A 144,179-nucleotide genomic window follows, 5' to 3' on the forward strand; every position below is an offset into this window, starting at 1 on the left:
AAAGCAGAAATAGATGTTTTTCTGGAACTCTCTTGCTTTTTGCATGATCCAGTGGATGTTGGCAATGTGATCTCTGATTCCTCTGCCTTTTCTAAAACCAGCTTGAACATCAGGGAGTTCATGGTTCATGTATTGCTGAAGCCTGGCTTGGAGAATTTTGAGCATTACTTTTCTAGCATGTGAGATGAGTGCAATTGTGCAGTAGTTTGAGCATTCTTTGGCATTGCCTTTCTTTGGGATTGGAATGAAAACTGAGCTTTTCCAGTCCTATAGCCATTGCTGAGTTTTCCAAATTTGCTGGCATATTGAGTGAAAGACTTTCACAGCATCATCTTTCAGGATTTAAAACAGCTCCACTGGAATTCCATCACCTCCACTAGCTTTGTTCGTAGTGATGCTTTCTAAGGCCCACTTGACTTCACATTCCAAGATGTCTGGCTCTAGATTAGTGATCACATCATCATGATTATCTGGGTCGTGAAGATCTTTTTTGTGCAGTTCTTCCATGTATTCTTGCCATCTCTTCTTAATATCTTCTGCTTCTGTTAGGTCCAGAACATTTCTGTCCTTTATTGAGCCCATCTTTGCAAGAAATATTCCCTTGGTATCTCTAATTTTTTTGAAGAGATCTCTAGTCTTTCCCATTCTGTTCTTTTCCTCTATTTCTTTGCGTTGATTGCTGAAGAAGGCTTTCTTATCTCTTCTTGCTATTCTCTGGAACTCTGCATTCAGATGCTTATATCTTTCCTTTTCTCCTTTGCTTTTCGCCTCTCTTCTTTTCACAGCTATTTGTAAGGCCTCCTCAGACAGGCATTGTGCTTTTTTGCATTTCTTTTCCATGGGGATGGTCTTGATTCCTGTCTCCTGTACAATGTCACGAACCTCATTCCATAGTTCCTCAGGCACTCTATCTATCAAATCTAGGCCCTTAAATCTATTTCTCACTTCCACTGTATAATAATAAAGATTTGATTTAGGTTATACCTGAATGGTTTAGCGATTTTCCCTACTTTGTTATATTTCAGTCTGAATTTGGTAATAAGGAGTTCATGATCTGAGCCACAGTCAGCTCCTTGTCTTCTTTTTGTTGACTGTATAGAGCTTCTCCATCTATATAATCAATCTGATTTCGGTGTTGACCATCTGGTGATGTCCATGTGTAGAGTCTTCTCTTGTGTTGTTGGAAGAGGGTGTTTGCTATGACCAGTGTGTTCTCTTGGCAAAACTCTATTAGGCTTTGCCCTGCTTCGTGCTGCTCTCCAAGGCCAAATTTGCCTGTTACTCCAGGTGTTTCTTGACTTCCTACTTTTGCATTCCAGTCCCCTATAATGAAAAGAACATCTTTTGTGGGTGTTAGTTCTAAAAGATCTTGTAGGTCTTCATAGAACCGTTCAACTTCAGCTTCTTCAGCATTACTGGTTGGGGCATAGACTTGGATAACTGTGATATTGAATGGTTTGCCTTGGAGACGAAGAGACCATTCTGTCGTTTTTGAGATTTCATCCAAGAACTGCATTTTTAAAAAATTTTTATTTTACTTTATTTTACTTTACAATACTGTACTGATTTTGCCATACATTGACTTGAATCCACCACGGGTGTACATGTGTTCCCAAGCATGAACCCCCCTCCCATGTCCCTCCCCATAACATCTCTCTGGGTCATCACCGTGCACCAGCGCCAAGCATGCTGTATCCTGCGTCGGACATAGACTGGCGATTCGATTCTTACATGATAGTATACATGTTTCAATGCCATTCTCCCAAATCATCCCACCCTCTCCCTCTCCCTCTGAGTCCAAAAATCCATTATACACATCTGTGTCTTGTTTGTTGTCTTGCTTACAGGGTCGTCATTGTCATCTTTCTAAATTGCATATATGTGTTAGTATACTGTATTGGTGTTTTTCTTTCTGGCTTACTTCACTCTGTATAATCGGCTCCAGTTTCATCCATCTCATTAGAACTGATTCAAATCTATTCTTTTTAATGGCTGAGTAATACTCCATTGTGTATATGTACCACAGCTTTCTTATCCATTCATCTGCTGATGGAGATCTAGGTTGTTTCCATGTCCTGGCTATTATAAACAGTGCTGTGATGAACATTGAGGTACATGTGTCTCTTTCAGTTCTGGTTTCCTCGGTGTGTATGCCCAGCAGTGGGATTGCTGGGTCATAAGGCAGCTCTATTTGCAATTTTTTAAGGGATCTCCACACTGTTCTCCATAGTGGCTGTACTTGTTTGCATTCCCACCAACAATGTAGGAGGGTTCCCTTTTCTCCACACCCGCTTCAGCATTTATTCCTTGTAGACTTTTGGATCGCAGCCATTCTGACTGGTGTGAAGTGGTACCTCATTGTGGTTTTGATTTGCATTTCTCTAATAATGAGTGATGTTGAGCATCTTTTCATGTGGTTGTTAGCCATCCGCATGTCTTCTTTGGAGAAATGTCTATTTAGTTCTTTGGCCCATTTTTTGATTGGGTCATTTATTTTTCTGGAATTGAGCTGCATAAGTTGCTTGTATATTTTTGAGATTAGTTGTTTGTCAGTTGCTTCATTTGCTATTATTTTCTCCCATTCAGAAGGCTGTCTTTTCACCTTGCTTATATTTTCCTTTGTTGTGCAGAAGCTTTTAATTTTAATTAGATCCTATTTGTTTATTTTTTCTTTTATTTCCAGAATTCTGGGAGGTGGATCATAGAGGATCCTGCTGTGATTTATGTTGGAGAGTGTTTTGCCTATGTTCTCCTCTAGGAGTTTTCTAGTTCCTGGTCTTACATTTAGATCTTTAATCCATTTTGAGTTTATTTTTGTGTGGGGTGTTAGAAAGTGATCTAGTTTCATTCTTTTACAAGTGGTTGACCAGTTTTCCCAGCACCACTTGTTAAAGAGATTGTCTTTACTCCATTGTATATTCCTGCCTCTTTTGTCAAAGATAAGGTGTCCATATGTGTGTGGATTTATCTCTGGGCTTTCTATTTTGTTCCATTGAACTATATGTCTGTCTTTGTGCCAGTACCATACTGTTTTGATGACTGTGGCTTTGTAGTAGAGCCTGAAGTCAGGCAAGTTGATTCCTCCAGTTCCATTCTTATTTCTCAAGACTGCGTTGGCTATTCGAGGTTTTTTGTATTTCCATAGAAATCTTGCAATTATTTGTTCTAGTTCTGTGAAAAATATGGCTGGTAGCTTGATAGGGATTGCATTGAATTTGTAAATTGCTTTGGGTAGTATACTCATTTTCACTATGTTGTTTCTTCCGATCCATGAACATGGTATATTTCTCCATCTATTAGTGTCCTCTTTGATTTCTTTCATCAGTGTTTTATAGCTTTCTATATATAGGTCTTTAGTTTTTTTAGGTAGATATATTCCTAAGTATTTTATTCTTTTCGTTGCAATGGTGAATGGAATTGTTTCCTTAATTTCTTTTTCTACTTTTTTTTCTTTCTTTTTTCTATACATTATTAGTGTATAGGAATGCAAGGGATTTCTGTGTGTTGATTTTATATCCTGCAAATTTACTATATTCATTTATGAGCTCTAGTAATTTTCTGGTGGAGTCTTTAGGGTTTTCCATGTAGAGGATCATGTCATCTGCAAACAGTGAGAGTTTTACTTCTTCTTTTCCAATTTGGATTCCTTTTATTTCTTTTTCTGCTCTGATTGCTGTGGCCAAAACTTCCAGAACTATGTTGAATAGTAGTGGTGAAAGTGGACATCCTTGTCTTGTTCCTGACTTTAGGGGAAATGCTTTCAATTTTTCACCATTGAGGATAATGTTTGCTGTGGGTTTGTCATATATAGCTTTTTTTATGTTGAGGTATGTTCCTTCTATTCCTGCTTTCTGGAGAGTTTTTATCATAAGTGGATGTTGAATTTTGTCAAAGGCCTTCTCTGCATCTATTGAGATAATCATATGGTTTTTATTTTTCAATTTGTTAATGTGGTGTGTTACATTGATTGATTTGTGGATATTGAAGAATCCTTGCATCCCTGGGATAAAGCCCACTTGGTCATGGTGTATGATCTTTTTAATGTGTTGTTGGATTCTGATTGCTAGTATTTGGTTGAGGATTTTTGCATCTATGTTCATCAGTGATATTGGCCTGTAGTTTTCTTTTTTTGTGACATCTTTGTCAGGTTTTGGTATTAGGGTGATGGTGGCCTCATAGAATGAGTTTGGAAGTTTACCTTCCTCTGCAAGTTTCTGGAAGAGTTTGAGGAGGATAGGTGTTAGCTCTTCTCGAAATTTTTCGTAGAATTCAGCTGTGAAGCCATCTGGACCTGGGCTTTTGTTTGCTGGAAGATTTCTGATTACAGTTTCAATTTCTGTGCTTGTGATGGGTCTGTTAAGTTTTTCTATTTCTTCCTGGTTCAGTTTTGGAAAATTGTACTTTTCTAAGAATTTGTCCATTTCTTCCAAGTTGGCCATTTTATTGGCATACAACTGCTGATAGTAGTCTCTTATGATCCTTTGTATTTCTGTGTTGTCTGTTGTGATCTCTCCATTTTCATTTCTAATTTTATTGATTTGATTTTTCTCTCTTTGCTTCTTGATGAGTCTGGCTAATGGTTTGTCAATTTTATTTATCCTTTTAAAGAACCAGCTTTTGGCTTTGTTGATTTTTGCTATGGTCTCTTTTGTTTCTTTTGCATTTGTTTCTGCCCTAATTTTTAAGATTTCTTTCCTTCTACTAACTCTGGGGTTCTCCAATTCTTCCTTTTCATTTTTCTTTAGTTGTAGAGTTAGGTTATTTATTGACTTTTTTTCTTGTTTCTTGAGTTATGCCTGTATTGCTATGAACTTTCCTCTTAGCACTGCTTTTATAGTGTCCCACAGGTTTTGGGTTGTTGTGTTTTCATTTTCATTAGTTTCTATGCATATTTTGATTTCTTTTTTGATTTCTTCTGTGATTTGTTGGTTATTCAGAAGTGTGTTGTTCAACCTCCATATGTTGGAATTTTTAATAGTTTTTCTCCTGTAATTGAGATCTAATCTTAATGCATTATGGTCAGAAAAGATGCTTGGAATGATTTCGATTTTTTTGAATTTATCAAGTTTAGATTTATGGCCCAGGATGTGATCTCTCCTGGAGAAGGTTCCATGAGCACTTGAAAAAAAAAGGTGAATTTAATTGGTTTGGGGTGAAATGTCCTATAGATATCAATTAGGTCTAACTGGTCTAATGTATCATTTAAAGTTTGCGTTTCTTTGTTAATTTTCTGTTTAGTTGATCTGTCCATAGGTGCGAGTGGGGTATTAAAGTCTCCCACTATTATTGTGTTATTGTTGATTTCCCCTTTCATACTTGTTAGCATTTGTCTTACATATTGCGGTGCTCCTATATTGGGTGCATATATATTTATAATTGTTATATCTTCTTCTTGGATTGATCCTTTGATCATTATGTAGTGGCCTTCTTTGTCTCTTTTCACAGCCTTTGTTTTAAGGTCTATTTTATCGGAAATGAGTATTGCCACTCCTGCTTTCTTTTCGTCTCTATTTGCATGGTATATGTTTTTCCAGCCCTTCACTTTCAGTCTGTATGTGTCCCTTGTTTTGAGGTGGGTCTCTTGTAAGCAGCATATAGAGGGGTCTTGTTTTTGTGTCCATTCCGCCAGTCTTTGTCTTTTGGTTGAGGCATTCAACCCATTTTTGTTTAAGGTAATTATTGATAAGTATGATCCCGTTACCATTTACTTTATTGTTTTGGGTTCGGGTTTATACACCCTTTTCGTGTTTCCTGTCTAGAGAATATCCTTTAGAATTTGTTGGAGAGCTGGTTTGGTGGTGCTGAATTCTCTCAGCTTTTGCTTGTATGTAAAGCTTTTGATTTCTCCTTCGTATTTGAATGAGATCCTTGCTGGGTACAGTAATCTGGGCTGTAGGTTATTGTCTTTCATCACTTGAAGTATGTCTTGCCATTCCCTCTTGGCCTGAAGAGTTTCTATTGAAAGATCAGCTGTTATCCCTATGGGAATCCCCTTGTGTGTTATTTGTTGTTTTTCCCTTGCTGCTTTTAATATTTGTTCTTTGTGTTTGATCTTTGTTAACTTGATTAATATGTGTCTTGGGCTGTTTCGCCTTGGGTTTATCCTATTTGGAACTCTCTGTGTTTCTTGGACTTGGGTGATTATTTCCTTCCCCATTTTAGGGAAGTTTTCAACTATTATCTCCTCAAGGATTTTCTCATGATCTTTCTTTCTGTCTTCTTCTTCTGGGACTCCTATAATTCGAATGTTGGAGCGTTTCATATTGTCCTGGAAGTCTCTGAGATTGTCCTCGTTTCTTTTAATTCGTTTTTCTTGTTTCCTCTCTCATTCATTTATTTCTACCATTCTATCTTCTATTTCACTAATCCTATCTTCTGCCTCCGTTATTCTACTATTTGTTGCCTCCAGAGTGTTTCTGATCTCATTTATTGCGTTATTCATTATATTTTGACTCTTTTTTATTTCTTCTAGGTCCTTGTTCAACCTTTCTTGCATCTTCTCACTCCTTGTCTCTAGGCTATTTATCTGTGATTCCATTTTGATTTCAAGATTTTGGATCATTTTCACTATCAATATTCGGAATTCCTTCTCAGGTAGATTCCCTACTTCTTCCTCTTTTGTTTGGTTTGGTGGGCATTTCTCCTGTTCCTTTATCTGCTGAGTATTCCTCTGTCTCTTCGTCTTGGTTATATTGCTGCGTTTGGGGTGGCCTTTTTATATTCTGGTAATTTGTGGAGTTCCTTTATTATGGAGCTTCCTCACTGTGGGTTGGGTTCTATCAGTGGCTTGTCAAGGTTTCCTGGTTAGGGAGGCTTGTGTTGGAGTTCTCGTGGGTGGAGCTGGGTTTCTCCTCTCTGAAGTGCAGTGGAGTGACCAGTAATGGGTTATGGGACATCAAAGGCTATGGAAGAATTTTGAGCTGCCTGTATATTGAAGCTCAGGGGAGTGTTCCTGTGTTGCTGGAGAATTTGAGTGGTATGTCTTGTTTTGGAACTTGTTGGCCCTTTTGGTGGAGCTTGGTTTCAGTGTAGGTATGAAGGCATTTGATGAGCTCCCATTGCTTAATGTTCCCTGAATTCAAGAGTTCTCTAATGTTTTCAGGCTTTGGATTTCAGCCTCCTGCTTCTGGTTTTCAGTTTTATGTTTACAGTAGCCTCTAGACTTCTCCATCTATACAGCACCAATGATAAAACATCTAGGTTAAAGATGAAAAGTTTCTCCACATTGAGGGACACTCAGAGAGGTTCACTGAGTTACAAGGAGAAGAGAAGAGGGAGGGGGTAGTTAGAGGTAACTGGAATGAGATCCAGTGAGATCAAAAGAGGAGAGAGCAAGCTAGCCAGTAGTCACTTCCTTATGTGCGCTCTATAGTCTGGACCGCTCAGAGGTATTTATGGAGTTATACAGGGAAGAGAAGAGGGAGGAAGTAGACAGAGGTGACCAGGAGGATAAGAGAGAGGAATGGAAAGGAGAGAGACAAATCCTTCCAGTAACCAGTTCCTTAGGTGTTCTCTACCGTCTGGAACACACAGCGATTCACAGAGTTGGATAGAGAAGAGATGGGGGAGAAAAGAGACAGAGGTCACCTGGTGGAGAAAAAGGAGAGTCCAAAGGAGGAGAGAGTGGTCAAGCCAGTAATCTCGCTCTCAGGTAAACTTGGGTAGTGAAGTTTGGGTTTTTAAATGTACAAAATTGCCAACAAAAACCTAAGAGCAAAGATTAAAAATCTAGAGTAGAGGTTGGACTTTCAAAAATACAATATTAAAGAAAAGAAGCATAAGGAAAAAGGAAGAAAGAAAAAAAAATAACAAGAATTATTTAAAAAAAGAAAAACAACAACAACAACAACAACAACAACAAAAACAACAACAACAAAAAACCACCAACAACCATCCAAAGACTATATATGGTGTTCGCCTTAAAAAAAAAAAAAGTCTTTGTTTTAAAAATAGTAATCGTAGGTTATAGAAATAAAAATTGGAGGAGAAATAGAAGACTTAACAAAAAAAAAAAGTTAGAAAAAAAATACCAAAAAAAAAAAAAAGGAATGATTTTAAAAATAGTAAAAATATAACTAGCCTTTCTCTGATGTTGTGGACAGTGTGGGGTCACTTCCAAGGCGGTTCCCTCTCTTTAACTGCTTCTGTTTGCTGGTTTTTTAGGCTCAGTAGTTCAGTCGCGCTGTGTGTGTGTGGGGGAATGCTGCAAAGAAACAGCGCTGTCATGTGCACACAGTGTCTCAGCCCCGCTGGACCTGGCCCTTCTCGTGGCACACAAACGCTCCGGCTCTCCGATTCTCAGCCGGGAACCATCTGAGGCTGGCCCTAGGCTGCGTGCACTTCCCCGGACTAAGCCGCTCAGGTTCGGTGCTCAGGTAGCCCTCAGAGGCTCAGATTCCGTTGGGACTGCGTTTTGTGCCCTTCCCAGGTCTGAGTAGCTCAGGAGTTTGGCGAGCGCGGTCGCTGTGAGTTATCGCCTTTTCTGTCTCTGCTGCTCAGCTTTCTGGGTGGACCGCTGGCGCCCCTTGTGAGGCAGATGGTGACTGTCCAGCACCCCCAGAAGTCTTAGCAACGAAGCCTGCTTGCAGTTTGGTTAGTAAAGTCTCTCCGGGTCTGCAATTGCCCCTTTCCAGCCCTTACGGATCTGGCTGCCTGTCCCCAGTGGGTTATGGTCTGCAGCCGGCTATTTCCATTCTGTCCTTTGTTCTGTGAACGGTCCTGGTGGCGTTTCATGTTCGAGCTTTTCGTGTGATAGCTATCCCACAGTCTGGTTTGCTAGCCCAAGTTAGATCATTCTGGTTGCACGTGGGGTGTTCCTGCCCAATTTTTACAAAGCACTGCAGCCTGCGCCTCCCACACTTCCCTGCCCTGCCCCACTTCCTAGTGGTGGATGCAGGCGTCTGTGCTGCGTTTCCGCTGGGGGAGTTACTGTTGGGCTTGTAATCTGTTGGTTTTAATTATTTATTTATTTTTCCTTCCTGTTATGTTGCCCTCTGTGTTTCCAAGGCTCACCACAGACTCGGCAGGGAGAGTGTTTCCTGGTGTTTGGAAACCTCTCTTCTTAAAATTCCCTTCCTGGGACAGGCTTCCCTTCCTGGGATGGGCTTCCCTTCCCCGGACGGAGCTCCCTCCCCACCTCCTTTGTCTCCTTTTTCGTCTTTTATATTTTTTCCTACCTGTTTTTGAAGACAATGGTCTGCTTTTCTGGTTGCCTGATGTCCTCTGCCAGCCTTCAGAAGTTGTTTTGTGGAGTTTACTCGCATTGAAATGTTCTTTTGAGGAATTTGTGAGGGAGAAAGTGGTCTTCCTGTCCTATTCCTCCACCATCTTAGGACCGCCCCTCCAAGTACTGCATTTTGGACTCTTTTGTTGACCATGATGGATACTCCATTTCTTCTGAGGGATTCCTGCCTGCAGTAGTAGATATAATGGTCATCTGAGTTAAATTCACCCATTCCAGTCCATTTTAGTTCACTGATTCCTAGAATGTCAACATTCACCCTTGCCATCTCTTGTTTGACCACTTCCAATTTACCTTGATTCATGGACCTGACATTCCAGGTTCCTATGCAGTATTGCTCTTTACAGCATTGGACCTTGCTTCTATCACCAGTCACATGCACAACTGGGTTTCTTTCTTTTTTTTTTTTTGGCTCCATTCCTTCATTCTTTCTGGAGTTACTTCTCCACTGATTTCCAGTAGCATATCAGGGACCTAATGACCTGGGAAGTTCCTCTTTTGGTATCCTATCATTTTGCCTTTTCCTACTGTTCATGGGGTTCTCAAGGCAAGAATACTGAAGTGGCTTGCCATTCCCTCCTCCAGTGGGGCCTAGAAAGCAGATTCTGTCCTCAAATATTCTGATATATTCTTAGAATTTTGGTGATCATCGAGAGCAAAGGGCAAGAGAGTATGTCTTCTATTACATCCCGGTTTCTTTTTGAGCTCTGATTGAGGAAAAGACTGTTGTTCCCTGAACTTTGATGTCCCTACTATCTGGGATAAGACAGATTATCACACACTTTCATGGAAAAGGGTGTTTGCTATGACCAGTTTGTTCTCTTGTCAAAACTCAGTTAGCCTTTTCCCTGTTTCATTTTGTATTCTAAAAGGCCAAACTTTCCTGATACTCCAGCTATTTCTTGATTTCCTACTTTCCCATTCCAATCCTCTACCATGAAAAGGACATCTTCTTTTGGTGTTTGTTTTATCTTGTAAGTCTTCACAGAATTGGTCAACTTCAGCCTCAATGGCATCAGTGGTTTGGGCATAGATTTTGATAAATGTGATGTCAAATGGTTTGCCTTGGAAATGAACGTAGATCCTTTTGTCATTTAAGATTGCACCCACGTACCACATTTCAGACTCTTTTATTGATTGTGAGGGTTACTACATTTCTTCTAAGGGATTCTTAGAACAATTGCTGACAGTAGTTGATATAATCGGAGAAGGCAATGGCACCCCACTCCAGTACTGTTGCCTGGAAAATCCCATGATGGAGGAGCCTGGAAGGCTGCAGTCCATGGGGTCGCTGAGGGTCGGACACGACTGAGCGACTTCACTTTCACTTTTCATTTTCTTGCATTGAAGGAGGAAATGGCAACCCACTCCAGTGTTCTTGCCTGGAGAATCCCAGGGACAGGGGACCCTGCTGGGCAGCTGTCTATGGGATTGCATAGAGTCGGACATGACTGAAATGACTTAGCTGCAGCAGCTGTGGATATAATGGTCATCTGAATCCCAAAAGAATAACAACAAAAGCAACTCTTCTCCCAGTACCAGAATGTCCTGAGGCAGTGCACAGTAGGTATGGAGTTGTGCACACCTAGTAAGTGCTTTTCTTTGAAATCAAATTCTTTGAATCTGTGAATCTGGCTTCCTGAGGTTCTAAAGATTTCAAAGGGACAAACTTTTCTGAACTCTTATTTTTATTTACTTATGATGAAATTACTGACTCAGCAACTTTTTAATCCTAAACGGATTTTCATGCCAAAATGAGGCTTCAAGACACATAACATTTACTCAGCAAATGTAGAACGTATTTGACTTGAAACACTTTCCAATCCAGAGTTCACAAGTTACAAAACCAGAGTTGAAGTCTTGTACTATGCCTTAGAAATAGTAATTTGAATGTATCCCTTCAGTTCTAGTTCTTATTCTCTTCATCGGTAAAATGGATTGAAAGATATCTGTTTTATGAGTTAATGATGAGAGTCAAATAATAAGGCAGCCACAAAAGTGCTTCATAAACTTTCTACAAATAAAAAGAATTATTTTTTAGTTAGGGGAAACCATTTATTTTCTTTAAAAAAAGCACTTTAGAATTCTAGGCACACTATTGAAAAGTCTAATAGTGGCTTTAAATAAGACTGCTTTTAAATTTGGCTCTTTTGATTTTATTACATTTAGATGCTAGTTTAAAATGTTGTGTTCTTATCTGTGGAATATGGACATGGTGGTCTTTCCAGACTGGGTTGTTATTGGATGTGGTTAGTTCCCCAGCCTCCACCCTGATCCGTGCTCCTCTGCTGCTTAAAAAGCTTTGGAGGCAAGCTCTTGATTCTGAGAACCTTCTTGCTGACTTCCATGTTGAAAACTAAGTAACACTGGCTGTCCTGATTGAGTTTTATATGTGCACAGCTCTTTTTTTTTTTTCTGGAAATGGTCTTTTAAAAAAAATTATTTATTTTAATTGGAGGTTAATTACTTTACAATATTGTATTGGTTTTGCCATACATCAACATGAATCAGCCACAGGTATACAGGTGTTCCCCATCCTGAACCACCCACCCTCCTCCCTCCCTGTATCATCCCTATGGGTTGTCTCAGTGCACCAGCCCCAAGCATAGTGTATCATACATCAAACCTGGACTGGAAATTCGTTTCATATATGATATTATACATGTTTCAATGCCATTCTCCCAAATCATCCCACCCTCACCCTCTCCCACAGAGTCCAAAACACTGTTCTATACATCTGTGTCTCTTTTGCTGTCTCACATACAGGGTTATCATTACCATCTTTCTAAATACAATATATATGTGTTAGTATACTGTATTGGTGTTTTTCTTTCTGGCTTACTTCACTCTGTATAATCAGCTCCAGTTTCATCCACCTCATTAGAACTGATTCAAAGGTATTCTTTTTAATGGCTGAGTAATACTCCATTGTATATATTTACCACAGCTTTCTTATCCATTCATCTGCTGATGGACATCTAGGTTGCTTCCATGTCCTGGCTATTATAAACAGTGTTGTGATGAACATTGGGATACACGTGTCTCTTTCAATTCTGGTTTCCTTGGTGTGTATGCCCAGCAGTGGGATTGCTGGGTCATATGGCAGTTCTATTTCCAGTTTTTGAAGGAATCTCCACACTGTTCTCCATAGTGGCTGTACTAGTTTGCATTCCCACCAACAGTGTAACAAGATTCCCTTTTCTCCACACCCTCTCCAGCATTTATTGCTTGTAGACTTTTGAATAGTAGCCATTCTGACTGGCGTGAAATGGTACCTCATTGTGGCTTTGATTTGCATTTCTCTGATAATGAGTGATGTTGAGCATCTTTTCATGTGTTTGTCAGCCATCTGTATGTCTTCTTTGAAGAAATGTCTATTTAGTTCTTTGGCCCATTTTTTGATTGGGTCGTGTATTATTCTGGAATTGAGCTGCGGGAGTTGCTTGTATATTTTTGAGATTAGTTCTTTGTCAGTTTCTTCATTTGCTATTATTTTCTCCCATTCTGAAGGCTGTCTTTCAGCTTGCTTATAGTTTCCTTTGCTGTGCAGAAGCTTTTAATTTTAATTAGGTCCCATTTGTTTATTTTTGCTTTTATTTCCAATATTCTGGAAGGTGGGTCATAGAGGATCCTGCTGTGATTTATGTTGGAGAGTGTTTTACCTATGTTCTCCTCTAAGAGTTTTCTAGTTTCTGGTCTTATATTTAGATCTTTAATCCATTTTGAGTTTATTTTTGTGTGTGGTGTTAGAAAGTGTTCTAGTTTCATTTTTTTACAAGTGGTTGACCAGTTATCCCAGCACCACTTTTTAAAGATATCGTCTTTTCTTCATTGTATATTGTTGCCTCCATTGTCAAAGATAAGGTGTCCATTGGTGCATGGATTTATCTCTGGGCTTTCTATTTTTTTCCATTGATCTATACTTCTGTCTTTGTGCCAGTACCTTACTGCCTTGATAACTGTGGCTTTGTAGTAGAGCCTGAAGTCAGGCAGGTTGATTCCTCCAGTTTAATTCTTCTTTCTCAAGATTGCTTTGGCTATTAGAGGGTTTTTTTGTATTTCCATACAAATCTTGAAATTATTTGTTCTAGTTCTGTGAAAAATACCGTTGGTAGCTTGATAAGGATTGCATTGAATCTATAGATTTTTTTGGGTAGTATACTCATTTTCACTATATTGATTCTCTGACCCATGAACATGGTATATTTCTCCATCTATTAGTGTCCTCTATGATTTCTTTCACTAGAGTTTTATAGCTTTCTATATATAGGTCTTTAGTTTCTTTAGGTAGATAAATTCCAAAGTGTTTTATTCTTTTTGTTGCAATGGTGAATGGAACTGTTTCCTTCATTTCTCTTTCTATCTTCTCATTATTAGTGTATAGAGATGTAAGGGTTTTCTGTGTATTGATTTTATATCCTGCAACTTTACTATATTCATTGATTAGCTCTAGTAAATTTCCGGTGGAGTCTTTAGGGTTTTTATGTAGAGGATCATGTCATCTGCAAACAGTGAGAGTTTTACTTCTTCGTTTCCAATTTGGATTCCTTTTATTTCTTTTTCTGCTTTGATTGCTGTGGCCAAAACTTCCAAAACTGTGTTAAATAGTAGTGGTGAAATGGGCACCCTTGTCTTGTTCCTGACTTTAGGGGAAATACTTCAATTTTTCACCATTGTGGATAATGTTTGCTGTGGGTTTGTCATATATAGCTTTTATTATGTTGAGGTATGTTCCTTCTATTCCTGCTTTCTGGAGAGTTTTTTTTTTAATCATAAATGGATGTTGAATTTTGTGAAAGGCTTTCTCTGCATCTATTGAGATAATCATATGGTCTTTACATTTCAGTTGGTTTTTGTGGTGTGTTACACTGACTGATTTGTGGATATTACATAATCCTTGCATCCCTGGGATAAAGCCCACTTGGTCATGATGTATGATCTTTTTAATATGTTGTTGGATTCTGTTTGCCAGAATTTTGTTAAGGATTTGTGAATCTATGTTCATCAGTGATATTGGCCTATAGTTTTCTTTTTCTGTGGCATCTTTGTCAGGTTTTGGTATTAGGGTGATGGTGGCCTCATAGAATGAGTTTGGATGTTTACCTTTCTCTGCAAGTTTCTGGAAGAGATTGAGTAAGATAGGTATTAGCTCTTTTCTAAATTTTTGGTAGAATTCAGCTGTGAATCCGTCTGGACCTGGGCTTTTGTTTGCTGGAAGATTTCTGATTACAGTTTCTATTTCCGTGCTTGTGATGGGTCTGTTAAAGTTTTCTATTTCTTCCTGGTTCAGTTTTGGAAAATGGTACTTTTCTAAGAATTTGTCCATTTCTTCCAAGTTGGCCATTTTATTGGCATAGAATTGCTGATAGTAGTCTCTTATGATCCTTTGTATTTCTGTGTTGTCTGATGTGATCTCTCCATTTTCATTCCTAATTTTATAGATTTGAGTTTCTCCCTTTGTTTCTTGATGAGTCTGGCTAATGATTTGTCAATTTTATTTATCTTCTCAAAGAGCCAGCTTTTGGCTTTGTTGATTTTTGCTATGGTCTCTTTTGTTTCTTTTGCATTTATTTCTGCCCTAATTTTAAAGATTTCTTTCCTTCTACTAACCTTGGAGTTCTTCATTTCTTCCTCTTCTAGTTGCTTTAGGTGTAGATTTAGATTGGTTATTTGACTTTTTTCTTGTTTCTTGAGGTGTGCTGGTATTGCTTTCCCCTTAGCACTGCTTTTACAGTGTCCCACAGGTTTTGGGTTGTTGTGTTTTCATTTTCATTAGTTTCTATGCATATTTTGATTTCTTTTTTGATTTCTTCTGTGATTTGTTGGTTATTCAGCAGCGAGTTGTTCAGCCTCCATATGTTGCAATTTTTAATATTACAGATGTCTGTAATTGACATGTAATAGCACTGCACTGTGGTCAGGAAAGATGCTTGGGATATTTCAATTTTTTTTTTTAAATTACAAAGGCTAGATTTATGGCCCAGGATGTGATCTATCCTGGAGAAAGTTCCGTGTGCACTTGAGTAAAAGGTGAAATTCATTGTTTTGGGGGTGAAATGTCTTATAGATATCAATTAAGTCTAACTGGTGTATTGTATCATTTAAAGTTTGTGTTTCCTTGCTATTTTTCTGTTTAGTTGATCTATCCATAGTTGTGAGTGGGGTATTAAAGTCTCCCACTATTATTGTACTATTGTTAATTTCCCCTTTCATACTTGTTAGCATTTGTCTTACATATTGTGCTGCTCCTATTTTGGGTGCATATATATTTATAATTCTTATATCTTCTTCTTGGATTGATTCTTTCATCATTATGTAGTGTCCTTCTTTGTCTCTTTTCACAGCCTTTGTTTTAAAGTCTATTTTATCTGATATGGATATTGCTACTCCTGCTTTCTGTTAGTCTCTCTTTGCATGGAATATGTTTTTCCAGCCCTTCACTTTCAGTCTGTATGTGTCCCTTGTTTTGAGGTGGGTCTCTTGTAGACAACATATATAGGGGTCTTGTTTTTGTATCCCTTCAGCCAGGCTTTGTCTTTTGGTTGGGGCATTCAACCCATTTACATTTAAGGTTATTATTGATAAGTATGATCCCATTGTTATTTACTTTATTGTTTTGGGTTCGAGTTTATACACCCTTTTGGCGTTTCCTGTCTAGAGAAGATTATTTAGTATTTGTTTGAGAGCTGGTTTGGTGGTGCTAAATTCTCTCAGCTTTTGCTTGTTTGTAAAGCTTTTGATTTCTCCTTCATATTTGAATGGGGTCCTTGCTGGGTACAGTAATCTGGGCTGTAGGTTATTTTCTTTCATCACTTTAAGTATGTCCTGCCATTCGCTCCTGGCCTGAAGAGTTTCTATTGAAAGATCAGGTGTTATCCTTATGGGTATCCCCTTGCGTGTTATTTGTTGTTTTTCCCTTGCTGCTTTTAATATTTGTTCTTTGTGTTTGATCTTTGTCAATTTGATTAATATGTGTCTTGGGTTGTTTCACCTTGGGTTTATTCTATTTGGGACTCTCTGGGTTTCTTGGACTTGGGTGATTATTTCCTTCTCCATTTTAGGGGAGTTTTCAATATTATCTCCTCAAGTATTTTCTTATGGTCTTTCTTTTTGTCTTCTTCCTTTGGGACTGCTATGTTTCGAATGTTGGGACGTTTAATATTGTCCTGGAGGTCTTGAGATTGTCCTCATTTCTTTTTATTCATTTTTCTTTTTTCCTCTCTGTTTCATTTATTTCTACCATTGTATCTTCTACTTCACTTATCCTATCTTCCGCTTCCATTATTCTACTATTTGTTGCCTCCAGAGTGTTTTTGATCTCATTTATTACATTATTCATTATATATTGACTCTTTTTAAGTTTCTTCTAGGTCCTTGTTAAACCTTGCTTGCATCTTTTCAATCCTCGTCTCCAGGCTATTCATTTGTGATTCCAATTTGTTTTCAAGATTTTGGATCACTTTTACTATCATTATTTGGAATTCTTTATCAGGTAGATACCCTATCTCTTCCTCTTTTGTTTGGTTTGGTGGGCATTTATCCTATTCCTTTACCTGCTGGGTATTCCTCTGTCTCTTCATCTTGTTTATATTGCTGTGTTTGGGGTGGCCTTTCTGTATTTTGGCAGTTTGTGAAGTTACCTTTATTGTGGAGTTTCCTCACTGTGGGTGGGGTTGTACAGGTGGCTTGTCAAGGTTTCCTGGTTAAGGAAGCTTGTGTCTGTGTTCTGGTGGGTGGAGCTGGATTTCTTCTCCCTGGAGTGCAATGAAGTGTCCAGTAATGAGTTATGAGATGTCAGTGGGTTTGGAGTAACTTTGGGCAGCATTTTTATTGAAGCTCAGGGCTGTTTTCGTGTGCTGCTGGATAATTTGTGTGGTATGTCTTGCTTTGGAACTTGTTGGCCCTTGGGTGCTGCTTGATATCAGTGAAGGTATGAAGATGTTTGATGAGCTCTTGTCAATTAATGTTCCCTGGAGTCAGGAGTTCTCTGGTGTTCTCAGGATTTGCACTTAAGCCACCTGCTTCTGGTTTTCAGTCTTATCTTTACAGTAGTCTGAAGACTTCTCCGTCTGTACAGCACAATTGATAAAACATCTAGGTTAAAGATGAAAAGTTTCTCCACAGTGAGGGACACCCAGAGATGTTCACAGAGTTACTCGAAGAAGAGAAGAGGGAGGAGGGAGTTAGAGGTGACCCAAATGAGATGAGGAGGAATCAAAAGTGGAGAGAGCAAGCTAGCCAGTAATCACTTCATTATGTGCGCTCCATAGTCTGGACCGCTCAGAGATGTTATGAAGTTATACAGAGAAGAGAAGAGGGAGGAAGGAGACAGTGCTGGCCAGGAGGATAAAGGGGAGAATCAAGAGGAGAGAGACAGATCCAGCCTTTAATCAGTTCCTTAAATGTTCTCCAGAGGTCCATACTGGTCTTGGGCAGTATATTCAGGAGGTGCTTCTGATAAAAACCCATGCAGTCTTTGCAGGAAATGAGAAGTCATAGAGCCTCACTTGATGATTTTTACCTCATGCTTAATAGACTTCATTCTTTTATATTGTCCTTAGCTGGACTGATCAAGCTTTCTACATTTCATCTTGCTTTTATTCTATTAAAAGGAAAGAGATTTTATTTTAGGTGTATTTTAAACTTTCAGGCAAAATTTTGGTATTGTAATTGCTTGTATCTGTCTATATAATTAAAAATTAGAATTACTATTGATAGCCTTACTAGAATAAGACAGACCACTCTCTAAATGCTGACAACTTCCTAACCTCTATATCAGCTTGCATATTTTGTCAGAAACATTTAGAATTTTAGCCCTCTTTTCCTTATGAAAAATAACTTGATAATTTCTTTAAGCTTTGCTACCACATTCTCAGTCATTATTTAGACTCAAAAGTTTTGCTTGCCTTTTGTACATCATTAATTTTGTGTCTCACTTTCTCCCCTTTTGGGGATATGTTTTTATTTTTATTTTTTGAATTTTTCCTCAGGTAATTATTTCAGAAATGATTTCAAGATTATAAAACTCTGAATGTTCACATGTCCAAAAGTGTCTATACGTTTCTTACTTATTTTATTTTGGGCTCTACCACACAGCACAGGACCTTAGTGCCCTGACCAGGGATTGAACCCGTGCTCCCTGCAGTGGAAGCATGGAGTCTTAACCACTAGACCACCAGGGAAGGCCCCCAAATGTCTATACTTCGACCTTATGTTTGAATTGAGTTTATCAGGTATAGAATAACAATTTTGAAAATTATTTCCTATTTTGCTTTTGAAGATTTTACTTCACTTGATGATTTTTAATCATTTGTAAACATTGTGTAAGGAAAGATTCTTGAGAGTCCCTTGGACTGCAAGGAGATCCAACCAGTCCATTCTGAAGGAGATCAACCCTGGGATTTCTTTGGAAGGAATGATGCTAAGGCTGAAGCTCCAGTACGTTGGCCACCTCATGAGAAGAGTTGACTCATTGGAAAAGACTCTGATGCTGGGACGGTTGGGGGCAGGAGGAGAAGGGGACGACAGAGGATGAGATGGCTGGATGGCATCACGGACTTGATGGACGTGAGTCTGAGTGAACTCCAGGAGATGGTGATGGACAGGGAGGAATGGGGTGGTGGGATTCATGGGGGCGCAAAGAGTCAGACACGACTGAGCGACTGAACTGAACTGAACTGAAGGAAAGATTTATTCTAAATTGAGTCTCATTCTTTGTAGCTTCCCTTTTCTCTTTAAGACTTTTCAGGGTTTTATTTTCCCTTGTTATTCTCATGTTTCACAAGATTTTGGGAGTGTGGGTCTTTTCTCTGTAATCCTGTTTAGAATTTGGTGAATTCTTTGGATTTTTCATCATTGTAGGAAAAATATATTCAATTTCCTTTGCTTATTATTGTTTGCTTATTTTTCTCTCTCCTCAAAACTCCTGTGATAAAGTCACTAGGATTTCTATTGATAGAACTATTTCCTATACTACTTAATTTGTTTAATGTTTTCATCATTACTATTTTGTAGTCTATCCTTGTGGAAACCCATGTTACTGCTAAATCTTACTGCTGTTTAAAATAAGTGAAAATGGAACTAAATCTATTTTATTACTCAGAGTATCCATTTATTGAAAAATATTTTTTTGCCACCACATACTTAATTACCAAGAACCTCTCAGTTTTCTAATAACTTTTTCTTTTTCATGGCTAAATTTATCTGATGATACACTTATGTAAACTATTCTGTTTTCAGTAAGTTAAGTCCTTCAAGGAATATTTTTCTGACTTTTAGGTTTGATGCTTATTATGCAATTGGAGGTCCTCAAACATCTTTTGAGTCTTGAAATTTTGTTCATATCTGTGAGTTTCTAGACATTTTCAAATATTTATAGTATTGAATGCTGGAGTGTATTTTTTGACTTAGGTGTGAACATACAATGTTTGCTCTGGCTATGTGATCCTTATTGGAAATGGGTATGCACAGCAGCGGGGAGGGTGATATGCAGCCACGGGACCTTCCACTGATGTCTTTGAGTGATTTCTTTCCTTGACTTGTTATTCCTGTTCCTGTCTACCGTCTGCTGACCAGCATCTCCTCTGGAAGCAAGTGGTGTCAAAACTCCCGGCACCAAAAAAGGGCTCTGTGAGGACTAGCGGGATAGCTCTACTCTTTTCTAAGACAAGACCAGCTCCCTATTCCTTTCTTTATTTGTCCTGCCCATTCTTATGTTTTCACCTGGCCTTTCCATGGATTTTATGAGAAAAAGCTCTAAGAGAGTGCTTCTTTTTCTGCTTATATGATGAGCAGAGACGTTCACATCATTTGTTGTGATTGTGAATTCCAGTCCTTTGAAACTCTGATAGCTTCAATTTTACTAGTAAAATATGGCCATCTCTGTGAAAGTGAAATAATGTTTAGTTGAGATTTCCATTGAAACTTACATGTTTATCAATACTAATGTAACCTTTTGTTTAAATGTCTATTGACAAGCCAAAGTGCACTGATGATAAAGCAATATTTATTTAAAAGTTCAAGACTTATTGCATGTTTGGTGATAAGCTTGCAGTTTGTTTGTTTTTTTCTTTGAACTCAGTTTTTATAAAGTGTTAGGATTGTAAGCTTTCAGTTGCCCTCACACAAAGTGCACCAATGGATCTCTTTGTAGTTCTGGTGATCTGTGTTTCTATTTTGATTTTCCTTTTTCTATGGAATCAGAGGCATGCCAAAGGGAAGCTGCCACCTGGGCCCACTCCTCTCCCAGTTATTGGAAATATTCTCCAGATAAATATTAAGAATATCAGCAAATCCATAAGCAAGGCAAGTATGACTACTTTTCTTCCAGTTGTTTGTAATGAGTAAATAAGACTGCCCTATGTTTTGTCCCAGACTCCATAGTCCCAGACACCATGTTTGTTAAAAGTGGTTTTAAAGGGGAGTTCCCACTGGACACCTGGCCATGGTTTTATTTATTTATTTATTCATTGTTATTTATTTTTATTTTTGGCTGTGCTGGGTCTTCATTACTGTGCACAGGCTTTCTCTAGTTGTGGCAAGCAGAAACTACACTCTAGTTGTAGTGTGCAGGCTTCCCCTTGCCATGACTTCTCTTGTTGCAATAGACAGACTCTGTGGCTTGTGGGCTTCAGTAGTTGCCCTTCACAGTCTCCAGAGCATAGGCTCAGTAGCTGTGGCACTCAGACCTGTTGTCTACAGCATGTGGGGTTTTCCCAGACCAGGGATCAAACCAGATTCCCTTGCATTGCGAGGCAGATTCTTAACCACTGGATTACCAGGGTAACCCTGTTAATTTATTTTCAACTGAGCTAAAATTGATTTACAATATTATGTTAGTTTCAAGTGAGAATATAGAAAATTTTATAGATTATGCTCCTTTGAAATTTATTATAAATTATAGGCTATATTCCCTGTGCTGAACAATTTATCCTTATAATTTATTTGTTTTATACATTGTAGTCTATAGTTTTTAATCTGCTTCCATTTATTTCCCCTTCCATTTTTCTTGTTTTCCACTGGTAACCACTAGTTTGTTCTTTACATATGTGAGCCTGTTTATATTCTGTTCAATTTATTCATTTTATTTTTAAAAAATATTCCACATATAAACGATAACATATTTTTCCTTCCCTGTCTGACTTACTTTACTAAGTGTAATGCCCTCCAGATTCATTTATGTTATTGCAAATGGCAAAATTTCATTCTCTTTTATGGTAAAGATGGCAAAGAATCTGCCCATAATGTGGGAGACCTGAGTTCGATACCTGGGTTGAGAAAGATCCCCTGGAGAAGGGAATGGCTACCCACTTCAGAATTCTTGCCTGGAGAATTCCATGGACAGAGGAGCCTGGTGGGCTACAGTCTCAGTTCAGTTCAGTCACTCAGTTGTGTCCGACTCTTTGCGACCCCATGAATTGCAGCACGCCAGGCCTCCCTGTCCATCACCAACTACCGGAGTTCACTCAGACTCATGTCCATCGAGTCGGTGATGGCATCCAGCCATCTCATCCTGGGTCGTCCCCTTCTCCTCCTGCCCCCAATCCCTCCCAGCATCAGTCTTTTCCAATGAGTCAACTCTTCGCAGGAGGTGGCCAAAGTACTGGAATATCAGCTTTAGCCTCATTCCTTCCAAAGAACACCCAGGATCGATCTCCTTTAGAATGGATTGCTTGGATCTCCTTACAGTCCAGTCTAGGGAATCACAAAGAGTTGGACACAGCTTAGTGACTAACACTTTCACTTCACTAGGAGGCAGATCCAAAAATATATGCTATGAGTCATGTCAAGGAGTATACAGCCCATGTTTCCTTCCAGGTGTTTTATGGTTTCTGGTCTTACATTTAAATCCTCAACCCTTTTTGAGTTAAGATTTATATATAGTATGAGAAAATATTTGTTTCTGTGTTGTTCAGTCACTGAGTCTTGTCTGACTCTTTGCGACCCATGGACTACAGCATGCCAGGATACTCTGTCCTCCACTATCTCCTGGAGTTTGCTCAAACTCATGTCCATTGAGTCAGTGGTGCTATCTAACCATCTCAGCATCTGCCACCCTCTTCTCCTTTGTCTTCAGGCTTCCCCAGCATGAGGACCTTTTCCAATGATTTGGCTCTTCCCATCAGGTTGCCAAAGTATTGGAGCTTCAGCTTGATTAACAGTCCTTCCAATGAATATTCAGGACTGATTTCCTTTAGGATGGACTGGTTGGATCTCCTTGCAGTCCAAGGGACTCAAGAGTCTTCTCCAATACCATAATTCAAAAGCATCAGTTCTTCAGTGCTCAGTCTTCTTTATGATTCACCTCTCACATCCATACATGACTACTAGAAAAACTATAGCTTTGATTATATGGACCTTTGTCAGCAAAGTGATGTCTCTGATTTTTGATATGCTGTCTAGATGTGTCATAGCTTTTCTTCCAAGGAGGAAACATCTTTTAATTTCATGGCTGCAGTCACTGTCCCCAGTGATTTTGGAACCCAAGAAAATAAAATCTGTCACTGCTTCCACTTTCCCCCTTCTGTTTGCCATGAAAAAATGGGACCAGATGCTATGATTTTCATTTTTTGAATGCTGAATTTTAAGTCAGCTTTTTCACTTTTCTCTTTCACCCTCTTATAGTTCCTTTTCCCTTCTGCCATTAGATTGGTATCATCTGCATATCTGAGGTTATTGATATTTCTGCTGGTAATCTTGATGCCAGTTTATCATTCATCCAGCCCAGCATTTCATATGATGTACTCTGCATATATATTAAGATATACTCTCCATATAAACAGGGTGACAATATACAGCTTTGTTTTACTCCTTTCCCAATTTTGAACCAGTCAATTGTTCCATGTTCAGCTTTAACTGCTGCTTCTTTACCCACATTCAGGTTTCACAGCAGACAGGTAAGGTGGTCTGGTACTCCCATCTCTTTAAGAATTTTTCAGTTTGTCATGATCCATACAGTAGAAGGATTTAGTGTAGTCAATGAAGCAGACGTAGATATTTTTCTGGAATTCGCCTGCTTTCTCCTAGAAGAGGATGAGATGGTCGGTTGGCTTCACTGACTCAATGAACATGAGGTTGAGTAAACTCTGGGAGTTGGTGATGGACAGGGAGATCTGGCGTGCTGCAGTCCATGGGGTCACAAAGAGTTGGACATAACTGAGCAACTGAACTGAACTGAACCTGCTTTCTTTATGATCCAGTGAATGTTGGCAGTTTGATCTCTAGTTCCTCTGCCTTTTCTAAACCCAGCTTTTGCATCTGGAAGGTGTCTATTCATGTGCTGCTGAAGCTATCTTAAGATTTTGAGCCTAACCTTACTAGCATGTGAAATATTTTAATTTAATTTTTTTACATGTAGCTGTCTAGTTTTCCTCACACCACTTAGTGAAGAAATTTCCTTTTCCCCACTGTATGTTTTTGTGTCTTTTTTCACGGATTCGTTGTTCATGTAAGTGTGGGTTATTTTCTGGGATATATGTTCTGCTCCATAGACCTGTGTCCATTTTTGTGCCAGTACAATTCTTTTTGATTACTGTAACTTTGTACTGCAGTTTGACATCAGGGAGTATGGTACTTTCAGTTCTGTTCTTTCTTTGGATATCTTTGTCTACTTGGGATCGTTTGCGTTTCCATACATATTTTAGAATTACCTGTTGTAGCACTTTGAAAATTACACTGGCATTTTGACAGGATTTGCTTTGAATCTGTTGATTTCCTTGGATAATATGTAATGTGTTCTTTATAACAATATTAACTTTCCTTGTCCATGAGCATGTTATGTCTTTACATCCATTTGTATTGTCTTTTTTTTTTTTTAATCAGCATCTTATAGTTTTCTGAGTACATGTCTTTTGCTTCCTTGGTTAATTAGATTTATTGCTTGGAATTTTATTCTCTTCTATGTGATGATAAATGGGATTGGTTTATTAATTTCTCTTTCTGATAGTTTGTTCTTAGTGTTTAGAAATGGAACAGATTTCTGTATGTTAATTTTTTATCCTAAAACTTTTCCAAATTCATTCATGAGCTCTAGAAGACTTTTGTTGGGATTTTTAGAATTTTGGACAGCAAGGAGTCCAACCAGTTCATCCTAAAGGAAATCAGTCCTGAATATTCATTGGAAGGACTGATGTTGAAGCTGAAACTCCTGTACTTTAGCCACCTGATGCTAAGAGCTGACTCATTGGAAAAGACCCTGATCCCTGGGAAAGATTGAGGGCAGGAGGAGAAGGGGACGACAGAGGACAAGATGGTTGGATGGCATCACCGACTCAATGGACATGAGTTTGAGTAAACCCCGGGAGTTGGTGATGGACAGGGAGGCCTGGAATGCTGCAGTCCATTGAGTTGCAAACAGTCGGACATGACTGAGTGACTGAACTGAACTTTGAATTTGGTATAGATAGTATTGTGTCGTCTACAAATAAGAACAGTTTTACTTCATTATTTTCAATTTCAATTCCTTTTATTTCTGTTTCTTTGATTGCTATGGCTTTGATTTCTAATATGATATTTTAAGTAAAATTGGCAAGAATGGGCATCCTTGTCTTGTTCTTGATTTTAGAGAAAATGCTTTTCACTGTGAAGTATGATGATGATAGCTGTGGACTTATCATATACACGATTTTTAAATTATGTTGAAGTATGTTGCCTCTATACCTACTTTGTGGAGAATTTTAAATCTTAAATGGATATTGGATTTTATAAAAAACGTTTCTACATCTATTGAACTAACATACAATTTTATTTTTCCATTTGTTAGTGTCGTGTATAGCATTGATTAATTTGAGAATATTGAACCATACTTGCATCCCTGGGATTAATCCCACTTGTCCATGATGCATGACACCCAGATATGATTTTAGATGGTATACAGTTAAAGGTTGCCAGAATGGAGTGAGATCAATGAGATCATTGTTGAAATTGTCCAAAGTAGGAATTCTCTGTCCATGTTGGGACCTATGTGTCCTTTATAGCATTTATTTTTGGTGAATTCTAATGGCAATGAAATTGCTTTAATTTTTAAAGAGTGCATAGTTACAGAGTAACAACCCCCAAATTTCTTGAAAGAATACATTGATTTGAAATCAAAGAAATAAACAAGTTTCAAGAGATCTCACAGTTTTTGTTGTATTTGGTCAATGAATGAATAACTGTTCTATAGCTCTTTAAATCTTGAAGGAATTACCTGAAATCTGACTTCTCTGGGAAAGGTAGTTATGAGAGTACCTCCCCTGGAAGCTTCTCCTTCTGTATATCAGACTCTGGTTTCGAAGAGATTGTGTCAGCACCCCAGCTCATACACTTGTTAACTCACAGCCTTGGTCAAATTTTAAAAATCTCTGAGCTTTAATTTCTATTTTTTTAAAACGTGAATAATAATTATCATGTACAAATATTAATACCTGAGCTTAACAAGGTACTGAATGCCCATTTTCAGTCCCAGGTGTGTCAGATGCTGCAAATTTTCAAAGTGAAAGAGTGAAAATTTAATTACTCAGTCTTGTCCTACTCTTTGCATCCCCACGGACTGTAGCCCACCAGCCAGTCTCCTCTGTCCATGGAATTCTCCAAGCAATAATACTAGAGTGGGTAGCTCTTCCCTTCTTCAGGGGATCTTCTCAACCTAAGGACTGAACCTATGTCTCCCACATGGCAGGCAGGTTCTTTAACTATCCAAGCAGTGAATTAAAACAAACAAAAAAGAGTGAGCAGTACGGAATTTACAGTCTAGATGGTAGGCATGTATTTATGAAACAATCATGCAAATAAGTGCATGATTACAAACCATGTAATAGGAACACGGTAGAAAAAGGTGATGTAGTTTAAAGGATTACAGGTAGGAGGCATAGTCAATAAGGGTTCTCTGTGGAAGTGAAATTGGAGCTGAGATCTGAAAAATAATTAGACATTAACTGGATAAAATACAGGTAAATGTTTGTTCCATCTTTTTTTCAGTCTGGAGCAGACTTAGTTATTGGAATGTCTGAAAGAGGACCAATTTGTCGCCCAGAGAGTAGGTTAGAGCATGGTGTGACATGAGATTAGGCAGGTAAGAAGGGACCAGAGTATGTAGATCTTACAGGGATTTTAAGAATATTGGTCTTTAGCGTAACAATATGGTGTTCTTTAACATATGCTTTGTGAAATGGGTTGCTGTAGGGAGAATGAATTATAAGGTAGCAAAAGAACTCAAATATTGGACAAGTTGAAAGAGTGAGTCTATACCATGTAGTACACTAAATAAGCTGCCATGACAGAAAGACCACAGTAATGCAGTGACTTAAGGAAAACAGTTTATTTCTGTCTTCCGCATAGAAGGCATAGAGTTAAGTGCTGCTGGGCTGCCTCTCCTCCACCAGGTCTTTCAGAGAACCGAATCTTCTCAGTCTTGTGGTTTACCATTCTGTGCTCTAAGGCTGTTGTTCTCATTTGCAGTCACAGAGGGGTCATCTCCACGCTGTCATTTCAACCTATGGATATGAGGAGAAATGAAAGATGTGTTGTCACCCATTTATGCCAGTGTAGAATTTGTGCACATCCCTTCTGCTTATCTCAGTTCGTGGAAACTTATTTACATCATCACACTGGGAAGATGGAAAGTGTCTGTGGCTACATCCTTGTGTCTTTTGAAGGTTTAGAGTTCTCTGGTGCTAAAGATGTGGAGAATGGATGATGAGGGGATGGGTATTAGTCTGCATGTGCGAGAGATGGAGCACCTTCCTTTAAACAGAAGAAACATATCATTTATTGCCACTATAAGAAGGAAGGAGCAATTATAGGTTTAGCAGAAAAAAGCTTAATAGAATAATACTAATAAAATTCATATTATGGCCTTTGTCACAGAGTAGGAGCTGAATAAAGAATAACTGTTGATGGTGATGATAATAATTACAGTATTCCTAATAATATAATGATAATTACCATTGTAGTAAAGTGATGTTATATTAAATTACTTGTTCTGGATATTGAAAACTCTTATAATGGGTGAATCTTAAGAAGATTAAAAATATTTCCCACCTTATCTACATTTTCCTACATTATCCACATTTTCAGTTTTGAAATGCTCACTGTTCTTGCATCCTCTGTTCCTTTTCCAGCTAGCAGAAGATTATGGTCCTGTGTTCACTCTGTATTTTGGCATGAAGCCCACTGTGGTGTTGCATGGATATGAAGCAGTGAAGCAAGTCCTGATTGATCAGAGTGAGGAATTTTCTGGCAGAGGTAGTTTACCAGTGGCAGACAACATCAACCAGGGATTAGGTATGCTTCTATTTGAGGAGTGTGTGGGAATTGTAGGTTGAAAGATTCAAATAGGCTGAGGAATTGAGAAATTATAGGTAATAGAGAAGTTTATGAAGGCATCATCATTAAGCAGTTTTCTATGGATCATTAATCCATATTTAAAATTATGAAGATGACACAGTCTGAATGAAACATTAAGTGCAGTGAAACAAATCTTCCAACCACTAATGTTCTATTAATAAATTATGGCAATGTAAGAAAATAAGAAAGAGACAGAGAGAAAAAAAAAGGAGGAAAATGACAATAAATTATCCTATTTATTGAATATTTTGCTTTCTGGCCTGAGTCGTGGTTGCTAAGAGACTAGTTTTGGAAGCTTGCATAATATATACATGGAACCAACAAAAGTTTAAAGTATGTACATTGTATTCAATTTCCTATTCTTGTTAGAAAAAAAAAAGCACAATTTTTTTTATCCACTAGAATGTAATACAAAGCATAAAGCACAAATATGCTCTGAAAAGAGGGTTATGGGGAAAGACAATAAATATAAATTAGAATATTAAATAAAATCTTTTGAAATCAAATACTTGCTTTATTGGTCATCTGTGTTTTAATAGCTAGACCTTAAAATGTCCCATCCTCTGTGGGTCACTGGGTTCTTACAAAAATAATGTCTGAATAGGGTCACTTCATCCTTTACATTGTTCTTTAAGGTCTTATTTGACAAGATCCTTATGAGCATTTTCTTTTCCTCTGATCTTGTCCTTGGCTCTGGAAGTGTGACATTGAACTTTCTTGGTACAATGTCAAAGACAGATGACAGACAGTGCATGTATTTGATTTCAGAAGGTTTTCTTTAATATTCTAATTTATATTTATTGTGTTTCCACATGACCCTCTTTTTAGAGCATTTTTGTGCTTTATGCTTTGTATTATAGACCTAGCCTAGCTGTGGGGTTGTCAGAAGCGTGTGGCAGGGACCCACAGGGTAGAACATGGGAAGACATCCGTATTTTGGGGAAGAGATTAGCAAATAGAGGGAAAATGTCAAAATGGGAAGAGCTATGGCCATGTCCCTTACTCGAGGAATAGATTTTCATGAGCTTCCTTTCAATACGCAAGTGCTGTTTATCCCTGTCTTAAGAATTGACTCTTTTGTTGTTTCTCCTACAGTTCATTTTCAGTGCACAAATCAATGCTGAAAACTTAACCTATAACTTGGACTCTATGGATTGTTAGCTGAATCATCAAAGAGCAAGCATTTTGCCTCTATGATTTTCAGCATCCTCATAAGTAAACTGGAGAAAAAACACTTGGTTCTTAGGGTTGTTCTGAATTTTGCAGGAGCTAATGGATAAGGAAGAGTGCAGTAATATATAAAACCAAGAGTCTTGACAGTAAGCTACAAGCTGGGTTAAGAGAGGAGGAGGCAGGTGATGAAGGGCCTGATAGGAATTCCTGAGGCTGTCACCACTATGTTTAATCCTGGCTGAGGTGTCCTGTTATTTCCTGGTTTAAAGACTCTCAGCTAGAATTCATGGCAATGGATGATTCTCTATTTTTGGTTTTCATCCTGATAGGAATTATTTTCAGCAATGGAGAACAATGGAAGCAAACTCGACGTTTCTCCCTCATGGTTTTGAGGAATATGGGGATGGGGAAGAGGACTATTGAACACAGAATTCAAGAGGAAGCCTTGTGTTTGGTGGAAGCATTAAAAAAAACCAATGGTGGGTATTTCTTTATGTAATTAGCAGTAACTGCTTGGGCAGACCAAATGCTATTACAAGTAGACTACGGAGTGGTAAAGGCTCAAATACAACAGAAGTTGACTTTCTGCTCCCATGACAGTAGTAGGAGGTGAAGTTGCTGGCTTAATGGCCTTTTCAAGCACCTGGTTTCCAGGGCCTTTGTTGCCTTCAACATATGAATGCCTTCCTGTGGCTCCCAGAGTTCATCTCTTTGAATGGTAGAGCGGGGCCGGGGCGGGGGGGGCGCGTAGTAAAGAAGAAAGAAAAGAACAAATAATGTTTTTAATAGGTGAGATATGGCACTCACACACAACAGTTCTTTCCTATCGCATGGGCTGTAACTCAGTCACAAGGCCACACCTAAAGGTACAGGGAGCTGGGAAATGTGGTTAGCTGTGTGCACAGGAAGAAGAGGAGAACATGGATTCTGGTAATCTGCTAGTGAAAGTCTAAGTTCTCAGGTAACTTCTTGAGAAGCATTTCAAATATTTTGCAACATATGCATGTCATGTCATTATGCTATATAGCACCTTAAACTTGAACAGTCCTGTCTATCAGTGATATCTTAGTAAAACTGAAACAAAATTAGTGGTTCAGGTGTGGGCTTCCACTAAATCCCTCTCTGAGTAGCCTGTATTACATCTCCCCTGTGGGTGTGAGGGGAGGGAGCTTCAGTAGCACACATCCACATGTGTGGATGCCCACGCAGGACAGGAAGAGGGGATAGGAGAGAAAGGGGTGCGTCTCCTGACTTGACAGGGAAGGAGTAAGACGAGGATCTTAAGACTGCGCTTTTGTAAAACAAAATGTTTAAATTTGAAGAACATTATGAACTTAATAACACTATATTCTAAATGGTGCTAAACTTCAAGTTTTTTTTTTTTTTAAATCAGTGTTATATTATTGTCCAGATCGGTTTTGCCCCTCAGTTTTTGGTGTTACTCATATAAATAATGCAATTATTACAAATATTTGCATGATTTGGGTTTCTTCTTTTGAGTAAGTTTCTCAAGATGGCAATAAAGTGTCAATGAACTCATTTGAATTTGGTCCATATTATCTAGGAATGGGTGGGAAATCTGGCAGAAGAAGAACACAAGGCTCATCCTGCATAGATTGTTCTCTACTCTTTTGTTCAAATTTAACATATTAAGTAAATATTTTCACATGATTAATTTTTAAATGTTTATCATGAATATTGTTAACAAAATAGAATAGTAGTTCATTATTATGCATGTATCATAACTCATTTTAGGCCAAATAGATTGCTTTCAGTTTTTTGTTGCTAATAATATTAAACAATGCAATCTATATTAATTATTGAACATCCCTGATTATTTTCTAGAGTAAAATTTTGCAAATGCAGTTAACAAATCAATAAATACGAGGTTTTAGCATGTTGTTGTTGTTCAGTCACTAAGTGATACCTGACTGTCACCCCATGGACCACAGCACACCAGGCTTCAATGTTTTTCAATAAATATCCCCCAGTGTTTACTAAAATTCATGTACATTAAGCTGGTGATGCTCTCCACCCATCTCATCCTCTGTCACCCCCTTGTCCTCCTGCCCTCAACCTTTCCCAGCATCAGAGTTGGCTCTTACCATCAGGTGGCCAAAGAATTGGAGCGTCAGCTTCAGCGTCAGTCTTCCAATGAATATTCAGGGTTGATTTCCTTTACGATTGACTTGTTTGATCTCCTTGCTGTCCGAGGGACTCTCAAGAGTCTTTCCCAGGACCACAATGGGAAAACATCAATTCTTTGGCACTCAGCCTTCTTTATGATCCAACTCTTACATCCATGCATGACTACTGGAAAAACCATAGCTTTGACTAGAAGGATCTTTGTCAGCAAGCTGATGTCTCTGCTTTTTCATATGTTATCTAGGTTTGTCATAACTTTTATTTCAAGGAGCAAGTATCTTTTAAACAGCTTATTATTAACTGGTTAAGTTTTCCCATAGTGAATATGACCTTCTCTCAGCTTCCTTGCCTATGACCACCCAGACTGCTCGAATCCACCTAACTATGGAGACCTCATCCTCTTGGGGTAGCCCAGTTTGTCACTGGTTAACTAACTGTTGTAAGTTTATTTCACACGTTGGGCAGAACCTTTTTTCTTGTAATTTCTACTTTTGGGTCCCTACTAAATTTTTTCATTCTGTAGTAAAGTGTTGTGGTACTAGTCACCAGGCAGAAGCAGGATGGATTTCCCACTGAAAATTTAGTATAGCTGTTGAGGTTGGTATTGATACACACATCTCAACAGGATATGAAAAGTTCTATTACTCACATAATGAGGCTTTCGGGGTAAGGCACGGTAGCTAGAAAACTGACCGAAAAAAGCCTGGAGAAAGCCGGAAATGGATACTGGCTTGGAATATTAATGGTGGTTAGGGGCTGGAGTGGGGAGGAGGGTTCCATGTATAGACCAGGGTTTGTGTGGTTTAAACTTCCTGCTTGTGCCAAAGAAGCAATCACATCAGCTAGTCCATGTGTGAGTAGAAGAAGAAAAAGTAAGAGTTAAAAGTTGCCAGGACTCAAACAACAATAAATGGTGTCATATTCTCTATTTTATATTATAAAGCTGTTTGTAGTTCAGTTCAGATCAGTTGCTCAGCTGTGTCCGGCTCTTTGCAACCGAATGGACTGCAGCACGCCAGGCCCCCCGTCCATCACCAACTCCCAGAGTCCACTCAAACTCATGTCCATTGAGTTGATGATGCCATCCAACCATCTCATCTTCTGTTGTCCCCTTCTCCTCCTGCCTTCAATCTTTCCCAGCATCAGAGTCTTTTCGAATGAGTCAATTCTTCTCATCAGGTGGCCAAAGTATTGGAGTTTTAGTTTCAATATCAGTCCTTCCAATGAATATTCAGGACTGATTTCCTTTAGGATGGACTGATTGGATCTCCTTGCAGTCCAAGGGACTCTAAAGAGTCTCCTCCTACATCACAGTCAAAAGCATCAATTCTTCAGCTCTCAGCTTTCTTATAGTCCAACTCATATCCATACATGATTACTGGAAAAACTATAGCTTTGACTAGACAGATATTTGTTGGCAAAGTAATGTCTCTGTTTTTTAAAAATGTTGTCTAGGTTGGTCATAGCTTTTCATCCAAGGAGCAAGCGTCTTTTAATTTCATGGCTGCAGTCACCATCTGCATTGATTTTGGAGACCCCTAAAATAAAGTCTGTCACTGTTTCCATTGTTTCCCCATCTATTTGCCGTGAAGCGATTGGACCAGATGTCATCATCTAATTTTTCTGAATGTTGAGCTTTAAACCAGCGTTTTTACTCTCCTTTTTCACTTTCATCAAGAGGCTCTTTAGTTCTTCTTTGCTTTCTGCCATAAGTGTGGTATCATCTGCATATCTGAGGTTATTGATATTTCTCCCCGCAATCTTGATTCTAGCTTGAGCTTCACCCAGCTCAGCATTTCACATGATATACTATGCATATAAGTTAAATAAGCAGGGTGACTATATACTGCTTTGATGTACTCCTTTACCAATTTGGAACTAGGCTGTTGTTCCATGTCCAGTTCTAACTGTTGCTTCTTGACCTGCTTACAGGTTTCTCAGAAGGCAGGTAAGGTGGTCTGGTAGTCCCATCTCTTGAAGAATCTCCCACAGTTTGTTATGATCCACACAGTTAAAGGCTTTGGTCTAGTTAATAAAGCAGAGGTAGATATTTTTCTAGAACTCTCTTGCTTTTTCTATAATCCAACGGATGTTGCCAATTTGATCTCTGGTTCCTCTGCCTTTCCTAAATCCAGTCTGAACATGTGGAAGTTCACGGTTCACACACTGTTGAAGCCTCGCTTGGAGAATTTTGAACATCACTTTGCTGCGTATGAGATGAGTGCAACTGTGTGGTAGTTTGAACGTTCTTTGGCGTTGCCTTTTTTTGGGATCAGAATGAAAATTGAACTTTTCCAGTACTGTGGCCACTGCTGAATTTCCAAATTTGCTGGCATATTGAGTGTAGCACATTCACAGCATCATCTTTTAGAGTTTGAAATTGCTCAACTGGAATTCCATCACTTCCATTAGCTTTGCTTGTGGTGATGTTTCCTAAGGCTACTTGGCTTCACATTCCAGGATGTCTGGCTCTAGGTGGGTGACCACACGATACTGGTTATCTGGGTCATTAAGATGTTTTTTGTATAGTTCTTTGTATTCTTGCCACCTCTTCTAACTATCTTCTGCTTTTGTTAGGTCCATACCGTTTCTGTCCTTTATTGTGACCATCTTTGCATGAAATGTTCCCTTTGTATGTCTGATTTTCTTGATGCCATCTCTAGTCTTCAACCCCTCTCATTATTGTCTTCTGAGAGAAAAGCACATTCAACATTTTTCAATGAATTTTGTAAAATATGATTTCAATTCTCCGCAGTCTCCTTACCTTCTTATTATATCAGTCAGTTTCTTCTGGGTATTTTGAAGAATATCAACACCAAGAGCTAAATTTTATAACTTTAAAGACATTTCAAAATGATCTTCTTCTTGTGTATTACCTTGTGGCTTTAAGTGGACAATGATATAAATAGAATAATTGGGAGAAATTTAATAAATAAATTACACCAGATTATATAATTTTGCTTAGGGAAACACAATTTTATTTTGTTGTTTTTGTTGTTCAGTTGCTAAGTCATGCCCTACTCTTCACAACTCCATGGACTATTGCATGCCAGGCTTTTCTGTCCTTCACTACCTCCCAGAGTTTGCTCAAACTCATGTCAGCCCCTTCTTATCTTGCCCTCAGTCTTTCCCAGCATCACAGTCTTTTCCAATGAGTCAGCTCTTAGGATCAGATGGCCAAAATATTGGAGCTTCAGCTTTAGCAGTAATGAATATTTAGAGCTGATTTCTTTCAGAATTGACTGCCTTAATCTTGCTGTCCAAGAGACTCTCAGGAGTCTTCTCTAGCACCACAGTTAGAAAACATCAATTCTTTAGCACTCAGCCTTCTTTATTGCCGAACTCTCTAGGCATGTTGAATTTATAGTGATGATGGCAGGTCCAGGTTGTTCTAATAATAAAAAAAAATCTTAAGAATCAAACTTTCTCCATTATTTTATACAGTAAACTTAAGATTTATTTGAAAATTATATTCCAACTTTCATATATTATTTTTAGGATCTCCATGTGATCCTACTTTCCTTCTGACCTATGCTCCCTGCAACGTGATCTGCTCCATTATATTCCGGAATCGTTTTGAATACAGTGATGAAAACTTTCTAACCTTGGCCAAGTATATTCATGAAAATGCAACAATTTTTAGCACCCCCTGGATTGAGGTAAGGTCAAGGTTCTCTTTAAATAAGAAATAACTTTTAATCTAAAGTGATTACCACATTTCTTTGTGCTATTGTTTGGTACCACTTAGTGAGTTATCATGGAGAAGGAAATGGCAACCCACTTCAGTATTCTTACGTAGAGAATCCTGTGGCTGGAGGAGCCTGTTGGGCTGCTGTCCATAGGGTTGCACAGAGTCAGACATGACTGAAGTGACTTCGCATGCATTGGAGAAGGAAATGACAGCCCACTCCAGTATTCTTGCCTGGAGAATCCCAGGGACAGAGGAGCCTGGTGGTCTGCCATCCGTGGGGTTGCACAGAGTCAGACATGACTGCAGTAACTTAGCAGCAGGAGCAACAGTGAGTTATCAAAGCAATTGAATGTGTTGAAATGAATTTGTAAACAAAATATAAGAATAGTAATTAAAAAATAGTGCAACAATTATAGCAAGGTTTTTTCTTTTTTTGAGAAATCTTTTTTCCCCTGATTTTATGTGTATAAATAGGATGTATATATATTGTATTTTTACTATTAGTAAACTGTCAGAAAAATACAATAACTTATGTTGTACTACTAACAACTAAAATTCCATGGATCATAATGTTATGATGATTTTTACCTGGGAAGGACTCTAGAGAGCAAGTAGTCTATGGAACAGAAAACTCACCTGGAAATACTGAGCTTATTTTCAAAGTAACCTAACCAAAAGAAGAATGAGTTAGATATAAAAACTAGATTTCTTGATTCTCTAAGATAGCAGCTGAATAAATTTCTTCGGTACCTACTGAGGGTATTAAGTCATGAAGATACTATTTAAAAAGGATTCTGTAAACTCTAGGACTATGATGGTCAAATGAATGTGTACATTTCTGAAGATGTAAAATGACTAAATAAAAGTAAGTTAGGTAATAAAGGCATTTCCTTAGTCTTTCTGGTATAGTTTCTTCATTTAAAAAATGGTATGGTGTGAATAGACTTAAATGGAGTTATCGACAGTAGTACAATAATAGTAGGAGACATTAACACATCATTTACATCAATGGACAGAACAGTTCAGTTCAGTCACTTAGTCATCTCTGACTCTTTGCAGCTCCATGGACAGAGCAGCCAAACTAAATTAATAAGAAATCATTGGCCTTAATCAACACATTAGACACGATGGACTTGATAGATTTATATACAACATTCCATCCAAATGTAGCAGAATACACATTCTTTTCAAGTACACATATGAAACATTTTCCAAGATAGATCATATGCTGTTACAAAACAAATGTCAGTAAATTTAAGTTATATTGAGCATCTTTTTGACCACAATGGTATGAAACTAGAAATCAATTACAAGAAAAAAAAAACCTGGAAAAAACACAAACACATAGGAGCTTAATATGTTGTTGAATATATTGTTAGCTGCTACTAAAGAACAACGGGTCAAAGAGAAAGTCAAAATACCTTGAGAGAAATGAAAATGGAAACAACATTCCAAAATCTATGTGACTCACAAAAGCAGTTCTAAGAGGGAAGTTCATAGTGAAAGAGGTCTACCTCAGGAAACCAGAAAAATACCAAGTAAGCAATCTAGCCTTACACATAAAACTAGAAAAAGAGTGGGCACTCTCCATCCCCCTTCTGATGTCTATGTCAGAAGCTTTCTCTGTCCCTTTTCTTTCTTTAATAAAACTGCTACACAAAAGCTCTTGAGTGATCAAGAATGATCCCTGGTCCTGAAGCTAAATCTTCTTCTGAGATCATGAATCCGACACAGTTCACCACAAGCTATCATCTTGGGGGCTCATCTGTGATTTTCAGGACAAGGTAAGAACGCTCAAGAGCTCTAGCCTCTCTGCTTTCTCAGTATACGCATTTTTTTTGCTATACTTTACTAATGCTATGGTGTGCTTGTGTGAAAGAATGACATGCCCTGCACGAAGCATGTGATGAGCCCCGGTCTGTGGTTATGAGGTGCCTCATAATGATTGAAAGCAGCTCCCAAAAGGGGAGCCTGTTGGGGGTTTATGCTGACCTGCCAATGCCAAGAGGCACTCAACATCCCTTCGAGGGGAGTGGCCAGAAATGGGCAAAGCGTGTGGAGTGAACTTTCCTTTCTTGGTAATTTTTTTTCTCGTCTCTTTGACCATTCCATAACTGCCTGAGGAATTAGAACTACTAACCTACTTTGTCAAGAAAGCTGAGTGCCAAAGAATTGATGCTTTTGAACTGTGGTGTTGGAGAAGACTCTTGAGAGTCCCTTGGACTTCAAGGAGATCCAACCAGTCCATCCTAAAGATCAGTCCTGGGTGTTCATTGAAGGACTGATATTGAAGCTGAAACTCCAATACTTTGGGCACCAGATGTGAAGAGCTGACTCATTTGAAAAGACCCTGATGCTGGCAAAGGTCAGGAGAAGGGGATGACAGGACGAGATGGTTGGATGACATCACCGATTCGATGGACATGGGTTTGGGTGGACTAAGGGAGTTGGTGATGGACAGGGAGGCCTGGTGTTTTGTGGTTCATGGGGTTGCAAAGAGTCGGACACGACTGAGCTAATGAACTGATACTGAACCTAATCTGTCAGATCATAGACTATCAAGGGAATTGGGATGCATGCCAATACTACATATTTTTACTTTGACCCCAAGTATGGAAGCGCCTAGCCTTGCTAGGAGGCAAAATTTACAAGAGCATGTTTGGGAAAGAGCAGGAGCTCTAACTCCAGGAATGTCTCTCAGGCTAGAGGTCACTCTCTTGACTGCCTAACTCAGGGCTCACAGTCCTAAAAGTGAGTCTTTGTCATGGCTGTGCCTCCTACCTATGTGGATAAAAGCACTGCTGGTGACTATGAGGTTTTTGAGGACATCGATTGGGAATTGCAGGATCTGTTCAGATTGGAAGTGCAATGGGCTTCTTCCTTTGGTAGTGCTAGCTGTTAGCAGACCAGAGAAAGCTCTCCAATGGCTTCTGTCTCAACTCCCTAGATATTCCTTTTATGGAATCTGTGGAAAGGAACTGAAAGGAATGGACCTAGTAGCCTGAGGACAAAAATCATTTTCCTCACTGTCCAGCCCTCTACCACCTTTGCTATTACATATACTGGCATGGTGCTACTCAGAAGGGACATCTTGGTTGTTGTTCATCTCTTTATGTCTCACCACTTCTACTGCAGTCAGGACTGTATTTAGGAATGTACATGGGCACACATAAGATGGATGCTTCCTCTAGTAGTCCTAGCTTGGGAAACATTCTGGGAAACTACTCTGGCAAATCAAACAAAGGTCTTGGTGGTAAGGAACTAGAAATCAATCTGGGATGCCATCAGGTCTACCCCTGGTGCATCTCCACCCCACCTTGGTGGTAGAACTGGAAGGGATGAGAAAGATGTCTTCGTCAGTAAGGGACAGACTAAGTCTGACCAGGGAAGGAAAGCTTCAGTGGAAAGTCTGTCTGCACACCCATCTAGAGCAGGGAGGGACGCTTCTGGCAGAAAGAAGCTATAGCCGTGGATGCTGCTTTTTTCTCTCTTACAGATGGGAGCTAACAGTTCCAGAACCACTCCTTTAAAATGTTAAAAAACTTGGGACAAGTTTGATCCCCAGAGTTTAAAAAATACACACCTGGTTCTTCTTCTGTGATACCGAATGGCCACATTATCCTTTGGAAAATGGGGAACACTGGCCAGTTAAAGGGTCTCTCAATTATGATACCATTTTACAACTAGATCAGTTCTGTAGAAAACAAAGGAAATGGGTTGAAGTGGCATATGTGTTGCTCTTTATCTCTCTGTGAGACATGTCAGACTTATGTACAAAGTGTGCAGATTTGGGTGTGAAGCCTTCAGCTGCGTCCTGTTCTCTTACTTTGCCCTTGTATCTGGGGCTCCCAACTGAACAGGCTGAGAATCAGGGTACCCTTCCAGGAGGGGTGGCCTTAGTCTCAGTAGAAATTCCAACAGTCCTAACTGTGGTTGAGACTATTTAGAGTATCCAAAAAGTACATACAAGGTTTTAAGGGACTAACTTTACTTTATGACCTTACTTGGAGAGATGTAATGTATATCTTGGGACAGACAGTGACTCCTGATTAAAAAACTCGAGTTTTGGGGGAAGCTACTGCTTTTGTTTTTTCTTTTTTTTTGACTCAAGAAAAACATTTATTATTCCAACGTTTCCACTTGTTCTGTAGATTCTTTAGGATATTTTTTTCTTCTTTCCTTTTCTTTTCCCACTTTGTTGTAGTTGTCAATTTTAATGGCATTATAAAATCTAATTAAGGTTTTGAGATTTTTTTTTCCTCAGTCACATTTTTTTTAATCTTTTATTATTTTATTAAAATTTTTTAACTTTTTATTTTTACTTTATTTTACTTTATAATACTCTATTGGTTTTTCCATACATTGACATGAATCCACCATGGGTGTACATGCGATCCCAAACATGAACCCCCCTCCCACCTCCCTCCCCACAACATCCCTCTGGGTCATCCCCGTGCACCAGCCCCAAGCATCCTGTATCCTGCATCGGACATAGACTGGTGATTCGATTCTTACATGATAGTATGTATGTTTCAATGCCATTCTCCCAAATCATCCCACCCTCTCCCTCTCCCTCTGAGTCCAAAAATCCGCTATACACATCTGTGTTTTTTGCTGTCTTGCATACAGGGTCATCATTGCCATCTTTCTAAATTCCATATATATGTGTTAGTATACTGTATTGGTGTTTTTCTTTCTGGCTTACTTCACTCTGTATAATCGGCTCCAGTTTCATCCATCTCATCAGAACTGATTCAAATGTATTCTTTTTAATGGCTGAGTAATACTCCATTGTGTATATGTACCACAGCTTTCTTATCCATTCATCTGCTAATGGACATCTAGGTTGTTTCCATGTCCTGGCTATTATAAACAGTGCTGCGATGAACATTGGGGTACACGTGTCTCTTTCAATTCTGGTTTCCTTGGTGTGTATGCCTTGCAGTGGGATTGCTGGGTCATAAGGCAGTTCTATTTGCAATTTTTAAAGGAAACTCCACACTGTTCTCCATAGTGGTTGTACTAGTTTGTATTCCCACCAACAGTGTAGGAGGGTTCCCTTTTCTCCACACCCTCTCCAGCATTTATTGCTTGTGGATTTTTGGATTGCAGACATTCTGACTGGTGTGAAGTGGTACCTCATTGTGGTTTTGATTTGCATATTTTTGAGATTAGTTGTTTGTCAGTTGCTTCATTTGCTATTATTTTCTCCCATTCAGAAGGCTGTCTTTTCACCTTGCTTATAGTTTCCTTTGTTGTGCAGAAGCTTTTAATTTTGATTAGATCCCATTTGTTTATTTTTGCTTTTATTTCCAGAATTCTGGGAGGTGGATCATAGAGGACCCTGCTGTGATTTATGTCGGAGAGTGTTTTGCCTATGTTCTCCTCTAGGAGTTTTATAGTTTCTGGTCTTACATTTAGATCTTTAATCCATTTTGAGTTTATTTTTGTGTGTGGTGTTAGAAAGTGATCTAGTTTCATTCTTTTACAAGTGGTTGACCAGTTTTCCCAGCACCGCTTGTTAAACAGATTGTCTTTACTCCATTGTATATTCTTGCCTCCTTTGTCAAAGATAAGGTGTCCATAGGTGTGTGGATTTATCTCTGGGCTTTCTATTTTGTTCCATTGATCTATATTTCTGTCTTTGTGCCCGTACCATACTGTCTTGATGACTGTGGTTTTGTAGTAGAGCCTGAAGTCAGGCAAGTTGATTCCTTCATTTCCATTCTTCTTTCTCAAGATTGCTTTGGCTATTCGAGGTTTTTTGTATTTCCATAGAAATCTTGCAATTATTTGTTCTAGTTCTGTGAAAAATATGGCTGGTAGCTTGATAGGGATTGCATTGAATTTGTAAATTGCTTTGGGTAGTATACTCATTTTCACTATATTGATTCTTCTGATCCATGAACATGGTATATTTCTCCATCTATTAGTGTCCTCTTTAATTTCTTTCATCCATGTTTTATAGTTTTCTATATATAGGTCTTTAGTTTCTTTAGGTAGATATATTCCTAAGTATTTTATTCTTTTCGTTGCAATGGTGAATGGAATTGTTTCTTAAGTTCTTTTTCTACTTTCTCATTATTAGTGTATAGGAATGTAAGGGTTTTCTGTGTGTTGATTTTATATCCTACAACTTTACTATATTTATTGATTAGCTCTAGTAATTGTCTGGTGGAGTCTTTAGGGTTTTCCATGTAGAGGATCATGTCATCTGCAAACTGAGAGTTTTGCTTCTTCTTTTCCAATTTGGATTCCTTTGATTTCTTTTTCTGCTCTGATTGCTGTGGCCAAAACTTCCAGAACTATGTTGAATAGTAGCGGTGAAAGTGGGCACCCTTGTCTTGTTCCTGGCTTTAGGGGAAATGCTTTCAATTTTTCACCGTTGAGGATAATGTTTGCTGTGGGTTTGTCATATATAGCTTTTATTATGTTGAGGTATATTCCTTCTATTCCTGCTTTCTGGAGAGTTTTTATCATAAGTGGATGTTGAATTTTGTCAAAGGCCTTCTCTGCATCTATTGAGATAATCATATGGCTTTTATTTTTCAATTTGTTAATGTGGTGAATTACATTGATTGATTTGTGGATATTGAAGAATCCTTGCATCCCTGGGATAGAGCCCACTTGGTCATGGTGTATGATCTTTTTAATGTGTTGTTGGATTCTGATTGCTAGAATTTTATTGAGGATTTTTGCATCTATGTTCATCAGTGATATTGGCCTGTAGTTTTCTTTTTTGTGACATCTTTGTCAGGTTTTGGTATTAGGGTGATGGTGGCCTCATAGAATGAGTTTGGAAGTTTACCTTCCTCTGCAAGTTTCTGGAAGAGTTTGAGTAGGATAGGTGTTAGCTCTTCTCGAAAGTTTTGGTAGAATTCAGCTGTGAAGCCGTCTGGACCTGGGCTTTTGTTTGCTGGAAGATTTCTGATTACAGTTTCAATTTCCATGTTTGTGATGGGTCTGTTAAGATTTTCTATTTCCTCCTGGTTCAGTTTTGGAAAATTGTACTTTTCTAAGAATTTGTCCATTTCTTCCACGTTGTCCATTTTATTGGCATATAATTGCTGATAGTAGTCTCTTATGATCCTTTGTATTTCTGTGTTGTCTGTTGTGATCTCTCCATTTTTATTTCTAATTTTATTGATTTGATTTTTCTCTCTTTGCTTCTTGATGAGTCTGGCTAATGGTTTGTCAATTTTACTTATCCTTTTTAAATAATCAGCTTTTGGCTTTGTTGATTTTTGCTATGGTCTCTTTTGTTTCTTTTGCATTTATTTTTGCCCTAATTTTTAAGATTTCTTTCCTTCAGCTAACTCTGGGGTTCTCCAATTCTTCCTTTTCTAGTTGTTTAGGTGTAGAATTAGGTTATTTATTTGACTTTTTTCTTGTTTCTTGAGGTATGCCTGTAGTGCTATGAACCTTCCCCTTAGCACTGCTTTTATAGTGTCCCACAGGTTTTGGGTTGTTGTGTATTCATTTTCATTAGTTTCTATGCATATTTTGATTTCTTTTTTGATTTCTTCTGTGATTTGTTGGTTATTCAGAAGTGTGTTGTTCAACCTCCATATGTTGGAATTTTTAATAGTTTTTCTCCTGTAATTGAGATCTAATCTTAATGCATTATGGTCAGAAAAGATGGTTGGAACGATTTCAATTTTTTAAAATTTATCGAGTTTAGATTTATGGCCCAGGATGTGATCTATCCTGGAGAAGGTTCCATGAGCACTTGAGAAGAAGGTGAAATTCATTGTTTTGGGGTGAAATGTCCTATAGATATCAGTTAGGTATAACTGGTCTAATGTATCATTTAAAGTTTGCGTTTCTTTGTTTATTTTCTGTTTAGTTGATCTGTCCATAGGTGTGAGTGGGGTATTAAAGTCTCCCACTCTTATTGTGTTATTGTTAATTTCCCCTTTCATACTTGTCAGCATTTTTCTTACATATTGTGTTGCTCCTATATTGATGCATATATATTTATAATTGTTATATCTTCTTCTTGGATTGATCCTTTGATCATTATGTAGTGGCCTTCTTTATCTCTTTTCACAGCCTTTGTTTTAAAGTCTATTTTATTGGATATGAGTATTGCCACTCCTGCTTTCTTTTGGTCTCTATTTGCATGGAATGTCTTTTTCCAGCCCTTCACTTTCAGTCTGTATGCGTCCCTTGTTTTGAGGTGGGTCTCTTGTAAGCAGCATATAGAAGGGTCTTGTTTTTGTATCCATTCGGCCAGTCTTTGTCTTTTGGTTGGGGCATTCAACCCATTTACGTTTAAGGTAATTATTGATAAGTATGATCCCGTTACCATTTACTTTATTGTTTTGGGTTCAGGTTAATACACCCTATTTGTGTTTCCTGTCTAGAGAAGATCTTTTAGAGTTTGTTGGAGAGCTGGTTTGGTGGTGCTGAATTTTCTGAGCTTTTGCTTGTCTGTAAAGCTTTTGATCTCTCCTTCGTATTTGAATGAGATCCTTGCTGGGTACAGTAATCTGGGCTGTAGGTTATTGTCTTTCATCACTTTAAGTATGTCTTGCCATTCCCTCCTGGCCTGAAGAGTTTCTATTGAAAGATCAGCTGTTATCCTTATGGGAATCCCCTTGTGTGTTATTTGTTGTTTTTCCCTTGCTGCTTTTAATAATTGTTCTTTGTGTTTGATCTTTGTTAATTTGATTAATACGTATCTTGGAGTGTTTCACCTTGGGTTTATCCTATTTGGAACTCTCTGTGTTTCTTGGACTTGGGTAATTATTTCCTTCCCCATTTTTGGGAAGTTTTCAACTATTATCTCCTCAAGGATTTTCTCATGGTCTTTCTTTTTGTCTTCTTCTTCTGGGACTCCTATAATTCGAATGTTGGAGAGTTTCATATTGTCCTGGAGGTCTCTGAGATTGTCCTCATTTCTTTTAATTAGTTTTTCTTTTTTCCTGTCTGATTCATGTATTTCTACCATTCTATCTTCTATTTCACTAATCCTATCTTCTGCCTCCATTATTCTACTATTTGTTGCCTCCAGTGTTTCTGATCTCATTTATTGCATTGTTCATTATATATTGACTCTTTTTTATTTCTTCTAGGTCCTTGTTCAACCTTTCTTGCATCTTCTCACTCCTTGTCACTAGGCTATTTATCTGTGATTCCATTTTGATTTCAAGATTTTGGATCATTTTCACTATCAATATTCGGAATTCTTTCTCAGGTAGATTCCCTACCTCTTCCTCTTTTATTTGGTTTGGTGGGCATTTCTCCTGTTCATTAACCTGCTAAGTATTCCTCTGCCTCTTCATCTTGGTTATATTACTGCGTTTGGGGTGGCCTTTCTATATTCTGGGAATTTGTGGAGTTCTCTTTATTATGGAGCTTCCTCACTGTGGGTTGGGTTCTATCAGTGGCTTGTCAAGGTTTCCTGGTTAGGGAGGCTTGTGTTGGAGTTCTGGTGGATGGAGCTGGGTTTCTTCTCTCTGGAGTGCAGTGGAGTGACCAGTAATGGGTTATGAGATGTCAATGGTTTTGGAGTAACTTTGAGCTGCCTGTATATTGAAGCTCAGGGGTGTGTTCCTGTGTTGCTGGAGGATTTGCGTGGTATGTCTTGCTCTGGAACTTGTTGGCCCTTTGGGTGGAGCTTGGTTTCAGTGTAGGTATGGAGGCGTTTGATGAGCTCCTATTGCTTAATGTTCCCTGAATTCAGGAGTTCTCTAATGTTCTCAGGCTTTGGACTTAAGCCTCCTGCTTCTGGTTTTCAGTTTTATTTTTACAGTAGCCTCTAGATTTCTCCATCTATACAGCACTGATGATAAAACATCTAGGTTAAAGATGAAAAGTTTCTCCACATTGAGGGACACACGGAGAGGTTCACTGAGTTACATGGAGAAGAGAAGAGGGAGGAGGTAGTCAGAGGTGACTGGAATGAGATGCGGTAAGATGAAAAGAGGAGAGAGCAAGCTAGCCAAATTCACTTCCTTATGTGTGCTCCATAGTCTGGACCGCTCAGAGGTATTTATGGAGTTATACAGGGAAGAGGAGAGGGAGGAAGTAGACAGAGGTGGCCAGGAGGATAAGAGGGATAAATGAAAAGGAGAGAGACAAATCCTGCCAGTAACCAGTTCCTTAGGTCTTCTCCACCGTCTGGAACACACAGAGATTCACAGAGTTGGATAGTGAAGAGATGGGGGAGGAAAGAGACAGAGGCAACCTGGTGGAGAAAAAGGAGAGTCCAAAGGAGGAGAGAGTGGTCAAACCAGTAATCTCACTCTAAGGTAAAATTGGGTAGTGAAGTTTGGGTTTTTAAATGTACAAAATTGCCAACAAAAACCAAAAAGCAAAGATTAAAAATCTACAGTAGAGGTTGGATTTTCAAAAATACAGTATTAAAGACAAGAAGCAGAAGGAAAAAAGAAAAGAAAAAAAAGCCACAAGAATTATTAAAAAACTCCAACAACCACCACATAAAGACTATATATGGTGTTTGCCTTTAAAAAATAGAGTCTTTTTTTTTGAAAAGTAATAGTAGGTTATAGAAATAAAAATTAGAGGAGAAATAGAAGACAACAATTTAAAAATAAGTTAGAAAAAAAAAGGCAAGAAAAAAAAAAAGGAATGATTGTAAAAATAGTACAGATATATCTGGCCCTTCTCTGATGTTGCAGGCAGTGTGGGGTCACTTCCAAGGTGGTTCCCTCTGTTTAACTTCTTCTGTTTGCTGGTTTTTTAGGCTCAGTAGTTCAGTCGCGCTGTGGGGAGTGGGGGATGCTGCAAACAAATACGTCTGTCGTGTGCACACAGTGTCTCAGCCCCGCTGGACCTGTCCCTTCTCGTGGAGCACAAACCGCTCCAGTTCTACGATGCTCAGCTGGGAACCATCTGAGGCTGGCCCTAGGCTGCATGCACCTCCACGGTCTAAGCCGCTCAGGTTCGGTGCTCAGGTAGCCCTCAGAGGCTCAGATTCGGTTGGGACTGCGTTTTGCGCCCTTCCCAGGTCTGAGTAGCTCAGGAGTTTGGCGAGCGCGGTCGCTGTGAGTTATCGCCTTTTCTGTCTCTGCTGCTCAGCTTTCTGGGTGGACCGCTGGCGCCCCTTGTGAGGCAGATGGTGACTGTCCAGCACCCCTAGAAGTCTTAGCAAAGAAGCCTGCTTGCAGTTTGGTAGGTAGAGTCTCTCCGGGGCTGCAATTGCCCCTTTCCAGCCCTTACGGCTCTGGCTGCCTGTCCCCGGCGGGGGATGGTCTGCAGCTGGCTATTTCCATTCCGTCCTTTGTTCTGTGCGCAGTCCTGGTGGTGTCTTATGTTCAAGCTTTTCTCGTGGTAGCTATCCCACAGTCTGGTTTGCTAGCCCAAGTTAGATCGTTCTGGTTATGCGTGGGGCGTTCCTGCCTGATTCTTAGAAATCTCTGCAGCCCGCACCTCCTGCGCTTCCCTGCCCTGCCCCCACTTCCTAGTGGCGGATGCAGGCGTCTGTGCTGCGTTTCCGCTGGGGGAGTTACTGTTGGGCTTGTAATCTGTTAGTTTTAATTATTTATTTATTTTTCCTTCCTGTTATGTTGCCCTCTGTGTTTCCAAGGCTCGCCACAGACTCGGCAAGGAGAGTTTTTCCTGGTGTTTGGAAACCTCTCTTCTTAAAATTCCCTTCCCGGGACAGGCTTCCCTTCCCGGGAAGGAGCTCCCTCCCCACCTCCTTTGTCTCTCTTTTTGTCTTTTATATTTTTTCCTACCTTTTTTCGAAGACAATGGTCTGCTTTTCTGGTTGCCTGATGTCCTCTGCCAGCATTCAGAAGTTGTTTTGTGGAGCTTGCTCAGCATTGAAATGTTCTTTTGAGGAATTTGTGAGGGAGAAAGTGGTCTTCCCCTCCTATTCCTCCGCCATCTTAGGACAGCCCCCCTCGAAGCTACTGCTTTTGGAGATGAATGGCTTGAAGGCAAGGGGAAAGAAGGAACATGAAATAACCCTGCTTCCTACTGGGAGCCATGTGGTTCCAATAACAGAGCCAGATTGTCGGATGTGTTCTTGAAGGACTCAAGCGAGCACAAGGACTTTATACTATGCTAAGTTGACTGACATAGAACCAGGAGAGAAGAAAACTCCTGGTAAATTCCTAGATAGACTACAGGGGGCTCTTGGCAAGTTTACTGATGTTGATCTTGAAATTACAGAGGGAGAAATGATCTTAAAAGGCAGTTTTTTCACTCAGTCATCTCCAGATATCTGCTGTAAGTTTCAAAAACAGGCATTCAGACCAAAAAGTCTTTAGAAAAACTGTTGCAGCTGTCTAAGACAGTATATTTTGGTGGAGAATATGAGGAGGAAAATGAGACAAAAAAGAACCAGGCAAAAGACTAAAGCCCCAGCATGGCTGTTAGATCCACTCTGAAACAGCCTGAGGAAAAATTCCCAGAGGGACCCAGGTGAAAAGGGATGGACTTGTTATTACTGTGGAAAGGAGGGACATCTTAAGTGGGATTGGCCTGAGGCATATAAGCCGCCCCCAGCTCCATGTCCAATCTGCAAAGGACCATAACGGAGAAGACACTGCCTTCCGAGGTGTGAAAAAGTGAAGTCGTGTCTGACTCTTTGCGACCTGTGGACTGTAGCCCACCAAGCTCCTATGTCTATGGGATTCTCCAGGCCAGAATACTGGAGTGCGTTGCCATTTCCTTCTCCAGGGGATCTTCCTGACCCAGGGATCAAACCCAGGTCTCCCACATTGCAGGCAGATGCTTTAACCTCTGCACCACCAGGGAAGCCCTTAAAGACAAGAATAAAGTCTCTCAGAAAACCTCCTATAGAGACACAGAACTTCAGATCCAAGTACTGACATCAAAGTATTCAAGGGAGGAAAGGAAGCCAGGTTGAAAGAAGAAGGGGGAGGAGGCAGGAGGGGGGAGGAGGCGGGAGAGGGGAGGCGAAAGGGGTGGCCTTACGGACGTCTCCTGCCACCTACAGATACCCAGGCGTTATGGGACTTTTCCCTGGGCCTTCAGAGAAGGGAGGACTGGAACTCAGCCCTACCAGAAATCAGACCAGACCAGAACCAGAATTTGAGTTCTCTGCCAAGAGGAGGGGATCAGTCTCCAATCCTCAGCTCAGGCTGAGAGCCCTTCGACCAGATTCCTGCGTCCAGGCCTGGGGGACCAGAAAAACAGGGAAGGATAGGAAGGGTTAAGGAGAGGAAAGACAGAGGCAAGGGGAGGGAGGTCAATAAAGTCTCTTGTTCCGAGGTGTAGGCCCCAGGGGTTGGACTCTCAAGACAATTGGGACTGAGGGTGCCTGGGGGTCTCCACACAAGCTTCCATCCTAATTACACCTGAGGAACCCTGGGTATTAATAACTGTGGGGGGCCAATCAGTCAATTTCTTTTGGACACTGGGGCAACCTTCTCAGCGCTCACTGAAACCTCTGGTCCTCTTTCCTCCTGATCCACTACTGTAATGGGACTGTCTGGATAAGCCAAACCTTATTATCTCAGTTGTCCTTTAAACTACAACTAGAACTCTGTGCTATTTTGTCGGGTTTCTAATAGTGCCAGAATATCCTTTACCCCTTCTGGGGAGGGATATACTGAACAAGGTCCAAGCCTCTGTTTTCATGAATATGGAGCCTGCTCTTTCTCTCCTGTTAATTGAAAAAAATATAAACCCTGAAGTGTGGGCTGTTGAAAAAACTGAGGGTTGAACACAAAATGCTGTTCCTGTCATTATCAAGCTCAAAGACCCTCACCTATATTCACATCAAAAGCAGTACCCACTAAAGCCTGAGGTTAAGGAAGGGTTAAAACACATCATTGAAGATTTAAAGGAAAGGGGCTGTTAACTCCCTGTAATAGTCCATGTAATGCTCCTATTTTGGGTGTAAAAATGTCAAATGATAAATGGAGACTTATTCAAGATATACAAATAGTAAGTGCCTAATCCTTATACTTTATTGTCTGAAATTCCTAAATGAGCCAAATATGACTTTAAGATAATTGAGAAGATTTGGGTGCATTACAGGCTACTGCCACATTTGGATTCCGGGTTATGGAGAACTTGCCTGACCTTTATATGAACTTATAACTGAAACTCAGCAGGCCCAAATCGACAAGCTGGTTAGGCCCCCAGAGGCTCAAAAGGCTTTTAAGGCTTTTCAAACTGCTCTCTTGTAGGCTCCTGCTTTGAGCTTGCCCATAGGATCAGAGTTTAGTTTGTTTCTTAGTTAAAAAAAAGCTTATGGCCACATTCCTTAAGGGTAATTGCTACTATTGTTTTGCTAATGTCTATAGCTCATAAGTTGACTAATGGGCAAAATCTTACTGTACTGACTTCTCATTGTTACGCGAGTGTATGTTCCTAGGTTCTTTGTCTCCTCACAACAAAGATTTGGAGCGACGGATATTAAAGCCCTCGGTGCGTCACAGCTCTCAGGTCTTGGACAAACCATGTTATAGCTCTTAGGCAAATCAGTGTTACAGCTCTATTTTATTTAGAAGATAGCAGGAGAATCCATCCTTGAAGCGTGAGGGCATACCAACCCAAAGACTTGAAGAAAAGAGAGTGGAGGAGTGTGTGGGGGAGGGAGAGAGAGAGAGAGAGAAAAAGAGAGAGAGAGAGAAAGAGTGCACACACGCGGGAGAGAAAGAGAGAGAGAGAGTGCTTTGGCTCTTCCTTTTATATGTTTTTGCCTCCACCTGGGCCTACTCTATGCAAATTGGGCTTAGCCAGGAGTGCTGTTTGTTCTACCTGAAGTCTTCACTCTGGTCCTCGGACCTTCCTTTGACCTTCCTTGTTTTTTTAGCCACCACCATTTTGGATTCTGTTTCCCTGTTCTACCTACCTAACATCGTGATGTAAGTGAGATCTTAAACTCTAAAGTTCAGAGCAACAATGGCTCCGTCTTTAAAGCTGCTATAACTCAAGGGGCGTGGAAGACTCTATGAATAGACTATCACTTACACAGTTCCTGGAGACCCCAATCTTCAGTAAAAGTTGAAAAGGCTAATGACATAATTAAGAGGCATCCGTGTAAGTGAGCTCAGGAAACATAAGACAGTTGGTTTAAAGTTCTACCTGTAGCTTTAACGAGGGCTCAAACTGCCCCTAAAAAGGAAGGTCTGTCCCACTTTGAATGTATCTATGGAAGACCCTTCTTACACACAGACATTGTTATAGACTCTGAAGCCTTAAAATTAACCATGTGACTCAGCTTTCAGCTTTTCAATCTCCTTATCAATTGAAGGCTTTCCATGGTGGGTTTCTCCACTTCAAGGAAAGGACTTTCTTCAACTCTTCACCACAACAATCCTATGTGACACCTCTTCTTGATCTGATGACTGCTAGCAATCCTAAGATGGACTAATGTAACTATGGACATAATTTACTTTTAATTTTGATTATGTTTTAACTTGGTTTAAAGACTATTTTGCCTCACATCTGTAAAGGGGTTTGTTTTTAACTGTCTGAAAGCCTTTAGGTTACAAATGGTTGTCCAGGCTCCTACGAGTGCCACAGCCTCCTCCAACTATTACTTGGGGCCCTTGGGTCAGAGACCCTCAATATGAGGGTTAGGAGAACAATTTAGGGATGATGCCTCTCAACAGCAGGAAGTAGTTATGGAATGAAAACGATGTCCTTTTCTCTTGGCAACATAATTGTCCTAAAAGAAAAAGGGGGAATGAGAGAGTCAATTCCTAGGCAGGATGATAAGAAGTCTGAGATCCCTGAGGAGGAGAAAGGGATCTGGGGCTCATGAAGTGGAGACAAGGGTCTGGAATTCTCAAGAAGGAGGAAAAGACAAACATCTTTTTCCCCCTCTACATTCGTTAGTCTTAGTCACATAAAACGTTTCTGTAAGCCTGGTACTGATGATTACACAACAAACAACTCAGTTTAGACTCTGTACCAAGAATTATGTAGCAACAATACATCATGCTTGAGGACAGTTTCTCCTTCCTGAAAACTTTCTGGCTAATCCTGTTATCTTAAAATGTTAATTATGGGAGTGGATCTAGTAAGATCTTTACAACCTTGAGACATTCTTTTTATTTATCATAATAACTAATTTAAAAAGTATGTAACTCCCTTGCTTAGACTGAGGAGGGCATTCTCTGTCCCTCTTCTGATGTCTATGTCAGAAGCTTTCTCTGTCCCTTTTCTTACTTTAATAAAACTGCTGCACACACACACACAACACAAACTAGAAAAAAGAACAAAGCCCAAAGTTAGCAGAAGGAAGGAAATAATAAAGATCAGAGACTAAATAAACAATAGAGACTAAAACAGCAATAGAAAATATTCAATTCAGTTCACTTCAGTTCAGTCGCTCAGTCGTGTCCGACACTTTGCAACCCCATGGACTGCAGCATGCCCGGCATCCCTGTCTATCACCAACTCCCGGAGTTCATCCAAACCCATGTCCATTGAGTCGGTGATGCCATCCAACCATCTCATTCTCTGTCGTCCCCTTCTCTTCCTCCCCTCAATCTTTCCCAGCATCAGGGGCTTTTCAAATGAGTCAGCTATTCACATCTGGTGGCCAAAGTACTGGAGTTTCAGCTTCAACATTAGTCCTTCCAATGAACACTCAGGACTGATCTCCTTTAGGGTGGACTGGTTGGATCTCCTTGCAGTCCAAGGAACTCATAAGAGTCTTCTCCAACACCACAGTTCAAAAGCAATTTTTCAGTGCTCAGCTTTCCTTATAGTCCAACTCTCACATTCATACATGACCACTAGAAAAACCATAGCCATGACTAGACGGACCTTTGTCGTCAAAGTAATGCCTCTGCTTTTTAATATGCTGTCTAGGTTGGTCATAACTTTCCTTCCAAGGAGTAAGCGTCTTTTAATTTCATGGCTGAAGTCATCATCTGTAGTGATTTTGGAGCCCCTGAAATGAAGTCACCCACTTTAGAAAAGATTAGTGAACCTAAAAGCTTGTTCTTTGAAAGGATAATCACATTGGATAAACTCTAGCCAGGCTCATCAGAAACAAAGAACACACAAATAAATAAGATCAGAAATGAAAGAGGAACATATACCACAGAAATTCAAAGAATTATGAGAGACCACAATGAATAATTATATACCTACAAATTGAACACCTAGTGAAAATGGATAAATTCATATCAACACATATACCAAGATTGAATCAGGAAGAAACAGATAATCTGAAGACTGAACACTAGTAATGAAATAAAACCAGAAATCAAAACTCATCAAAACCAAAAATCTAGTACCAGATGGCCTCACGAGTGAATTATACCAGATATTTAAAAAAGAACTAATGCCTGACCTTTCCAAATATGTCCAAATGAACATTTTCAAAATTTTTCTATGATGCCAACATTACACTTAAACATAAATTAGAAAAGAAAAAAAAAACACTAAAAAGAGAATAATTAAGGTCAATACTTTTGATGAAGCTAGATGCAAAAATCCTCAACAAAATATTCAGTTCAGTTCAGTCGCTTAGTCATGTCCAACTGTTTGTGGACTGTAGCATGCCAGGATTTCCTGTCCATCACCAACTCCAGGATCTTGCTCAAACTCATGTCCATTGAGTTGTTGATGCCATCCAACCATCTCATCCTCTGTCAACCCCTTCTCCTCCTGCCTTCAATCTTTCTCAGCTTCAGGGTCTTTTCTAATGAGTCAAGTCTTCACATCAGGAGGCCAAAGTATTGGAGCCTCAGCTTCAGCATCATTCCTTCCAATAAATTTTCAGGACTGATTTCCTTTAGGATGGACTGGTTGGATCTCCTTGCAGTCCAAGGGACTCTCAAGAGTCTTCTCCAACAGCACAGTTGAAAAGCATCAGTTCTTTCATGCTCAGCTTTCTTTGCCAACTCTCACATCCATACACGACTAGTGGAAAAACCATAGCTTTGACTGGATAGGCGTTTGTCAGCAAATAACATCTCTGCTTTTTAATATGCTGTCTATGTTGGTCATCGTTTTTCTTCCAAGGAGTAAGTGTCTTTTAATTTCATGGCTGCAGTCACCATCTTCAGTGATTTTAGAGCCCAATAAAATAGTCTGTCATTGTTTCCATTGCTTCCCCATCTATTTGCCACGAAGTGATGGGACCGGATGCCATGATCTTTGTTTTTGAATATTGAGTTTTAAGTTGCATTTTCACTCTTCTCTTTCACTTTCATCAAGAGGCTCTTTAGTTCTTCTTTGCTTCCTGACATCAGGGTGGTGTCATCTGTATATCTGAGGTTATTGCTATTTCTCCAGGAAATCTTGATTCCAGCTTGTGCTTAATTCAGCCCAGAAAGTCCCATGATATACTCTGCATATAAGTTAAATTAGTAGGGTGACATACAGCCTTGAGGTACTCTTTTCCTGGTTTGAAACCAGTCCATTTTTCCATGTCCAGTTCTAACTGTTGATTCTTGACCTGCCTACAGGTTTCTCAGGAAGCAGGTCAGGTGGTCTGGTATTCCCTTTTCTTGAAGAATTTTCCAGTTTGTTGTGATCCACAGAGTAAAAGGCTTTGGTGTAGTCAGTAAAGAAGTATATGTTTTTCTGGAACTCTCTTGCTTTTTCAATGATCCAACAGATGTTGGCAATTTAATCTCTGGTTCCTATGCCTTTTCTAAATCCAGCTTGAGCATCTGAAGTTTTCCAGTTCACATACTGTTGAAGACTTACTTGGAGAATTTTGAGCATTATTTTGTAGTATGTGAGATGAGTGCAAATGTGTGGTAGTTTGAACATTCTTTGGTATTGCCTTTCTTTCGGATTGGAATGAAACGGACCTTTTCCAGTCCTGTGGCCACTGCTGAGTTTTCAAAATTTGCTAGTGTATTGAGTGCAGCACTTTCACAGCATCATATTTTAGGATTTGAAATTGCTCAACTGGAATTCCATCATTCCACTCATTTTGTTTGTAGTGATTCTTCCTAAGGCTCACTTAACTTCACATTCCAGGATGTCTGGCACTTGGTGAGTTATCACATGTCATCGTTATTTGGGTCATTAAGACTTTTTTTTTTTTTTTAAATAGTTCTTCTGTTTATTGTTGTCACCTCTTCTTAATATCTTCTGTTTCTGTTGCATCCTTCTTAATATCTTCTGTTTCTGTTGCATCCATACTATTTCTCTCCTTTATTGTGCCCATCTTTGCATGAAATTGAAATCAGCAATACATTAACATGTTATAATCTATAAATGAGCCAAATTTATTCTGGGGATACAAAGATGGTTCAGTGCTGGGGTCCAGCCCCAGCAGGATCCAAGGGTACCCTCCAAAGAGATGGCGTTGGCGACAGAGAGAGAGAGAGAGAATGTTGCAGTTAAGAAAGTAGAGGAGGAGCAGCTGCGAGGGCACTGGCGGAGTGATGCGCGGGTCGTGGCTGGTCACACACCCCAGCTTCTAGCGCACAGAATTTACTTTCTACTTGCATTGGGCTGGGGTACCCAGGACGGAGTTATCCAAGAGGGAGAGAGTCTGCTCTGGGTGAGCCCGAGCCGCCCCAGCAATGCGATGGCTGAGGAGTGGGCACTGAGGACCGGACCGAGATTAAGTTTCAAACCAAGGTGCTGGATTCTCCTAGATTAAAAAGTGTCAGTGAAAATGGCATAATCTGCATTAACATCCCACAACGTGAAGACATGACAATTAAGGAACACACACGGACTTGTGGCACAAGGAAATGTGTGCACAGAAAAAGGAAATCTGTAATTCTTTAAAAACTGGAAGACATTCTTCCTCACCAAAATGGGTACATTCTGCTCAGTTGTCAAGTTTGAAAATCTCCAAGAAATAAAGTGACTTTGTCACTGGGGTCCCATTATAGCTCTTGGTGTTATAGCAATATGTTCTACCATGGCCATGATTGACTCTGTGTTGTGGTATTGGCCCTTACATACCACTGGAGGAAGCGTGAATTTCATTATGTTGATAAACTGGACTGTCATGATTCTTTATAATTACTTCAGTGCCATGTTTGTTGGTCCTGGCTTCGTCCCTCTGGGGTGGAAACCGAAAAATTCTCAGGATAGCATGTACCTCCAGTATTGTAAAGTCTACCAAGCATACATGGCACCACGGTCACATCACTGCAGAAAGTGTAACAGATGTGTGATGAAGATGGACCATCACTGCCCTTGGATCAACAACTGCTGTGGCTATCAGAATCATGCTTCCTTCACTCTGTTCCTCCTTTTAGCACCACTGGGCTGTATTCACGCTGCCTTTATTTTTGTCATGACAATGTATACGCAGCTTTATAATCAGATGAAAATAATTCTCAGAAACAAAACTTCTATTGAATCATGGATTGAAGAGAAGGCTAAAGATCGAATTCAATATTATCAACTAGATGATGACTTTGTTTTTCCTTATGATATGGGAAGTAGATGGAAGAACTTCAAACAAGTATTCACATGGTCAGGGGTCCCTGAAGGAGATGGGCTGGATTGGCCAGTTAGAGAAGACTGTCACCAGTACAGCTTAACAATAGAACATTTGAAACAAAAAGCAGATAAAAGAGTCAGAAGTGTCCGGTATAAAGTGATAGAAGATTATAGTGGTACCTGCTGTCCTTTGAATAGAGGAATCAAAACATTCTTCACAAGCCCCTGTACTGAGGAACCTCGGATAAGACTACAGAAAGGGGAATTCATCTTAGCTACAAGAGGGTTACAGTACTGGTTGTATGGAGACAAAATTCTTGATGATTCTGTTTTAGAAGGTGTTTCAAGAATAAGAGGATGTTTCCCTAGAAACTGTGTAGAAAAGTGCCCCTGTGACGCCAAAACAGATCAAGCCCCAGAGGGCGAGAAGAAAAACAGATAGCTGCTTTTGAAGTAAAATTCCTCTCAGTCCGCTCCATTACTTGAAAACTGTACATATTACTAAAGAATTATGCAATGAGCCTACTCTGGTTAAGGTGTTCTTTTCCTCAAAGGTGCCCTAGTGCCATGATCTAGATATTTTTATTACCACTTTGAAATGGAGAAGCCATTCTGCACTTGCCTTTGAATTCCTGCACCTCTCTGCCACCTCTCCCCTCCCCCAAAGGAAAAACACTTCACCCAAGCGAGTCAATTGCATTTTCTCTAGAGTTTTGTGTGCGCTGCACACAGTGGACCTGACGTGCAGATAGAGGTCCCCCTCTACCAGGAGCATCTGCATGCGATGCTTTTATCCTCTGTCCCCCTCGGCCGAATTTCTGATATTCCAGATACTATAGAACTTAACTTGTCAGATTCAGTGTAAGCTCAGATTTTATTACCCGTCTTTTAATAATGATGATTTTGTCAAATCAAATAAAGATCAATGGCTGTTCTGTATAAATCATAGTTTTTACTCCAGTCATCTTTCTTTTTGCCGACTAAAAAGGAGTGTTATTTCCTATGGAAAAACTGCTGCTTTACTGCCTCTTGGAAAATTCAGATCTTTAATCATAAGTCTTAAGACATATATATTTGCCTCAAATAAATAATTAATGGCATATTAAAAAAAAAAAAGAAAGTAGAGGAGAGGAAGAGGTTGATATTCCTTGGTTTACAAAGAAAGCCAATAAAGCCCCTGCATGGGACTTGCTCTGTTCACGAAGGCTTCAGGCAGCCTCTCGATGTGGCGAAGGTGCAGAGCACCTTCTCGAGAGGGTCTTAGAAGCCCAGGCAGGAAAGTGAACTCAGAGAGCCTCTGCGCTCCAGGGGATCAACCTGAAAAGGAAAGAGAAAGAGAGAGAGAGAAGGAAAGAATGAAGCTTCTCTTTCCTGAAAAGGAAAGAGAAAGAGAGAGAGAGAAGGAAAGAATGACACGGGGAGACCAGGCCCGCAACTTTATTTTCAAAAGGAGCTTTTATACCTTAAGTTGTACATAGAGAATAATGGAAGATGCAAAGTCATGCAGGGTCAGCAGTCCTGACCCTTATCAAGACCAGGCTTTCTTTCTGCATACCTTTCCATTTACAAAGGTCTTAGGTGATTTACATCATCTTCTGCCAGGAGGCCTGATAACATATGACTTTCTTCTGATAAAGGTTAATCAACCAAAAAACTTATTTTCTCTAAAGATGATTTTTCTAAAGTCTAGCCCCATTGTCTGAAAGCACTAGATAAAGTTGCATTCCTATAGGGCAAAGGTGCAGTGGGGTATAACAAAGAAAGAATTTATTAACTCAAGGTTTGATGTTGTTAATACCTAGGCTACTACTTATATTTCTATACATCAACTATATTAATTAATGCACTCTCAGGCACACAATGAAAGATATGAAAACTTAAGAGCAAGCATTGGTTCAATAATGATACCCTCCACCAGTACTATCCTAATAATTTTTAACTCCTCAAAAGGCTCTATATTTTTAAAATGTTTTAAGCTTCCCATGCCTCTCGTGGTTGGGAGGCTGTGAACAATCACAGGCACGGTTGTAAAAGTCCGGATAACCTGTCAGGCAAGTTAGAAAGCCATCAGAGGGGTTTGAATTGAAACACTCCAATTATGCCCAGAAGACTTATTAACTAGAGCTCTAAGTTGATTTCCTTTAGAGAGAGGTGGTCGGGGATAGCCCCCCATTAATGTCAGAGGAGTTGGTGAAAGGCATAAAATGGTAAGACAGACAGATTCTGGTTTTGGGGGTAGGTGCTGAGCAGGTCCAGGGGGTCCTTCGAGTCCTGATCTGCCTTGCCCATCAGGTCTCTTCCACATGACCTTGTCATGGGTGGGATCTCCCGTGTTGGCTCCCAGCAGTTCAGTGTCTGCTAATCAACCTATGTGATACATCACATTAAAAATGAAGAATAAATCATATGATTTTTTAAGTTTTGCAAGAAAACTTTTGGACTGAATTCAACATCCCTTATGATAAAAACTCCAGAGTGAATAGAGAGAGAACATACCTGAATATAATAAAGCTCCCATCATTCTCAATGGTGAAAACTTGAAAGTATTTCCTCTCAAATCAGGAACAACACAAGGAGGCCCACTCTCCCCACTTTTATTCAGCATAGTACTGGAAGTTCCAGCCACAGCAAGCAAAGAAAAAGAAGCGTGGTACTGGGACAAAAGCAGACATAATCAATGGAACTGAAGAGACAGCTTAGATATAACCCACACTTAGTAGGTAATTAATATACAACAAAAGAAGCTAGAATACAGAATGTAGAAAAGACACCCTCTTCAATCAATGGTATTGGGAAAACTGGACAGTTACATACAAAAGAATTAAACTGGATGCCTTTATCACACCACATATAAAAATAAATTCAAAAGGGATTAAGGATTTAAATGTAAGAACCAGAACCATAAAAATTCTAGAAGTAATCATAGATGTGCACTCTTTGACATTAATCTTGTTGATCTTTTTTTGGTTATGCATTGTTATGCAAGGGAAACAAAAGCAAAAATAAAGGAATGTGACCTAATTCAATGTAAAAGCTTTTGCACAGTGAAGGTAACTATCAACAAAACAAAATGCCTGCCTGCTGAATAGAATATATTTGCAAATGATGTATCTGACAAGGAGTTAGTGTTCAAAATACACAAAGAACTCATACACTTCAACAACCAAAAGAAAACCCAATTAAAAAATGGACAGAAGGTTCAAATAGGTATTTTTCCAATGAAGACAAAACAGTTGGCCAAAGGTGCATGGAAAGATGGTCAGACACTAATTATCAGGAAATACAAATAAAAACACTGAAAGATTTTACTTCACACCAGTCAGAATGGCTATTATAAGAAAGAAAAGAAATAATAAGTGTTGGGAGGATGTAGAGATAAAGGAACACTCATGCACTGTTGGTAAGAAAGTAAATTGAAACAGTCACTATGGCACACAGTATAGAGGTTCCTCAAAATGTTAAAAATAGATCTCCTATAAGATCTGGGACTTAACTGGGTACTTCTCTCTAGAAAACTTCTGGGTATTTATCTGAAGAAAAAAAACTTACTCAAAAAGATATATGCACCCTTATATTCATTGTAGCACTGTTGACAGGTAAGATATTGAAATCACCTAAGTGTCCATTGATAGATGAAAGGATAAAGAAGAAGTGATATATACATATATACACACACACACAAACACACACTGAAATATTACTCAGCCATATAAAAGCATGAGATTGTGCCATTTATACAGCATGGATAGTCCTAGAAGATATTATACTAAGGGAAGAATGTTAGGCAGACAAAGACAAATATTATGTGATTTACTTCATATTTAGAATCTAAAAGTTAAAACAAACAAATAAAGCAGAAACAAATTCATAGATACAGAGAAGAAACTGTTGTCCTCAGAGAGGAAGAAGTAAAGGGATGAATGAAATAGGTAAAAGGGATTAAGAAGTATAAACTTCAGATATAAATGTAATAAGTCACGGGGATGTAACATACAGCATAAGGAAGAAGAGTCAATAACATTTCAATGACTGTATGATGACAGATGATTCCTAGGCTTATCATGGTGATCAATTTGTAATGCATGTAAATGGTCAATCACCATTTTGTACACCTGAAACTAATATAATATGTGTCAACTGTTAATATGTTTTCATAAAAATAAATGTAGAAAAAGTGTATGATCCCTGCACACTGTTTAGGTGACTCTCTGTAGACATGTGTGTAGTGTAAACTGGGATAAACACTGTCACTACCTCTGTCACTAGTTTTGTGACTTAGACTGGTTGACTAACCTTTCTGAACCTCAATACCCTCATTTGGAAAGATGTGGTATGATCCTGAATTTCTTCAGAGTTATGGTTAGGAAAATAATTCGAATGGTTTTGAAATTAGTTGTTAATTTGTGCATACTGTCACTCAGGCCATTTCACCAGTTCCCTCTCCTTCAAATCCCAAATGGGTTCCAGTGCAAGAAGCATATCTTACTCACCTTTATTTACTCATTAAATAGCAATATGTCTGCACCATAATATGGGCTTGTAAATGTTTGCTGAATGAATTGACTGTTTCTTTTCTTTTTCAGCTCTACAATGCTTTCCCCTCTTTACTACATTATCTCCCAGGGAGTCATAACACATTATTTAAAAACATGACTGAGCAAAGAAAGTTTATTTTGGAGAAAATAAAGGAACACCAAGCATCCTTGGACCTCAATAACCCTCAAGACTTTATTGATTACTTCCTGATTAAAATGGAAAAGGTAAAAGGGGACCCAGGGGATTTGCTGCTTCATCTTTGTATGTGGAGTGATGTGATGCATGGAATAGCTTTGTTCTTCTCAGTGGAATCAGTTTATTAAAACAAATGCTCCTTCTTAAAGATATATTCATTGCTTGTGCAAATTATTGTTGTGCAAACCATACTGGTTGTCTTGAATTATTTCTGCATTGTTACTGAAAATTGCTTGGAAGTTTGTATATTTACCATGTTAAAGCTGGTTCTTTACTTGAGAACAGATTGAAAAACACACACACACATTCAAGATAAGTGATAGATAGTATATTCTCTTTCATTAAATAAATTCCATGAATGGGTGATGTAAGAAATGAGAGAAGGCAGAAATGGATGGGCATCTAGAAAGGCTTACTCTTGGAAAGACAGTAGGAAACAGATGAAGTATGTTTTGAGGATTAGCAGAGGCAAAATTGGTTCAGGGAAAGATAAGTGCAGTGATGAAGTGTGTGGAATTTTTAGAGATTGTCTTGATAGTAACTGAGGAACTGTCATGGGTTTAATGACTGATGAATTTGGGAATAGTGTTTCAGTTTGAGGATAGGTGGCTCTGAAGGCCTGAGTGAGAAATTCAGATATGATGATATAGACAATAGATACTTGAATTGATGGTGAGTAGCAGTGATAATTTGATAAGGTTCAGATTAGAAAGAAATTATTGAAGAACTGATTTACTCCATTGGGTGAGAAAGTGAGGAATCAGAAAGGACTTGTTAGAAGTTTAACTCTGGTTATATTTTAATTGAAGAAATTCTAACAACTGATCTAGCTTTACCATCATCAATAGCATACTTTAATGTTTGGTTTAATTTGTCAAATTCGTAAACGTAAACAATTATGTTATGTTGTTATATGGAATTATTGTAAGCTGCTTTTACTTATTAAGTAATCCTAATACATCATTGCTAGGAGAAACACAATAAACAGTCTGAGTTTACCATGGACAACTTGATCACCACTGTATGGGATGTGTTTACTGCTGGAATAGAGACAACAAGCATCACTCTGAGATATGGACTACTGCTCCTGCTGAAGCACCCAGAGGTCACAGGTAGTATCACAGATGATGGGCAGGATGAAATTCTGGTTAGAAATTGGCAGGCAACATTGATAACTTTTCTACTCTTCAACTGCATGGAGTACTTCTACTCTCTTAGAACTTTTATAAAATAAAACTGACATAAATAAAATGGTTAAACTGCATGATGTGAGCCTTTGAGAATCCACATTCCTGAGTTTAATTTTAAAAATACACAAAGGAGAGAATCAGAATTAAGAAATGAATTTCATGATGTAACTCTGTTTTATATGTAGGTGTATTTAAGCCTCTAATGAAATTCCAATTTGCCCATGACACTGAAATTCTTTTTCGTCTTTTCCCCTGTAGGGAAACACATGTAATTTTTCCTTCTCTCCATATCCTACCACGATGTAATCATGATTAAGAAGATAAAAAGTATCTTTATCACTTGACATAAATTCTGATTTCTACCTTCCAGCTAAAGTCCAGGAAGAAATTAACCGCGTGGTTGGCAGAAACCGGAGTCCCTGCATGCAGGACCGGAGCCGCATGCCCTATACAGATGCTGTGATCCATGAGATCCAGAGATACATTGACCTTGTCCCCAACAACCTACCCCATGCAGCAGCTCAGGACATTGAATTCAGAGAATATCTTATTCCCAAGGTAAGAGGTATTTCATCTATACTCCTCATTAAGACTCTTAGGTTTCAGCTATCACAGCAGTAGATGCATAGATTGCCTAATTGTCTACATTATTGCACAGTCATGTCTCAGGTATTTCACCCTCTGACCACATGCTTCCTTCCTTTGAGTTTGTAGATACATTTTAATAAATATAACAGTGCTTAGACTCCCAAAGGATTCTCAAGACATTGTTAGTACATTGCCTGTTCATTAGGCTGCTCTTCCATCCAATCCTTATTTTCCAGTGTATGTTTTGTGACTTTTTCCACTCAATCAGTAAGCACCTCCCTATCTGTTTCATTTGTCAAAAGTCTAATGCAACAGTTTTCTTCCTCGCTACCTGCATTTGAGCTACTGATCCCTTCTGGAAGACCATGCAGCCCCTCAGGGTAATATTATTGTCACCAACTCAATCAGTTCAGTTTAGTTCAGTTGCTCATTCATGTTTGACTCTTTGTGACCCCATGGACTGCAGCACGCCAGGCCTCCCTGTCCATCACCAACTATCAGAGTCCACTCAAACTAATGTCCATTGAGTCAGTGAAGCCATCCAACTATTTCATCCTCTGTCATCCCCTTCTCCTTCTGCCTTCAATCTTTCCCAGCATCAGGGTCTTTTCAAATGAGTCAGTTCATTGGATCAAGTGGCCAAATTATTGGAGTTTCAGCTTCTACATCAGACCTTCCAATGAACACCCAGGACTGATCTCCTTTGGGATATACTGGTTTGATCTTCTTGCTGTCCAAGGGACTCTCAAGAGTCTTCTCCAACAACAGAATTCAAAAGCATCATTTCTTCAGTGCTCAGCTTTCTTTATAGTCCCACTCTCATTTCCATACATGACTACTGGAAAAACCATAGCTTTGACTAGACAGACCTTCGTTAGCAAAGTAATGTTTCTGCTTTTTACTATGCTGTCTAGGTTGGTCATAACTTTTCTTCCAAGGAGTAAGCGTCTTTTAATTTCATGGCTGCAATCACCATCTGCAGTGATTTTGGAGCCCCCCAAAATAAAGTCTGCCACTGTTTCCACTGTTTCCCCATCTATTTCCCATGAAGTGATGGGACTGGATGCCATGATCTTAGTGTTCTTCATGTTGAGCTTTAAGTCAACTTTTTCACTCTCCTCTTTCACTTTCATCAAGAGGTTCTTAGTTCTTATTCACTTTGTTGAGCTTTAAGCCAACTATTTCATTCTTCTTTCACCTTCATCAAGAGGCTCTTTCGTTCTTCTACTCTTTCTGCCATAAGGGTGGTGTCATCTGCAAAAATGAGGTTATGGATATTCCTCCTGGCAATCTTGATTCCAGCTTGTGCTTCCTCCAGCCCAGTGTTCCTCATTATGTACTCTGCATATAAGTTAAATAGGCAGGGTGACAATATACAGCCTTGATGTACTCCTATTCCTATTTGGAATCAGTCTATTGTTCCATGTCCAGTTCTAACTGTTGCTTCCTGACCTGCATACAGATTTCTCAAGAGGCAGGTCAGGTGGTCTGGTATTCCCATCTCTTTCAGAATTTTCCATGGTTTATTGTGATCTGCACAGTCAAAGGCTTTGGCATAGTCAGTAAAGCAGAAATAGATGTTTTCCTAGAACTCTTTTGCCTTTTCAATGATCCAGCAGATGTTGGCAATTTAATCTCTTGTTCCTCTGGCTTTTCTAAAACCAGCTTGAATATCTGGAAGTTCACAGTTTATGCATTGCTGAAGAGTGGTTGGAGAGTTTTGAACATTACTTTACTAGCATGTGAGATGAGTGCAATTGTGTGATAGTTTGAGCATTCTTCCTCAAATAATCATTCTCGTTTTTTCTTTATTCTCTCCTTCCTTGTTGGCTCCTTTCCATTAGCATTTAAACATACCCAATTCTCTTGCATCTTAAGAAAAATTTTTCCGAACTATGGGGGTCAGTCCTAAGATGGTGGAGGAATAGAACGGGGAGACCACTTTCTCCCCAACAAATTCAAAAGAACATTTGAACGCTGAGTAAATTCCACAAAACAACTTCTGAATGCCAGCAGAGGACATCAGGCACCCAGAAAAGCAGCCCATTGTCTTTGGAAGGAGATGTTTTATCAATGGTGCTGTATAGATGGAGAAGTCTTGAGACTACTGTAAAAATAAGACTGAAAACCAGAAGCAGGAGTCTTAAGTCCAAATCCTGAGAACAACAGAGAACTCGTGACTCCAGGGAACACTAATCGACAGGAGCTCATCAAACGCCTCCATATCTTCATTGAAACCAAGCACCACCCAAGGGCCAACAAATTCCAGAGCAAGACATATCACACAAATTCTCCAGCAACACAGGAACACAGCCCTGAGTTTCAATATACAGGCTGCCCAAAGTCACTCCAAACCCATTGACATCTCATAACTCATTACTGGACACTTCATTGCACTCCAGGGAGAAGAAATCCAGCTCCACCCACCAGAATACTGACACAAGGTTCCCTAACCAAGAAACTTTGACAAGCCACCCGTACAACCCCACCCACAGCCAGGAAACTTCACAATAAAGAGAACTACACAAACTGCCAGAATACAGAAAGGCCACCCCAAACGTAACAATATAAATAAGATGAAGAGACAGAGGAATAACCAGCAGATAAAGGAACAGGATAAATGCCCACCAAACCAAACAAAAGAGGAAGAGATAGGGAACCTACCTGATAAAGAATTCAGAATAATGATAGTGAAAATGATCCAAAATCTTGAAATCAATATGGAATCACAGATAAATAGCCTGGAGACAAGGATTGAGAAGATGCAAGAAATGTTTAACAAGGACCTAGAAGAAATAAAAAAGAGTCAATGTATAATGAATAATGCAATAAGTGAGATCAAAAATACTCTGGAGGGAACAAGGAGAATAACAGAGGCAGAAGATGGGATAAGTGAGGTAGAATATAGAATGGTAGAAATAAATGAATCAGAGAGGAAAAAAGAAAAATGAATTAAAAGAAATGAGGGCAATCTCAGAGACCTCTGGGATAATGTTAAACACCTCAACATTCGAATCATAGGAGTTCCAGAAGAAAGAGACAAAAAGAAAGACCATGAGAAAATGCTTGAGGAGATAATAGTTGAAAACTTCCCAAAATGGGGAAAGAAATAATCACCCAAGTCCAAGAAAACCAGAGAGTCCCAATAAGATAAACTCAACGCAAAACTCCCCAAGACACATATTAATCAAATTAACAAAGATCAAACACAAAGAACAAATATTAAATGCAGCAAGGGAAAAACAACAAGTAACACACAAGGCGATTCCCATAAGATAACAGCTGATCTTTCAATAGAAACTCTTCAGGCCAGGAGGGAATGGCAGGACATACTTAAAGTGATGAAAGAAAATAACTTACAGCCCTGATTACTGTACCCAGCAAGGATCTCATTCAAATATGAAGGAGAAATCAAAAGCTTTACAGATAAGCAAAAGCTGAAAGAATTCGGCATCATCAAACCAGCTCTCCAACAAATGCTAAAGATCTTCTCTAGACAGGAAACACAAAAAGGGTGTATAAACTCAAACCTAAAACAAAAAGTAAATGGTAATGGGATCATACTTATCAATAACTACCTTAAGCGTTAATTTGCTAAATGCCCCAACCAAAAAAGACTGGGTGAATGAATACAAAAACAAGACCCGTATACATGTTGTCTACAAGAGACCAACCTCAAAACAGGGGACACATACGGACTGAAAGTGAAGGGCTGGAAGAAGATATTCCACGCAAATAGAGACGCAAAGAAAGCAGGAGTAGCAATACTCATATCAGTTAAAATAGACTTTAAAACAAAGGCTGTGAAAATAGAAAAAGAAGGCCACTACATAATGATCAAAGGATCAGTCCAAGAAGAAGATGTAACAAGTATAAATATCTATGCACCCAAGATAGGAACACTGCAATATGTAAGACAAATGCTAACAAGTATGAAAGGGGAAATTAACAACAACACAATAATAGTTGGAGACTTTAATACCCCATTCACAACTATGGATAGATCAACTAAACAGAAAATTAGCAAGGAAACACAAACTTTAAATGATACAATAGACCAGTTAGACATAATTGATATCTATAGGATATTTCACCCCCAAACAGTGAATTTCACCTTTTTCTCAAGCACACACAGAACCTTCTCCAGGATAGATCACATCCTGGGCCATAAATCTAGCCTTGGTAAATTCAAAAAAATTGAAATCATTCCAAGCATTTTTTCTGACAACAATACAGTCAGATTAGAGTTCAATTACAGAAGAAAAACTATTAAAAATGGCAACATATGGAGGCTGAACAACATGCTGCTGAATAACCAACAAATTACAGAAGAAATAAAAAAATAAATCAAAATATGCACTGAAATGAATGAAAGTGAAAACACAACAACCCAAAAACTGTGGAACACTGTAAATGCAGTGCTAAGGGGAAGGTTCATAGCAATATAGGAATACCTCAAGAAACAGGAAAAGAATCAAATAAATAGCCTAATGTTACACCTAAAGCAACCTGAAAAGGAAGAAACAAAGAACCCCAAGTTTAGTAGAAGGAAAGAAATCTTAAAAATAAGGGCAGAAATAAATGCAAAAGAAACAAAACAAAAGAGGCCATAGCAAAAACCAACAAAGCCAAAATCTGGTTCTTTGAGAGGACACATAACATTGACAAACCGTTAGCCAGACTCATCAAGAAACAAAGAGAGAAAAATCAAATAAAGAAAATTAGAAATGAAAATGGACAAATCACAACAGACAACACAGAAACACAAAGGATCATAAGAGACTACTATCAGCAATTATATGCCAATAAAATGGACAACTTGGAAGAAATGGCAAATTCTTCAAAAAGTACAACTTTCCAAAACTGAACCAGGAAGAAATAGAAAATCTTAACAGACCCCATCACAAGCACGGACATTGAAACAGTAATCAGAAATCTTCCAGCAAACAAAAGCCCAGGTCCAGAAGGATTCACAGCTGAATTCTACCAAAAATTTAGAGAACTAACACATATCCTACTCAACCTTTTCCAGAAAGTTGCAGAGGAAGGTAAACTTCCAAACTCATTCTCTGAGGCCACCATCACCCTAATACCAAAACCTGACAAATGCCACAAAAAAAGAAAACTACAGACCAATATCACTGATGAACATAGATGCTAAAGTCCTTAACAAAATTCTGGCAAACAGAATCCAACAACATATTGAAAAGATCATACACCATGACCAAGTGGGCTTTATCCCAGGGATGCAAGGATTCTTCAATATCCACAAATCACTCAATGTAACACACCACATTAACAAATTGAAACATAAAGACCATATGATTATCTCAATAGATGCAGAGAAAGCCTTTGACAAAATTCAACACCCGTTTATGATAAAAACTCTCCAGAAAGCAGGAATAGAAGGAACATACCTCAACATAATAAAAGCTATACATGACAAAACCGCAACAAACATTATCCTCAATGGTGAAAAGTCGAAAGCATTTCCCCTAAAGTCAGGAACAAGACAAGGGTGCCCACTTTCACCACTAATTTTCAACATAGTTCTGGAAGTTTTGGCCACAGCAATCAGAGCAGAAAAAGAAATAAAAGGAATCCAAATTGGAAAAGAAGAAGTAAAACTCTCACTGTTTGCAGATGACATGATCATCTACATAGAAAACCCTAAAGACTCCACCGGAAATTTACTAGAGCTAATCAATGAATATAGTAAAGTTGCAGGATGTAAAATCAACACACAGAAATCCATTGCATTAACACTGTACACTAATAATGAGAAAATAGAGGGAGAAAGTAAGGGAACAGTTCCATTCACCATTGCAAAGAAAAGAATAAAATACTTAAAATATATCTACCTAAAGAAATTAAAGACTTAAATATAGAAAATTATAAAACACTGGTGAAAGAAATCAAATAGGACACTAATAGACAGAGAAATATACCATGTTCATGGATTGGAAGAATCAATATATGAAAATGAGTATACTACCCAAAACAATCTATAGATTCAGTGCAATTCTTTTCAAGCTACCAACGGTATTTTTCACAGAGCTAGAACAAATAATTTCACAATTTGTATGGAAATACAAAAAATCTCGAATAGCCAAAGCAATCTTGAGAAAGAAGAATGGAACTAGAGGAATCCACCTGCCTGACTTCAGGCTCTACTACAAGCATACAGTCATCAGGACAGTATGGTACTGGCACAAAGACAGAAATATAGACCAATGGAACAAAATAGAAAGCCCAGGGATCAATCCATGCACCTATGGATACCTTATATTTGACAATGGAGGCAAGAATATACAATGGAGAAAAGACAATCTCTTTAACAAGTGGTGCTGGGAAAACTGGTCAACCACTTGTAAAAGAATGAAACTAGAACACTTTCTAACACCATACACAAAAATAAACTAAAAATGGATTAAAGATCTAAACATAAGACCTGAAACTATAAAACTCCTAGAGAAAAACATAGGCAAAACACTCTCCAACATAAATCACAGTAGGATCTTCTAGGACCCACTTCCCAGAATACTGGAAATAAAAGCAAAAATAAACAAATGGGACCTAATTAAAATTAAAAGCTTCTGCACAGCAAAGGAAACTATAAGCAAGGTGAAAAGACAGCCTTCAGAATGGGAGAAAATAATAGCAAATGAAGCAACTGACAAACAACTAATCTCAAAAATATACAAGCAACTCCTGCAGCTCAACTCCAGAAAAATAAATGACCCAATAAAAAAATGGGCCAAAGACCTAAACAGACATTTCTCCAAAGAAGACATACAGATGGCTAACAACCACATGAAAAGATGCTCAACATCACTCATTATCAGAGAAATGCAAATCAAGACCACAATGAGATATCATTTCACGCCAGTCAGAAAGGCTGCGATCCAAAATTCTACAAGCAATAAATGGTGGAGAGGGTGTGGAGAAAAGGGAACCCTCTTACCCTGTTGGTGGGAAGGCAAGCTAGTACAGCCACTATGGAGAACAGTGTGGAGATTCCTTCAAAAACTGGAAATAGAACTGCCATATGACCCAGCAATCCCACTGCTGGGCATGCACACTGTGGAAACCAGAATTGAAAAAGACACGTGCACCCCAATGTTCATCACAGCACTGTTTATAATAGCCAGGACATGGAAGCAACCTAGATGTCCATCAGTAGATGAATGGATAAGAAAGCTGTGGTACATATACAGAATGGAGTGTTATTCAGCCATTAGAAAGAATACATTTGAATCTGTCCTAATGAGGTGGATGAAACTGGAGCCGATTATGCAGAGTGAAGTAAGCCAGAATGGAAAACACCAATACAGTATACTAACGCATATATATGGAATTTAGAAAGATAATAACGATAATACTCTATGTGAGATAGGAAAAGAGACACAGATATATAGAACAGTATTATGGACTGTGTGGGAGAGGGTAAAGGTGGGATGATTTGGGAGAATGGCATTGAAACATGTATAATATCATATGTGAAATGAATCACCAGTCCAGGTTTGATGCATGATACAGGATGCTCTAAGCTGGTGCACTGGGATGACCCAGAGGGATGGTATGGGGAAGGAGGTTGGAGGGCAGTTCAGAATGGGGAACACGTGTATACCCATGTTGGATTCATGTCGATGTATGGCAAAAGCAACACAATATTGTAAAGTAAAAAAAAAAAAAAAAAAAAAAAAAAGAAAAAATTTCCCAAACCCTGACCCCTCTGTTCAATATAAGTGGTGATTATGTCTTACTGATCTTAATGGAAAAGTTTTCACCTTTTCACTATTGAGTATCATATTGACTGTTGGGTTGTCATATATAGCTTGTATTAGGTTGAGGTACCTTCCCTCTATACCGCTTTGTTGAGAATTTTTATGATAAATGAATGTTAAATTTCATCAAATGCTTTTTTTTTTCTGAATCAACTGAGAGGATTCTATGATTTTTATTCCCCATTTTGTTAATGAGTTCTATCACACCAGTTGATTTACACATGTTGAACCATCCTTGCATCCCTGGAATAAATCCAGCTTGCTCATAAATCCACCTGTTACTGTATTCTTCAATTCAGTTTGCTAATATTTTGTTGAGGATTTTTGCATCTGTGTTTATCAAGGATTGTTGTTGTTTTTCAGTCCCTAAGTCGTGTCTGACTCTTTATCCCCATGGACTGCAGTACGTCACTCTTCCTTGACTTTCACCATCTCCCATAATTTGCTCAAATTCATGTCCATTAAGGTGGTGATACTATCTCATTCTTTGCTGCCCTCTTCTCCTTCCTTCAATTTTTCCAAGCATCAGTTTCTTTTCCAATGAGTTGGTTCTTCAAATCACGTGGCCAAAGTATTCGAGCTTCAGCTTCAACATCAGTCCTCCAAGGAATATTCAGGGCTGACTTCCTTTAGGACTGATTAGTTTGATCTTGCAGTCCAAGGGACTCTTCAAGAGTCTTCTCCAGCAGCACAATTCGGAAGCATCAATTTTTTTGGCACTCAGCCTTCTTTATGGTCCATCTCTCACATCCATACATAATTAACTGGAAAAACCATAGCTTTGACTGTATGGACCTTTGTTGGCCACGTGATGTCTCTGCTCTTTAATGTGCTGTCTAGGTTTATCGTAGCTTTTCTTCCAAGGAGCAAGTGAGTTTTAATTTCATGGCTGTGGTCAATGTCTGCAGTGAGTTACTCTGGAGCCCAAGAAAACAAAATCTGTCACTCTTTCCACTTTTCCCCCTTCTATTAGCCATGCAGTAGTAGATGTAATGGTTATCTGAGTTAAATTCACCCATTACAGTCCATTTTAGTTCGCTGATTCCTAGAATATCGACGTTCACCCTTGCCATCTCTTGTTTGACCACTTCCAATTTGCCTTGATTCATGGACCTGACATTCCAGGTTCTTATGCAATATCGCTCTTTATGGCATCGGATCTTGCTTCTATCACCAGTCACATCCATAACTGGGTATTGTTTTTGTTTTGGCTCCATCCCTTCATTCTTTCTGGAGTTATTTCTCCACTGATCTCCAGTAGCATATTGGGCACCTAATGACCTGGGGAGTTCCTCTTTTGGTATCCTATCACTTTGCCTTTTCATGCTGTTCATGGAGTATTCAACAAAGGAGTCCGAAATGCAGTACTTGGATGCAATCTCAAAAACGACAGAATGATCTCTGTTCATCTCCAAGGCAAACCATTCAGTATCACAGTTATCCAAGTCTATGCCCCAACCAGTAATGCTGAAGAAGCTGAAGTTGAACGGTTTTATGAAGACCTACAAGACCTTTTAGAACTAACACCCAAAAGAGATGTCCTTTTCATTATAGGGGACTGGAATGCAAAAGTAGGAAGTCAAGAAACACCTGGAGTAACAGGCAAATTTGGCCTTGGAATGCGGAATGAAGCAGGGCAAAGACTAATAGAGTTTTGCTAAGAGAATGCACTGGTCATAGCAAACACCCTCTTCCAACAACACAAGAGAAGACTCTACACATGGACATCACCTGATGGTCAACACTGAAATCAGATTGATTATATTCTTTGCAGCCAAAGATGGAGAAGCTCTATACAGTCAACAAAAACAAGACCAGGAACTGACTGTGGCTCAGATCATGAACTCCTTATTACCAAAATCAGACTCAAATTGAACACAGTACGGAAAACCGCTAGACCATTCAGGTATGACCTAAATCAAATCCCTTATGATTATACAGTGGAAGTGAGAAATAGATTTAAGGGCCTAGATCTGATAGATAGAGTGCCTGATGAACTATGCAATGAGGTTCGTGACATTGTACAGGAGACAGGGATCAATACCATCCCCATGGAAAAGAAATGCAAAGAAGCAAAATGGCTGACTGAGGAGGCCTTACAAATAGCTGTGAAAAGGAGAGAGGCAAAAAGCAAAAGAGAAAAGGAAAGATAGAAGCATCTGAATGCAGAGTTCCAAAGAATAGCAAGAAGAGATAAGAAAGCCTTCTTCAGTGATCAATACAAAGCAATCGAGGAAAACAACAGGATGGGAAAGACTAGCGATCTCTTCAAGAAAATTAGGGATACCAAGGGAACATTTCATATAAAGATGGGCTCGATAAAGGACAGAAATGATATGGACCTAACAGAAGCAGAAGATATTAAGAAGAGGTGGCAAGAATACACAGAAACTATACAAAAAAGATTTTCGTGACCCAGATAATCATGATGATGTGATCACGCATCTAGAGCCAGACATCCTGGAATGTGAAGTCAAATGGGCCTTAGAAAGCATCACTACGAACAAAGCTAGTGGAGGTGACAGAATTCCAGTTGAGCTATTTCAAATCCTGAAAAATGATGCCATGAAAGTGCTGCACTCAATGTGACAACAAAATTGGAAAACTCAGCAGTGGCCACAGAACTGGAAAATGTCAGTTTTCATTCCAATCCCAAAGAACTGCAATGCCAAAGAATGCTCAAACTACTGCACTATTGCACTCATCTCACATGCTAGTAAAGTAATGCTCAAAATTCTCCAAGCTAGGCTTCAGCAATACATGAACCGTGAACTCCCTGATGTTCAAGCTGGTTTTGGAAAAGGCAGAGGAACCAGAGATCACATTGCCAACATCTGCTGGATCATGGAAAAAGCAAGAGAGTTCCAGAAAAACATCTATTTCTGCTTTCTTGACTATGCCAAAGCCTTTGACTGTGTGGATCACAAGAAAGTGTGGAAAATTCTGAAAGAGATGGGAATACCAGACGACATAACCTGCCTCTTGAGAAATCTGTATGCAGGTCAGAAAGCAACAGTTAGAACTGGACATGGAACAACAGACTGGTTCCAAATAGGAAAAGGAGTATGTCAAGGCTGTATATTGTCACCCTGCTTATTTAACTTATATGCAGAGTACATCATGAGAAGCGCTGGACTGGAAGAAACACAAGCTGGAATCAAGATTGCCGGGAGAAATGTCAATAATCGCAGATATGCAGATGACACCACCCTTATGGCAGAAAGTGAAGAGGAGCTAAAAAGCCTCTTGATGAGAGTGAAAGAGGAGAGTGAAAAAGTTGGCTTAAAGCTCAACATTCAGAAAAGTAAGATCATGGCATCTGGTCCCATCACTTCATGGGAAATAGACAGGGAAACAGTGGAAACAGTGTCAGACTTTATTTTTTGGGACTCCAAAATCACCGCAGATGGTGACTGCAGCCATGAAATTAAAAGAAGCTTACTCCTTGGAAGAAAAGTTATGACCAACGTAGATAGCATATTCAAAAGCAGAGACATTACTTTGCCGACTAAGGTCCATCTAGTCAAGGCTATGGTTTTTCCTGTGGTCATGTATGGATGTGAGAGTTGGACTGTGAAGAAGGCTGAGCACCAAAGAATTGATGCTTTTGAACTGTGGTGTTGGAGAAGACTCTTGAGAGTCCCTTGGACTGCAAGGAGATCCAACCAGTCCATTCTGAAGGAGATCAATCCTGGGATTTCTTTGGAGGGAATGATGCTAAAGCTAAAACTCCAGTACTTTGGCCACCTCATGAGAAGAGTTGAGTCATTGGAAAAGACTCTGATGCTGGAGGGATTGGGGGCAGTAGGAGAAAAGGACGACCGAGGATGAGATGACTGGATGGCATCACAGACTCGATGGACATGAGTCTGAGTGAACTCTGGGAGATGGTGATGAACAGAGAGGCCATTCATGGCGATTCATGGGGTCGCAAAGAGTCGGACATGACTGAGCGACTGAACTGAACTGAACTGATTAGCCATGCAGTGAAGGGACCAAATATCAAGGATATCGGCCTATAATTTTCGTTTCACATAATATTCTTCTTGGTTTAGAAGGGTAATGTTGGCTTTTCAAAGTTAGTTTGGAAGTGGCCTTTCCTCTTGTATTTTTTGGAAGAGTTTGAGAATTGGTATTCATTTCTCTTTATATATTTGGTAGAATTAATCAGTGAAACTGTCTCGTCCTGCACTTTGTGTTTTGGGAGTGTATGATTGCCAGTTCAATCTCCTTACTCATGATTCATGTATTCAGATTTCTAATTCCTCATGATTCTTTCTTGATAGGTTGTAGGTTTCTAAGAATCTATTTTTTCTAAGTTTTCCAATTTGTTCCAGTATGGTTCATTATATTAATACTTTGGGTTGATTGTGTGTATTTGTCTGGTATCAGTTGTAGTGTTTCCTCTTATTTCTGCTTATTTTAGTCTTATTTCTTCTTTTCTTGGTAAGTCTAGCTAAAGGTTTGTTAGTTTTGTTTATGGCTTTAAAAAGCCAGCTCTTAGTCTCTCTCTCTCTCTCTCTCTCTCTTTTTTTCTTATTGGTCTCTGTTTCTGTTATTTACTTTATTATTTCTATTTCCTTCCTTCTGCTGACTTTGAGCTTTGTTTTTTCTTCTTTTTCTAATTCTTTGAGGTGTCAAGTTAGGTTGCTTGTTTGATATCATTCTCATTTCTTAATGTAGGCATTTATCACTGAACTTTTCTTTTAGAATTGCTTTTCCTGACCTCACAAGTTTTCATATGCCATGTTTACTTTTTTTTTTGTTTTTGTTTTGTTTTGTCTCAAGGTACTTTTTGATTCTCTTTTGATTTATTCTTTGATCCTGTGATTGTTCAATAGCATATTGTTTAATATCTACATTTCTGTGAATTTTCCAGTTTTCTTATAATTGATTTCTCAATTTTTAACATTTTGTTTGGAAATATACTTGATATGATTTCAGTCTTCTAAAACTTCTTAATACTTGTTTTGTGCCATAACAGATGATCTATTCTGGATAATTTTTCATGTGTGCTTGAGGGGAATGTGTTCTATTGCTTTTGGATTGATTGTCCTTATATGTCTATTAAGTGCATTCTACTTTTAAAATTGGAGTGTTTAGTTTATTGCAATTTAATATAGTTACTGATATGGTGGGTTTATATTTGCAGATTCATCATTTGTATCCTGCTTATCCACCAAGTTCATAATTCTACTCTTCCTTCGTTACTGTCTTCTCCTGGGAATAACTGTATTTTTAAATAATAGTTTTTTTGTTTGTTTGTCTCTCTTTTTTATATCTCTCTGCTTCTCATTTCCTGCCTTCCTCTGGATTAGTAGATTTATTTTTCAGGATTGTAAATACCTATTGCCATTGAACTATTATTTAAATGATTTGTCTTGAGATTACAATATATATTCTTAAATTTTTACAATCTTATTAAAATTAAACTTTAAAGAATGAAAGAACACTGCAATCGTATATGACTATTTAACCTGTTCCTCTTCCTTTATACCAAAGTTATCACATGTATAATATGTATGTATATGATAAAGCAACCATTAGTGTTATAATTAGTACTCTAAACAGGGTTGCAAATATCTCTTTAAGAGGCCAAGTAGTGATACAGATTTTGTGGACCATGTGGTCTCAACTTGCCATTGTAGAATAAAGGTAACCATAGATAATACTCTAAGAAATAGGTAGGGATGTATTCCAATAAAATTTTGTTTACAACAGGTGGATATCTGGATATAGATTACTGTGTTAATTGAATATAAATTTTTTCTCTTTAGCACTTTGAATATTTCATTTTATTATTTTCTTTTCATTTTTTTAAAATTTAAATCTATTTATTTTAATTGGAGGCTAATTACTTTACAATATTGTATTGGTTTTGCCATACATAAACATGAATCTGCCATGGATGTACACATGTTCCCAATCCTGAATCCCCCTCCCACCTCCCTCCCTATACCATCCCTCTGGGTTATCCGAGTGCACTAGCCCCAAGCATCCTGTATGCTGCATCAAGCCTAGACTGGTGATTCGTTTCTTATATGATATTATACATGTTTCAATGCCATTCTCCCAAATCAACCCACCCTCTCCCTCTCCCACAGAGTCCAAAAGACTGTTCTATACATCTGAGTCTATTTTGCTGTGTGGCATACAGGGTTATCATTACCATCTTTCTAAATTCCATATATATGCATTAGTATACTGTATTGGTGTTTTTCTTTCTGGCTTACTTCACTCTGTATAATTGGCTCCAGTTTCATCTACATCATAAGAACTGATTCAAATGTACTCTTTTTAATGGCTGAGTAAAGTCCGTCTAGTCAAGTCTATGGTTTTTCCTGTGGTCATGTATGGATGTGAGAGTTGGACTGTGAAGAAGGCTGAGCGCCGAAGAATTGATGCTTTTGAACTGTGTGTTGGAGAAGACTCTTGAGAGTCCCTAGGACTGCAAGGAGATCCAACCAGTCCATTCTGAAGGAGATCAGCCCTGGGATTTCTTTGGAAGGAATGATGCTGAAGCTGAAACTCCAGTACTTTGGCCACCTCATGAGAAGGGTTGGCTTATTGGAAAAGACTCTGATGCTGGGAGGGATTGGGGGCAGGAGGAGAAGGGGACTACAGAGGATGAGATGGCTTGATGGCATCACTGACTCGATGGACATGAATCTGAGTAACTCTGGGAGTTGGTGATGGACAGGGAGGCCTGGCGTGCTGTGATTCATGGGGTTGCAGAGTCGGACAAGACTGAGCAACTGAACTGAACTGAATACTCCATTGTGTATATGTACCACAGCTTTCTTATCCATTCATCTACTGATGGACATCTAGGTTGCTTCCATGTCCTGGCTATTATAAACAGTGCTGCAATGAACTTTGGGGTACACGTGTCTCTTTCAATTCTGGTTTCCTCGGTGTGTATGCCCAGCAGTGGGACTGCTGGTTCATAAGGCAGTTCTATTTCCAGTTTTTGAAGGAATCTCCACACTGTTCTCCATAGTGGCTGTACTAGCTTGCCTTCCCACCAACAGGGTAAGAGGGTTCCCTTTTCTCCACACCCTCTCCACCATTTATTGCTTGTAGAATTTTGGATCACAGCCATTCTGACCGGCATGAAATGATACCTCATTGTGGTTTTGATTTGCATTTCTCTGATAATGAGTGATGTTGAGCATCTTTTCATGTGGTTATTAGCCACCTGTATGTCTTCTTTGGAGAAATGTCTGTTTAGCTTTGGCCCATTTTTGATTGGGTCATTTATTTTTCTGGAGTTGAGCTGCAGGAGTTGCTTGTATATTTTTGAGATTAGTTGTTTGTCAGTTGCTTCACTTGCTATTATTTTCTCCCATTCTGAAGGCTGTCTTTTCACCTTGCCTATAGTTTCCTTTGCTGTGCAGAAGCTTTTAATTTTAATTAGGTCCCATTTGTTTATTTTTGCTTTTATTTCCAGTATTCTGGTAGGTGGGTCATAGAGGATTCTGCTGTGATTTATGTTGGGAAGTGTTTTGCCTATGTCCTCCTCTAGGAGTTTTATCATTTTACTATTTTCTGGAATGTAGTTTTATTGATAAGTAGTCAGTAGTCATTTGAATTCTTGTTCTTGTGTAGGTAATGGGCCACTTTTCTTTGACTGCCTTCAAGTTTTCTCTGTGTATTTGACTATATTTTAACTACAATATATTTATGTTTAAGTCTGGTTTTGTTTTTATTTATTCTATTTGTCTACATTGTAGATGTCTACATTTTCTTCATTATTTTCTCAATTTTTTTTTGCCCATCCTCTCTTACTTCTTTTCTTTTCTTTTCTTTTTTTTTTAGTACTCCAATCTCCTTATGGTGTTGTTGAAAAGGTTCCTTAGGTTCTGGTTGCTTATTTGTTTTCAATTTTTTCCTTTTCTCTAGACTGAAAAAAGTTTTATTTATTTATCTTCTATTTCACCACTTTTTCTTTCAAACTATTGTAAAGCCTATTTAATAATTATTATAATCAACCATAAATTTTAGTTTTGGAATTTCCATTTGGGTTCTCTTTACAATTTATATTTTGATCATTCATTCATTAACATTTTACTTAATGTTGAGACATATTTTCATTTCCTTGAAAATAATAGTTAAGATTATAAATTCAAATTTTGACTCTGATTCAAAATTCTTATCTGTTTATTCCATTATCACTATCGTTATCTTAGTGTTACTGTTGTTCTTTTTATCTTGTGTATGGGTCACATTTTCTTGGGGTGTGTGTGTTTGTATGTATGTGTTCCTAATTATTTTGGATTTTGTCCTACCTATTTTTAATGATATATCATAGGGACTCTTGATTCATTTATGTCCTTTGAGGAACATCAAGCTTTGTTCATTTCTTGTTTTAGCAGGTGGTTAACTATGTTGTTCTCAACTCAAAGTTCTGAGTTTTAAATTTAGTTTTTTTTTTTTTTTAACTTTAGGGTACTTATCTGGAATTTATTCCACATGTAATTCAAGGCTTATAGGATTGTCAGAGATTTGGGATATTTCATATAGGGAATTTAAGGTTCATCTTCTCTGGCTCTTTCTTTTATGGTATTACCTCCCCACCCCCCCACCCCCTTTTTTTCGTTTCTGTGCAGTAGGTACAGCTGAATGTTGTCATTGATTCTTTAAAGCAGTGAGACTTGGCTTATGGCCATGTTGTAGTCACTCAATATTTTGTTGTCTGAGACCTGTCCTCATGATAACATCTTTAAAATGGAAAACTCACCCAGTATCTTTTTCTCTCCTCATATGTTTTCTACACTTCAGTATCTTCATGCTTTTGGCCACCTTGCAGAATGTGTGTGTTTGTGTGTATTTCATAGTTTATAATTACTGTCTGTTGGAAAGTTCTTCCAGTAGGGGCTTCTCAGCTACTACTCTATTGATATGTCTCTAAATTCACTAACCTTTTCTTTTGCAGTCTCTAATGTTTTTAATTCAATCCAGTAAAAATTTCATTTCTAAAATTTCTATTTTTACAGTTTTAAATCTCTGTTGAGATTTCTCATTTGTTCTTCTTTTGTTATTAATTATTCCTTTAAGAACTTGGATATACTTATGATAGATGGTTTGTAGTTCTTGTGTAGTTCTTAGATAATTCTAATATCTAGGATAATATGGGTTCTACTTCTATTGGCTCTTTTTCCTTCAAATTTGGGTCACATTTCCTTCATTTCACATTTATTTTAAATTTTCTGTTGTATAGTGAACATTTTGAATGATGTCTTATGGGGAGTCTGGATTACCCTTTCTTTAAAGGGCACTGAAATGTATTTTGATAGGCAGCTAAATTACTGACAGATGTCCTTTAGTCTCTTAAGCTTACTATAATTGTTTGTCATTGTGATTTAATTTCAATTTTTGATTTAATCTTAGGGCATGACCCTTAGTCCAGGGTGGGTTCACTAATCCAACAACTTAGAATTTGGGGGATCAATCATGACAGAAAACCTGAGTTGCCAGGAAAGTTCTTTCCACTCTCACTGGGTTGGAACCTCAACTTCTCTATCACTGTACAGTATCTGGTATCCACCTTCAGTTCTCACCTCCCCAGGAGTCATACTCTAATTGGGGTCCTGAAGCTGCCCAACCCACAGACATGAAAGTACAGAGAATAGTCTTGTATACTTTTGAGATCTTCCCTGTTGATAGATTCTTCCTGACTTGTGTCCTTCCTCATAAGTTGTAGGCATCAGGTTTTGATCTCTGTCTGCTTAGCTCAGAAAGGGTCCTGCTTTGCTTGGCTGCCACCTCCCTGCACTCTAGGAGGAAAATGTTTTTTGAAGTATATTAGGAGTGAATATAGGGCCTGCCAATTCCTCTTTATTAAAGTTCACAATCCTGGATTGCTTCTTGTTCAATGCTGGAAAGCTGTTACTTTGTGTTTTTTCCCCCGTAGACTTCAGAAAGTATTATCTAATTTGGCTGCACTGGGTCTTCATTGCTGCATGTGGGTTTTTGCTAGTTGCAGTGAGTACAAGCTAGTCTCTAGTGCAATGCCTGGACTTCTCATTGCAATGGTTTGTCATGTTGCAGCATGCAGGCTGTAGAGCATGTGGGCTCAGTAGTTGTAGTGCACGGACTTTGTTGCCCCGAGCCATGTGGGATGTTCCCGGACCAGGGATCAAACCAATGTCCTGTGGCAGGCAGATTCTTCACTACTGGACCACCAGGGAAGTCCTCCTCTCTGTGTTTATGTATATTTCACGTTTGTGAGGGCAGCTCAAAAGCAGTTACTCTGTTATACCTTGAAGTAGATGGTCCCATCTTCCTCAGATGGGAAGATCCCCTGGAGAAGGACATGGCAAGCCACTCCAGTATTCTTGCCTGGGAAGTCTCATGGACAGAGTGGTCTGGCAGGCTATAGTCCTCCAGGTCACAAAGAGTCAGACACAACTTAGCAACTAAACAGCAACAGATGGTCCCATCATCCAGGATAAATTTTTTGTCACTAATTAACTTTATATGAAAACCTTTGTACTGTGGCCGTACTATCTTCCTGTACTTCATGCTCAGGGCATATCTCTAAGCCCACCCAGGTCAGAAAAACAGGAGGTGCTGTGTCGTAACAAAGAGGTTCCGGAAAGACTGAAACTTCAGTTTCTCCTTTATTTCAGTCAGTTCAGTTACTCATTCATGACCAACTCTTTGAGACCTCATGGACTGCAGCACACCAGCCCTGCCTGTCCATCACCATCTCCTGGAGCTTGCTCAAACTCATGTCCATTGAGTTGGTGATGCCATCCAATCATCTCACCCTTGGTCGTCCCCTTCTCCTCCTGCCTTCAGTCTTTCCCATCATCAGGGTCTTTTCGAATGAGTCAGTTCTTTGCATTAGGTGGCCAAAGTAGCTTTAACATCAGTCCTTCCAATGAACTTTCAGGACTGATTTCCTTCAGGATTGACTGGTTTGTCTCCTTGCAGTCTAAGGGACCCTCAAAATTCTTCTCCAACACCACAGTTCAAAGGCATCAATTCTTTGGTGCTCAACGTTCTTTATGGTCCAACTCTATATGTGACTATGGGAAAACCATAGGTTTAACTAGATGGAACTTTGTCAGCAAAGTAATGTCTCTGCTTTTTAATATGTTGTCTAGGTTTTCTTCCAAGGACTAAGCATCTTTTAATTTCATGGCTGCAGTCACCATCTGCAGTGATTTTGGAGCCCAAGAAAATAAAGTCTGTCATGTTTCCATTGTTTCCCCATCTATTTGCCATGAAGTGATGGAACTGGATGCCCTGACTTTAGTTTTTTGAATGTTGAATTTTAAGTCAATTTTTTCACCTTTCACTTTCATCAAGAGGCTCTTTAGTTCCTCTTCACTTTCTACCATAAGGGTGTTGTCATCTGCTTATCTGAGGTTATTTTTATTTCTCCCAGCAATCTTGATTCTTTTATTTATTTGCCCACATGGAAATGACAGTCCGCCTTTCAATTCCATGACGTTTTGGAGTGGGAAGTATATCATGTATTTGGAAAGGCCATACAGTATACCAGAAGGCATTCAGATGAATCTGAATTTGAATTTTGTCTCTGTAGTATTATGATCCCAAGATACTGTGAAAAAAATCATTGTTACCATAACAATAGCAAAATTTCGACTTATTGAGCATTTTAGCTTGTGATAATAACCTCTGTTTAAAAAGTATTTCTTATATTATCTCTTTATATAATAAAATAATGCAAATTTATCATTTATTTTGTTGTTGTTGTCACTTTAGCTTTTTTTGGCATGCTGAGCCACTTGTGAGATCTCAGCTCCCCAACCAGGGATTAAACCTAAGCTACAGATTGAACGGTAGCCACCAAGGAATTCCCTGTTTATATTTTACTTGTGATGAAAATGAGGCATGCAAATGTTAAAAAAAAAAGACAAACAAAAAACTTGCCTATAGTCACAGAGATTGATTTAGCAGAGAAAAATGTTCAACTGATTCCAAAAACTAAACTCTAAATCATCATGTTACATGGTATCTTTGAGTTTAGGAAAACCTTACAAGAAACCAGAAATGCCATCTAACTTCCAGAAGAATATTCAACAAATACATTGAAAAAACATAGCAGGAGGAGGGTATGCTTACCAGTTTCTCATCTTAGTAGGAGAAGAAAATAGTTTTCAGAAATATGGCTACTCATATAATTTTGAAGAAGATGTCATATTTGATTCCAAAGAGAAAGAGCTAGAGTTTAAGTGACATCAGCAAGTTTAAACAATGACTTTTTTTTTTTTTTGATCAAGAAAAGTGCAGCTCCTTTAATTTACTGGAAAGCAAGCACAGTAGGTAGGCTACAAGCTGGAGACGATTATCTTGGAGTCAGGTTTTAACAGTGCCCTGAACTGGCATTATAGAATTTAAGATCTGTTAGTCTTGGTCATTGGGCTTCCCTGGTGGCTCAGACAGTAAAGAATCTGCCTGCAGTGAGGGAGACCTAGGTTTGATCCCTGGGTTGTCAAGATCCCCTGGAGGAGGGCATGGCACTCCAGTATTCTTGCCTGGAGAATCCCCATGGACAGAGGAGCCTGGTGGGCTACAGTCCATGGGGTTGTAAAGAGTCGGACATGACTTGAGGGTCTAAGCACAGCACAGGCTTGGTCATTAATTTGTTCTCTGACATGGAAAGAACAATTTTGTGTGTGTGTGTGTGCCTCAGTCATCTCATCTACAAGAGAAAAGGATTAGACAAGGTATTTTTTTTTTCGAGCTCCATGACCATTTTTAAAATCCAGTTAATCTGTTTCTTTTTATCTCAGGGCACAACCATATTACCATCTCTGACTTCTGTCCTGCACAGTGACAAGGAGTTTCCCAACCCAGAGCAGTTTGATCCTGGTCACTTCCTGGATAAAAGTGGTAACTTTAAGAAGAGTGACTACTTCATGGCTTTTTCAGCAGGCAAGCATGCTTCATTTTTGTCTGTACTTCAGTGTTGAAATGAGAGAAGGAAGGGCTTTGCATGGAGGCTAGTCTGGGCTGGACAAATTGTCATTTGCATGAGGCCAGAGGCACCATTCCCAAAGTGCAGATAATTTCTCATTGGTTGGAGGCTGTATTTCCTGACTTCTGCTCTCTTACTCACTGCTGAGTCTTCTAACAACTCCTCCTAGATGTCTAGTTCCACTGTGACTTTTCTCCCCTGCCCTGAGAAGTCAGTTCACTCAATGAAGTGAATTCACTGAATGTAGTCTACATGCCTTATATGTAGTAGACTCGTGCTCACTCATGTCCAGAGATACAAATGTGAGTAACAGATGCATCCTTCCTTTAAGAAAGAGGAATGCAGGTTAAAGGCAAGGATACTCCAGAGAGAAAATACTCTTCAAAGTGTTTCTGTGGGCTCCTAGAGAGAGAAGCTCCTGAATCTTGCATTTTGAGGGCCAGGGCAGAGTAGTTGGAAGATAAAGGAAGTTTTCTTGCAGGAAGAAATATTTTATATTTAGCATTTTCCTTTAATTTGTCAGGGTCCCTGAAAAAAAGAGGTAGGATACTTAAGACAGTTTAATGAAGAAACTGTTTTCAGAGGTGCGGACACAATTAAGGGAAGTGGCAAGGAGTTGTCAGGTACTCAGGGATGAGCATCAGTAGGACGATGTTACCATCCTATGTCGAAGGGGTCGGGAGAAGGAGGGTGTTGCTGAAACTCAAGCAGATTTTTAGCAAAGAGAGAATGGCTGTCTCAGCAGGAGATGGGTCTGTAGGTTGGAGAATACAGCCACTGCTGAACTGTGGCCTGACAGGCTGGGACTGAGGGAAGGCATACTCTAACCTTCTCAATGTCCAATCCTCTGAGTTTAGTTACAGTGAAGAAGATAACTACTGGGGTTATGCATCCCAAAGAAATCAACTTCCTAAACACAGCGTAGGTGCAAAAGAAAAACAAACAGAATGGATCTGGGAAGATGGAGAAACATCCCCAGACTGTGAACAATGCCCAGAGGTCATTGCATAGAGACCTGCTAATCTCCTTACCTTCTTCCTGAATTTTGGGTCCATTGTTACATAATGAGCCTGCTCAAGATTTCTGCTCAATTTACAGGGTTTGTGGGATTGCTTTTGTCCTGACACTGTGCTACCATTATAAGATCTAAGGCTTTACCTTATGAGCTTATATTCCAGTGTGTGGGGACAGAGGAATAATTACAATTTCACATGAAATATTCTGTACTAGAAGCATTAATAAGTCTTGTGGAATACCAGTGAGGGAGTAAATTGTATCCACTTGAATAGATAAAAGAAGTTTTGTAGAATAAATGACACCTGTGGTGGATCTAGAAGGGTGTAGAGAATCTCAGCTAGCAGAGCTCAGGGGACGAGTATTTCAGTTGCAGGAATGACTGGAAATTCCTAGCACTTGAAATAGCTTATGTGTCCGGGCTTGGTGAACATGCAGTAATACTTGTGTCTAGTTTGTGACTTTTTTTTTTATACCTGATAGTGGTAAACTCTTAAAATAGTGTTAAAGCAGGGACATGGCAAGGTAAAGATTATTTTTAGAAATCAGATGAAGTGAATCAAACCTGTTGTTGAGACTTGGGTTGGAGGTAGATGGAGAATGCATAGTGTGTCTCATGTCGATTGGGATGAGCGAGTGTGTGTATATATGTTTCTGTGTGTATATGTCTTTGTGTATATCTGTGTGTGTGTGTGAGTGTAGAAAAATGTCATTGGCCACCCTCAGGAAAGCAATTCCAACATGGGTGTACAGAAGAGATTTTGAAAACTATATTAAATAGAATGTACACAGAAATATGTTCTGAAGGAATGAAGCAGACCAGATTTTGGTGTAAATAGGAGAAGCCATTGATTATTTGATTTTCCTTAGTTTATCTATTTATTTACTCTAGTCTTTCATTTCATATTTATCTACACCTCCCTGTGCACTAGGTCAAACGAGAATTATATGGATATTTCATTTATGTCTCATTTTTAGGAAAAAGAGTTTGTGTTGGAGAAGGCCTGGCCCGTATGGAGCTGTTTTTACTCCTGGTCAGTATTTTACAGCAATTTACCTTGAAACCTCTGGTCGATCCGAAGAACATTGACACTACACCACTTCTGAAAGGGTCGGGCTCTATACCACACTTCTACGAGGTCTGTTTCATTCCAGTCTGAAGAAAAGGCCACTGCCAGATCGCAGATGAGCCTCTCCAGCTCTGTCTACACAAGCTGGTGCTCTTTGCCCTTGCTGTTAGCTATGGTCCACCTCTCCCTTAATGTCAGTAGTAACATTCCTGAGCCCTGTCTCTTCTGATTTTCTTTAAGATTCAGTTCAAGTTTTGCTTCATGAACTACAGCTCACTGTTTTGTCTTCAATAAAATGTTTTTTGTAATTCTATCCTGAGATCTTAAGCTGTAACTTATCTACAGAGAAAAGGTATCTTATAAATAAATGTCATATTTTGATTTTTAAAAAAATTAGAGTAGAAAATTATCACATGTGTTAAAAAATGTATATGTATAATGTACTCATCTCTTACTGCTATTATCCCTTCAGGGAGTAATCTCTTGACAGTTTGGCATGTATAATTTCTGTTTTTTTCAATGTTCATTAAAGTGTAATTATATTGTGATATATATGTTTTTACACATGTATACATATATATATATATATATATACACACACACACACACACATACATACATACATACAGGAAGAAAGCAGAGGAAGATTGCTCCAGCTAGGGGGAATAACATGAGATAAAAATTACATTTGCTGGTTATTTTCAAGGCTGTCCTTTTTCTTTTCCCCTACTTATTAAACACAGACCCACACATAGACCCAGTTACAGATATACAGACATATTAAGGCAAAAAAGAAGGAAAATAATATGTATTTATGGTTATATTTGAACACACACAGAAATATGGATGTGTGTTTCTGTGGGTATGTACGTATTATTTATATTATATCTCTGACTTCTTGATGACATTAGATTTTAGCAACAGATACCCTCACAATCTATCTAAATAAATGTATCTCATAATACTATATTTCATGCCTATAATAATCTTAAAAAATATCGTAGTGCTCAAGGATATTTAGATTAATTTTGAACCTTTGGTAATATAGAAATGTTCCTACTTGCATACATCTTTTATTATTCTTGTACTATTTCTTTGGGATAGTTTGGTAGCAGTGAAGTGTCTGCACATATATGTACATTTTTTTCATCAATAGTGAAGAATGATACCCTAAAAAGTATGTATCTCTTTACTTTTCTGCCATGACTCTAATAGAAAGACTATTTGTCTGAACCCTTTTATCTGCTAAGAACTGAATTCTTTGGTAGATTTAGTAACTTTAGCTTCCTTTCATGGATTTTTCAAGTGGGAAATTTTATCATCTACAAATAATATATAATTGCTATGACCAGAAACTTCTTGATATAACATCTATATTTATGTCTGTATTTTCTTCCTCTGTCTGGCTCATCCCAGACACACACACACACACACACAAACACATGCCTATGTACATATATATTTGTCAGCAGGGAGGAGAGTTCAAAGTTGTGAGGATTTCTGGGGACAAGAAAGCAGAGGGTTTGAGAAATCCATATTAGGAATCCTTCTTTTGATGTGATTTTACCTCTGAAGTGATTGTTGATTTGAAATCAGGAGCTGAGAGTCTGAAGGGCTGACTATAAAATGTTATGTAGGAGATTTAGAAACCAAAAAAAGAAAAAAATTTTGAAATGTTCTGAGTGCTTAGAGGGAAAACAACAACAACAACAACAACAACAACAACAAAAAAACAAACAAAAAAAACTGGAGTCTAGAGATTGCCAAGTAAGAAGGATGAAGTAAATGTTCGAACTTCAACTGATCGGAAGATTATGAAGATCTGTAAACAAGCCTTAAGAATAAAACTGAAGTTGAAGACTAGTTATAAGACTAGAGTTCATCTTTAAGTAATTTTAAACATTGCTTAAATTACATTGATTCACCCCTAAACATTTTCCTCCTGCTGGAATATACTTTCTGTTGGAGAAAACTAATGTCACCCTGAGTCCCGTGTTATCATTGCATTATTTGATTTACAATCTGTAGCATAGACACAAACCTAGCTGATGGAACAAGTGACCTTCTCAGTTCAGTTCAGTTCAGTTCAGTCGCTCAGTCTTGACTCTGCGACCTCATGAATCACAGGACTCCAGGCCTCCCTGTCCATCACCAACTCCAGGAGTTCACTCAGACTCACGTCCATTGAGTCCGTGATGCCATCCAGCCATCTCATCCTCTGTCGCCACCTTCTCCTCCTGTCCCCAATCCCTTCCAGCATCAGTCTTTTCCAATAAGTCAACTCTTCGCATGAGGTGGCCAAAGTACTAGAGTTTCAGCTTTAGCATCAGTCCTTCCAAAGAACACCCAGGGCTGATCTCCATCAGAATGGACTGGTTGGATCTCCTTGCAGTCCAAGGGACTCTCAAGAGTCTTCCCCAACACCACAGTTCAAAAGCATCAATTCTTTGGTGCTCACTGTTCTTCACAGTCCAACTCTCACATCCATACATGACCACAGGAAAAACCATAGTCTTGACTAGACGGACCTTAGTCGGCAAAGTAATGTCTCTGCTTTTGAATATGCTATCTAGGTTGGTCATAATTTTTCTTCCAAAGAGTAAGCATCTTTTAATTTCATGGCTGCAGTCACCATCTGCAGTGATTTTGGAGCCCCCCAAAATAAAGTTTGATACTGTTTCCACTGTTTCCCCATCTATTTCCCATGAAGTGATGGGACCGGATGCCATGATCTTCGTTTCCTGAATGTTGAGCTTTAAGCCAACTTTTTCACTCTCCTCTTGCATTTTCATCAAGAGGCTTTTTAGTTCCTCTTCACTTTCTGCCATAGGGTGGTGTCATCTGCATATCTAAGGTTATTGATATTTCTCCCGGCAATCTTGATTCCAGCTTGTGTTTCTTCCAGTCCAACGTTTCTCATGATGTACTCTGCATAGAAGTTAAATAAGCAGGATGACAATATACAGCCTTGATGTACTCCTTTTCCTATTTGGAACCAGTCTGTTGTTCCATGTCCAGTTCTAACTGTTGCTTCCTGACCTGCATACAGATTTCTCAAGAGGCAGGTCAGGTGGTCTGGTATTCCCAACTCTTTCAGAATTTTCCACAGTTTCTTGTGATCCACACAGTCAAAGGCTTTGGCATAGTCAAGAAAGCAGAAACAGATGCTATTCTGGAACTCTTGCTTTTTCAATGATCCAGCAGATGTTGGCAATTTGATCTCTGGTTCCTTTGCCTTTTCTAAAAGCAGCTTGATCATCAGGAAGTTCATGGTTCGCATATTGCTGAAGCCTGGCTTGGAGAATTTTGAGCATTACTTTACTAGCATGTGATATGAGTGCAATTGTGCAGTACTTTGAGCATTCTTTGGCATTGCCTTCCTTTGGGATTGGAAAGAAAGCTGACCTTTTCCAGTCCTGTGGCCACTGCTGAGTTTTCCAAATTAGCTGGCATATTGAATGCAGCACTTTCACAGCATCATCTTTCAGGATTTGAAATAGCTCTACCGGAATTCCATCACCTCCACTATCTTTGTTCCTTTAATGCTTTCTAAAGCCCACTTGACTTCACATTCCAGGATGTCTGGCTCTAGATGAATGATCACACCATCGTGATATCCGGGTTGTGAGATCTTTTTTGTACAGTTCTTCTGTGTATTCTTGCCACCTCTTCTTAATATATTCTGCTTCTGTTAGGCCCATACCATTTCTGTCCTTTATTGAAGTAAATGTACAACGTTTGATAATGGTTAACATTTTTTTAATGATAAACATTCTGTGTAAATTGAGAAAAATTCTGAAAAACAGATGTCTCTAAAATCCTAGAAACTATTTTCATTATTGGTGAAATACTGATCCCATTCCCTGTAAATGTGAAAAAAGTAACGGTAACCACTTTTCATTACTTCCTTTCAAAATTAGACCGAAAGATGTCAGCAAATGTGGTATGGAGTAATGACTTCTAATAATTCTCTCTGATATATAACAATGAAAGCACAAGTAAAAATTATCAGGTCTGCTTTTTCAGATCTTTGGCCATTAGCCAAGACATGCATCAATCTGCAGAGTGTTTCTTCACGAAAATGGAAAAACCTCAGTAATAACAGTGAGGTTTGTCATGTTTTGCCTTATTCCCTTCTATCTTCCAAGCTTTGAGGTAGCCTTGAAAAGCTACAGACTATAATCATGGTGAAAATCATCAATAATATATCAGCCACAAGCAGAAGGCAGTGAGTGGAGATGGAACTCCTTCAAAACCCTGTTCCCAAAGAATCATTATTATTTGACATGCTTATGGTCACTGTGGAAGACTACATTCAGGATTGATCTCAGAACTTTCCCAGTGTGAACAGCCTTTCCGCAGACACATTTGTTGAGAACGGTCAGGGGAAGTTTTTGACTATTGTAGATGCCTGAAGCTATAGAAATCAATACACTAACCAAAAAGCTTAAAAGGAAAAGTTGATGAATGAGATATTCATGGAAAGCTTTGAAAATCTGATGAATTCCTGAGACACTGCGTGTGTGCGTGCGTGCTAAGTCACTTCAGTTGTGTCTGACTCTGTGCAACCCTAAGGACTATAACCAGCCAGGCTCCTCTGTCTATGGATTCTCCAGGCAAGAATGCTGGACTGGACTGCCATGCCCTCCTCCAGGGGATCTTCCTGATCGAGGGATTGAACCCTCATCTCTTATGTCTCCTGCCTTATCAGGCAGGTCCTTTACCACTAGCAACACCTGGGGTGCCCTCCTGAGACATTAGAAATCTACAACTGTTCTGAAAAGACTGGAGAAGACCCTAAATTTTCACCTCTGGCAAACCTGGATGTTCTGTGCAAGAAGCAAGTGAAGGATACAGCAGAACTATAAAGTGTCTGGATGCATGTTGAAAGCATGCTCCAACATATATATAAAGTGTCTTGCAAATAGTAGGAGCTATTTTTGTTCCTAAAACTAGTAAGTAAATATCTGTCCAATTATTAGATGAGCACTAAGCTAATTGAGCAGTCTTTAGTGGACATATATGACAAAGAATAGAAACTTTATGTGAGTTCCAAGGAGCTGCCAAACAAAAATAAAGGAAGGGAACTGTTAAGCATGTCTTCCTTAGGTCTTGAGAGTGTTACACCTGAGAATGCAATAGAAGTACACTGCTCATGGCAAAGTAGAGTGGCCTGAGAACTGGCTATGAGGTTAATTAAAAAAATGAATTGAAAAGAATTAATTGTACTGCTTTGTGCTAAGATCAAATAATTAAATAATGATACAGATAAAAGAAATATTTTAAATAAGCTAACCATTCCCCACTAATATCTAGGGCTGAATCGAATGAATAATGTGAAACACTTCAATACTTCAAATTTCACAAAGTTGCTGGGAGAAATTATACCCAAATATAGTTATACCATGTCCATAAATTTAGAAAAATCAATATTGTTTAAGTATCAATTCTGTCAATGTAGAGATTCAATGAATTCTTAGTAAATATCAGAGGTTCTGAATTGATCAATTGATCTAAAATTTGTGTGGAAATACAAAGAAGCTAATATAATCAAGAAGAAGGAAGAATAAAAGTAGAAGACTTACACCAGATATGAGGACTTAGTTTAAAGCTATAATAATTAGGACAATATGGTATTGGCACAAGAATAACAGCTTGAAATACACTAGAATAGGAAAAACTTCAGAAACAGACTCACACCTATATGGCCATGTGATAGTGTTATTTAATTAGCATGGAAAGAATAATCTTCATGCTAGATGAAATTAATATTGGGAAAAAAATCAACTTGTTCCTTACAAGTTGCTTGCAAACACTTATTTGAGATGGATCATGGACATAAGTATGAAAAACAGAAGTATAAACCTCTGCTGTGAAACATAAGAGAAAGTCATTATGACTTTGAACTTGACAAAGTTTTAAGAAAATAGAATAAAAAAAGCACTAATTACAAGAGATCAACAAATTGGTCTTTATTTAAATTAATTTTAAAATTTATCTTCTTCAAAAGATATCATTTAATATCATCAAAAAGCTAGCCAGAGTCTGGGAGAAATATTTACACTGAATAAATCTGATGAAGGACTTACATCCAGATTACATCAGTAAAATGAAAGACTTCCATTCAGATATTTTTTTAGATGGGCAAAATGTTTGAACAAATTCTTCACAGAAAAGAATATCCATATGGTCAATAAATATGAAAAAAAGGTACTCAATATTTTTAGTTATGTGGGAAATAAAAATTAAAATCACAATGGACTACTACTAGTATGTACCTACCAGAATTTTTTAAAAGTCCTGAAAATTCCAAGTATTCATGAGGAAGTGGCTCTACTAGACCTACCATACATTTTGGTGGGAGGACAAACTGTTTCAAAACCTTGAAATGTTTAACCATATGTTCTAAAGCTAGACATCAGCCTTCTCCTGGAGCCCGAGGACTTTAAGCTGTATATTCTTGAAAAATGTCAGCCTGTATCTAAGATCACACATGGGAAAAAGTGTTCACAATAGCTTTATATTGGCTTCAAACTGGAATCAACTCAATATCTATTAGCATAATAGTGGGTAAATATAACATCACATTCATGGAATAGGGTACTGCCATCAATAAAAAAAGACAATCCTCGGCAACTTGTGGAAACGTGGAAGAATCTCCAAGATGAAGTTAAATGAAAGTGCCCAGACACCAAAAAGTATATTCTGTAAGATTCTGTTTCTGTCTAGCATAGGCAGAACGAACCTTCATTGAGAAGAGTCAGAAAAATGATTTATTGTCTGGGACAGAGAGACTGGAAAAGGAAGTGAGAGAGCCTCCTGTGGTATAGGACCATGTTCTAGATTTTGATGTAGATGGTGCTTAGGAAGGTGTACACATATGTAAAAATTTACCAAAGTGTACACTTAAGGTTAATACACTTTATTGCATATATTTTATATTAATATTTTATCAAGGGGGAAAATTTAAAAAATAGACAAAAAACAAGATGCACACAAAGTGTGAGGATAAAAAGTAGACAATAGAAGGAAAAAACTGTTAAATCTATGCATTGGATTATCTGAAAATAGCAAGTATGATGAAAAATTATGGAAATGAAAAGAGAGAGAATGCTAGAATAAAAAGCAGAAAAGAACATATTTAAGGTGCAATGTAATGGTTTTATATAAATACATTGTGAATTATTACCACAATTATTCCATAATTATCATTGACATTAAAGCAGGTATGAGGAGATGCCTATCTATGTTTTTTTATTGTATTTCCCTGGTAACTATAGATGTTGAGCATCTTTTAACAAACCTGTTAGCCATTTGGAAACTTTCTTTGGAAAAATGTCTGTTCAGATCATCTGCCCATTTTTTAAAAACTTCTTTATTTTGAATTGGGTTATAACTGATTAACGATGTTGTGATAGTTTCAGGTGAAGAGTGAAGAGACTCAGCCATACATATATGTGTACCCATTCTCCCCTAAATACCCCTCCCATCCAGGCTGCCACAAAACATTGATCAGAGTTCCACATGTTATACAGGAGGCCGTTGCTGGTTATCTATCTTAAATATAGCAGTGTGTACATGTCCAACCCAAACTCTCTAACTATCCCTTTCCCCCAGCAACCATAAGTACCTACTCTGTGAGTCTCTGTTTTGCAAGTAATTTCATTCATATCATTTCTTTTTAGATTCCACATATAAGAACATCTGCCCATTTGAAAAACTGAGTATTTTTAAAAATTGTGTTATATGAGTTTTCTTTTTTCTTTCTCTATTCTTTATGGATATATGAAAAAGTTTTTTATTTATTTAAACATTTAAGCATCAGTTCAGTTCAGTTCGTAGCTCAGTCGTGTCCGATTCTTTGCGACCCCATGAATCGCAGCACGCCATGCCTCCCTGTCCATCACCATCTCCCGGAGTTCACTCAGATTCACGTCCATCGACTCAGTGATGCCATCCAGCCATCTCATCCTTGGTCGTCCCCTTCTCCTCCTGCCCCCAATCCCTCCCAGCATCAAAGTCTTTTCCAATGAGTCAACTCTTCAAATTAGGTGGCCAAAGTACTGGAGTTTCAGCTTCAGCATCATTCCTTCCCAAGAAATCCCAGGGTTGATCTCCTTCAGAATGGACTGGTTGGATCTCCTTGCAGTCCAAGGGACTCTGAAGAGTCTTCTCCAACACCACAGTTCAAAAGCATCAAATCTTCGGCGCTCAGCCTTCTTCACAGTCCAACTCTCACATTCATACATGACTACTGGAAAAACCATAGCCTTGACTAGGCGGACCTTAGTAGGCAAAGTAATTTCTCTGCTTTTGAATATACTATCTAGGTTGGTCATAACTTTTCTTCCTAGAAGTAAGCGTCTTCTAATTTCATGGCTGCAGTCACCATCTGCAGCAATTTTGGAGCACCCCCCCCCCCAAATAAAGTCTGACATTGTTTCCACTGTTTCCCGGTCTATTTCCCATGAAGTGATGGGACCAGATGCCATGATCTTCGTTTTCTGAATGTTGAGCTTTAAGCCAACTTTTTCACTCTCGTCTTTCACTTTCATCAAGAGGCTTTTTAGTTCCTCTTCACTTTCTGTCATAAGGGTGGTGTCATCTGCATATCTGAGGTTATTGATATTTCTCCCGGCAATCTTGATTCCAGCTTGTGTTTCTTCCAGTCCAGCGTTTCTCATGATGTACTCTGCATAGAAGTTAAATAAGCAGCGTGACAATACTCTTGACGTACTCCTTTTCCTATTTGGAACCAGTCTATTGTTCCATCTTCAGTTCTAACTGTTGTTTCCTGACCTGCATACAGATTTCTAAAGACATTTAAGCATAGTTGATTTATAATATATGTTTCACATGTGCAGTATAATGATTTAGTATTTTGTAGAGTATACTCCCTTAAAAGTTGTAACAGAGTAGTGGCTATAATTCCCTGTGCTATACAATATATTTTTGTTGCTTATCTATTTTATAGATAGTAGTTTGTAACTTTTAACCTCACCTTGAGTGAGTGAGTGAGTGAAGCTGCTCAGTTGTGTCGACTCTTTCTGACCCCATGGACTGTAGCCTACCAGGCTCCTCCCTCCACGGGATTCTCCAGGCAAGAGTACTGGAGTGGGTTGCCATTTCCTTCTCCAGGGGATCTTCCTGACCCAGGGACTGAACCCAGGTCTCCCACATTTCAGGCAGATGCTCACCTTAATTGACCTTTAATTCTGGGTGTGAGGTTAAGAGTTACAAACTACTATCTACAAAATAGATAAGCAACAAAAATATATTGTATAGCACAGGGAATTATAGCCACTACTTAACTTTTAAGGGAGTATACTCTACAAAATACTAAACCGTCATACTGCACATGTGAAACATATATTATAAACCAACTATGCTTAAATGTGTAAATAAATAAAAAACTTTTTCATATATCCATAAAGAATAGAGAAAGAAAGAAAGAAAAAGAACTCAAACAACTCAATTTTTAAAAATACTCAGTTTTTTAAATAGGCAGATGTTCTTATATATGGAATCTAAAAAGAAATGATATGAATGAAATCACTTACAAAACAGAGACTCTTTTGGCAACCACTAGTTTGGTATAAGGAGAAGGCAATGGCACCCCACTTCAGTATTCTTGCCTGGAAAATCCCATGGACAGAGGAGCCTGGTAGGCTGCAGGCCATGGGGTTGCTGAGAGTCAGGCACGACTGAACGACTTCACTTTCAGTTTTCACTTTCATGCATTGAAGAAGGAAATGGCAAACCACTCCAGTGTTCTTGGCTGGAGAATCCCAGGGACAGGAGCCTAGTGGGCTGCCATTTATGGGGTTGCACAGAGTCAAACACGACTGAAGCTACTTAGCAGGAGCAGCTTGGTATATCTTGACAGGGCCGCCCCTCCTGACATTGAACGTGTAGTAGCTCCTCTCAGCCATCCTGCCCCTGTGCAGCCACCGCTCCTTGGACGTGGGGTTGCTCCTCTCGACTGCCGCCCCTGACTTTGGGTGTGGGGTAGCTCCTCTAGGCTGCTCCTGTGCCATTGCAGCCTGGCACTCTTGGTCGCCACGCCTGACCTTGGGCGAGGGGTAGCTCCTTTTGGCCATGCTTCTGCGGGGTCTGTTGGAGCCAGCAGGAGCAGCGGCTGTGCTTTGCTGGAGCAGCCATGAAGAGATACCCCATGTCCAAGGTAAGAGAAACCCAAGTAGATGGTAGGTGTTGTGAGAGGGCAGACACACTGAAACCATAATCACAGAAAACTAGCTAATCTGATCACATGGACCACAGTCTTGTCTAACTCAATGAAACAGCCATGCCATGTGGGGCCACCCAGGATGGGTGGGTCATGGTGGAGAGGTCTGACAGAATGTGGTCCACTGGACAAGGAAATGGCAAACCATTTCAGTATTCTTGCCTGGGTCAGTAGGTGCCCAATATGCTACTGGAGATCAGTAGAGAAATAACTCCAGAAAGAATGAAGGGATGAAGCCAAAGCAAAAACAATACCCAGTTGTGGATGTGACTGGTGATAGAAGCAAGGTCCGATGCTGTAAAGAGCAATATTGCATGGGAACCTGGAATGTCAGGTCCATGAATCAAGGCAAATTGGAAGTAGCTAAACAGGAGATGGCAAGAGTGAACATCGACATTCTAGGCATCAGCGAACTAAAATGGACTGGAATGGGTGAATTTAACTCGGATGACCACTATATCTACTATTGTGGGCAGGAATTCATTAGAAGAAATGGAGTAGCCATCATGGTCAACAAAAGAGTCCAAAATGCAATACTTGGATGCAATCTCAAAAATGACAGAATGATCTCTGTTTGTTTCCAAGGCAAATCATTCAATATCATGGTAATCCAAGCCAATGCCCCAAGCAGTAACAGTGAAGAAGCTGAAGTTGAATGGTTCTATGAAGACCTACAAGATCTTTTACAAGTAACACCCCAAAAAGATGTCCTTTTCATTATAGGGGACTGGAATGCAAAAGTAGGAAGTCAAGAAACACCTGGAGTAACAGGCAAATTTGGCCTTGGAATGCGGAATGAAGCAGGGCAAAGGTTAATAGAGTACTTCCAAGAGAATGCACTGGTCATAGCAAACACCCTCTTCCAACAACACAAGAGAAGACTCTACACATGGATATCACCTGATAGTCAACACCAAAATCAGATTGATTATATTCTTTGCAGCCAAAGATGGAGAAGCTCTATACAGTCAACAAAAACAAGACCAGGAGCTGACTGTGGCTCAGATCATGAACTCCTTATTGCCAAATTCAGACTTAAATTGAAGAAAGTAGGGAAAACTGCTAGACAATTCAACTATGATGTAAATCAAATCCCTTATGATTACACAGTGGAAATGAGAAATAGATTTAAGAGACTAGATCTGATAGACAGAGTGCCTGATGAACTATGGACGGAGGTTCGTGACACTGTACAGGAGACAGGGATCAATACCATCCCCATGATAAAGAAACGCAAAAAAACAAAATGGCTGTCTGAGAAGGCCTTACAAATAGCTGTGAAAAGAAGAGAATTGAAAAGCACAGGAGGAAAGGAACGATATAAGCATCTGAATGCAGAATTCCTAGCAAGGAGAGAAAAGAAAGGCTTCCTCAGTGATCAATGCAAAGAAATAGAGGGAAACAACAGAATGGGAAAGACTAGAGATCTCTTCAAGAAAATTAGAGATACAAAGGGAACATTTCATGTAAAAATGGGCTCGATAAAGGACAGAAATGGTACAGATCTAACAGAAGCAGAAGATATTAAGAAGAGGTGGCAAGAATACACAGAAGAACTGTACAAAAAAGAGCTTCACGACCCAGATAATCACGATGGTGTGGTCACTCACCCAGAGTCAGATATCCTGGAATGTGAAGTCAAGTTGGCCTTAGAAAGCATCACTACAAACAAAGCTAGTGGAGGTGATGGAATTCCAGTTGAGCTACTTCAAATCCTGAAAGATGATGCTGTAACAGTGCTGCACTCAATATGCCAGCAAATTTGGAAAACTCAGCAGTGGCCACAGGACTGGAAAAGGGATTGGATTGGATTGGATTTCTTTCCAATCCCAAGGAAAGGCAACAGCAAAGAATGCTCAGACTACCACACAATTGTACTCATCTCACACGCTAGTAAGTCAGTCAGTTGAGTTGCTCACTCGTGTCTGACTCTTTGAGACCCAGTGAATCGCAGCACGCCAGGCCTCCCTGTCCATCACCAACTGCCGGAGTTCACTCAAACTCACGTCCATCAAGTTGGTGATGCCATCCAGCATCTCAGCCTCTGTCATCCCCTTCTCCTTCTGCCACCAATCCCTCCCAGCATCAGGGTCTTTTCTAATGAGTCAACTCTTCATGAGGTGGCCAAAGTACTGGAGTTTCAGCTTTAGTATCATTCCTTCAAAAGAACACCTAGGACTGATCTCCTTCAGAATGGACTGGTTGGATCTTCTTGCAGTCCAAGGGACTCTCAAGAGTCTTCTCCAATGGCACAGTTCAAAAGCATCCATTCTTTGGCGCTCAGCCTTCTTCACAGTCCAACTCTCACATCCATACATGACCACAGGAAAAACCATAGCCTTGACTAGACAGACGTTTGTTTTCAAAATAATGTCTCTGCTTTTGAATACGCTATCTAGCTTGGTCATAACTTTCCTTCGAAGGAGTAAGCATCTTTTAACTTCATAGCTGCAATCACCATTTGCAGTGATTTTGGAGCCCTAAACAATAAAGTCTCACACTGTTTCCACTGTTTCCCCATCTATTTGCCATGAAGGGATGGGACCAGATGCCATGAAGTGATGGGACCAGATGCCATGATCTTCGTTTTCCAAATGTAGAGCTTTAAGCCAACTTTTTCACGCTCCTCTTTCATTTTCATCAAGAGGCTTTTTAGTTCCTCTTCACTTTCTGCCGTAAGGGTGGTGTCATCTGCATATCTGAGGTTATTGATATTTCTCACAGCAATCTTGATTCCAGCTTGTGTTTCTTCCAGCCCAGCATTTCTCATGATGTATTCTGCATAGAAGTTAAATAAGTAGGGTGACAATACACAGCCTTGATGTACTCCTTTCCCTATTTGACACCAGTCTGTTGTTCCATGTCCAGTTCTATTTACTGCTTCCTGACCTGCATACAGGTTTCTCAAGAGTCAGGTCAGGTGGTCAGGTATTCCCATCTCTTTCAGAATTTTCCACAGTTTGTTGTGATCCACACAGTGAAAGGCTTTGGCCTAGTCAATAAAGCAGAAATAGATGTTTTTCTGGAACTCTCTTGCTTTTTCCATGATCCAGTGGATGTTGGCAATTTGATCTCTGGTTCCTCTGCCTTTTCTAAAACCGACTTGAACATCTGGAAGGTCACAGTTCACAAATTGCTGAAGCCTGGCTTGGAGAATTTTGAGCATTACTTTACTAGCATGTGAGATGAGTGCAATTGCGGTAGTTTGAGCATTCTTTGGCATTGCCTTTCTTTGGTATTGGCATGAAAACTGACCTTTTCCAGTCCTGTGGCCATTGTTGAGTTTTCCAATTTTGCTGGCATATTGAGTGCAGCACTTTCACAGCAGCATCTTTCAGGATTTGAAATAGCTCAACTGGAATTCCATCACCTCCACTATCTTTGTTTGTAGTGATGCTTTCTAAGGCCCGCTTGACTTCACATTCCAGGATGTCTGGCTCTAGATGAGTGATCACACCATCGTGATTATCTGGGTCATGAAGATCTTTTTTGTACAGTTCTTCCATGTATTCTTGCTGCTTCTTCTTAATATCTTCTGCTTCTGTTACATCCATACCATTTCTGTCCTTTATCGAGCCCATCTTTTCATGAAATGTTCCCTTGGTATCTCTAATTTTTTTTGAAGAGATCTCTAGTCTTTCCCATTCTGTTCTTTTCCTCTATTTCTTTGCATTGATCGCTGAAGAAGGCTTTCTTATCTCTTCTTAATATTCTTCGGAACTCTGCATTCAGATGCTTATATCTTTCCTTTTCTCCTTTGTTTTTTGCCTCTCTTCTTTTCAGTTATATGTAAGGCCTTCCCAGACAGCCGTTTTGCTTTTTTGCATTTCTTTTCCATGGGGATGGTCTTGATCCCTGTCTCCTGTACAATGTCACAAACCTTATTCCATAGTTCATCAGGGACTCTATCTATCTGATCTAGGCCCTTAAGTCTATTTCTCACTTCTACTGTATAATCATAAGGGATTTGATTTAGGTCATACCTGAATGGTCTAGCGGTTTTCCCTAATTTCTTCAATTTCAGTCTGAATTTGGTAATAAGGAGTTCATGATCTGAGCCACAGTCAGCTCCTGGTCTTGTTTTTGTTGTCAAGTGCTGCAAGATATGAGTTATGGGAGCATGTGGAAGCGCTGAGTCTGAGAAAAGGGGCATGATGTCTCTTCAGGTCAGGCCATTGGTACCAAAACACTGACAAACTATACGGACCTTCATGAACACTGCTGGGGTTTCCCAGTGACTGCAAGGATAATAGGCATCTTCAGTTTTGTCTAAAAGTGCAGTGGCTAGGGAACAGGACAGGCATTGGTGGTAGCCAGAGAATGTGGTGGACACAAACTCAGCAGCATGTGTCAGCTACAGGTCTTATGCTGGAGCAGAAGCCAGGTGCGGATATATATATATATATATATATATATATATATATATATATATATATATATATAAAGAATCAGGCCAATTAAGGGCTTACTGGCAGTTGCAGGGCTCCTGGCTGTTGGCAAATTCTCCCACAGCTGCAAACTCTCCCTCTAGACGTGCACCACAGTTGAGGCCACACACAGCGCTCAGGCTGGAGTCTCAGCCAGAGGAGTCTAGGCTTGCATCTTACACTCACACGGCCTCAGAAAAAAAAGCTGACTTTAGGTGTGGCTCCTGGACTCTGGCAGGGGTCTGGGGACAGACTGGGAAGGGGCTCCAGTAGCCACATCAGCAAATGTGAATACTTGTAGTGCAAAAACTGGTGTCATCTGCAGGAAATGCCAGGTGGCTTGCAAGATCTGTTTAATCAGTGGTGGAATCTGCTGAGTTTGTCTCTTAAGTAGGTCCCTGTGAACTGCAACAACTTCTGCTGTGTGGCTGCTATTAGTAGTCCCTGCTTTTCTTCTTGTTCCTCACATCTCTATACATCTGAGCTTTGTGAGTCTGAGTAGGGTGAAATCAAAGCAGGACATTTGTACAATGACCCCAAAGGCTGGAGAAGCCTGTTGCTCAGACTTCTCTCCCGCTCCTAGTGAGGGGAACTCTTTCTACCTGGGAGGTTCCCTTACCACACTGAACGTTGCTTACTTGGGGGATGGTGTGACTTTTTTAGCCTTAACTAATGCCTATTCTCTACCTACTCATAAATTAGAGTTCTGGTCAGGGACCTAGAAAGTAGATCCTGTACTCAAATATCCTGACATATTCTTTATTTAGAATTTTGTGGATCACTGAGAGCAAAGGGCAAGAGAGTATGTCTTGTTATTAACATCCCAGTTTCTTTTTGAGCTCTGACTGAGAACTTTTTGTGGAAGACTGTCGTTCCCTAAACTTTGATGTCCCTACTATCTGGGGTAACACAGGTTATCACAAACTTTCATAACCTTTCAGCTTTCTCATGTTAATCTACTAGAGAGTTAAAATTTAATAGTATGTGTTTACTATGTTCAATATATACAATTTCTTCAGATTCATATGATTAAAAAACTCATTTGAGAAAGCAAAGACTTTTCAACTGGAAGTTCTGATATTAACCCACTGTGTGATTATGTGTGAAAGTCTTTGCCTCTCTGAGCCATTATCACATTGCTCTTAAAACACAGATATAAGGCATTTTATTAGAGTATTCCTAAGATCTGTCCCAGCTCAACAATTTCTGTGTTTTCTTCCTTCTGTGAAGAGTAAAATGGTTAGGCATATGAGACCCTAGGATTTTTGCATAGGAAAAGGGAAGTCACAAGTTTTTCACATAAACAGATTGCTCTGGAGAAATAGAGAGAATAGTTATCATTCAAAAATCTTCTCTTCTATGTAGCTTCCATTGATTTTCTACATAAATGATCATATACTCTGCAAATAAAGACAATTGTTTTTTGTTTCCCTAAATTATTCCTGTTATTCAGTCGTGTCGACTCTTTGCAACCCCATGGACTGTAGCATGCCAGGCTTCCCTGTCTTTCACTGTCTCCCGGAGTTTACTCAAATTCAGGTGCATTGAGTGATGCTATCGAACAATCTCATCCTCTGCTGCCCTCTTCTCCTTTGGCCTTCCACCTTTCCCAGCGTCAGGGTCTTTTTCAAGAAGTCCACTGTTTACTCAGGTGGCCAAATTTTTGGAGCTTTGGCTTCAGCATTAGTTCTTCCAATGAATATTTAGCATTGATTTCCTTCAGGATTGACTGGCTTGATTTCCTTGCTGTCCAAGAAACTCTGAAGAGTCTTCTCCAGCATCACAGTTTGGAAGCATTAATTCTTTGGTGCTCAGCCTTCTTTATTGTCTAACTCTCACATCTATGCACGACTACTGGAAGAACTACAGCTTGGACTACAGGATCTTTGTCAGCAAAGTTATGTCTCTACTTTTTAATAAACTGTTTAAGTTTGTCATAGCTTTTCTTCCAAGGTGCAAGCATTTTTTTTTTTTTTGGTAGTTTCATGGCTGCAGTTACCATGTACAGTGATTTTGGAACCCAAGAAAATAAAATCTGTCACTGTTTCCACTTTTTCCTCTTCTCTGCCATGAAGCAATGGGACAATATGCTATGATCTCAAATTTTGGAAAGTTGAGTTTTAAGCCAAGTTTTCCCACTCTCTTCTTTCACTGTCATCAAGAGGCTTTTATATTCCTTCTCACTTTCTGCCGTAAGTATGGTGTCATCGGCATATCTGAGGTTGTTGCTATTTCTCCTGGAAATCTTGATTCTAATTTGGGGTTAATCTGGCCTGGTATTTTGCATGATGTACCCAGCATAGAAGTTAAATAAACAGGGTGACAATACACAGCCTTTTTGCACTCCTTTCCCAAGTTTGAACCAGTAAGTTGTTCCATGTAATGTTTTAACTGTTGCTTCTTGACCTGTATATAACTTTCTCAGGACATAGGTAATGTGGTCTGGTATTCCTATCTCCTTAAGAATTTTCCACAGTCTGTTGTGATCCACACAGTCAAAGGCTTTAGGGTAGTCAATGAAGCAGAAGTAGATATTTTTCTGGAATTTCCTTGCTTTCACAATGATCCAAAAAATGTAGACAATTTGACCTCTGGTTCCTCTGCCTTTTCTAAACCCAGCTTGTACATCTGAAAATTCTCAGTTCACACACTGCTTAAGCCAGATTTGAAGGATTTTGAGCATAATCTTACTAGCATGAGAAATGAGTGCAATTGTTTAGTAGTTTGAACATTCTTTGACACTCTTCTTCTTTGAGATTGGAATAAAAACTGACCTTTTCCAGCCCTGTGGCCACTGCTAAGTTTTCCAAATTTGCTGACATATTGAGCACTACACTCTAACAGCATCATCTTTTAGGATTTGAAATAGTTCAGCAGGAATTCCATCACCTCCACTAACTGTTTGTATTAATATTTCCTAAGGCCCACTTGACTTCACATTCCAGGATGTTTGCCTCTTGGAATGCAGTTCTGGGTATTCTTGCCACCTCTTCTCAATTTCTTCTTCCTCTGTTAGGTCTTTACAGTTTCTGTTCTTTTTTGTGCCTATCTTTGCATTAAATGTTCCTTTGATATTATCAATTTTCTTGAAGAGATCTCAAGTCTTTCCCATTCTATTGTTTTCATTTACTTTTCTTCATTATTCATTGAAGAAAGCTTTCTTATCTCTCCTTGCTATTCTCTGAAACACTGCCTTCATTTGGGTATATATTTCCCTTTCTCCCTTGCTTTTTCACTTCTCTTCTTTCCTCAGCTATTTGTAAATCCTCCTCAGATAACCACTTTGCTTTCTTGTTTTCTATTTCCTTGGGATGGTTTTGGTCTCTGCCCCCTGTACAATGTCATAAACCTCTGTCCATTCTTCAGGCACTCTGTCTACCAGATCTAACCCCTTGAATCTACTTGTCTCCTCCTTTGTATAGTTATAAGGGATTTGATTTAGGTCATACCTGAATGTCTTACTGGTTTTCCCTACTTTCTCCAATTTAAGCATGAATTTTTGCAATAAGGAGCAATTTTGCAATTAGGATGATCTGAGCCACAATTAGCTCCAGGTCTTTTTTTTATTGACTGCATAGAGCTTCTCCATCTTGAGCTGCAAAGAATATAATCAATTTATTTCAGTATTGACCATTCGGTATTGTCCATATGTAGAGCCATCCCTTGTGTTGATGGAAAAGGGTGTTTGCTATGACCAGTCTGTTCTCTTGTCAAAACTCTGTTAGCCTTTGCCCTGTTTCATTTTGTATTCTAAGGCCAAACTTGCCTGATACTCCAGGTATCTCTTGACTTCCTACTTTTCCATTCCAATCCCCTATCATGAAAAGGACATTTTCTTTTGGTGTTCATTCTATCTTGTAAGTTTTCATAGAACTGGTCAACTTCAGCCTCATTGGCATCAGTGGTTTGGGCATAGATTTGGATTACTGTGAGGTCAAATGGTTTGCCTTGGAAATGAATGTAGATCATTTTATCATTTAAGATTGCACCCAAGTACTACATTTCAGACTGTTTTATTGATTGTGAGGGCTACTCCATTTCTTCTAAGGGATTCTTAGAACAATTGCCCACAGTAGTGGATATAGTGGTCATCTGAATCCCAAAAGAATAACAACAACAAAATCAACTCTTCTTCCAGTCAAGAATGTCCTCAGGCAGCACACAATAGGTATGGGGTTGTCACCTAATAGGTGCTTTTCTTTGAAGTCATATTCTTTGAATCTGTGAATCTGGCTTCCTGAGGTTCTAAAGATTTCAAAGGGACAAACTTTTCTGAACTCTTATTTTTATTTACTCATGATGAAATTACTGACTCAGTAACTTTTAAATCCTAAACGGATTTTCATGCCAAAATGAGGCTGCAAGATATATAACATTTACTCAGCAAATGTACAATGTATTTGACTTGAAGCACTTTCCAATGCAGAGTTCACAAGTTACAAAACCAGAGTCGAAGTCTGGTACTATGCCTTAAAAATAGTAATTTGAATGCATCCCTTCAGTTCTGGTTCCCATTCTCCTCATCTGTAAAAGAGATTGAAAGATATCTGTTTTATGAGTTGATGATGAGAGTCAAATAATAAGGCAGCCACAAAAGTGCTTTGTAAACTTTCTACAAATAAAAAGACTTATTTTTTAGTTAAGGGAAGCCATTTATTTTCTTTAAAAAAACCACTTTAGAATTCTAGACACATTATTTAAAAATCTAATAGTGGCTTTAAAGAAGACTGTTTTTAAATTTGGTTCTTTTGATTTTATTGCATTTAGATGCTAGTTTAAATATGTTGTGTTCTTATCTGTGGAATATGGACATGGTGGTCTTTCCAGACTGGGTTGTTATTGGATGTGGTTAGTTCCCCAGTATTCACCCTGAGCCATGGTCCTCTGATGCCTCAGAAGCTTTGGAGGGAAGCTCTTGTCTCTGAGAACCTTCTTGCTGACTTCCATGTTGAAAACTAAGTAACACTGGCTGTCTTGATTGAGTTTTATATGTGCACAACTCTTAAGAGGGGGACTTCTCTCCAGGCAGCTGTTGTTGTAGAACACCAGTTTCTTTTTTAAAGGTATACTTGGCATATGTGGTGTGGCAGATGTCTTAGGTTCCATTCCATCTCTCTCCTTTATTAACTGGGCAGGGAGGTATCAGGTAATTCAGCTAAAACATTTCTGTTCAAAGCATCTTATGAAGATCAAGTGAGCTAACTGGGTGGGAAATATCTGGCACAGACGAGCCAGTAAAATATTTCCTCAATCAATCTTATCTTGTTGGTTATATGCTAGTTGTATTTTATTATTAAATTCAGCTTCTGAAATATTAGGAAGTATTTATTAACTACATTGAGCTTCCCAGGTAGTGCTAATGGTAAAGAACCTGCCTGCCAATGCAGGAGAGATAAGAGAGGTGGTTTCAATCCCTGGGTTGGGCAGATTTCCTGGAGGAGGGCATGGCAACCCACTCCAGTATTCTTGCTTGGAGAATCCCATGGACAGAGGAACCTGGCCGGCTATAGTCCATGGGATCGCAAAGAGTCAGACTAGACTGAAGTGACTTAGCATGCATGTATTACCTAAATTAATTAATTAAATGTTAAACTAAGTATCTAGATATACCTGAAATAAATGTTATTGATGTACTTGCTAGCAATAAAGGACATTCTAGAACTATTTTCCATACAACTTTTGGGGTAATTTTCATCATTGCTATTGTTCGCACTTGATTCTTGTACACAGAATTCACTTTTAGTCTTCATATTTATTCGATCCATGCTGGTCTTGGGCAGTATATTCAGGAGGTGCTTCTGATAAAAACCCATGCAGTCTTTGTAGGAAATGAGAAGTCATAGTGCCTCACTAGATGATTTTTACCTCATGCTTAATAGACTTCATTCTTTTATATTGTCCTTAGCTGGACTGATCAAGCTTTCTTCATTTCATCTTGCTTTTCTTCTATTAAAAGGAAAGATATTTCATTTTAGGTTTATTTTAAACTTTCAGGCAAAATTTTGGTATTGTAATTGTTTGTACCTGTCCATATAATTAAAAATTAGAATTACTATTGATAGCCTTACTAGAATAAGACGGACCACTCTCTAAATGCTGACAACTTCCTACCCTCTATATCAGCTTGCATATTTTGTTAGAAATATCTTGGATTTTAGTCCTCTTTTCCTTATGAAAAATAGCTTGATAATTTCTTTAAGCTTTGCTACCACATTCTCAGTCATTCTTTAGACTCAAAAGTTTTGCTTGCCTTTTGTACATCATTAATTTTGTGTCTCACTTTCTCCCCTTTGGGGGATATGTTTTTATTTTTATTTTTTGAGTTTTTCCTCAGGTAATTATTTCAGAAATGATTTCAAGATTATAAAACTCTGAATGTTCACATGTCCAAAAGTGTCTATATGTTTCTTACTTATTTTATTTTGGGCTCTGCCACACAGCACAGAACCTTAGTGCCCTGACCAGGGTTTGAACCCGTGCTCCCTGCAGTGGAAGCATGGAGTGTTAACCACTAGACCACCAGGGAAGGCCCCCAAATGTCTGTAGTTTGTCCTTATGGTTGAATTGAGTTTTCCAATATAGAATAACAAATTTGAAAATCATTTCCTATTGAGTTTTGAAGATTTTACTTGACTGTTTTTAATCATTTATAAGCATTGTGTAAGGAAAAATTTATTCTAAATTGAGTCTCATTCTTTGTAACTTCCTTTTTCTCTTTAAAAGTTTTCAGAGTTTTATTTTCCCTTGTTATTCTGATGTTTCACAAGATTTTGGGGGTGTGGATCTTTTCTCTGTAATCCTGTTTAGAATTTGGTGGATTCTTTGGATTTTTCATCATTGTAGGAAAAATGTATTCAATTTCCTTTTCTTATTACTGTTTGCTTGTTTTTCTCTGTCTTCAAAACTCCTGTGATAAAGTCACTAGGATTTCTATTAATCGATTATTTCCCATACTACTAAATTTGTTTAATGTTTTCATCATTACTATTTTGTACTCTATCCTCGTGGAAACCCATGTTACTGCTAAATCTTACTGCTGTTTAAAATAAGTGAAAATGGAACTAAATCTATTTTATTACTCAGCGTATCCATTTATTGAAAAATATTTTTTGCCACCACATACTTAATTACCAAGAACTTCTCAGTTTTCTAATAACTTTTTCTTTTTCATGGCTAAATTTATCTGATGATACAGTTATTTTAACTTTTCTGTTTTCACTAAGTTAAGTCCTTCAAGAAATAGTTTTCTGACTTTTAAGTTTGATGCTTATTATGCAATTGGAGGTCCTCAAACATCTTTTGAGTCTTGAAATTTTGTTCATATCTGTGAGTTTCTAAACACTTGCAAATATTTATATTATTGAAGGCTGGAGTGTATTTTTTCACCTAGGTGTGAACATAGAATGTTTGCTCTGGCTATGTGATGCTTATTGGAAATGGGTATGCACAGCAGCGGGGAGGGTGATATGCAGCCACGGGACCTTCCACTGATGTCTTTGAGTGACTTCTTTCCTTGACCTGTTATTCCTGTTCCTGTCTACCGTCTGCTGACCAGCATCTCCTCTGGAAGCAAGTGGTGTCAGAACTCCCGGCACCAAAAAAGGGCTCTGTGAGGACTAGCGGGATAGCTCTACTCTTCTAAGATAAGACCAGCTCCCTATTCCTTTCTTTATTTGTCCTGCCCCTTCTTCTGTTTTCACCTGGCCTTTCCATGGATTTTATGAGAAAAAGCTCTAAGAGAGTGCTTCTTTTTCTGCTTATATGATGAGCAGAGACGCTCTCATCATTTGTTGTGATTGTGAATTCCAGTCCTTTGAAACTCTGATAGCTTCAATTTTACTACTAAAATATGGCCATCTCTGAGAAAGTGAATTATTTTTTCAGTTGAGATTTCCATTGAAACTTACATGTTTATCAATACTAATGTAACCTTTTGTTTAAATATCTATTGATAAGCCAAAGTGCACTGATGATAAAGCAATATTTATTTAAAAGTTCAAAGACTTATTGCATGTTTGATGATAAGCTTGCACTTTGTTTGTTTTTTTCTTTGCACTTAGTTTTTATAAAGTGTTTGAATTCTAAGCTTTCAGTTGCCCTTACACAAAGTGCACCAATGGATCTCTTTGCAGTTCTGGTGATCTGTCTTTCTATTTTGATTTTCCTTTTTCTATGGAATCAGAGGCATGGCAAAGGGAAGCTGCCACCTGGGCCCACTCCTCTCCCAATTATTGGAAATATTCTCCAGATAAATATTAAGAATGTCGGCAAATCCATAAGCAAGGCAAGTATGATTACTTTTCTTCCAGTTGTTTGTAATGAGTAAATAAGACTGCCCTATGTCTTGTCCCAGACTCCATAGTCCCAGACACCTTGTTTGTTAAAAGTGGTTTTAAAGGGGAGTTCCCACTGGACACCTGGATATGGTTTTATTTATATATTTATTCATTGTTACTTATTTTTATTCATTTATTTTTAATATAAATTTATTTATTTTAATTGCCAAAAAAATTTTTAAATAAATGAATATTGTAAAGTATTCATTTATTTAAAAATATTTATTTTTGGCTGTGCTCAGTCTTTATTACTATGCACAGGTTTTCTTTAGCTGCAGTGAGCAGAAACTTCACTATAGTTGTAGTGTGTGGAATTTTCCTATAGTGACTTCTCTTGTTGCAACAAGAGAAGGCTCTGTGGCTCTTGGGTTCAGTAGTTGCCCCTCACAGTCTCCAGAGTGTAGGCTCAGTAGCTGTGGCACTCAGACTTTTTTCCTGCAGCATGTGGGGTCTTCCCAGAAGAGGGATCAAACCAGTGTCCCTTGCATTGTGAGGTGGATTACTGGTGGATTACCAGCGGAGCCCTATTAATTTATTTTCAATTGAGCTAAAGTTGATTTACAATATTATGTTAGTTTCAAGTGAGAATATAGAAAATTTTAGAGATTATGCTCCTTTGAAATTTATTGTAAATTATAGTCTGTATTCCCTGTGCAGTTTATTTGTTTTATACATAGTAGTCTATAGTTTTTAATCCCCTACACCTCTTTTCCCCCTCCATTCTTCTTGTTTCCCCCTGGTAACCACTAGTTTTTTCTCTATGTATATGAGCCTGCTTATATTCTGTTCAATTCATTAATTTTATTTTTGAGTATTCCACATATAAATGATAACATAGAGTATTTGTCTTTCTCTGCCTGACTTACTTCACCAAGTGCAATGCCCTCCATATTAGTCTATGTTATTGCAAATGGCAAAATTTCATTCTTTTTTATGGTAAAGATGGTAAAAAATCTGCCCAAAATGTTGGAGACCTGGGTTTGATTCCTGGGTTGAGAAAGACCCCCTGGAGAATGGAATGGCTACCCACTTCAGTATTTTTGCCTGGAGAATTCCATGGACAGAGGAGCCTGGTCGGCTACAGTCTAGGGGGTCGCAAAGGGTCGGATACAGCTTAGTGACTAACACTTTCACTTCACTAGGAGGCAGCTGCTGCTGCTGCTAAGTCGCTTCAGTCGTGTCCGACTCAGTCGTGACTCTCCTCTCCAGAGGAGAAGGCAATGGCACCCCACTCCAGTGTTCTTGCCTCTCGCTGAGAGTCGGACATGACTGAGTGACTTCACTTTCACTTTTCACTTTCATGGACTGGAGAAGGAAACGGCAACCCACTCCAGTCTTCTTGCCTGGAGAATCCCAGGGACCGGGGAGCCTGGTGGGCTGCTGTCTATGGGGTCGCACAGAGTTGGACACGACTGAAGCGACTTAGCAGCAGCAGCAGCAGCAGCAGCAGGAGGCAGATCCAAAAATATATGCTATGATACATGTGAAAGAGTATATTGCTTATGTTTTCTTCTAGAGTTTTATGGCTTCTGGTCTTACATTTAAGTCCTCAACCCCTTTTTGAGTTAAGTTTTGTATACAGTATGCGAAAATGTTTGTTTCTGTGTTGTTCATCACTGAGTCGTGTCTGACTCTTTGCGACCCATGGACTGCAGCATGCCTGGCTACTCTGTCCTCCGCTATCTCTTGAAGTTTGCTCAAACTCATGTCTGTTGAGTCAGTGATTATCTAACCATTTCACCCTCTGCCACCCTCTTCTCCTTTGTCTTCAGTCTTTCCCAGCATGAGGGTCTTTTCCAGTGAGTTGGCTCTTCCAATCAGATTGCCAAAGTATTGGAGCTTTAGCTTGATCAACAGTCCTTCCAATGAATATTCAGGACTGATTTCCTTTAGGTTGGACTGGTTGGATCTCCTTGCAGTCCCAGGGACTCTCAAGAGTCTTCCTCAATACCACAATTCAAAAGCATCAGTTCTTCAGTGCTCAGCCCTCTTTATGGTTCACCTCTCACATCCATATATGACTACTAGAAACCATAGCTTTGACTATATGGATCTTTGTCAGCAAAGTGATGTCTCTGCTTTTTGATATGCTGTCTAGATTTGTCATAGCTTTTCTTCCAAGGAGGAAACATTTTTTAATTTCATGGCTGCAGTCTCCACTTTTTCCCTTCTATCTGCCATGAAATAATGGGACAGGATGCCATGATCTTAGTTTTTTGAATGCTGATTAAAGTCAGCTTTTTCACTCTCCTCTCTCACCCTCCTCAAGGGGTTCTTTAGTTCCTCTTTGCCTTCTGCCATTAGAATGGTATCATCTGCATATCTGAGGTTATTGATATTTCTGCTGGTAATCATCCAGCCCAGCATTTCATATGATGTACTCTTCATATAAGTTAAGATATACTGTGCATATAAGTAGGGTGACAATATACAGCCTTATTGTACTCCTTTCCCAATTTTGAACCAGTCAGTTGTTGCATGTCCAGTTCTAACTGTTGCTTCTTTACCTGCATACAGGTTTCACAGGAGACAGATAAGGTGGTCTGGTATTCCCATCTCTTTAATAATTTTTCACAGATTTTGTGATCCATACCGTAAAAGGGTTTAGTGTAGTCAGTGAAGCAGACGTTTGATCTCTGGTTCCTCTGCCTTTTCAAAACCCAGCTTTTGCATCTGGAAGGTCTCGATTCATGTACTGCTGAAGCCTATCTTAAACGATTTTGTGCATAATATTACTAGATTGTGAAATATTTTAATTTAATTCTTTTACATGTAGCTGTCTAGTTTTCCTCACATCACTTATTGAAGAAATTGCCTTTTCCCCACTGTATATTTTTGTGTCCTCTTTCACGGATTCCTTGTTCATGTAAGTGTGGGTTATTTTCTGGGCTATATGTTCTGCTCCATAGACCTGTTTCTGTTTTTATGCCAGTACAATTCTGTTTTGGTTACTGTAACTTTGTACTGTAGTCTGACATCAGGGAGTATGATACTTTCAGTTCTGTTCTTTCTTTGGATATCTTTGTCTACTTGAGATCTTTTGTGTTTCCATACAAATTTTAGAATTACTTGTACCACTTTGAAAATTACACTGGCATTTTGATAGGATTTGCTTTGTTGATTTCCTTGGGTAATATGTAATATGTTCATTTTAACAATATTAACTTTCCATGAGCATATTATGTCTTTCCATATATTTGTATTGTCTTTTTTTTTTTTTAATCAGCACTTTAGTTTTCTGAGTACATGTCTTTTACTTCCTTGGTTAATTATATTTATTGCTTGGAATTTTATTCTCTTCTATGTGATGATAAGTGGGATTTTAAAAATAATTTCTCTTTCTGATACATTGTTACTGTTTAAAAATGGAACATATTTCTGTATGTTAACTTTTTTATCCTACAACTTTTCCAAATTCACTGATGAGCTCTAGAAGATTTTTGTTGGGATCTTTAGAATTTTGGACAGCAAGGAGATCCAGTCAGTCCATCCTAAAGGAAATTAGCCCTGAGTATTCATTGGAAGGACTGATGCTGAAGCTGAAACTCCAATATGTTGGCCACCTGATGCAAAGAACTGACTCATTGGAAAAGACCCTGATCCTGGGAAAAATTGAAGGCGGGAGGAGAAGGGGACAACAGAGGATGAGATGGTCAGATGACATCATCGACTCAATGGATATGAGTTTAAGTAAACTCCAGGAGATGGTGATGGACAGAGAGGCCTGGCATGCTGCAGTCCATGGGATCACAAAGAGTTGGACACGACTGAACAACTGAACTAAACTTAGAATTTTGTAAGCATAGTATTTATCATTTACAAATAAGGACAGTTTTTATTCATTCTTTCAGTTCCTTTTATTTCACTTTCTTTGATTGCTATGGCTTTGATTTCCAATATGATATTTTGAGTAAAAGTGGCAAGAGTAGGCATCCTTATCTTGTTCTTGATTTTAGAGAAAATACTGTCAGTTTTTCACTGACAAATATGATGATGTTAGCTGTGGACTTATTATATATGTGATTTTTAAATTATGTTGAAGTATGTTGCCTCTATACCTACTTTGTGGAGAATTTTTAATCTTAAATGGATATTGAATTTTATAAAAAACTTTTCTACATCTATTGAGTTATCCTATGAATTTTATTTTTCCATTTGTTAATGTGATGTATCACATTGATTAATTTGAGAATATTGAACCATACTTGCATCCCTGGGATAAATCCCACTTGTCCATGATGTATGACACTCAGACATGATTTTAGATGGTATGAAGCTAAAGGTTGCCAGAAAGGATTGAGATCAATGAGATCATTGTTGAAATTATCAAAAGTAGGAATTCTCTGTCCATGTTGTGACCTATGTGTTCTTCATAGCATTTATTTTTGGTGAATTCTAATGGCAATGAAATTGCTTTAATTTTTAAAAACTGCATAGTTACAGAGTGACTACCCCAAAATTTTCCTGAAAGAATAATACAGTGATTTGAAATCAAGGAAATAACCAAGTTTGAAAAGATTTCAGTTTCTATTGTATTTTCAATGAATGAATAACTGTTCTATAGTTCTTTAAATCTTGAAGGAATTATCTGAAATCTGACTTCTCTGGGGAAGGTTGTTATGAGAGTACTGCTCTTGGAAGCTCCTCCTTCTGTGTATCAGACTCTGGTTTTGAAGAGATTGTGTCAGCACCCCAGCTCATACACTTGTTAACTTACAGCCTTGGTCAAATTTTAAAAATCTCTCTGAGATTTAATATTTATTTCTTTAAAATGTGAATAATAATTATTATACACAAATATTAATACCTGAGCTTAACAAGTTATTGAATGCCTATTTTCAGTACCAGGTGTGTCAGATGATGGAAATTTTCAAAGTGAAAGAAAGTGAAAATTTTAGTCACTCAGTCATGTCCGACTCTTTGCGACCCCATGGACTGTAGCCCACCAGCCAGGCTCCTCTGTCCATGGAATTCTCCAAGCAAGAATACTGGAGTGGGTAGCTCTTCCTTTCTCCCAGGGATCTTCCCAACCCAGGAACGGAACCCAGGTCTCCCACCTTGCATGCAGGTTCTTTAACTATCTGACCAGTGAATTAAAAAAAAAAAAAAGATCAGCAGTAAGGAATTTACAGTCTAGACGGTAGGCATATATTTATGAAACAGTTATGCAAATAAGTGTATGATTATAAACCACGTAATAGGAACACAATAAAGGTGATGTAGTTTAAAGGATTACAGGTAGGAGGCATAGTCAGTAAAGGTTCTCTGTGGAACTGAAATTGGAGCTAAGATCTGAAAAATGATTAGACATTAACTGGATAAAATACAGGTAAATGTTCCATCTTTTTTTTCAGTCTGGAGCAGACTTAGCTATTGGAATGTCTAAAAGAGGACCAATTTTTTTGTTGCCCAGAGAGTAGGTAAAAGCACAGTGTGAGATGAGATTAGGCAGGAGAGCAAGGACCAGAGTATGTAGATCTTACAGGGATTTTAAGAATATTGGTCTTTAGCATAAGAGCAATATGATGTTCTTTAACATTTGCTTTGTAAAATGAGTTGCTGTGCGGAGAATGAATTATAAGGTGGCAAAAGGACTCAAACATTGGACAAGTTGAAAGAGTGAAAGTCTATAACATGCAGCACACTAAATAAGCTGCCATGACAGAAAGACCACAATAATGCAGTGACTTAAGGAAGACAGTTTATTTCTGCCTTCCACATAGAAGGCATAGAGTTAAGTGCTGCTGGGCTGCCTCTCCTCCACCAGGTCTTTCAGAGAACCAGATCTTCTCAGTCTTGTAGTTTACCATTGTGCGCTCTAAGGCTGTTGTTCTCATTTGCAGTCACAGAGGGGTCATCTCCACGCTGTCATTTCAACCTATGGATATGAGGAGAAATGAAAGATGTGTTGTCACCCATTTATGCCAGTGTAGAATTTGTGCACATCCCTTCTGCTTATCTCAGTTCATGGAAACTTATTTACATCATCACACTGGGAAGATGGAAAATGTCTGTGGCTACATCCTTGCGTATTTTGAAGGTTTAGAGGTCTCTGATGCTAAAGATGTGGAGAATGGATGATGAGGGGATGATTATTAGTCTGCATGTGTGAGAGATGGAGCACCTTCCTTTAAACAGAAGAAACATATCATTTATTGCCACTATAAGAAGGAAGGAGCAATTATAGGTTTAGCAGAAAAAAGCTTAATAGAATAATACTAATAAAATTCATACTATGGCCTTTGTCACAGAGTAGGAGCTGAATAAAGAATAACTGTTGATGGTGATGATAGTAATTACAGTATTCCTAATAATATAATGATAATTACTATTGTAATAAAGTGATGTCATATTGTTACTTGTTCTGGATATTGAAAACTTTTATAATGGGTGAATCTTAAGAAGGTTAAAAATATTTCCCACCTTATCTACATTTTCCTACATTATCTACATTTTCAGTTTTGAAATGCTCACTGTCCTTACATCTCCTCTTCCTTTTCCAGCTAGCAGAAGATTATGGTCCTGTATTCACTCTGTATTTTGGCATGAAGCCCACTGTGGTGTTGCATGGATATGAAGCAGTGAAGCAAGTCCTGATTGATCAGAGTGAGGAATTTTCTGGCAGAGGTAGTTTACCAGTGGTAGACAACATCAACAAGGGATTAGGTATGCTTCTATTTGAGGAGTGTGTGGGAATTGTAGGTTGGAAATATTCAAATAGGCTAAGGAATTGAGAAATTATAGGTAATAGAGAAGTTTATGAAAGCATCATCATTAAGCAGTTTTCTATTGATCATTAATCCATATTTAAAATTATGAAGATGACACAGTCTGAATGAAACATTCAGTGCAGTGAAAACAAATCTTCTAATATTCTATTAATAAATTATGGCCAGGTCAGATAATGAAAAAGAGACAGAGAGAAAAAGAAAGGAGGAAAATGACAATAAATTATCCTATTTACTGAACATTTTGCTTTCTGGCCTGAGTCATGGTTGCTAAGAGACTAGTTTTGGAAGCTTGCATAATATATACATGGAACCAACAAAGGTTTAAAGTATGTACATTGCATTCAATTTTCTATTCTTGTTAGAAAAAAAGAAGCAAAACAAATTTTTTTATCCAATAGAATGTAATACAAAGCATAAAGCACAAATATGCTCTGAAAAGAGGGTCATGGGGAAAGACAATAAATGTAAATTAGAATATTAAAGAAAACTTTTGAAATCAAATGCTTGCTCTGTCTGTCATCTTTGTTTTAATAGCAAGACCTTGGACTGTCCCATTCTCTGTGGGTCACTGGGTTCTTACAAAAATAATGCCTGAATCGGGTCAGGCATTGTTCTTTAAGGTCCTATTTGACAAGGTCCCTATGATCATTGTCTTTTACTCTGATCTTGTCCTTGGCTCTGGAAGTCTGACATTGAACTTTTTTGGGTGCAATGTAAAAGACAGATGACAGTGCAAGAATTTGATTTCAAAGGATTTTCTTTAATATTCTAATTTATAATTATTGTGTTTCCCCATGACCCTCTTTTCAGAGCGTATTTGTACTTTATGCTTTGTATCATAGACCCAGCCTAGCCGTGGGGCTGTGAGAAGGGGTGGCATGCACCTGCAGGCTAGAACACGGGGAAGACATCCGTATTTCAAGGAAGAGATTAGAAAATAGAAGGAAAATGTCAAAATGATGGCCATGTCCCTTACTTGAGGAATAGATTTTCATGAGCTTCCTTTCAATACACAAGTGCTGTTTATCCCTGTCTTAAGAATTGACTCTTTTGTTGTTTCTCCTACAGTTCATTTTCAGTGCCCAAATCAATCCTGAAAACTTAACCTATAACTTGGACTCTATAGATTGTTAGCTGTGTTATCAAAGAGTGAATATTTGCTTCGTGATTTTCAGCATCTTCACAAGTAAAATGGAGACAAAACACTTGGTTCTTAGGGTTGTTCTGAATTTTGCAAAAGCTAATATTAAGAAGAGTGTAATATGTAAAACCAAGAGCCTTGACAGTAAGCTACAAGCTGGGTTAAGAGAGGAGGAGGCAGGTGATGAAGGGCCAGGTAGGAATTCCTGAGGCTGTCACTACTATATTTAATCCCGGCTTAGGTGTCCTTGTCATTTCCTGGTTTAAAGACTCTCAGCTAGAATTCATGACAATGGATTATTCTTCTCTGTCTTTGGTTTTTGTCCTGATAGGAATTGTTTTCAGCAATGGAGAAATGGAAGCAAACTCGACGTTTCTCCCTCATGGTTTTGAGGAATATGGGGATGGGGAAGAGGACTATTGAACACAGAATTCAAGAGGAAGCCTTGTGTTTGGTGGAAGCATTAAGAAAAACCAATGGTGGGTATTTCTTTATGTAATTAGCAGTAACTGCTGGGATAGACCAAATGCTATTACAAGTAGACTACAGAGTGGTAATGGCTCAAATACAACAGAAGTTGACTTTCTGCTCCCATGACAGTAGTAGGAGATGAAGTTGCCGGCATAATGGCCTTTTCAAGCACCTGGTTTCCAGGGCCTTTGATGCCTTCAACACATGGTTGCCTTCCAGTGGCTCCCAGAGTTCATCTCTTTGAATGGTAGTGGGGGTGAAGGAAAGAATAAAGAAAAGTTCAATACTGTTTTTAATAGGTGAGGTATAGCAGGCACACAAAAGTTCTTTCATATCCCATGGGCTGTAACTCAGTCACAAGTGTTGGGAAATGTGCTTATCTGTAAGAGGAGCTGGGAAATGTGCTTATATGTGTGCACAGGAAGAAGAAGCCAGTGTGAATTTTGACAATCTGCTAGTAACTTGGTGAAAATAATTTGAAAAACTAAGTTCTCAGGTAGCTTCTTGAGAAGTATTGCAAATTTTTTGCAACACATGTATGTCATGTCATTGTGCACTACACCTTCAACTTGTACATTCTTGTCTATCTGTGATATCTCAATAAAACAGAAATGAAATTAGTGGTTCAGGTATAGATTTTGCACCAAGTCCTTCTCTGTGCATAAGACTGTATCATAGCTCCCCTTGTGTGTGAAGGGAGGGAGCTGCAGCAGCACACATCTGCTCAGTGTACACGTGTGTGGATGCCCACGCAGGACCGAAGAGGGAATAGGAGAGAAAAGGGTGAGTAGGAACTTGACAGGGAAGGAGCAAGATCAGAATCATAAGACATATGTGGTTTTTAACCTCAATATTCAGATTTAAAGAACAGTATTAACTTGCTAATGCTACATTCTAGTTGTGACTTGGTATTGTGTTTTTATTACCCCTGATATATAGTCATCCAGATAGGTTTCTCCCCCTCTTTTTTTGCTGCTACTGATATAAATAATGCAAAATTACATATATCTGCATGATTCTGGTCTCTTCTTTGGAGTAAGTTTCTCAAGTAGAGTATCAATGAACATCATGTGGACATATGGTGCATATTACCTAGGAATGCGTGGGAGATTTGGCAGAAGCAGTGATAAGAACACAAGGTTCATCTGAATAGATTGTTCTCTATCCTTATGTTAAAATTTAACATATTAAATAGATATGTTTGCATGTTCTGTTATCAAGAACATTATTAATAGTATAGTAGTCTATTATTTTGAAGTTACCATAGTTTATTTAACCAAGCTTTATTTATTTCTCCAGATAGACTGTTTTCAACATTTTGTTGCTAATAATATAAAAAACATATTAATCATTGAATATTTCTGATTACTTTATACTTTATTTTCTTTTTTTTAAATTTAAAGTTTTTTTTTTTTTTTACTTTAAAATATTGTATTGGTTCTGCCATACATTAACATGAATCTACCACGGGTGTATATGCGTTTCCCATCCGAAACACCCCTCCCACTTCCTTCCTCATCCAATCCCTCTGGATCATCCCAGTTCACCAGATGCGAGGACCCTGTATCATGCATCAAACTTGGACTGCCAATGCATATCACGTACGATGATATACATGTTTCAATGCCATTCTCCCAAATCATCCCACCCTTGCCCTCTCTCACAGAGTCCAAAAGACTGTTCTATATATCTGTGTCTATTTTGCTTTCTCGCATGCAGGGTTATCATTACCATCTTTCTAAGTTCCATATATATATATTATTATGCCGTATTGGTGATTTTCTTTCTGGCTTACTTCACTCTGTATAATAGGCTCCAGTTTCATCTACCTCATTAGAACAGATTCAAATGTATTCTTTTTAAATTTTTTAAAAATTTTTATTTTACTTTCCAATACTGTATTGGTTTTGCCATACATTGACTGAATCCGCCACAGGTGTACATGAGTTCCCAATCCTGAACCCCCCTCCCACCTCTCTCCCCATATCATCTCTCTGGGTCATCGCAGTGCACCAGCCCCAAGCATCCTGTATCCTGTATCGAATCTAGACTGGCGATTCATTTCTTACATGATAGTATACATGTTTCAATGCCATTCTCCCAAATCATCCCACCCTCTCCCTCTCCCACACAGTCCATAATACTGTTCTATATATTTGTGTCTCTTTTAACTGTCTCACATACAGGGTTATCATTACCATCTTTCTAAATACCATATATATGTGTTAGTATACTGTATTGGTGTTTTTCTTTCTGGCTTACTTCACTCTGTATAATTGGCTCCAGTTTCATCCACCTTATTAGAATGGATTCAAATGTATTCTTTCTAATGGCTGAGTAATAGTCCATTGTGTATATGTACCACAGCTTTCTTATCCATTCGTCTGCTAATGGACATCTAGGTTGCTTCCATGTCCTGGCTATTATAAACAGTGCTGTGATGAATATTGGGGTACACATGTCTCTTTCAATTCTGGTTTCTGTGGTGTGTATGCCCAGCAGTGGGATTCCTAGGTCATAAGGCAGTTCAATTTCCAGTTTTTTAAGGAATCTCCACACTATTCTCCATAGTGGCTGCACTAGTTTGCATTCCCACCAACAATGTAAGAGGGTTCCCTTTTCTCCACACCCTCTCCAACATTTATTGCTTGTAGACTTTTGGATAGCAGCCATTCTGACTGGCATGAAATGATACCTCATTGTGGTTTTGATTTGCATTTCTCTGATAATGAGTGATGTTGAGCATCTTTTCATGTGTTTGTTAGCCATCTGTATGTCTTCTCTGGAGAAATGTCTGTTTAGTTCTTTGGCCCATTTTTTGATTGGGTCCTTTATTTTTCTGGAGTTGAGCTGCAGGAGTTGCTTGTATATTTTTGAGATTAGTTGTTTGTCAGTTGCTTCATTTGCTATTATTTTCTCCCATTCTGAAGGCTGTCTTTGAAGGCTGACTTTTCATCTTGCTTATAGTTTCCTTTGTTGTGCAGAAGCTTTTAATTTTAATTAGGTCCCATTTGTTAATTTTTGCATTTATTTCCAATATTCAGGAAGGTGGGTCATAGAGGATCCTGCTGTGATTTCTGTCAGAGAGTGTTTTGCCTATGTTCTCCTTTATAGATTCTGATCTTACATTTAATCCATTTTGAGATAATTTTTATGTATGGCATTAGAAAGTGTCGTAGTTTCTTTTCTTTTCTTTTTTTTTTATAAATGGTAACCAGTTTTCCCAGTGCCACTTGTTAAAGAGATTATCTTTTCTCCACTGTATATTCTTGCCTCCTCTGTCAAAGATAAGGTGTCCATAGGTGTGTGGATTTATCTCTGGGCTTTCTATTTTGTTCCAGTGATCTATATTTCTGTCTTTGTGCCAGTACCATATTGTCTTGATGACTGTGGCTTTGTATTAGAGCCTGAAGTCAGGCAGGTTGATTCCTCCAGTTCCATTCTTCTTTCTCAAGATTGCTTTGGCTATTTGAGTTTTTTTGTATTTCCATACAAATTATGAAATTCTTCTTTCTAGCTCTGCAAAAAAAACCATCAGTAGTTTGATAGGGATTGCATTGAATCTATAGATTGCTTTGGGTAGTATACTCATTTTCATATATTGATTCTTCTGATCCATGAACATGGTATATTTCTCCATCTATTAGAGTCCTCTTTGATTTCTTTCACCAATGTTTTATAGTTTTCTATATATATATATAAGTCTTTAATTTCTTTAGGTACATATTCCTAAGTATTTTATTCTTTTCATTGCAATGGTGAATGGAATTGTTTCCTTAATTTCTTTTTCTGTTTTCTCATTATTAGTGTATAGGCATGCAGGGGATTTCTGTGCATTGATTTATATCCTGCAACTTTACTATATTCATTGATTAGCTCTAGTAATTTTCTGGTGGAGTCTTTGGGATTTTCTATTTGGAGGATCATGTCATCTATAAACAGTGAGAGTTTTACTTCTTCTTTTCCAATCTGGATTCATTTTATTTCTTTTTCTGCTCTGATTGCTGTGGCCAAAACTTCCAAAACTATGTTGAATAGTAGTTGTGAGAGTGGGCACCTTTGTTTTGTTCCTGACTTTAGGGGAAATGCTTTCAATTTTTCACCACTGAGGATAATGTTTGCTGTGGGTTTGTCATATATAGCTTTTATTATGTTGAGGTATGTTCCTTCTATTCCTGCTTTCTGGAGAGTTTTTATCATAAATGGATGTTGAATTTTGTCAAAGGCTTTCTCTGCATCTATTGAGATAATCATATGGTTTTTATGTTTCAATTTGTTAATGTGGTGTGTTACATTGATTAATTTGTGGATATTACAGAATCCTTGCATTCCTGGGATAAAGCCAACTTGGTCATGATGTATGATCTTTTTAATATGTTGTTGGATTCTGATTGCTAGAATTCTGTTGAGGATTTTTGCATCTATGTTCATCAGTGATATTGGCCTGTAGTTTTCTTTTTTTTTGTGGCATGTTTGTCTGGTTTAGTATTAGGGTGATGGTGGCCTCATAGAATGAGTTTGGAAGTTTACCTTCCTCTGCAATTTTCTGGAAGAGTTTGAGTAGGATAGGTGTTAGCTCTTCTCTAAATTTTTGGTAAAATTCAGCTGTGAAGCTGTCTGGACCTGGGCTTTTGTTTGCTGAAAGATTTCTGATTGCAGTTTCAATGTCCGTGCTTGTGATGGGTCAGTTAAGATTTTCTATTACTTCCTGGTTTAGTTTTGGAAAGTTATACTTTTCTAAGAATTTGTCCATTTCTTCCAAGTTGTCCGTTTTATTGGCGTATAATTGCTGATAGTAGTCTCTTATGATCCTTTGTATTTCTGCATTGTCTATTGTGATCTCTCCATTTTCATTTCTAATTTTATTGATTTGATATTTTTCTCCCTTTGTTTCTTGATGAGTCTGGCTCATGGTTTTTCAATTTTCTATATCCTCTCAAAGAACCAGCTTTTGGCTTTGTTGATTTTTGCTATGGTCTCTTTTGTTTCTTTTGCATTTATTTCTACCCTAATTTTTAAGATTTCTTTCCTTATATTCAGCCTGGGGTTCTTCATTTCTTTCTTTTCTAGTTGCTTTAGGTGTAGAGTTAGGTTATTTATTTGACTTTTTCTTATTTCTTGAGGTATGTCTGTATTGCTATGAACCTTCCCCTTAGCACTGCTTTTACAGTGTCCCACAGGTTTTGGGTTGTTGTGTTATCATTTTCATTAGTTTCTATGCATATTTTGATTTCTTTTTTGATTTCTGCTGTGATTTGTTGGATATTCAGCAGCGAGTTGTTCAGCCTCCATATTTTGAAATTTTTGATATTTTTCAACTGTAATTGAGATTGAATCTGACTTTATTGTGGTCAGAAAAGATGCTTGGAATGATTTGAAGTTTTTTGAATTTACCAAGGCTAAATTTATGGCCCAGGTTGTGATCTAGCCTAAAGAAGGTTCTGTGTGCGCTTGAGAAAAAGGTGAAATTCATTATTTTGGGGTAAAATGTCCTATAGATATGAATCAGGTCTAACTGGTCTATTGTATCATTTAAAATTTCTGTTTGCTTGCTAATTTTCTGTTTAGTTGATCTATCCATAGTTGTGAGTGGGGTATTAAAGTCTCCCACTATTATTCTGTTATTGTTAATTTCCCCTTTCACACTTCTTAGCATTTGCCTTACATATTGCATTGCTCCTATTTTGGGTGCATATATATTTATAATTGTTATATCTTCTTCTTGGATCGAATCTTGCATCATTATGTAGTGTCCTTCTTTGTCTCTTTTCACAGGCTTTGATTTAAAGTCTATTTTTTCTGATATGAGTATTGCTACTCCTGCTTTCGTTTGGTCTCTATTTGCGAGGATTATCTTTTTCCAGCCCTTCACTTTCAGTCTGTATGTGTCCCTTGTTTTGAGGCGGGTCTCTTGTAGACAACATATATAGGGGTCTTGTTTTTGTACCCATTCAGCCAGTCGTTGTCTTCTTTTTTTTTTGGTTGGGGCATTCAACCCATTTACATTTAAGGTAATTATTGATAAGTATGATCCCGTTGCCATTTACTTTATTGTTTTGGGTTTGAGTTTATATACCCTTTTTGTGTTTCCTGTCTAAAGAAGATCTTTTAGCATTTGTTGGAGAGCTGGTTTGATGATGCTGAATTCTCTCAGCTTTTGCTTGTCTGTAAAGCTTTTGATTTCTCCTTCATATTTGAATGAGATTCTTGCTGGGTACAGTAATCTGGGCTGTAGGTTATTTCCTTTCATCACTTTAAGTTTGTCCTGCCATTCCCTCCTGGCCTAAAGTGTTTCTATTGAAAGATCAGCTGTTAACTCTATGGGAATCCCCTTGTGTGTTATTTGTTGTTTTTCCCTTGCTGCTTTTAATATTTGTTCTTTATGTTTTATCTTTGTTAATTTGATTAATATATGTCTTGGGGTGTTTCTCCTTGGGTTTATCCTGTTTGGGACTCTTTGAGTTTCTTGGACTTTGGGTGATTATTTCCTTCCCCATTTTAGGGAAGTTTTCAACTATTATTTCATCAAGTATTCTCTTATGGTCTGTCTTTTTGTCTTCTTCTCTGGGACTCCTATGATTTGAATGTTTGGGTGTTTAACATTGTCCCAGAGGTCTCTGAGGCTGTCCTCATTTCTTTTAATTCTTTTTTCTTTTCTCCCTCTGTTTCATTTATTTCTACCATTCTATCTTCTACCTCACTTACCCTATCTTCTGCCTCCGTTATTCTACTGTGGGTTCCCTCCAGAGTGCTTTTGATATCATTTATTGCATTATTCTTTATTGATTGACTCTTTTTTATTTCTTCTAGGTCCTTGTTAAACCTTTCTTGCATCTTCTCAATTCTTGTCTCCAGGCTATTTATCTCTAACTCCATTTTGTTTTCAAGATTTTGGATTATTTTCACTATCACTATTTGGAATTCTTTATCAGTTATATTCCCTATCTCTTCCTCTTTTGTATGTTTTTTTGGGCATTTATCCTGTTCCTTTACCTGTTGGGTATTTCTCTGCCACTTCATCTTGCTTCTATTGCTGTGTTTGGGGTGGCCTTTCTGTATTCTGGCAGTTTGTGGAGTTCTCTTTATTGTGGAGTTTCCTCGCTGTGGGTGGGTTTGGATGGGTGGCTTGTCAAGGTTTCTTGGTTAGCAAAGCTTGTGTCAGTATTCTGGTGGGTGGAGCTGGATTTCTTCTCTCTGGAGTGCAATCAAGTGTCCAGTAATGAGTTATGAGATGTCAGTGGGTTTGGAGTGACTTTGGGCAGCCTGTATATTGAAGCTCAGGGCTATGTTCCTGTGTTGCTGGAAAATTTGCATGGTATGTCTTGCTCTGGAACTTGTTGTCCCTTTGGTGGTGCTTGGTTTCAGTGTAGGTATGGAGGCCTTTGTTGAGCTCCTATCAATTAATGTTCCCTGGAGCCAGGAGTTCTCTGGTGTTCTCTGGATTTCGACTTGGGCCTACTGCCTCTAGTTTTCAGTCTTATTCTTACAGTAGCCTCAAGACTTTTCCATCTATACTGCACCAATGATATAACATCTAGGTTAAAGTTGAAAAGTTTCTCCACAGTGAGGGACACCCAGAGAGGTTCACAGAGTTACACGGAGAAAAGAAGAGGGAGGAGAGAGATAGAGGTGACCAGGAGAAGGAGAGGGGGAATCAAAAGATGAGAGAGAAAGCTAGCCAGTAATCACTTCCTTATGTGCTCCCCACAGTGTGGACCACTCAGAGATGTTCACAGAGTTATACAGAAAAGAGAAGAGGGAGGAAGCAGACAGAGGTGACCAGGAGAATAAAGGGGGAAATCAAACACAGAGACAGATCCAGCCAGTATACAGTTCCCTAAGTGTTCTCCACCATCCGGAACACACAAAGGGATTCACAGAGTTGGCTAGAGAAGCAAAGGTGGAGGGAGGAGATAGAGGCAATCTAGTAGAGAAAAAGTAGTTTAAAGAGGGAGAGGGCAGTCAAGCCAGTAATCTTGCCCCCAAGTAAAAATGGGTGCTGAAGATTGGGTTTTTAAAGGTACAAAATTGATAACAAATACTAAAAATAAAAGATTAAAAATCTAGAGTAGAGTTTGGATTCTCAAAAATATAATGTTAAAGAAAAAAGAACAAAGTCACAAAAATTATAAAATGTATATATATGAAGTTTGCTTTAAAAATTAGGGTCTTTTTTTTTGCAAAGTAATAGTAGGTTATAAAAATAGAAATTAAATAATAGAGGACTCAACAATAAATTTTTTTAATTTAAAGAATGATAATAGGAAATATATATAGAAGACTTTCTTCGGTGTTGTTGTGGACAGAGTGGGGTTAGTTCATTTTCAGATAGTTCCTTTATCCAGCTTATACTTCTCAAGCTCTATAGGTCCCTTCCTATGTAGTCGGTGCTAACTACAGCGTTTTGATCTATTGCACCAGTCACTTCCAAGGCGGTTCCCTCTGTTTTAGCTTCTTCTGTTTGCTGGTCTCTTCAGTGTCTGATTTCCGCCCTGACACAAGGGGCGGTGGTGGACACTTTTTGAGGCTCACTTGTTCAGTCATGCTGTGGGGAAAGAGGAACACTGCAAGCAAACAACATTGGTTTGTCCTTGCAGTGTCTCGGCCCCACTGTGTTTGCCCCTGCTCACAGCGTATGTGCTTTCTCTGTCTACACTGCTTAGGCTCTAGGTTGCTCTGCCAGGAACTGTCTGATGCCTGCCCTGGGTTGTATGCATTTCCCAGGTCTAAGCTGCTCAGGTTCAGGTACTCAGGTACTCTTCAAAGGCACAGACTCGTTTGGGCCTGTGTTTTGAGCCCTTCCCAGGTCTGAGCAGCTCAGGTGACCAGGTGTTTGGCTAGCGTGGTTGCTGCAACTCATCGCCTCCCCTGTCCCTGCCACTCGGTTTTCTGGGTGTACAACTGGCACAGCTTCTCAAGCGAATGACGAATGTCCAGAATCCCACGAAGTCTTGGTTAGCACCGAAACCTGCTTGCAGTTTGATAGATAATGCCTCTCTGGGGCTGCAATTGCTCTCTTCCACCTCTGGCTGCCCTTGCCTGCTTGTCTCTGGTGGGGGATGGGCCAGTCCACAGCCGGCTAGCTCTGCTCAGTCCTTTATTCTGTGATCTGGCCTGGTGGTGTCTTAGGTTAGGGCTTTTCATGGGGTATCTATCCTACAGTCTGGGTTGCTATTTCAAGTTACCTCCCTGAGATTGCCCTTGGGACATTCAGGCCCGGTCCTTACTCCACGCAATTCAGGCCCAGTCCTTACTCTAAGCAATACAGCCCAGGCCTAGCTGCCCAGCCCCCGCTTGCTAGTGGCGGATGTTGGTGTCTGCATTACTTCTCCACTGGGAAATAATGTTGCAGACATAATCTGTGGGTTTTAATTATTTATTTATTTTTCCTCTTGGTTATGTTGACCTCTGAGGTTCCAAGACTCACCCCAGACTCACCAGTGAGGGTTTTCCTGGTGTCTGGAAACCTCTTTTTTAAGACTCGCTTCCCAGGACAAAGCTCTGTCCCTACCTCTTTTGTCTTGCTTTTTATCTTTTATATTTTTTCCTACCTCCTTTCAGAGACAGTGGGCTGCTTTTCTGGGTGCCTGATATCTTCTGCCAGCATTCAGAAGTGGTTTTGTTGAATTTACTCAACGTTCAAGTGTTCTTTTGATGAATTTGTGCGGAAGAAAGTGGTCTCCCCATCCTATTCTCTGCCATCTTAGGACTGCTGTCCTGATTACTTTCTAGAATAAAATTTCTGAAATGGAATTAGTAAATCAATGAATACTGAAATTTGATACACATTACTTGTAAGTGGTTTTGTCCACCTCATTTGTATTTCACACAGAAATTATTGTTAGCTGATTCATTTTCCCCATGATTAATATGGCCTTCCCTCAGCTTCCTTGCTGATGACCACCCAGACTCTGCTCAATTTCACCTAACTATGAGACCTCATACCTATGGGGTTGCCTAGTTTGACTGCAGAGTTCCAAAGAATAGCAAGGAGAGATAAGAAAGTGTTCCTTAGTGAATAATGCAAAGAAATAGAGGGGAAAAATAGAGTGGGAAAGACTAGAGATCTCTTCAAGAAAATGAGAGATAGCAATGGAATATTTCACGCAAAGATGTGCACATTAAAACAGAAATGGTATAGACCTAACAGAAGCAGAAGATATTAAGAAGAGGTGGCAAGAATACACAGAACTACACGCACAAAAAATCTTCATGACCGAGATAATCACAATGGTGTGATCACTCACCTAGAGCCAGACATCCTGGAAGGTGAAGTCAAGTGGGCCTTAGATAGCATCAGTACAAACAAAGCTAGTGGAGGTGATGGAGTTCCAGATGATCTATTTTAAATCCTGAAAGATGTGAAAGTGCTGCACTCAATATGCCAGTAAACTTGGAAAACTCAGCAGTGACTTCAGGACTAGAAAAGTTCATTTTTCATTCCCATCCCAAAGAAAGGCAATGCCAAAGAATGCTCAAACTACCACACAATTGCACTCATCTCACCACATTCCAGGATGTCTGGCTCTAGGTAAGTGTGTATGAGCAAAGCTAATGGAGGTGATGGAATTCTAGTTGAGCTATTTCAAATCCTGAAAGATGATGCTGGGAAAGTGCTGCATGCAATATGTCAGCAAATTGGGAAAACTCAGCAGTGGCCACAGGACTGGGAAATTTTCATTCCAATTCCAAAGAAGGGCAATACCAAAGAATGTTCAAATTACCACACAATTGCAATCATCTCGCACACTAGTAAAGTAATGCTCAAAATTCTACAAGCCAGGCTTCAGCAACATGTGAACCACGAACTTCCAGATGTTCAAGCTGGTCTGAGAAATGGCAGAAAAACCAGAGATCAAATTGCCAACATCCATTGGATGATCAAAAAAGCAAGAGAGTTTCAGAAAAACATCTATTTCTGCTTTATTGACTATGCCAAAGCCTTTGACTGTGTGGATCACAACAAACTGTGGAAAATTCTGAAAGAGATGGGAATACCTGACCACCTGACCTGACTCTTGAGAAACCTGTATGCAGGTCAGGAAGCAGTAGATAGAACTGGACATGGAACAACAGACTGGTGTCAAATGGGGAAAGGAGTACGTCAAGGCTGTACATTGTCACCCTGCTTATTTAACTTACATGCAGAGCTATAAGAGAAACACTGGGCTGGCAGAGGCACAAGCTGGAATCAAGATTGCCGGGAGAAATATCAATAACCTCAGATATGCAGATGACACCACCCTTATGGCAGAAAGTGAAGAAGAACTAAACAGCATCTTAATGAAGGTGAGAAAGGAGAGTGAAAATGTTGGCTTAAAGCTCAACATTCAGTAAACGAAGATCATGGCATCTGGTCCCATCACTTCACGGCAAATGGATGGGGAAACAGTGGAAACAGTGGCAGGCTTTATTTTTTGAGGCTCCAAAGTCACTGCGGGTGGTTATTGCTGCCATGCAATTAAAAGAAACTTACTCCTTGGAGAGAAAATTATGACCAAACTAGACAGCATATTAAAAAGCAGAGACATTACTTTGCCAACAAAGGTCCATCTAGTCAAGGCTATAGTTTTTCCAACAGTCATGTATGGATGTGAGAGTTGAGCTATAAAGTGAGCTGAGTGCTGAAGAATTGATGTTTTTGAGTTGTGGTGTTGAAGAAGACTCTTGAGAGTCCCTTGGACTGCAAGGAGATCCAACCAGTCCATCCTAAAGGAGATCAGTTCTGGGTGCTCATTGGAAGGACTGATGTTGAAGCTGAAAGGAGCTGATTCATTTGAAAAGACCCTGATGCTGGGAAAGATTGAGGGCAGGAGGAGAAGGGGACGACAGAGGATGAGATGGCTGGATGGCTCACTGACTCGATGGACGTGAGTCTGAGTGAACTCCAGGAGTTGGTGATGGACAGGGAGGCCTGGCGTGCTGAGGTTCATGGGATCGCAAAGAGTTGGACACGACTATGTGACTGAACTGAACTGAACACATGCTAGCAAAGTAATGCTCAAAATTCTCAAATCCAGTCTTCAACAGCATGTGAACTGTGAATTTCCAGATGTTCAATATGGATTTAGAAAAGGCAAAGTAAACTGCCAGAGATCAAATTACCAAAATCTGGTGGATCATCAAAAAACCAAGAGAGTTCCAGAAAAATATCTACTTCTGCTTTATTGACTATGCCAAAGCCTTTGACTGTGTGCATTACAACAAACCGTGGAAATTCTGAAAGAGATGGGAATACCAGACCACCTGACCTGCCTCCTGAGAAATCTGTAGGCAGGTCTGAAGCAACAGTTAGAACCGGACATGGAACAACAGACTGGTTCCAAATTAGGAAAGGAGTACATTGAGGCTGTGTATTGTCACCCTGCTTATTTAACTTACATGCAGAGTACATCATATGAATTGCTGGGCTGGATGAAGCTCAAGCAGAATCAAGATTGCTGGGAAACTATCAATAAACTCAAATACACGTATGCTGCTACTGCTGCTGCTGCTAAGTAACTTCAGTCGTGCCCGACTCTGGGTGACCCCAGAGACCCTGGGGTCCCAGCCCACTAGGCTCCCCCATCCCTGGGATTCTCCAGGCAAGAACCCTGGAGTGGGCTGCCATTTCCTTCTCCACAAATACACAGGTGACACCATCTTTACAGCAGAAAGTGAATACAAACTAAAGAGCCTCTTGAAAGTGAAAGAGGAGAGTGAAAAAGTTATGAAAATATTGGTCTAAAACTGAACATTCAGAAAACTAAGATCATAGCATCCAGTCCCATCACCTCATGGCAAGCAGACTGGGAAACAATAGAAACAGTGAGAGACTTTACTTTTTTGGGCTCCAAAATCACTACAGATGGTGACCGCAGCTATGAAATTAAGAGGTGCTCGCTCCTTGGAAGAAAAGCTATGACCAACCTAGACAGCATATTAAAAAGTAGAGACATGACTTTGCCAACAAAGATCCATCTAGTCAAACTTGTGGATTTTCCAGCAGTCACGTATGGATGTGAGAGTTGGATTATAAAGAAAGCTGAGTGCTGAAGAATATATGCTTTTGAACTGTGGTATTGGAGAACACTCTTGAGATTCCCTTGTACTGCAAGGAGATCCACCCAGTCAATCCCAAGGAAATCAGTCCTGAATATTCATTGAAGAGACTGATGCTGAAGCTGAAACTCCATTACTTTGACTACCTGATGGGAAGAACTGACTCATTGGAAAATACTCTGATGCTGGGAAGGATTGAAGGCAGGAATAGAAGGGGATGACAGAAGATGAGATGATTGGATGGCATCACCAACTCGATGGACATGAGTTTGAGCAAGCTCCAGAAGCTGGTGATGGACAGCAAAGCCCAGTGTGCTGCTGTCCGTGGGGTTGCAAAGAGTCAGACATGAATGATCGACTGAACTGAACTGAACTGAACTGAGTCTGTCACTGGTTAACTGAGTGTTGGAAGTTTATTTTACATGTTGGGCATAACCTTTTTCCTTGTAACTTCTACTTTTTAATCCCTGGTAGACTTTTTGCTTTTGGAGTATAGTGTGGTAGTAACCAGGCAGAGGCAGGGTGGACCTCCCATCGAAAATTTAGTTTAGATGTTGAGAATGGTAGTGATACACACATCTCAATAGGATATGAAAAGGTCTATTACACACGTAATGAGGCTTTCTGTGGAAGGCAGGTGGCTAGAAACCAGATCCAAAAATGGCTTGAGAAAGCAGAGAAAGGATGCAGCCTTGAGATTTTTATGGTCTTTGGGGGATAGATTGGGGTTGAAGGTTCTCAGTGAAAAACCAGACCTTATGTTCTTTAAATTTTGTTCCTGTTGCAATGAAGTATCACTTGAGCTTTCTTTAAAGTCACCTAGTCTAGATGTCAGTAGAAGAAGAAAAGACGAGGCTTACAAATTGTTATCAAACAGGAATAAAGCTAGTCATATTTTTTATTTTGGTTTGGAAGCCTGTTTCAAATACTATAACATATTTTTTAAATATTTGAATGTAACTCCAATTTCCATCACTGTTCTTTTCTTCTACAGAAAAACATGCTCCAATTTTTTTCTTTAAAAAATTATTTTTTTTAATTGAAAGATAATTGTTTTACAACATTGTGTTGGTTTCTGCCATACATCAACATGAATCAGTCATGGGTATACATATGTCCTCTCCCTCTTGAACTTCCCTTCTACCTCCCACGCCTTTCTATCCCTCTAGGTTGTCACCCTGGTTTGAGGTTCCTGATTCATACAGCAAATTCCCTTTGGTATCTATTTTACATACATTAGTGTATACGTTTCCATGGCACTCTCTCCATCCATCCCACTTTCTCATTTCTCCCACCCACCTGTGTCCATATGTCTGTTCTCTATGTCTGCACCCATTTGTACCCTGAAAATAGTTTCATCAGTACTGTCTTTCTAGACACCATATTTATGAGTTAATATACAACAGTTGCTTTTCTCTTTCTGACTTATTTCACTCTGTGTAATAGGCTCTAGGTTTGTCTACCTCATTAGAACACACTCAAATGCATTCCTTTTTATGCCTGAGTAATATTCATTATATATATGTACCACAGCTTCTTTATCCATTCATCTGTTGATGGACATCTAGGTTGCTTTCATGTCCTAGCTATTGCAAATAATGCTTCAGTGAACATTGGGGTACATGTGTCTTTTTCAATTTTGGTTTCCTCAGCATAATGCCTAGTAGTGGGATTGATGGGTCATATGGCAGTTTTATTCCTAGTTTTTAAAGGAATCTCCATACTGTCTTCCAAAGAGGCTGTATCTGTTTACATTCCTACCAACTGTGCAGGAGGGTTCCCTTTTCTCCACATCCTCTCCAGTATTTATTGTTTGTGGATTTTTTTATGACGACCATTCTGACCAGTCCAATTTTTTCAACTGCATTTTTGAAATATTATTTCAAGTCTCCCCAGGCTCTTGATTTTCTTATGATATTGCTGTTTCCTGTTGGCATGATGAAGAAGTATAGACGGTGAGGACTAAATCTGGCAGCATTAAAGACATTTTAAAATAACCTTTTTCTTGTGAATTACCTTGTGGCTATTATTTGGAGAATGACATAAATAGGAGAACACTTGGAAGGGAAATAAGTAAATCACACTGGATTAGATAATTTTGTTTGGGAAAACACAATAAATTTTATTTTAGGCATGTTGAATAGTGATGATTGCATGTCCAGTTTGTTCCTATAATTTAAAAAAAATCTTGAAATTCAACCCTTCTTACTTACTTTAAACAGTAAATGTAAGATTTACACTAGAATATTTTCTAACATTTATATTGAATTTTTAGGATCTCCTTGTGATCCTACTTTACTTCTGAGCTGTGCTCCCTGCAATGTGATCTGCTCCATTGTTTTCCGGAATCGTTTTGAGTACAGTGATGAGAAATTGCTAACCTTGATAAAATATTTTAATGAAAATGGGATGCTTGTAAGCACCCCCTGGATAGAGGTAAGGTCAAGATTCTCTTTAAAGGGGAGACAACTTTCTAGCTAATTGATTGCTCATCCTTCGTCATCCCTTTGTATTCTATCAAAATGGATAATGTTACTCAGACTATCACCTGTAACTGATTAGTGAGTTATCAATTCAATTTAGCTAATGAATTGAGTTTTAAAATGTGAAATATAGTAATAAAAAGAAAAATCTAATATTGTAGTGTATCAATTATAGCAAAATATTTTTTTCAGAAACCTTTTTAACCCCCTGATTTGTATATCTATAGATAAAGACAGTGGTATATAAAATGTGTTTTTTTATGATAGTACATATCAGGAAAAGTTAATAACATATGTGGTACATCCTTTATAACTAAAATTCTATGTGGGATGTAAGGTTATGATGTTTTCCATTTGGGAAGGATCATAGAGGACAAATATCCTATTCCTCATTTTTTGGAACATACAAATTCACCCAGAGATGTTAAATGTATTTTCCAAAGTAGCCTAACCAAGAAAAAGAATGAGCTAGACTTAGAAGCTGCTGCTGCTGCTGCTGCTAAGTCGCTTCAGTCGTGTCCGACTCTGTGCGACCCCATAGATGGCAGCCCACCAGGCTCCTCCATCCCTGAGATTCTCTAGACAAGAACACTGGAGTGGATTGCCATTTCCTTCTCCAATGCATGAAAGTGAAAAGTGAAAGTGAAATCGCTCAGTCGTGTCCTACTCTTAGCGACCTCATGGGCTGCAGCCTACCAGGCTCTTCCATCCATGGATTTTCCAGGCAAGAGTACTGGAGTGGGGTGCCATTGCCTTCTCCAAACTTAGAAGCTAGATTTCTCAATTCTCTAGCTAGTTTGATACAAGCTACCAGCCTTAATAAATTTCTTCAGTGTCTAGCAAAGGTATTAAGTCATGAAGGTACTACTTAAAAAGGAGCCAATAACCTTTAGGATTAGAAATAGCCAGGTGAATAAGGGCAACATGTATATTTCTCAGGGCTTTCCAGGTGGTGCTAGTAGTAAAAAAGGCATCTGCCAATGTAGGAGGTGTAAGAGATACAGGTTCCATTCCCTGAGTGAGGAAGGTCTCTTGGAAGATAGCATGGCAACCCACAGTCCATAGGATCACAAAAAGTTGAATATGACTGAAGAGATTTAACACGTATATTTCTCAGGGTATAAAATGCCTAAATAAAACTAAGCTACATAGTTTAGGCATTAACTTAATATTGCTGGTGGGTTTATTCATTACTAAAAAAGGGTGTGAATATTAATAGACATAAAGGGAATTGTTGATCATAATATAATAATGGTATGAGACTTTAACACACCATTTGCACCAATAAATAAATCATGCAGATCTAAACTTAATAAGGAAAAATTGGTGTTAAGCAACACATTAGATCAGATTTATACAGAACATTCTATCCAAATGCAGTCAAATACACATTCTGTTCAAGTGCACATGAAACATTCTCCAGGATAGATTGTGTTATGTCACAAACAAATTAATTATGTCAATAAATTCAAGAAATTGAAATCATATCAAGCATCTCTTCTAACCACAACTGTGTGAAACTAGAAATCAATCACAAGAAAAAAAATAACTAGAAAAAATACAAAGGATCGGATAATAGGTCAATAAATAAATCAAAGAGGAAATGAAAATATTTTGAGATAATTGAAATGAGAAATAGAACATTTAAAAATCTTTGTGACAAACAAAAACAGTTCTAAGAGGGAGTTTAGTAGAAAACAGCCCTATCACTCCAGGAAACTAAAAAAAATTCAAAAAACCAATCTGACTTTACACATAAAATAACTGAAAAAGAAGAACAAACAAAGTTAGCAGAAGGAAGGAAATAATAAAGGTCAGAGATTAAATAAATGAAACATTAACTGTAGACATTAGAAAAGATCAATGAAACTAAAAGCTGGTTCTTGCAAAGATAAACAAAAATTGATAAACCTTTGCCAGACTCATCAAGATAAAAAGAGAGACAATCCAAACAGATAAAATCAGAAATGAAAGAGAAAAGTATTACAACTGATATCACAACACTTCAAAGGATCATGATCACCATTATGAACAATTACATACAAGTGAACTGGATACCTAGAAAAAACGTGTGCATTCACAGAGACACATAACATACCAAGACTAAATCAGGAAGAAACAGAAAATCTAATCAGACTGATGATCATTAGTAATCATATTGAAATAATCATCTAAACACTTCCATCATTGAAAATATAGGACCAGATAGCCTCCCAGGTCAATTCTATTAAAGATTTAGAGATGAGTTAATACATATCTTTCTCAAACTTTTGCAAAAAATTGAAGAGAAAGAAACACTTCCACAAAAATTCTCAATAAAATATTGCAAACAGAATTCACCAATACATTAAAAGTGTCATAAACCAAATGATTGTGAAGTGAAAGTCGCTGAGTTGCGTCTGACTCTTTGCAAACCCCATGGACTATACAGTCCATGGAATTTTCCAGGCTAGAATACCAGAGTGGCCATTCCCTTCTCCAGGCGATCTTCCTACCCCAGGGATCAAACCCAGGTCTCCTGCATTGCAGGCGGGTTCTTTACCACCTGAGCCACAAGGGAAGCCCAAAAATACTGGAGTGGGTAGCCTATCTCTTCTTTAGTGGATATTCCTGACCCAGGAATTGAACAAGGGTCTCCTGCATTGCAGGCGTATTCTTTACCAGCTGAGCCAACAGGAAAGCCCAAACCACGATTAAGTTAAATTTATCCCAGCGATGCAAGAGTGGTTCCATATCTGCAAATCATTCAATCTGATACATTAAATTAACAAAATGAAAGAAAAAATTTATGATCGCAAATTATGTTTTAAAATACTTTAAAAAATTCAACATCCATTTATGACAAAAGCTCTTCATGAGTGAGTATTGAAGGAATACACCTCAAAATGTAATAAAGGCCATAATGGCAAGCCCATAGCTAACATCATACTCAACAGTGAAAATCTGAAAACATTTTATAAGATCAGTCAAAAGACAAGGATGCCAGTGGAACAAAACAGTTACCTATTAAATGGGAAAAGACATTTCCAAACAATATTTCTGACAAGGGATTAATATAAAAAATGCACACAGAACACATGCAACTCAAAATCAAAACAGAAAAGCAAATTCAAAATAAATAAAAGTGTCTAGAGGACTTGAATAAACATTTTTTCCAAAGAGGATGTATAGATGTCCAATAAGTATATGAAAATATATTCAGCATCCCAAGTAATCAGGGAAATGCAGATCAAAACCACAATGAGATATCACCTCATACCAGTCAGAATAGCTCTTGTCAAAAAGAAATAACAAGTGTTGGGGAGAATGTGGAGAAAAAGGAACCCTCATGAACTGTTGGTGGGAATGTAAATTGATGCAGGCACTATGGAAAACAATATGAAAGCTTGTCAAAAAATTAAAACTAGAACTAATGTACAATTCAGCAATTCCAGTCCTGGGTATGTATCCAAAGGAAATAAAAACAATAATTTGAAAATGTATGTGTACCCCTATGTTCACTGTACCTTTGTTTACAATAGTCAGGATATAGAAGCAACCTTAGTATCTATCAAAGAATGAATGGATAAGAAAATATGGTTTGTATATATACAATGGAAATTTATTCAGCCATATAACAGATTGAATAGTGCTGTTTATGACAGTATGGATGGGCATAGAAGATATTATGCTAAAGGGAAAATGTCAGGCAGAGAAAGACAAATGCCATGTGATTTACTTCATATTTGGAATTTAAAAATGAAATCAAACAAAACAAAACAGAGACTCATAGACCCAGAGAATAAACTAGTGATCACTTGAGGGGATAGAATGTGGGCATGAATGAAATAGATGAAGGAGATTAAGAAGTCTGAACTTCTAGTTATAAAATAAAGTCACAGGGATATAGTATACAGCACAAGAAATAGTCAATAACATTTCAATAGCTGTATGATGACAGAGGGTTCCTAAACTAACCATGGTGAAAAATTTTTAATGCATATAAATGTCAAATCACAATTTTGTACAGCTGAAATGAATAAATATTGCACATCAGCTATACTTTCATAAAAACTATAACAAAAAGGATGCGATCCCTGCACATTTTTTAGGTGACTCTCTGGAGACATACATGTACGGTAAACTGGAGTGAACACTGGGTTCTACCTCTATCACAAGTTTTGTGTCTTAAACTGATTGACTAGCCTTTCTGAATCTCAGTACCCTCATTTGAAAAGATGGTAGTATGATCCTGAATTTCTTTAGAGAACTATGGTTAGAAATGAATTTTAATATTTTTAATATAAATTTATTTATTTTAATTGGAGGTTAATTACTTTACAATATTGTATTGGTTTTGCCATACATCAACATGAATGGTTTTGAAATTAGTTGATAACCTGTGCCTGCTGTTACTCCAGCCAATTTATCAGTTCCCTCTCAATCTCAAATATATTCTAGTGTAAGATGCATGTCTTACTCATCTTAATCTACTCATTTTATAGCAATGTGTTTGATCCATAATATGGGCCCGTAAAAGTTTGCTGAATAAATTAATGAATGATTCTTTCATCTTTCAGCTCTTCAATGCTTTCCCCTCTTTACTACGTCATTTCCCAGGAAGTCATAATACAATATTTAAAAACATGACTGAGCAAAGAAAGTTTATTTTGGAGGAAATAAAGAAACACCAAGAATCCCTGGACCTCAATAACCCTCAAGATTTTATTGATTACTTTCTGATTAAAATGGAAAAGGTAAAATGGAACCCAGATTCACTACTTCATCTTTGCGAATGGAGTGATGTGAGACATGGAATAGCTTTGTTCTTCTCACTGAAATTGGTTTATTAGAACAAATGCTCCTTCTTAAAGATGCGTTCACTGCTTGCACATACAAGAATGAATATTGCTTGTGCAAACCGTTATGGATGTCTTGAGATATTTATGACTTGCCACTGAAAATTATGTGGAAGTTTTCATATTTACCACGTTAAAGCTGGTTCTTTATTTGGGGACAGGTTGAAGCACTCACATACAGACAAATAGGCACATCCAAGATTATTGATAGACAGCATATTCTTTTTCATCATATAAATTCCATGAATGGATGATGTAAGAAATGAGAGAAAGCAGGAATTGGTGGGAATCATGAAAGGCTTACTGTTGGAAAGATAGTAGGAAACAGCTGAGGTAGGTTTTGAGAAAACTCCAGCTTAGATTAGCAGAGATGACAAAATTGGTTCAGGGAAGGATAAGTGCAGTGATGAAGTGTGTGGAATTTTTAGAGATTATCTTGATTGTAACTGAGAAACTGTCATGGGTGTAATGACTGATGATTTTGGAAATAGTGTTGCAGTTTGAAGGTAGGTGATTCTGAATACTTGAGTGAGAACTTCAGATATGATGAAATAAACAATAGATGCTTGAATTGACAGTGAGTAGCAGTGATGACTTGATAAGAGACAAGTTAGAAATTACTGAAGAACTGATTTTCTTTAGTGAGTATCAAAAGTGAAGAATCAGAAAGGACTTGAAAGTTTAACTCTATGTTTTAACTGAAGTAATTCTAACCACTCATCTAACTTTACCTTCATCTATAACACTCTCTAATGTTTGGCTTAATTAGTCAAATGAGTAATTTTTTTTAAAAATTATGATGTCATATGGAATTATTTTAGGTTATTTATAAGGTTCTTTTATTTATCAAGTAATCCTAATACATCATTGCTAGGAAAAACACAATAAACATTCTGAATTTACCATGGACAACTTGATCACCACTGTATGGGATGTATTTAGTGCTGGAACAGAGACAACAAGCCTCACTCTGAGATATGGGCTCCTGCTCCTGCTGAAGCACCCAGAAGTCACAGGTAGGATCAGAGATGGTGGACAGGATGAAACATTCTTCATCTGCCTAGATATTGTACAAGAAAAAAAAACATCATTAGTAGATCTTCCTATAATTGGATGAATTAAATTCAAATTAAAGTAAAACTCATAAAGAAATATTTAATCATCAGCAGAAGTTTCAAGGGCTGAGGTCCCTGTTGTTTTCTGTGGCAGAGTATCATTGGTCTGCATCATGTCAAATGTAGTAAAGAGAGTTATCCTAGGATCTGGAAAGCATTAACCTTCCTCTCTCTCTAAAAGGGTATTGCTTGATAAAGCCTTCTAAGTCCAGATAAATATATTGTTGTCAAAAGATAATTCTAACTCAAATGTATTTGTAATGAAAGGACTGACTTAGCAAAATTACAGTTCTTTGTCAAAAAGATTCACTCTAAAAAAGTTATATACAATTAAAAATTCTTTTCAATTATATCCTTTTGAGACAACAAATTTTCCAAGGTAACCATGATTAAGAAGATAAAAAATGTCTTTATCACTTGACCTAAATTCTGATTCCTATCTTGCCAGCTAAAGTTCAGGAAGAAATTGACCGTGTGGTTGGCAGAAACCGAAGCCCCTGCATGCAGGACAGGAGCCACATGCCCTACACGGATGCTGTGCTGCATGAGATCCAGAGATACATTGACCTTGTCCCCAGCAATCTGCCCCATGTAGCAACTCAGGATGTTAAGTTCAGAGAATACCTCATTCCCAAGGTAAGAAGTATTTCATCTATACTCAAGACTCTTGAAAGTGAAACACTCTTTGCGACCCCATGGGCTACACAGTCCATGGAATTCTCCAAGCCATTATACTGGAGTGGGTAGCCTTTCCCTTCTCCAGGGGATCTTCCCAACCCAGGGACGGAACCCAGGTCTCCCGCATTGTAGACAGATTCTTTACCGTCTGAACCACAGGGAAGCTAGCAGACAGTTAGGCACTGTATAATTCTACTGCTGTGATAGTTGATAACCTGAGTCTTAAAGTGGTTCAGCTGATAAAGAATCTTCCTGCAGTGCAGAAGACCTGGGTTCTATCCTTGGATTGGGAAGATCTCCTGGAGGAGGCATGGCAACTCACTCTACTATTCTAGCCTGGAAAATCCCTATGGACAGAGGAGCCTGGTAGGCTACAGTCCCTGGGATTGCAAAGAGTCAGACATGGCTGGGTAATTAAGCATGCACACAAATGTTTACAGGTATTACACAGTCATGTCATACATTTTACCCTCTGACCACGTGTTCCTTTCCTTTTTGTTTAATACAATTTAATAAATATAATAGTGCTTAGGCTTCCACAGGGTTCTCAGTACACTGATAACTCCATACTGCCTGTTCATTAGCCCACTCTTCCGTCTACTTCCTTATTTTCCAGTGTGTTTTACTATTATGAGCACTTAACCAGTATTTTCTATTCTCATATGTCTCACACCATGCTGCCCCCACTTGACTATCTATCAGATAGTTAGTCACCTCCCTAACTATCTGTTTCACTTACTTATCCAAAATCCAATGCAACAGTCTTCTGCCTTTCTGCCTGTGCTTGAGCTAATGACTCCTGAAAAAGACCATGCAGCCTAGCAGGTTGGTATTATTATCATCAACCTTAAATGAATCCTCAGTCTTATCCAACATTCTTGCTTGTTAACCCAACTCAACTTGCACCAATAAGCACGACAAGGTCTTTCAGCCCTGAATTCTTCCCTTCCAGTTCTCCACTGAGGACTTCTCCCCAAGTGAGTTAGTCTTCCACAAAGAAACTAAGAGCCATTGTAGGAAACTCCCTCAACTCCCGTCCACAAGGTTTACAAATTTAGCTACGCCCACACCCTTTGTTTTCTCTTTCATTTTGTTGTAGAAGAAGGGCTCTCTTTTTATCTAAAGTAAATCTTTCTGCCTATCTCATGGATCCCTTTCCTATCACTTTTTCAGGAGCCGTTTCTTCTTTTTTCTCTATCTGTATTCTCTCTCTCCTTGCTGGCTCCTTTCTATTAGCATTTAAACATATTCAATCTTTTTGCATTTTAAGAAAAATTTCCCCAAATCCTGATCCTTTCTGTTCAATAAAAGTGGTGAGAGTGGTTATCCTTGTCTTATTCCTGATATTAGAGGAAAAGCTTTCCCCTTTTCACTGTTGAATATATTGGCTGTGGGGTTGCTGTATACAGCTGGTGTTAGGTTGAGATATGTTCCCTCCATACCCACTTTGTTCAGAGTTTTCTTTTTCTTTTTTTTTTTTTTATCATGAATTAATGTTGACATTCATAGATGCTTTTTCTGACTCTCTTGAGATGGTCATATGATTTTTATCCCTCATTTTCTTAATGAGTTGTATCACATTGATTGATTTACACATATTGAATCATCCTTGCATAACTGAAATGAATCCAGCTTGTTCATAGTCTATGGCCCTTTTACTGTATTCGTCAATTTAGTTTGCTAATATTTTGTTGAGGATTTTTGCTTCTATGTTTATCAAGCCTATTGACCTTTAATTTTCATTTTTTTGTAATGTTCTTCTCTGGTTGTGATAGCAGAGCAATGTTGACCTTGCAAAATAAATTTGGAAGTGTTCCTTCCTCTTGTAATTTTTGGAAGAGTTTGGGAAGAGTTGGTATTCATTTATCTTTAAATGTTGTATTTGGTAGAATTCATTATCAAAACTATCTGTGTGCTGTGCTTAGTTGCTCAGTCTTGTCTGACTCTTTGTGACCCCATGGACTGTATCCAACTGGGCTTCTCTGTCCATGGGGATTCTCCAGGCATGAATACTAGAGTATGTTGTCATTCCCTCCTCCAGGGGATCTCCCCAACCCAGAAATCAAACCCAGGTCTCCCCCACTGCAGGCCGATTCTTTACTGTCTGAGTCACCAGGAAAAGCCAAAACTATCTTTGGGTTTTTTTGATTGTTTGTTGAGAGTTTATGACTACCAACTCAATCTCCTTACTGGTTATTGCTGTGTTCAAATTTTCTGTTTGTTTATGATTCTGTCTTAATAGGTTGCATATTTTGAAGAATTTATCTATTTTTTCCAGGTTGTCCAATTTGTTCATGCATTGTTGTTCATTATCATCTGTCATCATCCTCTGTGTTTCTGTGGTATCAATTTTAATGTTTCCTCTTTTATTTCTGATTTTGTTTATTTGAGTTGTGCCTCTTTATTTCTTGGTGAATCTAAAGGTTTGTCAACTTTGTTTATCATTAAAAAAAATACAGGTCTTATTCATATTGTCTTATTAGTCTCTCTATTTTTTCCACTGTTGGTTATTTCCTTTCTACTATATTTGAATTTTGGTTTTTATTCTTTTTCTAGTTCTTTGAGGTATCAAGTTAGGTTTTTTTTTGTTTGAGATCTTTCTTATTTCTTGATGTAGGCATTTATCACTATGAACTTTTAAAAAAAATTATTTACTTTAATTGGACGCTAACTACTTTACAATATTTCAGTGGTTTTTGCCATACATTGACATGAATCAGCCATCGGTGTACATGTGTTCCCCATCCTGAACCCCTCTCCCACCTCGCTCCCCATCCCATCTCTCAGGGTCATCTCAGTGCACCAGCCCTGAGCACCCTGCCTCATGCGTCCAACCTGGACTGGCGATCTATTTCGCATATGATAATATACATGATTCAATGCTATTCTTTCAAACGACCCCACCCTCGCCTTCTCCCAGAGAGTTCAACAGTCTTTTCTTTACTTCTGTGTCTTTTTGCTGTCTTGCAAATAAGATCATCGTTGCTACCTTTCTAAATTGCATATATATGCATTAATATATTGTATTGGTGTTTTTCTTTTTGACTAACTTCACTCTGTGTAATAGGCTCCAATTTAATCCACCTCATTAGAACTGATTCACATGGATTCTTTTTAATGGCTAAGTAATATCCCATCGTGTATGTGTACCACAACTTTCTTATCTATTCATCTGCCAAGGGACATCTAGGTTGCTTCTATGTCCTGGCTATCATAAACAATGCTGTGATGAACATTGGGGTACATGTGTCTCTTTCAATTCTTGTTTCCTCGGTGTGTATGCCCAGCAGTGGGATTGCTGGGTCATATGGCAGTTCTATTTGCAGTTTTTAAAGGAATCTCTTTACTGCTCTCCATAGTGGCTGTACTAGTTTGCATGCCCACCAACAGTGTAAGTGGGTTCCCTTTTCTCCACACCCTCTCCAGCATTTATTTTGAATAGCAGCCATTCTGACCAGCGTGACATGGTACCTCATTGTGGTTTTGATTTGCATTTCTCTGATAATGAGTGATATTGAGCATCTTTTCATGTGTTTGTTAGCCATCTGTATGTCTTCTTTGGAGAAATGTCTGTTTAGGTCTTCGCCCCATTTTTTGATTGGGTCGTTGATTTTTCTGGAATTGAGCTGCGGGAGTTGCTTGTATATTTTTGAGATTAATTCCTTGTCAGTTGCTTCATTTGCTATTATTTTCTCCCATTTTGAAGGCTGTCTTTTCACCTTGCTTATAGTTTCCTTTGTTGTGCAGAAGCTTTTAAGTTTTATTAGGTCCCATTTGTTTATTTTTGCCTTTATTTCCAATATTCTGGGAGGTGGGTCATAGAGGATCCTGCTGTGATTTATGTCGGAGAGTGTTTTACCTATGTTTTTCTCTAAGAATTTTACAGTTTCTGGTCTTACTTTTAGATCTTCAACACATTTTGAGTTTATTTTTGTGTATGATGTTAAACAGTGTTCTAATTTCATTCTTTTACAAGTGGTTGACCAGTTTTCACAGCACCACTTGTTAAAGAGACTATGTTTTCTCCATTGTATATTTTTGCCTGCTTTGTCAAAGATAAGGTGTCATAGGTCCGTGGATTTATCTCTGGGCTTTCTAGTTTGTTCCATTGATCTATATATCTGTCTTTGTGCCAGTACCATACTGTCTTGATGACTGTGGCTTTGTAATAGAGACTGAAGTCAGGCAGGTTGATTCCTCCAGTTCCATTCTTCTTTCTCAAGATTGCTTTGACTATACGAGTTGTTGTTGTTGTTTTTTGTACTTTCATACAAATAGTAAAATTATTTGTTCTAGTTCTGTGAAAAATACCGTTGGTAGCTTTGATAGGGATTGCATTGAATCTATAGATTGCTTTGGGTAGTGTACTCATTTTCACTATATCAATTCTTCCGATCCATGGACATGGTAATTTCTCCATCTATTTGTGTCCTCTTTGATTTCTTTCATCAGTGTTTTACAGTTTCCTATATACAGGTCTTTTGTTTCTTTAGGTAGATTTTTTCCTAACTATTTTTTTCTTTTAGTTGCAATGGTGAATGGAATTGTTTCCTTAATTTCTCTTACTATTTTCTCATTGTCAGTGTATAGGAATGCAAGGGATTTCTGTGTGTTGTTTTTATATCCTGCAACTTTACTATATTCATTGATTAGCTCTAGTAATTTTCCAGTGGAGTCTTTGGAGTTTTCTATGTAGAGGATCATGTCATCTGCAAACAGTGAAAATTTTACTTCTTCTTTTCCAATATGGATTCCTTTTATTTCTATTTCTGCCCTGATTGCTGTGGCCCAAACTTCCAAAACTATGTTGAATAGTAGTGGTGAGAATGGGCACCCTTGTCTTGTTCCCGACTTTAGGGGAAATGCTTTCAATCTTTCACCATTGAGGATAATGTTTGCTGTGGGTTTGTCATATATAGCTTTTATTATGTTAAAGTATGTTACTTCTATTCCTGCTTTCTGGAGAGTTTTTATCATAAATGGATGTTGAATTTAGTCAAAGGTTTTCTCTGCATCTCTTGAGATAATTAAATGGTTTTTATCTTTCAATTTGTTAATATGGTATATTACATTGATTGATTTGTGGATATTAAAGAATCCTTACATCCCTGGGATAAAGCCCACTTGGTCATGATGTATGAACTTTTTAATATGTTATTGGATTCTGTTTGCTAGAATTTTGTTAAGGATTTTTGCATCTATGTTCATCAGTGATATTGGCCTGTAGTTTTCTTTTTTTGTGGCATGTTTGTCTGGTTTTGGTATTAGGGTGATGGTGGCCTCATAGAATGAGTTTGGAAGTTTACCTTCCTCTGCAATTTTCTGGCAGCGTTTGAGTAGAATAAGTGTTAGTCCTCTCTAAATTTTTGGTAGAATTCAGCTGTAAGCCTTCTGGTCCTGTGCTTTTGTTTGCTGGAAGATTACTGTTTACAGTTTCAATTTACGTGCTTGTGATGGATCTATTAAGATTTTCCATTTCTTCCTGGTTCAGTTTTGGAAAGTTACACTTTTCTAAGAATTTGTCCATTTCTTCCAAGTTGTCCATTTTATTGTCATATAGTTGCTGATAGTAGTCTCTTATGATCCTTTGTATTTCTGTGTTGTCTGTTGTGATTTCTCCTTTTTCATTTTTAATTTTATTGATTTGATTTTTCTCCCTTTGTTTCTTGATGAGCCTGGCTAATGGCTTGTCAATTTTATCTATCTTCTCAAAGAACCAGCTTTTGGCTTTGTTGATTTTTGCTATGGTCTCTTTTGTTTCTTTTGCATTTATTTCTACCCTAATTTTTATGATTTCTTTTCTTCTACTCACCCTGGGGTTCTTCATTTCTTCCTTTTCTAGTTACTTTAGGTGTAGAGTTGGGTTATTTATTTGACTATTCTCTGTTTCTCGAGGTATGCCTGTATTGCTATGAACCTTCCGTTAGTACTGCTTTTACAGTGTCCCATAGGTTTTGTGTTGTTGTGTATTCATTTTCATTTGTTTCTATGCATATTTTGATTTCTTCTGTGACTTGTGGTTATTCAGAAGCGTGTTGTCTAGCCTCCATATTTTGGAATTTTTCAAATAGTTTTTTTCCCTGTAGTTGATATCTAATCATAATGTATTGTGATCAGAAAAGATGCTTGGAATGACTTCAAGTTTTTTGAATTCACCAAAGCTAGATTTATGGCCCCAGATGTGATCTATCCTGGAGAAAGTTCTGTGTGCATTTGAGAAAAAGGTGGAATTCATTGTTTTGGGTAAAATGTCCTATAGATATCAAATAGGTCTAACTGGTCCATTGTATCATTTAAAGTTTGTGTTTCCTTGCTAATTTTCTGTTTAGTTGATCTATCCATAGGTGTGAGTGGGGTATTAAAGTCTCCCACTATTATTGTGTTATTGTTAGTTTCCCCTTTCATACTTGTTAGCACATGTCTTACAGATTGCAGTGC

The 144,179-nt window shown here is 38.5% G+C and overlaps 2 protein-coding genes and 1 pseudogene across 3 annotated transcripts in view; all 3 read left to right on the forward strand.

The window, feature by feature from the left end:
* Positions 20,354 to 84,777, forward strand: LOC102169851 (cytochrome P450 2C31). The gene is made up of 9 exons (XM_018041712.1): positions 20,354 to 20,545; positions 27,340 to 27,502; positions 29,068 to 29,217; positions 34,382 to 34,542; positions 59,486 to 59,662; positions 60,604 to 60,745; positions 61,194 to 61,381; positions 81,966 to 82,107; positions 84,143 to 84,777. Exons 1-9 carry the CDS (start codon positions 20,378 to 20,380, stop codon positions 84,322 to 84,324), a joined length of 1,473 nt encoding a protein of 490 aa, XP_017897201.1. The 5' UTR covers positions 20,354 to 20,377; the 3' UTR covers positions 84,325 to 84,777.
* On the forward strand, positions 54,196 to 56,006 carry LOC106503871 (annotated as a pseudogene). The gene has a single exon (XR_001297564.2). The product of XR_001297564.2 is annotated as a palmitoyltransferase ZDHHC6 pseudogene (transcript).
* Positions 107,024 to 144,179, forward strand: part of LOC100861186 (cytochrome P450 2C31) — a 53,798-nt gene continuing 16,642 nt past the window's right edge. The window contains 8 exon segments of the mRNA XM_018041713.1: positions 107,024 to 107,191; positions 113,747 to 113,909; positions 115,447 to 115,468; positions 115,470 to 115,594; positions 130,903 to 131,063; positions 135,670 to 135,846; positions 136,823 to 136,964; positions 137,512 to 137,699. Of these exon segments, the coding sequence (XP_017897202.1) occupies positions 107,024 to 107,191; positions 113,747 to 113,909; positions 115,447 to 115,468; positions 115,470 to 115,594; positions 130,903 to 131,063; positions 135,670 to 135,846; positions 136,823 to 136,964; positions 137,512 to 137,699 (1,146 nt within the window).

The sequence above is a fragment of the Capra hircus genome, chromosome 26, assembly GCF_001704415.2.
Source record: "Capra hircus breed San Clemente chromosome 26, ASM170441v1, whole genome shotgun sequence".
In the NCBI taxonomy this organism is placed as follows: domain Eukaryota; kingdom Metazoa; phylum Chordata; class Mammalia; order Artiodactyla; family Bovidae; genus Capra; species Capra hircus.

Bases quoted from the DNA above. Each gene is read 5' to 3' on its own strand.
- LOC102169851 (XM_018041712.1), top strand. From the start codon at position 20,378: ATGGATCTCTTTGTAGTTCTGGTGATCTGTGTTTCTATTTTGATTTTC. The intron at 60,746-61,193 runs GTAGTATCACAG...TCTACCTTCCAG, and splicing joins GAAGCACCCAGAGGTCACAG to CTAAAGTCCAGGAAGAAATT. The intron at 61,382-81,965 runs GTAAGAGGTATT...TTTTTATCTCAG, and splicing joins GAGAATATCTTATTCCCAAG to GGCACAACCATATTACCATC.